The sequence below is a fragment of the Haliotis rufescens genome, unplaced genomic scaffold (genome assembly GCF_023055435.1).
Source record: "Haliotis rufescens isolate VD_foot unplaced genomic scaffold, xgHalRufe1.0.p SCAF_3, whole genome shotgun sequence".
In the NCBI taxonomy this organism is placed as follows: Eukaryota; Metazoa; Mollusca; class Gastropoda; order Lepetellida; family Haliotidae; genus Haliotis; species Haliotis rufescens.
Genome location: NW_025964001.1, coordinates 45,946,042 through 46,067,937, shown reverse-complemented (window position 1 = coordinate 46,067,937; position 121,896 = coordinate 45,946,042). Strand labels below are relative to the sequence as shown.

General features: G+C 43.2%; 1 protein-coding gene across 6 annotated transcripts; it reads right to left on the bottom strand.

The window, feature by feature from the left end:
- Positions 1-332: 332 nt before the first annotated feature.
- Positions 333-114,601, bottom strand: LOC124124556. Of its 6 annotated transcripts, none has more exons than XM_048403013.1 (16): positions 113,145-114,601; positions 87,193-87,289; positions 29,507-30,510; positions 18,318-18,418; positions 14,455-14,571; positions 11,557-11,707; positions 8,289-8,489; positions 8,056-8,172; positions 7,703-7,798; positions 7,464-7,593; positions 7,025-7,129; positions 6,620-6,655; positions 5,350-5,363; positions 5,022-5,042; positions 4,430-4,510; positions 333-4,253 (listed from the first exon to the last, which is right to left on the bottom strand). In XM_048403013.1, the coding sequence occupies exons 1-16, from the start codon at positions 113,250-113,252 to the stop codon at positions 1,263-1,265; spliced, it is 5,370 nt and encodes a 1,789-aa protein (XP_048258970.1). In that variant the 5' UTR covers positions 113,253-114,601; the 3' UTR covers positions 333-1,262. The 6 variants fall into 6 exon arrangements, with proteins under 6 accessions (XP_048258970.1, XP_048258973.1, XP_048258972.1 ...); XM_048403016.1 differs by lacking the exon at positions 113,145-114,601 and adding an exon at positions 96,408-96,529; XM_048403015.1 differs by lacking the exon at positions 113,145-114,601 and adding an exon at positions 91,582-91,863.
- Positions 114,602-121,896: the final 7,295 nt, after the last annotated feature.

Sequence of the window (121,896 nt, the reverse complement as noted above, 5' to 3'; positions counted from 1 at the left end):
TTACATATTAAACATCAATTATTTTATGAATGACAACCCATGATAAGAGATTATTACCCTCATGTGTTTCCATATCAGCGCCGCGATTCGCTGTGCAGAGTTGCGTCCCTTGGACACGCCAGAAACCTATGATTGTGGGTTCGAATCCTGGTTCGCCCCAATTATGTTTCTAGGTTTGTCAGCACCATACCCGTGCTCGTGGGTTTCACCGAAGTGGTAAACGTCTGAGACCTGCATCACTTCGGGCTTTCCTCCCACATTAAGCTGACACGCCGTGATATAACTGGAATAATGTTAAAAGCAGCTTTAAACCCAACTCACTCACTCACTTCTATATATTTGTTGACTAGACATGCACAAACAGTGTTGTGACAGAGCATGAAGAACCTGTACACAGTTACAGATGTAAACAGCTGCAGACAGTCACAGATATGGACACAGCTGCAGACAGTCACAGATATGGACACAGCTGCAGACAGTCACAGATATGGACACAGCTGTAGACAGTCACAGATATGGACACAGCTGAAGAACCAGTAGACATAAGGAATCGGAACTGAAAGCATGCAGCAAGCAGTGAATTGCAAACACGAATCCTGATGATAACAATTTAACACAGCAACTTGGAACAAATATAAATGGAATACACCTTAAGGTTTGATGGAGTTGAATCATCAATTGTAATAATAATAATAATAGGTGTGCGTGCGTGCGTGCGTGCGTGCGTGCGTGCGTGCGTGCGTGCGTGCGTGCGTTAGCAAAAGCCATGTACTGCTAGAATATATTAGTTTATCAAATGTGTCCATCACACGAGATATGAAACCACTGTTTTGAAGACTAGTGTGCTACAATGAGTCAATTGCATCTTCATAATTCATAAACTTTCCAGAAAGAATTACATACAGCTCAACATCAGTCCAAACCACTGGTATCAAATTGGTCAGCTGATGACTTAATCTCCAACATAACTAAGGCATGAACATCGGTAATATTTCTCTGTGGGAATATATCCCTGAACATAATTTCCCAATAATGGTGTCTGTTTGTGATAATACCTACTTTTGGACTCAGTAATCTATGTAGTGCCTAATCAATGGAAACTTGGTAATATTGTCCAAATATTAGACCACTGCTTCCGATATATAAAACATATCGTTTAACATTTCAATTTCAAAATTCAATATTAGGAAAAGTTATTACTTCACACTACAATATTGAAAGTATTCACACTGACATGTATTCAAACTGACATGCATGCGCAGTCATTCCTTGTCACTCTGGAACTTGTTAATGAGTGACCTCACCCATCCTTTCATGATGACAAGGTTCTCAATGTCTGTGCTCAATTGGTCGAGCCTGCCTAGTGAGCGTGCTGACCTGAGACCACAAAGTTCCGGTGAGCTCTCTCTGCCGTGTTCTGATTCAGCCCGCACATGATGGTGCATGAATTGATTGCCACCATAGGAGTGACTGCCACTGCCACCAACCACAGCAAAGTGTGGCCCTGAGATGCCAGATGAGCAGCTGGAGCTGATGGATGTGTTCGAGCTGCTGTTGATGGAGCCGATGTTGCTGCTGGAACTAGGGTGCCAGCTCTTGGACTGGCCAGATCGTGAATCCGTAACCAGGGACTGCTGAATATCTTTCACAGATTTGGGTTGCACCAATTCCCTTTCTTCACTGGTGTTTCTACTGCTGTGTCTGGAATATTGCGATGCCTGTTGTAGAGTCTGGAGTCGCTGACGAATCACTGAGCCTGGTCCCCTACGCTTGACCTCAACAGTATGTGGAGTCTTTGGTTTATTCCTTTCCTCCAAGATCTGAACAAAGTCTTTGATTGACTGTCTTGGTTTCTTTGGGGTCTCCTTCACAACCTTCTGTTTAGGATCAATATTGACGTCACAAAACACTGCCGAATCCTGAAAAACTTCCGAGTCAAAAGCTATAGACAAACGACGTTCATAAAAACTATCAACAGAATCAGCAGACGATTCTGACTGAGTACGCCCCCTAGACACCGTTGACTCTTTCTGTCTAGTGTCCAAGGTAGGAGTCTCATCTTTCTCCTGTTCAGTTTCTTCTACATCCATTTGCTTGGCAGGAGGTGGGGTCATGTTATTGACAGCGGCAGTGGTCTCCATGGAATTACTATCAGTCTCGTCACTTTGCATAGAAAAGCCTGAGTCTGACTGCTGAATTTCCATCTTGTTTAGTAAAGGACTATGATTTTCAGCAGCCGGGGGCAAAATTGGTAATGACAACCGAGCCTGAGGTTCAGGAGTAGTCTCCTTGCTGGAAAGTTCATAGGAAGAAAGAGAATCACTGTCCCTGAGAACACAGGCACTGTGAGGTCTTAGTTTATCAGTTATCAAGGCCTCTACATTAGGTGGAAGAGAATTTGCCATCCTGGACCCAATAGAGTCTCCACCAAGTCCTCTCTGCCTCAGGAATATCCTCAGTTCCTCATCTTCCTCCAGAAGATGGTGCTGCCTCTTCAGCCTCTCTGTTCCTCTCTTTCGTGCATGTGGCGAGTCCAGGGTCTCACAAGAAGAGTTTTTACTCTTTGCATCATCCATCTTCTCATCATCTGACATGAGCAAAGATGATGGACGGACATCTGACACACTTGACAATGTCGAGTGGCCATCGCTGTCTTCCATACGTTTTGAAATTTTTGATGTCCAGCTGTGAATCTTGTGTTTCAGAGTATCCATGATCCCTTCACTGGAGCTGCTGGAATGGCTTTCGTAAGATGATGTAGAAATATTTGAATGTCTGTTCCCTTTCTCAAACTCATTGTAATGGAAAACAGGTAGATTGGTTGGAAACTTACATGATGATGAAGAATTATTGTCCCTGGACTTTCTCATATAATCCTCCATCTCAGCTACCATTCTCTCACTATCTGTGTATCCCTCACAGTCGAAAGATGATGGCCTGTTATTGGCAGCTTGAGCAATGGTCTTTGTTTTGGTCAAGGGTGTGGAATTGGATCTGTTGAGGTTATGACGTGAGAGATGGTCATGATGGGGAAACTTTGGAGACGTTGATGACACAATGATTGAGGGAACGCTTGAGGCAACCGTAACCTTGGGGATATCTGGAACAGTGTCATAGGTTGAGACTGGTCTGGATGCCAGGTTGCAGGGAGAGTCATTTGTGTTCTGCTTCATCGGGTTTTGTGAGTTATGTTCCTGCTTCATCACTACAGGGCTTTTTGGCGGTGTCATAGTCCCTCTCGGTGGGGTACAATATTTGGAAAAATACTTCTGATTCTCAGTATCATTTAAAGAATTTCGGTTCACATATACCCTCCAGTCCATATTTTCGCGGCTACCACTTTTAGGATCACTAGGTTCAGAAGTTTTCTTCTGTTTATTCACCTGAGGTTTGACCGAGACATTTGACACACTGACAGATCCAGAGAGCTTCTTAACTGCTGGGTTCTTCACCCATGGATCTTCTGATAAGTGTGACACATCGGTCATTGATCCCTTAGTCAGCTTCTCTGTGCTGCCCCAGTTTGTGAGCTTGGCGTTGATTCCCTTCATGGAAGAAGCATCACAGTCCACCGAAAGGTGCTTCACAGTATAAACTGGGTGACGCAATGCTTTTATTGTCAGGTTTTCACGGGACCTTTTGGCAAAAGTGTCATGGAAAGCAGGAATGCTTTTACCCTGCTCTTTGTGACCATTTTTTGTCCACTGCTTTGTCTGAAGATTCACAAGACTTCCTTGTTTGTTCTTTGTCCAGGAGTTGGAATTCACTGTGCCACTTTCCTTGGGACTGTTTCTTGAATCCTTGGATGGAGGTGTTATATTCAAAATAGGCATACTGGTGTACCTACTCTGCTTATTGGTTTTCTTGGGTTTATCTCCATCAGACAATTCATCCAAATCTGACCGACTATTAAACACAACATCATTATAGTCTTTCAAACCATCTTGTGTAAGATCTGGATCATCCACATCACTCTCTGAATCAGAATCAATGCTGGGTATAACATCACCAAGATCTAGTGAGTTGATTGGTCTCATTCTGGTTGCAATACGGAAACTCTTGGCTCGCCGGACATTGTCACTGGAAGTCTCTTTGGGAGAAGTGTTTTTCTGGCCAGCCAACGTGTCCACAGACCTGCTGAAGCCCACAGATGTGTCTTCAATGACTGCAGACTGAGAGGAGATATCACTCTGAGTTGTGGCTCTGGAGACTGAGGCGCCTTCACTGGATGTGTCAGTCACACTTTGTTTGCTCTGGAAGAAAAAATACACTGATAGCAGAAGCACTGATAAGTATTCAGAATATTCTTATGTTACTGAAATTACATTCTTCTAAAAACTTCTCAAGCTTAATTAATAAAAATGGAAACTGCATCATATAGTATAATCGAATGTAGTTCTAAACATACTACATGAACAAATCTGACTACCTTTTTGTGGTCCGGGGTTGTCTCCCTTGCTACACTGGTCTCCAGTGAAGAATGTGTCTGCCTTCTCTCCAGGAGTGGCGACTGTAACAAATCAACACATTGCAGATGTTAAATACTGCAACGCCATTTTAATGTTAATTTGAATCTTCCATTTGACATAATTAATCGCTAAGGATGTCATGATATGTCTACCTAAAACTACAAAACATTATTTCACTATTTGAGTCTTCATGAGATACATATAGTAATACTTAATATGTGCTGTTTGCATGATCTTCATGTTCCTTGGGGACCAGCTGACAGGAGGTTCTTTTAATGAACAAGTTTGTGTTTACCTTCCATAATTATTTACTTGGAAGTAAATTGTAATAGCATTACACCATCAGATTTAGCAATCACATTCACGATATACGGTAAAGTAGAGCTAGCCCAAGTAGTCTTGGTCAACGTTACTTTTAGTAACATAAAAAAATAAATTAAAAAGCGGGAACTAATACATGGGTATGATATTGTCCAATGTCAATTCACGATGCTATACCAGGTAAAGATACAGAGTTGTGAGTCAGATCAAACGGAAGGATATGATACTTACTGTTCTAGGACTGATGTCTCCCTGAAAGAAGATAATCACACCATTAATTCATAGGAACTTTCAGTTTTAATCTAAGGAAACCTTTGCCATTGCTTAAGTATAATTTGATTATTTTTCGATATGTTTTTTTTTCCTCACATATTTCATGTTCAATATGATATTCCGAAAGAATGTGTTTGGAAGAACTGATGGACAAACTTTACTCTGTCAATGAAGCAATCTTAGGACTAGGTAGTTTGTTTAATAATGTTCTCATAGAGTGAAGAAACTGTTCTGGAAACTGCAGACTGTAAAGTGTACATATATAAGTACTAAAATATATACTTACTTTCCTGTTTCCAGCTGTAGAAAGAACAGAAAGGGAAACAAATGAAACATTTATATTTTTTTTAACTCTTAACATAAGGAACTACAAGTAGGAAAGACTGTTGGCAACAATGTGTGACCTCCAACATAACACAGTGATGGCTGTGTTTGTTACATAAGTTACAAGTAGGAAAGATTGTTGGCAACAATGTGTGACCTCCAACATAACACAGTGATGGCTGTGTTTGTTACATAAGTTACAAGTAGGAAAGATTGTTGGCAACAAAGTGTGACCTCTAACATAACATAGCGATGGCCGTGTTTGTTACATAAGTTCCAAGTACAAAAGACTGTTGGCAACAATGTGTGACCTCCAACATAACATAGCGATGGCCGTGTTTGTTACATAAGTTACAAGAAGAAACGACTAGGCAACAAAGTGTGACCTCCAACATAACATAGCGATGGCCGTGTTTGTTACATAAGTTACAAGTAGAAAAGATTGTTGGCAACAATGTATGACCTCCAACATAACATAGCGATGACTGTGTTTGTTACATAAGTTACAAGTAGGAAAGATTGTTGGCAACAAAGTGTGACCTCTAACATAACATAGCGATGGCTGTGTTTGTTACATAAGTTACAAGAAGAAACGACTAGGCAACAAAGTGTGACCTCCAACATAACATAGCGATGACCGTGTTTGTTACATAAGTTACAAGAAGAAACGACTAGGTAACAAAGTGTGTCCTCCAACATAACATAGCGATGGCCGTGTTTGTTACATAAGTTACAAGAAGAAAGGACTAGGCAACAAAGTGTGACCTCCAACATAACATAGCGATGGCTGTGTTTATTACATAAGTTACAAGAAGAAACGACTAGGCAACAAAGTGTGTCCTCCAACATAACATAGCGATGACCGTGTTTGTTACATAAGTTACAAGAAGAAACGACTAGGCAACAAAGTGTGACCTCCAACATAACATAGAGATGGCCGTGTTTGTTACATAAGTTACAAGAAGAAACGACTAGGCAACAAAGTGTGACCTCCAACATAACATAGTGATGGCCGTGTTTGTTACATAAGTTACAAGAAGAAACGACTAGGCAACAAAGTGTGACCTCCAACATAACATAGTGATGGCCGTGTTTGTTACATAAGTTACAAGAAGAAACGACTAGGCAACAAAGTGTGTCCTCCAACATAACATAGTGATTGCCGTGTTTGTTACATAAGTTACAAGAAGAAACGACTAGGTAACAAAGTGTGACCTCTAACATCAACTTACATGATCCTCTCTTTCCCTTCTGGGGCTTCAACAGATCTGAAATGAAAAGATCAATCTATAGATTCTAGTGACTCATGGCAAGGAAATAGAGGCTCATTCATTGTTTACTGAGTACCTCACTGACCGTGCACCAACATCTGCCCATAGAGGACAAGCAGCTCTATCAGACGCAGATACAGGATTTTGAAAAAGAGGTGCGCACTATCCAAGTTACAATGTAAACAAAAAAGAAATCAAGGGCCGAAATAAGCTGACAAAAGGGTCATGTCTGGTGACTTATGCTGGTCACATGCCTTATAATCAAGAGCTAGGAGTATGACAGAGCCATTTAGCTGTAAATGTAATATATCTACAATTCCCTTGCCATGTATTGAGAAGAAGTATAGGTGGGTTGCCTCCCCTTACCTGGTAGTCTTCCACCAGACTTCCGCCGCCCTCGCCGACGTTCCAGGTACTCAGGGGCCGTATGGTGACTCCGCCTTGGGTCGAGGTTCTCACTGTTCACATAGTCTGAAACATCACCATCAGTCATATAGCTACAAACCACAACATAACCATAGCCCAATTATACTTAGAGGATTGCTATACAGTAAACTATGATTATTACACACTCAAAGGGACCACTATTTTTTGTTTGTAATAAGCATATATACAGCATATATAGCAAATGTCCAGGACCAAAAATAAGTTTGTTTAATCCGTCTGTTCATTATAAACGTAGTTTACTGTATTTCTATTACTGATATTCAGTTATGTATGTTGTCACTATTAAGACAATTTGTCCAGTGACAAGTTGGTGTGTATACCAATATGAGGACATCCCAACCTAGGCAGCTCCCCTCACCATCATCATGGTTCCTGCCCAGCTCCATCACCAGGCTCTTCACCTTGTCCGGGATCTTCCCCTTGTAGGTCTCCAGAATGAGGCGCTTGATCTCCTGGCACCACCGCCGCTTCTGTTCCATGTTCCGCGCCTGCACAGGGAACAAGTCAGCATAAGGTCATACCTTTCACCATCTACATTTAGGTATCCTTAAATGACCAACATTCAAACAGTTTTGACTGACTGGTGTGTGGACCTACCTGCAGGGTGAACTGGGCCCGGGGGTTGTCGAAGGGTATGAGGTGGAAGCTGAGAGGTTCATTGGGGATCACTTCCACCAGCATCAGGTTGGCCAGCTGGGAACACACAGATCAGTATGTGTACAAAGGGACATTACAAGAATGTGTGAAATAGGTATGTCACAGACCCGAGCTTGAATGGGATGCACTGCATCCATTAAGAAAGAAGGGAACACACATAGCAATTTTCTCTGTCTGTAGATATTTGAGGACAATAACATTATGTGAGATGGGGCATTTGCTAGTGAGGTGGGAGGGGATGACAAGATACTAATTGATTTATTTAGGCTCAACTGTTGTGTTGGAAGGGTTACCTGTATGGATGCCTTGCAGCCCAGCATCCCACCCTCCTTCTTCTTGCTGATGAGGATCTCCCGCTCAAACAGGAAGACCTGGCGGGATGCCTTGGCACCATACACACGGAAAGGCCCCTGCAACACACCGCTCACTTGTAGACACACACTGTAGATCACTCCAACAGGGAGCAGCATTAAAGCAGCATCTACATTTACTCAGTGTTGAGTTTTGAGCTCTCTTGTGTACTTACCTCAAGGACGAGTTCCCCTAGTCGGATGAGGTCCTCACCCCCATACTCCTCCAGCTGGCTCTGTATCTCTTGGATGCGCACAGCATGCTCATGTTTCCGCTTCATCTCATTGATGTGGTGAGCCATTTCTGTCATGTGTTTGAATGCTTTGTTCAATGTCTCGTATCCTGTTTTGTCCTTGTCAAAAAACTTCAAAATGTTCTGAAACATAAATACCAGTGTAAGTACCTTTAACAAGTTAGAGCAGCAAAAGCCTGAAATATTAATTCCTAATGAAAGCCGAGGCATTGCCTTGAATTAACTTCAGGCTTTTACTGGAGAACATAGAAAAGGTGCAGGGGCCAAGTCAAACATGGTCCACCAAGAAAAACCATGATACAAACATCCTTAGATCAAGGCTGCTTCTACAACAGGCTGACTAATGGCCACAATAGGATTCCTCAATATGGTATATCGACTACCCATGCACCAAGTTCTACTTAAGTATCCTATGTGGAGCCCCACTATACAGAATACCCATGCACCAAGTTCTATTTAAGTATCCTCTGTAGAGCCCCACTATACAGACTACCCATGCACCAAGTTCTATTTAAGTATCCTACGTGGAGACCCACTATACAGACTACCAATATACACCAAGTTCTACTTAAGTATCCTATGTGGAGCCCCACTATACTGACTACCCATACACCAAGTTCTACTTAAGTATCCTATGTGGGGCCCAACTATACAGACTACCCATGCACCAAGTTCTACTTAAGTATCCTCTGTGGAGCCCCACTATACAGACTACCCATACTCCAAGTTCTACTTAAGTATCCTCTGTGGAGCCCAACTATACAGACTACCCATACACCAAGTTCTACTTAAGTATCCTCTGTGGAGCCCAACTATACAGAATACCCATACACCAAGTTCTACTGAAGTATCCTCTGTGGAGCCCAACTATACAGACTACCCATACAACAAGTTCTACTGAAGTATCCTCTGTGGAGCCCAACTATACAGACTACCCATACTCCAAGTTCTACTTAAGTATCCTCTGTGGAGCCCAACTATACAGACTACCCATACACCAAGTTCTACTTAAGTATCCTCTGTGGAGCCCAACTATACAGACTACCCATACAACAAGTTCTACTGAAGTATCCTCTGTGGAGCCCAACTATACAGACTACCCATACAACAAGTTCTACTGAAGTATCCTCTGTGGAGCCCAACTATACAGACTACCCATACAACAAGTTCTACTGATGTATCCTCTGTGGAGCCCAACTATACAGACTACCCATACACCAAGTTCTACTTAAGTATCCTATGTGGAGCCCAACTATACAGAATACCCATACACCAAGTTCTACTGAAGTATCCTACGTGGAGACCCACTGTACAGACTACCCATATACCAAGTTCTACTTAAGTATCCTATGTGGAGCGGCTCAACTGTACATAAATACCTTGCATCATCGATGTACCTCATTATCCCCACAATGCTACGATACGTAACCTCAGACAAGAAGCGAAAGCGTGTCGACAGTCAGTCGACCGATGCAGATCAGTCGAGCGGATCTGCCAAACCCTCAAAGTCTTGACGATCATTTTGTAAGTCGTGGCTAACGACTTTCACTTGGTTGACATACAATGAGGATTTGCAGATTTTATTGTTTTCAGTAGCTAGTCGTATATTGAATCTTGATTGATCGCCATTTTGCTTTCTCTGACGATCGATATCAAATTTTTTATGGTCAATAATTGAGTACAGATGGAAAAAGTATTCAAATAACTATTGCTATCAACGATATTTTAGTATTTGTGATTATGTTATCTGTCTTGTTTTTAAATAATCTTTAGTTTAAAAAAAAACTTTTCCCATGAGGTCACGTGATAACCAAATATGGGATAATAGTCTCGACCCAAATTTTACAACGCGTACACTTGAGCAGACTCATGAATATAACTCATGAATATTAATTGGACCGTTCACTACGTTAACAGACTGTTATTATAACAGAAACAAATGTATGTTTTCCATATATATATAAAATGATATTATTTGTTATTAATTGTCCGGTGAATTTAACAATTTAAACTGAAACAATTCATAATTCATCATATTATGGCGTGGCCTAATTGCAAATGTCCGATTGGGATTTAAAATTTTCCGGACCCCTTGTGGAGCCCAACTATACAGACTACCCATACACCAAGTTCTACTTAAGTATCCTACGTGGAGCCCCACTATACCCATACACCATGTTCTACTTAAGTATCCTACATGGAGCCCAACTATACAGACTACCCATACACCAAGTTCTACTTAAGTATGCTACATGGAGCCCCACTATACTGACTACCCATACACCAAGTTCTACTTAATTATTACCCCTGTGGTGAAGATACATGTGGTAAGATACTAAATCCGTACGTCACACGTGTGTCGTACAAGGTTGACCTCATTTTATTCGTTTTGATTGGATAACCGTGACCTCTGCCACACCGGGACTCCTTTTTTCATTCATAAACAAATTGCGAGACATAATTTACTTTCGCAACGACAGAACTGAAAGATCTCATGAAAATGACAGACATTTACAATGCCAACAATACCCATATTTGGGCATATATCAATATTCGTGCACCACCAGATTTGCAACCGGTTTCAATTTGGTCTGTTGATGAGCGAAAGTTGTTATGTATTTACATATTTAACGTGGGTAATAAATAAAATACCACACTCATTTCTTGTTGGATACCATTTTTACAAAACTCGCTATCGCTCAGTCAGATACCATAGAAAGTCCACTCGTTTCGTAAAAATGGTATCTAACAAGTTTTCTCTTTGTATCCTATTTGGAACCCATGCACTAAGTGCAATAACAGCTGCTTAAAGAGAAAAACATGGTTTTCCTAATATGGAAAATAAAAGATTGGATCTGAGCCTCATAAAAGAATCTAGTTGTCACTAGTGGGTGGGAACAAATTTCTTCCATCCACTGGCTTCTGAGAAATTGTTAACAGATGCAAATACCAAATGGTGACAGACAAGCAGAGCTACAATTACATGTCACAGAAAAACACAATGCAAATGTGATCTTGCACTTCAAACCCAAACACGATTAACTCTACCACCTCTGTTACCCATGTCGATCCATGGTACCCATCCTCTCGGCTACCCGCCACATTTCCCCATCCCATGCTATTGCCTGCCAACAGCAACCACCACACCCAACCCCAATCCCTCCCCACAAACCTCCAACCCCCAACATACCTGTAACAGCAGGTGATACTTGAGTATCCTCTGCACAGGGCGAAGTAAGTATGCCCCCAGTTGCAGTCCATGCCCCAGGACCACTTGACGCTGTTTGAACAACTCGGACATGTGTGGATCCATCATGTAGCGAGTCAGCACTTCCACGGCACTGTATAAAATGCAAGTCAAATATAGATAAGTACACGTATAATAGATACAAACTTTCAGTTAATTTCAGTGACACTTCATTGTGCTACTATTCCCATTGAATTCATGGAGGTTTATAAACATGGGATTACTCCACCATTGTAAAAGGTAAATACTCAATATACCAAACAGAATCGGGTGGAAAGGGATTGTGATTGGAAATATCACATACTGATATACACACAGTTATCGTAAAATCTGGTACCTTATTGTAGTGGAGTGTTTCTAATACCTACACAATATTTCTTTTTATTAATTCATCTCTTTAATGTATAATCTTTTCTCTAAGCGGTAATTTCTGATACCAGTAATTTAAATAACTTTCCTGTGACTGTACACAGAGGAGAGACGATTACTGCATCCCAGAACAAACAGAGGGATTGGCAGTCAGGTGAACAATGACACCATAAACATCTGCAAATACAGCAACTCAACACACTGCCTTGTCAAGAAATTATTACAAGACACCCATTGAGAAAAAGAAAACTGTTTATTTGTAAAGTTAACGCCTTTGAATGTCTTTCATCAACAATTCAGAGACTGTTACCATCGGAAGTGAAGGAGTTTCTCCATGAATCCTTCCTATTTGTCTGTTGTTTTCTAAAACTTGACACCGTATTCGCCATAATAAACACCTCAGATGCTTAGAAAATGCCAAAGGGGGATGTTTTATTAAAACCATACACAGCGAGTTAAAGGGCCAATATATCAAACATTCTGAAGCAATAGCCGATAACCCCGAGCTTGTCATATTCTGCAAGAAAAGTTTCAACTCCAATGACCACAACGAGGATGAAGGCTTATCATGTGACCAAACTTTTCTCTTGTTTGTAGCACATGGAGCATAAATAAGCAAATTGAAATATTTTTTCACGTTTTATTATATTTTCTCAATGAAATTAAACATTTCATCACATATGTTTATCTAAATGTGTAGACTTGTCAAAAATGAAACATGAAAAACATGTGCTATATCTTGAATGGACTGTAAGATGTGACCATGTGACAGAGGTACTATCTATAGGCTGGCCACAAGGAACTCTGGGTAGGAGAGTGTTTGGATTCATATGCCCAGCATTTATATTGTAATCAAGACTTTGATAAACACAGGCTTCTTATCAAATCAAGCTGGCGATTATATTTTCTAAATCATCAGTTTTTAATTTTTTAATCTAGTACATGTCCAAATATGTTTCGAAGCGTAGTCACCAGTTTGAAACTTGTGCCGTAATGCTCAATTAAGCTGCCTTCTGATTGGCTGTTGTTGACTTCTTGTTAGTCATTCCATTGGTCGGTCAAAGTAAGCGAAAGGTCGGTCTGACGTGACCTGTAATGGGATGTTCTCAGATCTTTGTTTAGTGGTAGCGAGAACTAAGATCTGATTTTAATGAGATTGGAAAAAAACAAAGCTTTCTTTCCAATTGCCTCTAATAAAAACATGACTGAAGCCAGTTATTCTGCGCAGTGCATGGGCTGTCAGCTTTGCTGTGCGGAGTCTATTGTCTTGGTTTGAGAATTGAATCAAGCATGAGATAAAGGTGTGACGTCACACCTGGAAATTATTTCATGCATGAGTTAAAAACACCCAGAAGCATGCATCAACATACTGGCCCTTTAAGTTGTCATCAGATATCAAGTACAAAAGAACAAACTAAGTTCAAACATCGATGAAACAAAATAGTTTCGATAATAGTTACTAATACTAATAAACAAAATTTTCATTGTGGGGGTGTTCATAAAGAATACTTACATATTGGCACACCATTTGGTCAGGAGGTGCCTACTGGTCAAGGGATGCTTATTGGTGCTTATTGGTCAGGGAGTGCTAATTGGAGCAGGGCACTTATTAGAACAGGGTGCTAATACGGCAAATACTGTACTCTTTGTGAAAACACTAACCTAATGTATAGTTCAACAATGTTCCTTTAAATTTTCTTCAATACATTGCAAACACGTAGAAATCTTAATCTCAAACTGTTATCAAATAGTAAGTCTGCAGTTTAATAGCTTTAGTTTGATGGGCCGTGGACATGCCAGGTGTGTTATGCCGACAAACACACACTGTCTTGCCTTTGTCCTTCTGAACCAGCTGGCAGTGAAGGGCAACACATGATAAAGCAAACACAATGAGACGTGGCAATTCTCTTGTGTAATCGCCATGGAGCAAAGATAATTTTGTGTTTTTGTGGGAAGGGTGTGGCTGCTCCAAGATGAGAAAGTGTATAATCATGTGAATAAGATTTGAGAGAAAGTGTGTGGGTGAGAAAGTGTGACATTGTTGTCAGTTGCCAGAGACAAATTTGTGAGTTTTCAGGAGGTACTTGTTCCAATGTTTAGTTTCATTAAGTCAATATTTCTCATCCTGACAAAGTCAATTTCCCACTTGCTGTTAGATGGCAACTACCTTGACACGGATGGTCTTATTCCAAGAGGGCATTTCTAGAGTGTACCTGATACTTGCAACAGCTCACTTTTATCCTCTACAAATGACAGCCTAGCATACTATTTAACAAAAAATCAGCAAGTACAACATATCATTAGTTTTTTCAAGAAAACAAATAAAACTTGTATGATAATCTAAAAATCTATGCTATTCAATAGTTTTGCTTGGTGTACATGTGTTTAATTTGAGTTTTTCACAGGAAGTGACATTTTATGTAATAATCATATGAATATGTTTGTATTAGGGTGAGGAGCCTGGGAACCCACCTAGGATAGTTGGTGCAGTAGTCAGTGTAGATGACAAAGCCCTCGTTGTTCTTGACAAAGCACTCGGCCACCTGGACGGGGTTCCCATCACACTTCTCCACCTCCCACAGAAACAACCTGCAACCAACACATGACACGTAACTCAGACACCACATCACGCCTTGTGTAATACATTGCTACACTTTCACTTTCCTTCATATCGAGGCAAATGTTACACCCAAAAAACATATGTATCCTACACAACATTTCTCTTATTCATAACGTGTCAATATGTTAAACATTTGCAATCTGCTGCTCCTACATGTAAACCATAGAATTAAAATATTGACAATTGACATCCTCACATATATACTTTCATCATCATGTGACACATATATTTCAGCGTTGCTGGGGCAGTTGCAACAGGGTGCCTGGTACAGCAGCTGTTGGTCTGTACATGCTTTGTGGCTTATAACCTCATATGATGCTCTTTCACTTTGATGTTTATCAGGCTGTGGAACATCTTTCAGCAGGCAAGATAAACAAATGAGTAAACCACCATTCCTGCAGAAACTTAACACCATGTATGGATTTCCCAGTACCTATACTTCTGTGTTACTATACATAAATGTAGCCTCCTGCCCTGTATTTTCTGGACACACTCACCCATTCCTGTCAGCACTCCCCCACCCCATCCCTGTGTCAGCACTCCCCCACCCCATCCCTGTGTCAGTACTCCCCCCACCCCATCCCTGTGTCAGCACTCCCCCACCCCATCCCTGTGTCAGCACCCCCCCACCCCATCCCTGTGTCAGCACTCCCCAACCCCATCCCTGTGTCAGCACTCCCCCACCCCATCCCTGTGTCAGCACTCCCCCCACCCGATCCCTGTGTCAGTACTCCCCCACCCCATCCCTGTGTCAGTACACCCCCACCCCATCCCTGTGTCAGCACTCCCCCCACCCGATCCCTGTGTCAGTACTCCCCCACCCCATCCCTGTGTCAGTACACCCCCACCCCATCCCTGTGTCAGCACTCCCCCCACCCGATCCCTGTGTCAGTATTCCCCCCACCCCATCCCTGTGTCAGTACACCCCCACCCCATCCCTGTTTCAGTACACCCCCCACCCCATCCCTGTGTCAGTATTCCCCCCCACCCCATCCCTGTGTCAGTACTCCCCCCACCCCATCCCTGTGTCAGTATTCCCCCCACCCCATCCCTGTGTCAGCACTCCCCCACCCCATCCCTGTGTCAGTACTCCCCCACCCCATCCCTGTGTCAGTATTCCCCCCACCCCATCCCTGTGTCAGTACTCCCCCACCCCATCCCTGTGTCAGTATTCCCCCACCCCATCCCTGTGTCAGTATTCCCCCCACCCCATCCCTGTGTCAGTATTCCCCCCACCCCATCCCTGTGTCAGTATTCCCCCACCCCATCCCTGTGTCAGTATTCCCCCACCCCATCCCTGTGTCAGTATTCCCCCCCACCCCATCCCTGTGTCAGTATTCCCCCACCCTATCCCTGTGTCAGTATTCCCCCCACCTCATCCCTGCGTCAGTATTCCTATCACCCCATCCCTGCGTCAGTATTCCCCCACGCCATCCCTGTGTCAGTATTCCCCCAACCCATCCCTGTGTCAGTATTCCTCCCACCCCATCCCTGTGTCAGCACTCCCCCTACCCGATCCCTGTGTCAGTATTCCCCCCCACCCCATCCCTGTGTCAGTACTCCCCCCACCCCATCCCTGTCAGTATTCCCCCTACCCCATCCCTATATCAGTATTCCCCCCCACCCCATCCCTGTGTCAGTATTCCTCGCACCCCATCCCTGTCAGCACTCCCCCACCCCATCCCTGTGTCAGTATTCCCCCCACCCCATCCCTGTGTCAGCACTCCCCCCACCCCATTCCTGTGTCAGCACTCCCCCCACCCCATCCCTGTGTCAGTATTCCCCCCACCCCATCCCTGTGTCAGTATTCCCCCTACCCCATCCCTGTGTCAGCACTCCCCCACCCCATCCCTGTGTCAGTATTCCCCCACCCCATCCCTGTGTCAGTATTCCCCCACCCCATCCCTGTGTCAGTATTCCCCCACCCCATCCCTGTGTCAGTATTCCCCCTACCCCATCCCTGTGTCAGCACTCCCCCACCCCATCCCTGTGTCAGCACTCCCCCCACCCGATCCCTGTGTCAGTATTCCCCCCAACCCCATCCCTGTGTCAGTACTCCCCCCACCCCATCCCTGTCAGTATTCCCCCTACCCCATCCCTATATCAGTATTCCCCCCCACCCCATCCCTGTGTCAGTATTCCCCCATCCCATCCCTGTGTCAGTATTCCCCCTACCCCATCCCTATATCAGTATTCCCCCCACCCCATCCCTGTGTCAGCACTCCCCCACCCCATCCCTGTGTCAGCACTCCCCCCACCCCATTCATGTGTCAGCACTCCCCCCACCCCATCCCTGTGTCAGTATTCCCCCCACCCCATCCCTGTGTCAGTATTCCCCCCACCCCATCCCTGTGTCAGTATTCCCCCTACCCCATCCCTGTGTCAGCACTCCCCCACCCCATCCCTGTGTCAGTATTCCCCCACCCAATCCCTGTGTCAGCACTCCCCCCACCCCATTCATGTGTCAGCACTCCCCCCACCCCATCCCTGTGTCAGTATTCCCCCCACCCCATCCCTGTGTCAGTATTCCCCCACCCCATCCCTGTGTCAGTATTCCTCCCACCCCATCCCTGTGTCAGCACTCCCCCCACCCCATCCCTGTGTCAGTATTCCCCCCCACCCCATCCCTGTGTCAGTATTCCTCCCACCCCATCCCTGTGTCAGTATTCCCCCCCCACCCCATCCCTGTGTCAGTATTCCCCCCACCCCATCCCTGTGTCAGTATTCCCCCCACCCCATCCCTGTGTCAGTATTCCCCCCACCCCATCCCTGTGTCAGTATTCCCCCACCCCATCCCTGTGTCAGTATTCCTCCCACCCCATCCCTGTGTCAGTATTCCCCCCCCCACCCCATCCCTGTGTCAGTATTCCCCCCACCCCATCCCTGTGTCAGTATTCCCCCCACCCCATCCCTGTGTCAGTATTCCTCCCACCCCATCCCTGTGTCAGCACTCCCCCTACCCGATCCCTGTGTCAGTATTCCCCCCACCCCATCCCTGTGTCAGTATTCCTCCCACCCCATCCCTGTGTCAGCACTCCCCCTACCCGATCCCTGTGTCAGTATTCCCCCCACGCCATCCCTGTTTCAGTATTCCCCCACCCCATCCCTGTGTCAGTATTCCTCCCACCCCATCCATGTGTCAGTATTCCCCCACCCCATCCCTGTGTCAGCACTCCCCCCACCCCATCCCTGTGTCAGTATTCCCCCCCACCCCATCCCTGTGTCAGCACTAACTCCACCCCATCCCTTCTGATATATTGGTTTGTTGTTAACTTTTTGAACATATTCTTGAAAATCATGTCTTATGTTACGATGTCAATCAACTTGTGAATATTGTTTCATTACAAAAATATATCCATTTTTCCAAAAATGCTTTTGTCCTATTTCGTTTTTAAGCCCTAGGCTTACATATGGATAAAATGTTACTCAACCAAAATAGGCAAAATCCATAATTAGGCCTTGAAATGTGCAGTCCCAGTATAATATAGTCATGTTGCAATAAACGTATTCGGTTCCAGGTAAGACAGTGTGGTCATTTTGATTTCTTTACATACATGTATACAGATGATGTGCTACCTGAAGTGATGGACAGTGCTACCTGGAGTGATGGACAGTGCTACTAGTCCTATCCTGATAACTTCTGCAACAGACAGTTTCGTGTGACTGGGACCACTGGTCTAGATACTAGGAGGGTGGGTGTAAAATGTATACGCACCTCCCGAAGTCGTAAATATCCCGTATATTGCTGAACAGACATTTGAGGTCTTCTTCTTTCACATAATTGAGTGACAGTTTCTCCAGGTACTCCAAGTAGCCCTGAAAGATATGAAACACAACAATCAATACTGCTTCTACAATGTCTACTTCATGAAACACAACAGTCAATACTGATTCTACAATGTCTACTTCATGAAACACAACAGTCAATACTGATTCTACAATGTCTACTTCATGAAACACAACAGTCAATACTGATTCTACAATGTCTACTTCATGAAACACAACAGTCAATACTGATTCTACAATGTCTACTTCATGAAACACAACAATCAATACTGATTCTACAATGTCTACTTCATGAAACACAACAGTCAATACTGATTCTACAATGTCTACTTCATGAAACACAACAGTCAATACTGATTCTACAATGTCTACTTCATGAAACACAACAGTCAATACTGATTCTACAATGTCTACTTCATGAAACACAACAGTCAATACTGATTCTACAATGTCTACTTCATGAAACACAACAGTCAATACTGATTCTACAATGTCTACTTCATGAAACACAACAGTCAATACTGATTCTACAATGTCTGGCTTAATCCTGGCATAGATGTATACTATAATATTGCTGCCCAATAATTTAATCTGAATTCCTTTTCCTTTACCTTCTACAGATATTGGAGCATCTAGATTGGCATCAGAAGCTGTGATACATGATCGATTTATTATGTTAGCGTCATGTACCCATGGTTCTGACACTCATGCTGAGTCAGCCAACACTGCCAGGTCTCAAGGTAACAGGTGCAGAACACCTCTGTATCACCCTGAGCAAGGGCCCCGAGTCAGACAGCTCACCAGGAGTAATCTTCTGCTATCTACATGTGTATATCTCTATCTTGACAGTATCTGTCAGCCTGCACCATCAGTTAGTGTCAGCTGACTGTCCCACATATCCCCATAATGTCGGCTGTGTATCAGTGAGGTGGACTGATAACAAGTAAATCACAATATTCACATTTAAATTACATATTCACAGTTTTAACATGATTTTCAAAATATCATCCTCATATTAAGCATGAGCTTTATATGTTGAATATGGCCTGCTGTACTGTCTGCCATACGATGGCAGTCTCATCCACACACTCACCATCTCATTCAGGGTCAGGAAACTTGGACAAAACTTGGATTACACCAATATTTTGCTAGCAGGCTATATCTTGGAAGGGTCACATGGATTGACAGTCATACTAGTGAATGACTGAATTGGGTTTTATTTGTATCTGTCAATATTCCAGTTATCTTAAGGGGGGATTCGCCACAAATTGTGCCCATGTCGGGATTCAAACTGAGGTTTCATCAATGACAGGAGGTTCACATGGAAGTGCAATTTATCAAGAAAGTGTCTTCCTCTTGTTTGTGACAAATGTCCCACTAAAGTCAAGTGCTGAAGGGTGATCCTGTTTGAGACATTCCAAGGCTCCAGCAGGAGCCGGGTGATCCTGTTTGAGATATTCCAAGGCTCCGAGAGGAGCTGGGTGATCCTGTTTGAGACATTCAAAGGCTCTGGGAGGAGCTAGGTGATCCTGTTTGAGATATTCCAAGGCTCCGGGAGGAGCTGGGTCATCCTGTTTGAGACATTCCAAGGCTCCGGGAGGAGCTAGGTGATCCTGTTTGAGATATTCCAAGGCTCCGGGAGGAGCTGGGTGATCCTGTTTGAGACATTCCAAGGCTCTGGGAGGAGCTGGGTGATCCTGTTTGAGATATTCCAAGGCTCCGGGAGGAGCTGGGTGATCCTGTTTGAGACATTCCAAGGCTCCGGCAGGAGCTGGGTGATCCTGTTTGAGATATTCCAAGGCTCCAGCAGGAGCTGGCTGATCCTGTTTGAGACATTCCAAGGCTCCGAGAGGAGCCGGGTGATCCTGTTTGAGACATTCCAAGGCTCCGAGAGGAGCCGGGTGATCCTGTTTGAGACATTCCAAGGCTCCGGCAGGAGCTGGGTGATCCTGTTTGAGACATTCCAAGGCTCCGGTGGGAGCCGGTGATGGAGACCAGGTGGCCATGCCTGCCTACACCTGGTTCACAACTCCTGCTGAAGGCTGCACCGCCACTGCCATGCTTAGAATTCCTTAATATCAATGTTTATTTACTGGAACATTAATGTTTACACGAGACATTTTGATATCAAGCCTATATGACACAACAGAGAATACTTATCAGAACATTGCATTACACATACATTTCTGAAACTTATGCATAAATACTTCCACACGAATAGTAATTCATCAAACTGAGATCTCAGTCCATCTATTCTTGGACCAGCCATTGAACTAGGTCAGTAAAAAACAGGCACTATCAGTTCCCACCTACATAATGTCAGTACAAACATATATCTTATCACAAACTACAGGAAGTGCTAATCATGTACCTGGGGCTTTCCTGATAGTGGTAAATTAACAACATAGGCGAATTATGGCAATTTCCACCTATCCATCTTTTGATGTATTTTCCAAATGTTTAGCTGTATATATGTGTAATTATGTTCTTCAGATGTCCATGAATTTCAACTTCATTATTAGGTGGAGTGAGTAATTACATAAATGTACCATAGAGATAAAATCGGTTGAAAGTAGAGGAGAAAGAATCTAAACAGGAATCAGTGGTATAAATAATTCTTATATACAAAAAAGTACTTCCTACTGCAAAATATAATAAGATACTGGTCAGTATTTGGGGCAATATTTTAAAAATATACTTGGCAGTATTTCACCATACAAATACTGAATTATACAAGGTTTTTGAAAAAAAAGAAGTCAATATAATATGCAACTTGCAAACCAATCACAAATTAATGTTTAGATATCTTAATCACAAACAGTGTAGTTTTGTGATATCAAAAATTCTTATTTGTTATGTCATTATTTTTTATTCATCATTTATTTGATATAATACCTTGAAATACAGAACCAATAGTGAATGGTGGCTTTTAGTCCATGACCTGTGTGGTGTAGTACCAAACTATATTGATGACTAAAGGAGTGAAGGAAATCAGATCTCTTCTCCAGGTGTAAAAATATTCACAATGTGTTCCCTTTCATTGTGTGTGAGTCAATGACCAGTGATACACACATGAACTGAAGAACCAGCAAGTCAATAGTAGCTTCCTGAAGTCACACACTGCAACAATATTCCCAGCTGGAGAAATATTTCTATATCCCACAAATGATATCATCTCCGGAACATTTGACATTATCTGTTCCATGGCTTCCCTTTCCAGAAGTCTTGGTGGAAACTGTTGTGTCAGGTTCACTATGACAGGGCTACATGTGAACACCTTTATCAACAATTATTCATGGCTGCATGTGTTCTGTGACCATCACTGAAACATTACACAGTACATCAGCGCCATTAGGTACAAGAGTTCTGTGACCATCGCTGAAACATTACACAGTACATCAGCGCCATTAGGTACACGTGTTCTGTGACCATCACTGAAACATTACACAGTACATCAGCGCCATTAGGTACAAAAGTTCTGTGACCATCGGTGAAACATTACACAGTACATCAGCGCCATTAGGTACACGTGTTCTGTGACCATCACTGAAACATTACACAGTACATCAGTGCCATTAGGTACAAAAGTTCTGTGACCATCGGTGAAACATTACACAGTACATCAGCGCCATTAGGTACACGTGTTCTGTGACCATCACTGAAACATTACACAGTACATCAGCGCCATTAGGTACAAGAGTTCTGTGACCATCGCTGAAACATTACACAGTATATCAGCGCCATTAGGTACAAGAATTCTGTGACCATCACTGAAACATTACACAGTACATCAGCGCCATTAGGTACATGAGTTCTGTGACCATCACTGAAACATTACACAGTACATCAGCGCCATTATGTACAAGTGTTCTGTGACCATCGCTGAAACATTACACAGTACATCAGCGCCATTAGGTACAAGTGTTCTGTGACCATCGCTGAAACATTACAGAGTACATCAGCGCCATTAGGTACACGTGTTCTGTGACCATCGCTGAAACATTACACAGTACATCAGCGCCATTAGGTACACGTGTTCTGTGACCATCATTGAAACATTACACAGTACATCAGGGCCATTAGGTACAAGAGTTCTGTGACCATCGCTGAAACATTACACAGTACATCAGTGCCATTAGGTACAAGAGTTCTGTGACCATCATTGAAACATTACACAGTACATCAGCGCCATTAGGTACACGTGTTCTGTGACCATCATTGAAACATTACAGAGTACATCAGCGCCATTAGGTACAAGACTTCTGTGACCATCATTGAAACATTACACAGTACATCAGGGCCATTAGGTACAAGACTTCTGTGACCATCACTGAAACATTACACAGTACATCAGCGCCATTAGGTACAAGACTTCTGTGACCATCATTGAAACATTACACAGTACATCAGGGCCATTAGGTACAAGACTTCTGTGACCATCATTGAAACATTACCCAGTACATCAGGGCCATTAGGTACACGTGTTCTGTGACCATCACTGAATCATTACACAGTACATCAGCGCCATTAGGTACACGTATTCTGTGACCATCGCTGAAACATTACACAGTCTGTCTGTGCCATTAGGTACAAGTGTTCTGTGACCATCGCTGAAACATTACACAGTCTGTCACCGACATTAGGTACAAGTGTTTGGTGACCCCTGACATTCAAGAGGACATGAAACCATGCTAGTTTATTGAGGCCCTTCAGATCTATGAAATACCTTTTGCTATTTCTGTTTTGATGTAAAAGTCAACAAGGTGAACAGTATAGTGTTTTGAAACATGATATGGCTTTGATGATGTGTAAACTAATATATGCTAAAGGACACAGACTGACCCACGGTAAATACTGACAAATGAGATGTTTCACTTGAGACTTTCAAGATAAAATTCTATCATGATGTCAGGGGCCGCACGATTGCATCCAAAAGTGGGAGAAATATGACAATCAGTATTGGAAGAAAAGGTACAGACAAATCTACACAAGGATTGGGAGAATATGCAGGAAATACCAAATTTAACCTGATGTTCATAAAATGAACTTGTCCAACATTGCTGAGGTCGGAATGTGGTCAGGGAGTCATCATTATTTAAATACGGGTAAATATTTTAACACTTGTACCTTTTATCATCCTAAAAGAGGCTATTCATTGATATCTCACATAAGTATTAAACGACTTGTGGTTGTTGTTTATCGTACAATAAAAATAGCGCCCCCTTGTCGTTCATTTCTTAAAGAGAATACAGTCATTGTTTCTGTTTGCAGAATGGTTAATTGCATACTGATGAAAATGTGGCTGGCATATAACAGATGTATGGAGAACCAGAAGGTAACCACAAAATGCTTGTCTCTGCAGTGAACACAACATGCAGATACTTTGCAGATCATTTCACGGGATCCTACGTTGTTAACATGAATCATATAAAGTTATTGAACACTGTAAAGAACATGAGGAATTACTGCTATGACAGGTTTCCTTTTTGCACAGTACCAGACCTATTCCCATGGTGGGACTGTAGACAGTCATCTAGTTATGACTGATAACTTCAACATGCTATATGTAGAATGATACACATCACATCAACAGGAACATTCTCTCAATGCCCTCACATCAAAGTGCCATACAGATATTGGGTTTGTCCTTGACGGGAATGCCAGTATCAGCATGCTAACATGGGTCATGTGTCCCTCACTGGAAACCTCCATTCAACCTACAGAGAACGGGTGTACCTCCACACTCTCTAACCCACTGCTGGAAACAGTTTATCAATTTGGTAACCCTTCAAACATGTTATAGAGCTTGGCCTGTTGTGGAAGTGTTGAGATAGTTCTGATAATAATAAAGCCATCCCAGTTCTGCAAGGGCACAATGCTGAGATACCTACTCTCTACTGGGCTTCATCACTACATGCTGTACACACCACATCTACAATGCACAGACAAATGTCAGGCTACATATCAAGCATCCTCATGTTAACATGACTCATATACAGGTCTTTGTAAAGATCTATTACAGGAAATATTCTCTTCACGGCCAGAAGCTTGAGGTGGTGTCATTTAATAGATATTTAGGTATAGTATTTACACCCAGACTAGTTTGGACTAAGGCACAGTCCTGCCTTGCATCACAAGCAAATAAAGATATAATGGCAATATACAGGTATCAAAAGAGAGTAGGTAATATTAATTGTACTGATATTTTCAGGAATTTTGATGCAATGGTTACACCAATATTGTGCTATGGGTCAGAAATCTGGGGAACAACATATTGTAAAACTACTGAAAATGTTCAGATAAGAATGTGCACATATTTCCTGAAAGTTGGTAAAAGTACATGCAATAGTATGGTACTGGGTGAATGTGGTAGAGCTCCACTTCAGCTAACATACATGTCACGGGCAGTTAAGTACTGGTGTAGATTAAGCACTCTAGATAGAAATAGGCTATGTCATCAATGTTAATTAATGTTAAAGTCTTTTGATGATGCTTGCAGAGTCACATGGGCTACACACATCAAACATATTCTATTTCAATTTGGGTTTGTATGGATTTGCCAGGTTGTTGGGAACATTAACATTTTTATCACATTATTCAAAATAAGACTTCTTGATAATCTGAAACAGTACTGGTATTCTACATTACACTCTCCTCATAAATGTGCTAACTATGTGTTATATAAGACACTTTTACAGGCCGAAACATATTTATGCATTGTTATTCCTTTACATTTGAGAATCTGTTTCACAAGATTTAAATGTGGCAATTTTAGACTTATGACAGAAACAGGAAGATACACTGATACACATAACCATTTAAGACTATGTCCTCATTGTAGGCTAAATGACAAAATGTACTTAGAAGACGAGATTCATGTTTTACTTGTACGTGATGCATATACCTATATTAGAAAAAAGTATATTAGTAAATACATCAGAAATGACAGTGCAGTAAACATATTCATAAATATTATGAACAGTCAAAATACACAAACAATAAGTGTCCCCCTCTAGTTTTATCCTCCCAAGATATCTGACTGCTGTCAAGGCTCCATGGAGACAACAAGCAGCATGTCTCTCTGGCGGCTATGTACAACACACTTCAGCCCTTGGACTGTGAATGTGGTAAATATTTATATGAAAACACTTCCCAAATGGGTGCAGTATTTTGAACTTTGTTTGCAAATAGCCATGTAGATAACATGCTTATTTGAGAGAAGACTTTATTTTGGGAGACCTTTGTAAAATTGATGATCTTTACTGACAGAACCATGTCTCATTCATACCTCCTGAGAAAAAACTCCCGTGTATCACGTTGTAGAGGCTGTTCTCACACTATGTGAATCCAAACAAGCAAACTGGTTCTTTGTTTCACTGACACATCCCTTGTATTCAGTGCAGAGGAGGGATTTGTTCACTATGTGGTTGACGGGATCCAACACTGTTGACACTAATGTAAACCCACATGCTTTTTATGACTCCTGTGCTTTTAAACCTGGTGTAAAGATACAGTGGGATTGTTCAACCCACTGATGACACATTTCAATGGGTTTCCTGTGGATATCTTTATGGATAAACAATTACAGTATAAAAGAGTGTTTTTAAGCTATACAGTGATCATCCATTGTGAATGGTAGGATTTTGATGAATGAAAGTATTGGGGTTTTAACAAAGCACTTGTGTTCCATATACAAAAGAACCGTTTTCATCAACAGTAATGTCTTTTTCCTTACATTCATGACTTAATACAGATAAAGATGGCTAAAAACAATTATATAAACAGGTAAATTCATTACTTAGGCTAGACTAACTTATTATTTGTTTTACAGATGTCATGATCAATATGTATAGAGGCATGTGATGAAAGGGGAAAAATAAATATATAACATCACCAGATTTAAGGCTAATTTTCGTCATTTTTATCATATTGATATTTTTAACCAAAATACAAAATGAGACATTAAAAAACATCTTACACAAAGATTTTTTTCTATCATTCAACATTATGGGTAGGCACATCCATCTAACAAGATAAAAGAACAAGACCATATACCATATATATACATATATATATATATAAATGGACTCCGATTTTGCTATACATTTTCACTGGGCCCTCACTAACATACATTCAGAAAAACATCTTTTCTATACATTATATGAGTAGTACGCCTGAGCTACAAGTGGTTTCCTAACACATCAGTCACTGGTCAGTTTGAGCCTGGAAGTCTCCCTTTCTAGGCAAGTAATCAGAGTGGCAGTATTTACATGTTTATATAAACAACTGAGCAGTTGCTCCATGACCCCCCACTGACAGGAAGCACTGTTTATCCCATCATACACTTTAGAGATCATATGACTCATCAGATGACCAATCAAAGCTTTTAATACATCAGACGGTTGTAGGTTGGTATTTTCGCATCCACCCATATAATGCGTACCGTATTCGACGTAATAAGCGCCCCGCTCTAATAAGCGCCCACAGCGATATTTGCTAATATATTTGCTCGTGAACAATCCCAATTAGCACCCTTTTCGATTGATCAATGTACACAATACTTATTTATTCGCGTATAATACGGTTGTACTTATTTATTCGCGTATAATACGCACTCGTGTGTTATATGCACCCTTAATTATGGGCAATTAAATTCTGGAAAAATATATCTCTCGTATATAAACATTTCAGGCTGTCAGCATAAACCACAAAATTTATCTTTCAACTCTGTTTTTTCCCCGACAAAATAATATTCTAATAAGAGACCCCTATTTCTAATTTTGAGAGCGCCCTGGGCGCTTATTATGTCGAATACGGTATATTTGTGGTTATGCTTCTGGGGGCTTTTGACTGAGGGGAGTGACCATTAAAATTGGTGCCCACAGCCCATCCCCTTTGTACATCCTCCATGTTGTACATATCATCAGCTGGTAGGTAACTGTACTCTGTATTGATGAATGGTGTACATATCATCAGCTGGTAGGTAACTGTACTCCATATTGATGAATGTTGTACATATTATCAGCTGGTAGGTAACTGTACTCCATATTGATGAATGTTGTACATAGTATCAGCTGGTAGGTAACTGTACTCTGTATTGATGAATGTTGTACATATTATCAGCTGGTAGGTAACTATACTCTGTATTGATGAATGGTGTACATATCATCAGCTTAATTGGAGGTAACTGTACTCCATATTGATGAATGTTGTACATATTATCAGCTGGTAGGTAACTATACTCCATATTGATGAATGTTGTACATATTATCAGCTGGTAGGTAACTATACTCCGTATTGATGAATGTTGTACCTATTATCAGCTGGTAGGTAACTTTACTCCATATTGATGAATGTTGTACATATTATCAGCTGGTAGGTAACTATACTCCGTATTGATGAATGTTGTACCTATTATCAGCTGGTAGGTAACTTTACTCCATATTGATGAATGTTGTACATATTATCAGCTGGTAGGTAACTATACTCCGTATTGATTAATGTTGTACATATCATCAGCTGGTAGGTAACTGTACTCCATATTGATGAATGTTGTACATATTATCAGCTGGTAGGTAACTGTACTCCATATTGATGAATGTTGTACATAGTATCAGCTGGTAGGTAACTGTACTCTGTATTGATGAATGTTGTACATATTATCAGCTGGTAGGTAACTATACTCTGTATTGATGAATGGTGTACATATCATCAGCTTGGAGGTAACTGTACTCCATATTGATGAATGTTGTACATATTATCAGCTGGTAGGTAACTATACTCCATATTGATGAATGTTGTACATATTATCAGCTGGTAGGTAACTATACTCCGTATTGATGAATGTTGTACCTATTATCAGCTGGTAGGTAACTTTACTCCATATTGATGAATGTTGTACATATTATCAGCTGGTAGGTAACTATACTCCGTATTGATGAATGTTGTACCTATTATCAGCTGGTAGGTAACTTTACTCCATATTGATGAATGTTGTACATATTATCAGCTGGTAGGTAACTATACTCCGTATTGATTAATGTTGTACATATTATCAGCTGGTAGGTAACTATACTCCGTATTGATGAATGTTGTACATTATATCAGCTGGTAGGTAACTATACTCCGTATTGATGAATGTTGTACATATTATCAGCTGGTAGGTAACTATACTCTGTATTGATGAATGTTGTACATATTATCAGCTGGTAGGTAACTATACTCCGTATTGATGAGTGTTGTACATATTATCAGCTGGTAGGTAACTATACTCCGTATTGATATGAGAAACCCAACTTTGATTTTAGTGTATCAAATTTACTTTTGTATACATGGTACACTTCAGTTTTAGCACTGACATATACTGTCTGCTGTTTATTGGCGGATGCAAGGTTCATTTCACCAATTACCCCTCCTCACCTACTGCTGTGTTCAGCACAGCGCTGTACCTGTACACATCTGCATTCAACCAGCTTCATTGGAAACAAATTAGGCTCATCTGCCTATGTGTGGAGATAAGGGCAACATCTTTTCCATGGGTGAAGTCACACAAAAACATTGTACATGAAGCACCCTTCATCATGTGTATTGGAACAGTGTCTACTCTCAATAAGTGGGAACTCAGGAAACACTAGGGACTGGTCATTTATTATAGGAGGAGTGGGGCCAGTGAGGTTATTTTTGTAAAAAAAATTATTTACTATTTATTTTTTGGGGGGATGGTGGAGGTGGGGTGGAGTGGGGGGTTGGTGGGGGTGGGGGTGTGAATGTATAAATTTGAAAATTATTTACTGACTGGTCATTTATTATACAATAAGGGGCTGTCAGGAAATAATGTTACTTATGAGGGGAGGGGCATCAAAATGTGGTACAGTCCCAAGTCCAATCTTATCACACTCCCCCTACTGAAAATAAATTACCAGTCTCCTAGATGTCAAAAAGCATTTGTGGGTCAGATATGGTTTTCATTTTTATAGGCTATTTCCAGAAAGCAGTTAGAATACAGGTCATGACAAAAACAGCAAGAAGTCAATCTGACCTAATACTGTAGTAATAAGTGTACAATAAATCACAGTTCACGATTTGCCATGACATGAGGTATCACCACAGTAGACTCACCTGGATGATGTCCTCCAGACTCTTTACATAGGTCCTCTCTGTGTCCACAATCTCAGCCACCACCCTCTGGACATAGGTTACGTACAGAGACCCCTTGTTGCTATCAGGTGAACCAGTATCCTTGGCTCCACTGGGAGACTTGGGTGAGGCTGGCGATGACCTGGATCTGCCAGAAGGAGAGCTGCTCAGCTGGGCCCCTAAAGAAGGAGGTGGGGATTTTGTCCGAGTTTGTCCTGAATATTTTCCAGCACTTTTCTCAGACCCAGCAGTGGACACACTCCTATGACCAGTGTCTAACCTGACTGGACTATCAGATGGACTACTGGAAGCCGACAAGGTGAGCTTCTCTGGTGAAGACTCAGGGCTTATGGAAGGTAGAGGGATTGACACAGAAGAGGAAAGGGGGCCTATCACAGGGGAGGTACAGCGGCTCAGTTCTAGCTTGTCCACTACTGCAGTCTTGATGCTGTAGTTGGTACCACTGGCACCACACCTTTCACCTTCTGGAGATGGAGTCTCATCAATGCCATCCATCTTTTCCACATTTTGAACACTGGATGTATTATAGTCCATTCCGGAATCTGGACAATTTCCATTTATGTCTTCACGTTTGGAATTTGTGTTATCCACATTACTTGATGAAAGTAAATGTTCATATTCCGCAAGGTTTGGTCGCTTGTGTTGAGGACGTGACAGTGATGAAGAAGAAGCAGAGGAAGAAGAGCTTATACTCAGTGGTCGTTTCTTTCCGGTATCCCCATCAAGCAGATCCTCTTTTCTGACTTTAATGTCAGTCATTTTGGATCCTGAGTCAGTGATTTTAGGGTCACTATCCGTTCTAACCACAACCCCTCTGCTCTGCCTCACTGTGGCTGAGGCAGGCAGAGACATGGACTTGGACTTGACATCTGGATGGTCAACAGAGCTCTGCTCTGTGCTTCCAGTGGCAGCTGCTTTGGTGTCATAGATGGTCAGAAGTGTTGGCGCCAAATCCAAAGATGACCCTGCAAGAAAATAGGAACTCTTTAGAAGGCAAAACACATGAAAATATTGATGTAGGTCTGAATAAAGAATAAAGCTACATATGATGTTTTTTGTAAAAATATGATGAGAAATGACAACATTTTTGTTACATGATAAATATGAAATAATTTTCCCCAAATGTTTTTTATATTAATCCACAAATACTTAAATCCATCATTCTAGGCTGCCATTTCACCTGTCCACTTTCATAGTTGAACCTGACCTGAATATTTTCTCTCTTCCTGCATACTAAATATTAATAAGAACTCATGCCAAGAACATCCAAGTGAGACGAAAGATATATTAAAGATATCTGTGATGATCAGATGACTTGATGAAAAGTAAATTCTTGATGAAAAAGTAATCTCTATCTGTTGCCTGAAATTAGGGTTTTTTTAAAAAAAGATTAAGAAAAGGACTAAGATGAATTATGGAATCCAGTAGTTACATACGTGAAAGTCAAGTACATATCATAGCGATGGTCTTTGATCTGAGTTAATGATGATACTTTATTCCAAGCAGAGGAGGGTATTTATAACTTGCCAGTGCACGCTGTGATACTTCAGATTGATTCTAGGAGAGAGATACAGGAGATTGCAACACTACTACTGTTTCAGATCATAACTAATACCTCAAGACTATTCTGTGTCAGCCAAACTACAAATGTCGGAATACAAAATGCATATCATGACGGTTCAAGAGAGGGATATACTGCTGTACATATGCATTCTCCTGTTTAATTTGAGTACACACCTCTAGATACTTCAACAAATGTACATTGATTGATAAATATCCTCAGCTTACGCACTCACGTACGCAGGACATTCTTTAACATAAACTCTGCAAGTATGCAAATGAGAGCTGAAATATTTAATTCTCCTTAGTCTGAAATTTACAACTTCAGAAAGAATTGCACCCCTCATAATCTTAAAAGTATTATTGGGGATCGGTCTCCTCTGCTGTACCTGATCTATTGCCTCCTGAATGAACACAGGTATCTTATAATTGACTGCCAATGGGTGGCTGAATGAAGGCCTCATATGGGGTGCTACTGGGGTACAGTTGTAGTAACATGCTTGAATGTTGATAGTTGTGTAGCAATTCATACTAAAGTATTATATAACCAGCTGAACATGCATTGTTCATTGTCAGTTTCTAGTGGTGTCACCCATCCAATGACTACTGGCACAAAGTCACCACTGTGACCACCAAATCTTTATTTAGGACCGTCATCATTTATTCTTGAACTCCTAGGTGTGTTCTATTTTGAATCCATGGTGCAGGAGAAGTCACATTCTGGCCTGGTACATGTGGTACACTGGTCTTCCTTGTGAACGTGCAGTAGAGAAGGGTGCTGGTGTAAGATGTATAATGTAATGAGGCAAATCCTGATTCCATGAAACTCTATCCTATCCTTCCCTTCTCTGTATCTGACAACAACACTTATCATGTCAAGAGGTCATAGCAACATCAGTATTTATAAATACTTGCCACCATGAGAGACAATCAATTCCTACTCTTATCATACCTTCCCTCCATGAAAGGTGTATAGGGCATGAAGCTGCATAAATCAACTTGAATTTTATGTCATGAAGGATCCTACCTTAGATTTTTTAACAGTAATAAAATCCAGAAAGCGTGATCATTTCAAACAACTACTTTATAGAAGTTTCATTTTAACTTTAATTTAAGACCTTTACAAAACAATATTCTTATGTTACTAATTTTGTTTTTTATTCTTAGTTTACAATAAACATCAGGTGAATTGTAATTCAAATTCTGATGTTATATTTTGTTTTAACATCTTGTCATGAAGGACAAGAACATCAGTAAAACTAGGAATTTAAATTTTTTGAAAACAGATCCACACAGACACTGGGACCCTACTGGCAGACACCCTGCTCAACACAGACATAGGGACCCTACTGGCGGACACCCTGCTCCACACAGACACTGGTACCCTACTGGCTGACACCCTGCTCCACACAGACACTGGGACCCTACTGGCGGACGTTCTGCTCCACACAGACACTGGGACCCTACTGGCAGACACCTTGCTCCACACAGACACAGGGACCCTACTGGCAGACACCCTGCTCCACACTGACACTGGGACCTTACTGGCAGACACCACGCTCCACACTGACTGAGGACCCTACTGGCGGACGCCCTGCTCCACACAGACACTGGGACCCTACTGGGGGACACCCTGTTCCACACAGACACAGGGACCCTACTGGCGGACACCCTGCTCCACACAGACACTGCGACCCTACTGGCTGACACCCTGCTCCACACAGACACTGGTACCCTACTGGCAGACACCCTGCTCCACACAGACACTGGGACCCTACTGGCGGACGCCCTGCTCCACACAGACACTGGGACCCTACTGGCGGACGCCCTGCTCCACACAGACACTGCGACCCTACTGGCGGACGCCCTGCTCCACACAGACACTGCGACCCTACTGGCAGACACCCTGCTCCACACAGACACTGGGACCCTACTGGTGGACACCCTGCTCCACACTGACTGAGGGACCCTACTGGCTGACACCCTGCTCCACACAGACACTGGGACCCTACTGGCGGACGCCCTGCTCCACACAGACACTGGGACCCTACTGGCGGACGCCCTGCTCCACACAGACACTGCGACCCTACTGGCAGACACCCTGCTCCACACAGACACTGGGACCCTACTGGCGGATGCCCTGCTCCACACAGACACAGGGACCCTACTGGCAGACACCCTGCTCCACACAGACACTGGGACCCTACTGGCGGATACCCTGCTCCACACAGACACAGGGACCCTACTGGCGGACGTTCTGCTCCACACTGACACTGGGACCCTACTGGCTGACACCCTGCTCCACACAGACACTGGGACCCTACTGGCAGACACCCTGCTCCACACAGACATAGGGACCCTACTGGCGGACGTTCTGCTCCACACAGACACTGCGACCCTACTGGTTGACGCCTTGCTCCACACAGACACTGGGACCCTACTGGCAGACACCCTGCTCCACACAGACACAGGGACCCTACTGGTGGACACCTTGCTCCACACAGACACTGGGACCCTACTGGTGGACACCTTGCTCCACACAGACACTGCGACCCTACTGGCAGACACCCTGCTCCACACAGACACAGGGACCCTACTGGCGGACGCCCTGCTCCACACAGACACAGGGACCCTACTGGTGGACACCCTGCTCCACACAGACACTGGGACCCTACTGGCGGACACCCTGCTCCACACAGACACTGGTACCCTACTGGCAGACACCCTGCTCCACACAGACACAGGGACCCTACTGGTGGACACCCTGCTCCACACAGACACAGGGACCCTACTGGCAGAAACCTTGCTCCACACAGACACTGCAACCCTACTGGCAGACACCCTGCTCCACACAGACACTGGTACCCTACTGGCAGACACCCTGCTCCACACAGACACTGGGACCCTACTGGCAGACACCCTGCTCCACACTGACACTGGGACCCTACTGGTGGACACCTTGCTCCACACTGACACTGCGACCCTACTGGCAGACACCCTGCTCCACACAGACACTGGTACCCTACTGGCAGACACCCTGCTCCACACAGACACTGGGACCCTACTGGCAGACACCCTGCTCCACACTGACACTGGGACCCTACTGGTGGACACCCTGCTCCACACAGACACTGGGACCCTACTGGCAGACACCCTGCTCCACACAGACACTGCGACCCTCCTGGCAGACACCCTGCTCCACACAGACACTGGTACCCTACTGGTGGACACCCTGCTCCACACAGACACTGCGACCCTACTGGCTGACACCCTGCTCCACACAGACACAGGGACCCTACTGGCAGACACCCTGCTCCACACAGACACTGGGACCCTACTGGCAGACACCACGCTCCACACTGACACTGCGACCCTACTGGCAGACACCTTGCTCCACACAGACACTGGGACCCTACTGGCAGACACCCTGCTCCACACAGACACAGGGACCCTACTGGCAGACACCCTGCACCACACAGACACAGGGACCCTACTGGCAGACACCCTGCTCCACACAGACACTGGGACCCTACTGGCAGACACCACGCTCCACACTGACACTGCGACCCTACTGGCAGACACCTTGCTCCACACAGACACTGCGACCCTACTGGCTGACACCCTGCTCCACACAGACACAGGGACCCTACTGGCAGACACCCTGCTCCACACAGACACTGCGACCCTACTGGCTGACACCCTGCTCCACACAGACACTGGGACCCTACTGGCAGACACCTTGCTCCACACAGACACTGGGACCCTACTGGCAGACACCCTGCTCCACACTGACACTGGGACCCTACTGGCGGACGCCCTGCTCCACACAGACACAGGGACCCTACTGGCGGACACCCTGCTCCACACAGACACTGGGACCCTACTGGCAGACGCCCTACTCCACTGGAATCATTCACATTATATTCACAAAGCCACAGTAAATCTTGTGATTCCTGTGGATGAAGCACAGACAGAGCATGGGCTTTTTCCACATTTATCTCACACTGACCTTGAAGGTCATCACAGCACTTGGGGTCCTGAATACAGGTCATCCCAGGGAAATAACAGACATGTGCAAAGGTCAGAGTTCATGTATCTTAACAAATTGAAGGTCAGCAAAGTAATTGTCACCTCTGGGACTGCGTGACATGAGTATCAGAGGATCCCTGGAAAGCCAGCAATATGGCCCCCACCCATGTTGGCAGGGAGGTGCGGTACACAGAGAGGACATTACCAAGATAAGCAGCCCTTATAGCTATGGTGATGAGTGTCCCACACCGACAGAAAGCCATTAACACTTCCCAGATATATCTGATCACTGGTCAGTTCCTAGTCTGTCATACAGACCATGAAACAAATATATCCAATACAGCCCATGCAAGACTATAATATTTGGCAAGACTAGATTACTGCAGTATCAGGAAATGAAGAAAGTCTCTTGCCTCCTTCTTTTTATATTATTATAACAATAATTCTACAACTGTTTTTTTTCTTTGAAATACCTTGTTTCAGAGACTAGATGTTAGTCTAGTCAGTTCCATCACAGTTATATAACTCCTCCACTCCCTCCCTCCATTTTATTGGAACTACATGTGCAGATCTCCTCAAAGACAAACAAAACTGCAGTCTGTATGATGTTTTAACTGGAGTATTGTACAGGTACTAAGATATATGGCTTTTTTCACAGTGGTACATTTAACCTGATAATTACTATTTGTAATACCAACAGGACCATTTCTTTAGTTACCATGCATCCCATACCATCTCTATTGTCTTTGACAAAGGAGTAGTCAAAGACAATAGACAATAACAACCTCTCTTCTAGAGACTGTGGTATGTTGCAGCCAGACACAGCCAGTCCCTACTCCATCTGTCAGTGCGCCACACATCTGATTCATGCTGTATGCATGGGGATGTGTGTCAGGCAGTATTACTGAATGGTTTTTGTTGCAGAGCCAGATGGCAGGGAGAGGAATGTCTGGCTATCATGTTCAGTGTAGAGTATCACTGGCTCCAGTCCTCCTTGCCTGACTTCATGGTGCACATCTAGGTACTGCATACATGGTACTTCATTCGACCATGGTGATTCACTTATCACTAACAGTCAAGATTACTGCCTTGATGTGTCAAACAGCTGACACTATAGACATGATCTTCTTTATGCAGTGCCATCTACTACATAGAAGCAGTATTTAAACATTTCTATGTTTGGAATATATTAAAAATATTGGACAAATCATTCACTAACTCAAATCACTGACTACTGTGCGCAGAAATGTCAGTCAAACTGATCAGACCAGATCAGAACTCCATTAACACCCACAGCAGCCGGCCAAGGCAGCGTGTACTGTTTGGGTCACACTAACAGCATTAAAACATGCCTCCATGCCATGACCTACCTGAGAAAAACTCTGCAGATTTTGTCATGGTAATAACTCCACATAACGTGTCATACATGCATCTGTGTGTGGCTGCAGCATGGCCTGTGAGTGTCTGTGCATGGCTGCAGCATGGCCTGTGAGTGTCTGTGTGTGGCTGCAGCATGGCCTGCGAGTGTCTGTGTGTGGCTGCAGCATGGCCTGTGAGTGACTGTGAGTGGCTACAACATGGCCTGTGAGTGTCTGTGTGTGGCTGCAGAATGGCCTGTGAGTGACTGTTAGGCTGCAGCATGGCCTGTGAGTGACTGTGTGGCTGCAGCATGGTCTGTGAGTGTCTGTGGCTCCAGCATTGCCTGTGAGTGCCAGTGTGTGGCTGCAGCATGGCCTGTTAGTGTCTGTGTGTGGCTGCAGCATGGCCTGTTAGTGTCTGTGTGTGGCTGCAGCACAGCCTGTGAGTGTCTGTGTGTGGCTGCAGCATGGCCTGTGAGTGTGTGTGTGGCTGCAGGATGGCCTGTGAGTGTCTGTGTGTGGCTGCAGCATGGCCTGTGAGTGTCTGTGTGTGGCTGCAGCATGGCCTGCGAGTGTCTGTGTGTGGCTGCAGCATGGCCTGTGAGTGGCTACAACATGGCCTGTGAGTGTCTGTGTGTGGCTGCAGAATGGCCTGTGAGTGACTGTTAGGCTGCAGCATGGCCTGTGAGTGACTGTGTGGCTGCAGCATGGTCTGTGAGTGTCTGTGGCTGCAGCATTGCCTGTGAGTGCCAGTGTGTGGCTGCAGCATGGCCTGTTAGTGTCTGTGTGTGGCTGCAGCATGGCCTGTTAGTGTCTGTGTGTGGCTGCAGCACAGCCTGTGAGTGTGTGTGTGGCTGCAGCACAGCCTGTGAGTGTCTGTGTGTGGCTGCAGCATGGCCTGTGAGTGTCTGTGTGTGGCTGCAGCATGGCCTGTGAGTGTCTGTGTGTGGCTGCACCACAGCCTGTGAGTGTCCGTGTGTGGCTGCAGCATGGCCTGTGAGTGACTGTGTGTGGCTGCAGCATGGCCTGCGAGCGTCTGTGTGTGACTGCAGCATGGCCTGTGAGTGTCTGTGTGGCTGCAGCATGGCCTGTGAGTGTCTGTGTGTGGCTGCAGCACGGCCTGTGAGTGTCTGTGTGTGGCTGCAGCATGGTCTGTGAGTGTCTGTTTGTGGCTGCAGCATGGCCTGTGAGTGTGTGTGTGGCTGCAGCATGGCCTGTGAGTGTCTGTGTGTGGCTGCAGCATGGCCTGTGAGTGTCTGTGTGTGGCTGCAGTATGGTCTGTGAGTGTCTGTGTGTGGCTGCAGCATGGCCTGTGAGTGTCTGTGTGTGGCTGCAGCACAGCCTGTGAGTGTCTGTGTGTGGCTGCAGCACAGCCTGTGAGTGTCTGTGTGTGGCTGCAGCATGGCCTGTGAGTGTCTGTGTTGCTGCAGCACAGCCTGTGAGTGTCTGTGTGTGGCTGCAGCATGGCCTGTGAGTGTGTGTGTGGCTGCAGCACAGCCTGTGAGTGTCTGTGTGTGGCTGCAGCACGGCCTGTGAGTGTGTGTGTGGCTGCAGCACAGCCTGTGAGTGTCTGTGTGTGGCTGCAGCATGGCCTGTGAGTGTCTGTGTGTGGCTGCAGCATGGCCTGTGAGTGTCTGTGTGTGGCTGCACCACAGCCTGTGAGTGTCTGTGTGTGGCTGCAGCATGGCCTGTGAGTGACTGTGTGTGGCTGCAGCATGGCCTGCGAGCGTCTGTGTGTGACTGCAGCATGGCCTGTGAGTGTCTGTGTGGCTGCAGCATGGCCTGTGAGTGTCTGTGTGTGGCTGCAGCACGGCCTGTGAGTGTCTGTGTGTGGCTGCAGCATGGTCTGTGAGTGTCTGTTTGTGGCTGCAGCATGGCCTGTGAGTGTGTGTGTGGCTGCAGCATGGCCTGTGAGTGTCTGTGTGTGGCTGCAGCATGGCCTGTGAGTGTCTGTGTGTGGCTGCAGTATGGTCTGTGAGTGTCTGTGTGTGGCTGCAGCATGGCCTGTGAGTGTCTGTGTGTGGCTGCAGCACAGCCTGTGAGTGTCTGTGTGTGGCTGCAGCACAGCCTGTGAGTGTCTGTGTGTGGCTGCAGCATGGCCTGTGAGTGTCTGTGTTGCTGCAGCACAGCCTGTGAGTGTCTGTGTGTGGCTGCAGCATGGCCTGTGAGTGTGTGTGTGGCTGCAGCACAGCCTGTGAGTGTCTGTGTGTGGCTGCAGCATGGCCTGTGAGTGTCTGTGTGGCTGCAGCATGGCCTGTGAGTGTCTGTGTGGCTGTAGCATGGCCTGTGAGTGTCTGTGTTGCTGCAGCACAGCCTGTGAGTGTCTGTGTGTGGCTGCAGCACGGCCTGTGAGTGTCTGTGTGGCTGCAGCATGGCCTGTGAGTGTCTGTGTGTGGCTGCAGCACGGCCTGTGAGTGTCTGTGTGTGGCTGCAGCACGGCCTGTGAGTGTCTGTGTGTGGCTGCAGCACGGCCTGTGAGTGTCTGTGTGTGGCTGCAGCACGGCCTGTGTACCTGGGCATGATTCCTACTGCAGCATTATGAGTCCAGCAGGAGGAGGTGTCAGCACTTGTGTCATCATGAATGTGTCATTATCCTGCAGGCAAAGGAAGGGCATCCACATTCTCAGTTGAGTGTACATCAAATGAAAACCAGGGGTAATAATGCGGGCAATTTTTAAAATAACCCTAATGTGTCAGTGGCATGCTCATCTGGTGACATTCAGAGGCAAAATTGACTGCTAAAAATATTGACTGTTACAGGAAATATGATAATGTTCATTATATAATGACTCCGAGTAAAACATCCAATGAAACAGTTTGTATGTATACTTTTCCACCGAAATGACACCTTTATAGTTATTGTTCTCCTGCAACAGAAGCTGCAAGGTGCATAACTTTAGGTATATATACACAGTTATATACTGGTTGACTACAAAAGTACAATTCCAACACTATTCAGCTAGTTGCAAGTGTGACAGATGACTCTGGTACATATTGGAATGTATGGAATGGATGAACACAAGAAAACTGATCTACATGCACCATATGTGCAAGCAACTTGTGAGCAAAGTGCATGCAAAAGTGACATCAGCACAGTCTCCCCATTCTGTCCACATTAACCTATACACTAGTCTGTCATACAGACCCTGACACAAATGTATCCAATACAGCCCATGGAAGTCTATAACAGTAGGCAAGACTAGATACAGCAGTTTCAGGAAGAGAATCTCTGGACTTCATTTTATTATTTTTATATGTTTTTTTTCTGTAAAATATGTTCATTCCAAAGACAAGAAGTTTGTCTACCTATACACAAATATAAGTGGGTGTAGCACAGGAGTCCAAATGGTATCATGCAATCCGACTGTACAACACAGGAAATAGAGTCTGCTGAGTCAAATAGTCAGGAGAAAACTGCAAATGTCAGAGTTGAAACAAGGTGTCCATAGCCTGTGGCACAGTAAGACACAGCCCATCTGGGTTGGTTGGCTGGGTGATGGTTAAAATGGTACATCACATATATCTTGTTGGCAGAAAGGTCAAATAGGCTGTAGGCTCCCACTGAAACTGTGATCCTATTGATACAACTAATACATGTATAGCATCTTTAACTTAACACATATACAATGACACTATTGGCCTTGACTGTATACAGCTTGATTTCTGGTATATGCCACTACCGGCCTTGACTGTATACAGCTTGATGCTGGTATATGCCACTATTGGCCTTGACTGTATACAGCTTGATGCTGGTATATGACACCACTGGCCTTGACTCTACAGCTTGATGCTGGTATATGACACCACTGGCCTTGACTCTACAGCTTGATGCTGGTATATGCCACTATAGGCCTTGACTGTATACAGCTTGATGCTGGTATATGACACCACTGGCCTTGACTCTACCGCTTGATGCTGGTATATGCCACTACTGGCCTTGACTGTATACAGCTTGATGCCGGTATATGACACCACTTGCCTTGACTGTATACAGCTTGATGCTGGTTTATGCCACTACCGACCTTGACTGTATACAGCTTGATGCTGGTATATGCCACTATAGGCCTTGACTGTATACAGCTTGATGCTGGTATATGACACCACTGGCCTTGACTATACAGCTTGATGCTGGTTTATGACACCACTTGCCTTGACTGTATACAGCTTGATGCTGGTTTATGCCACTACCGGCCTTGACTGTATACAGCTTTGGTATATGCCATTATTGGCCTTGACTGTATACAGCTTGATGCTGGTTTATGCCACTACCGGCCTTGACTGTATACAGCTTGATGCCGGTATATGACACCACTTGCCTTGACTGTATACAGCTTGATGCTGGTTTATGCCACTACCGGCCTTGACTGTATACAGCTTGATGCTGGTATATGGCACTATAGGCCTTGACTGTATACAGCTTGATGCCAGTATATGCCACTACTGGCCTTGACTGTATACAGCTTGATGCTGGTATATGCCAGTACCGGCCTTGACTGTATACAGCTTGATGCTGGTATATGACATCACTGGCCTTGACTGTATACAGCTTGATTTCCGGTATATGCCACTACGGGCCTTGACTGTATACAGCTTGATGCTGGTATATGCCATTATTGGCCTTGACTTATACAGCTTGATGCCGGTATATGCCACTACCGGCCTTGACTGTATACAGCTTGATGCTGGTATATGCCATTATTGGCCTTGACTGTATACAGCTTCATGCCAGTATATGCCACTTCTGGCCTTGACTGTATACAGCTTCATGCCAGTATATGCCACAACTGGCCTTGACTGTATACAGCTTGATGCTGGTATAAGACACCACTGGCCTTGATTGTATACAGCTTGATGCTGGAATATGACACTACCAGTCTTGACTGTATACAGCTTAATGCCGGTATATGACACTACCTGCCTTGACTGTATACACCTTGATGCCGGTATATGCCACTATCGGCCTTAACTGTATACAGCTTGATGCTGGTATATGCCACTATTGGCCTTGACTGTATACAGCTTGATAACGGTAAATGCCACTACCGGCCTTGACTGTATACAGCTTGATGCCGGTATATGCCACTATTGGCCTTTACAGTATACAGCTTGATGCAGGTATATGCCACTACCGGCCTTGACTGTATACAGCTTGATGCTGGTATATGCCACTATTGGCCTTGACTGTATACAGCTCGATGACAGTGTATGCCACTACCGGCCTTGACTGTATACAGCTTGATGCTGGTATATGCCATTATTGGCCTTGACTGTATACAGCTTGATACAGGTATATGCCACTACCGGCCTTGACTGTATACAGCTTGATGCTGGTATATGCCATTATTGGCCTTGACTGTATACAGCTTGATACAGGTATATGCCACTACCGGCCTTGACTGTATACAGCTTGATGCTGGTATATGCCACTATTGGCCTTGACTGAATACCGCTCGATGACGGTATATGCCACTACCAGCCTTGACTGTATACAGCTTGATACAGGTATATGCCACTACCGGCCTTGACTGTATACAGGTTGATGCTGGTATATGCCACTATTGGCCTTGACTGAATACCGCTCGATGACGGTATATGCCACTACCGGCCTTGACTGTATACAGCTTGATGCTGGTATATGCCACTATTGGCTTTGACTGTATACAGCTTGATGCTGGTTTATGCCACTACCGGCCTTGACTGTATACAGCTTGATGCTGGTATAAGACACCACTGGCCTTGACTGTATACAGCTTGATGCCGGTATATGCCACTACCGGCCTTGACTGTATACAGCTTGATGCTGGTATATGCCACTACCGGCCTTGACTGTATACACCTTGATGCCGGTATATGCCACTACCGGCCTTGACTGTATACAGCTTGATGCTGGTATATGCCACTATTGGCTTTGACTGTATACAGCATGATGCCGGTATATGCCACTACCGGCCTTGACTGTATACAGCTTGATGCCGGTATATGCCACTACCGGCCTTGACTGTATACAGCTTGATGCAGATATATGACACCACTGGCCTTGACTGTATACAGCTTGATGCTGGTATATGCCACTATTGGCCTTGATTGTATACAGCTTGATGCTGGTATATGCCACTACCGGCCTTGACTGTATACAGCTTGATGCAGATATATGACACCACTGGCCTTGACTGTATGCAATAGAATTTTACACTGGAATAATATCAGCCTGTGAAATACATTCTGGAATTTGTTTATCTCACACTTGATCAGTGTTGAGTAACTGGAAGTGAAATTCCTGGATTTGTGCTGCGGCCTTGCGCCCCTGTACTTGTTCTCAAATGCATTTATCATCAGGGGAAAATCAGCTTAATCATAACGTGGTTAGTTATTAATTGCAAACAATCCAAGTGTTTATGAAATGCATCATAATTACACAATGAAAACAATCAGTTTGACCCCATTGCCCTTAACATTCCACACATTTTAAAACATGTATTGTTGGTCCTTAAGAAAGTTCAAGATCTCTCTGCCATTCAGCTAGCACATTTGGTCATGCCAACAGCCTCCAGGGTGAGACCAGCTAGTGTAATCTGTCTCCCAGACCAGGGAGTAAATAAAACTTGAATGCAACTTATGTCTAGAGTGATTGCCGCAGCTCTAGGCAGAAATTAAGCATTGTTCTAGGCTCCATTTGATTATATTTTATATTTTATTGATATATATTTTTTAACAAGATAACTATATTTCCTGGCTATTTAATGTTACTCTACTTCTAGCCATCCACAACCAGCAGACATGGTGAGGAGGGACATCAGATTAATCTCTTGACCGTTACCTGTAGTAAATGCTAATAGTTAAATGTGTAGCTCCTATTCACTTGTTTACACATAAATGCAATGTGTGTATACTGGCTGATAGCTTTCTCATTCCATGATGAATACATAACACATGATACAATCAAACTGTAATCACAGCCAACTCAGATCAACTAGCTCTTTTACTTCTAGTCAACAAAAAACATTGAAATCTATTACAAGCTTTATAACCACAAAGGTTGTTTGAGTGAGACATCATTGCATTACACCCCAACAAAAGGGCTGGTGCCTAAGTTATTGAAAGAATGTTCACTCAACTGAACCACGGTTTAACCCTGCTAGATTTCTGTGTTGTAATGCTGCCTGTGCAAGCGTTGAGTGACACACCAGTGGTGTTGGCCAACCAGGTGTGGTTTGAAATCGATGGAGATTCCCTGTATAACAAGAGCTTAATGATGATCACTACCTGCTTCAGGGTCAAAGGAATAACTGTGGTAGGAAAACCATGAGTCATTTACTCAAATACTTTCTTTTTTCACAATGAATCAACACAAACCCCTTGCTGTTCTGGTTTCACCACGGACTTGTTATATAGGTCCGTGGTTTCACCTAGACGTACCACTAACTCACCACACTGAAAGAGTTATCAACATAATAACTCAAAGAACACTAAGTTTGGGAAGTGATTGACACTGATCATAAAGTGAGCTCCTGTATCATCAGCAGGGTGAGACAAGTGGACAGCCTGTGAAACAACAGTGTCGTATGTACAGGCTGGTAGGACTGCACATTGACTACTGCATGTGCTGACAACCACTACATAGCTTCACCTCATCAGTGGTATTGGGGAGCTGTCTCCTTAGTTATGGCAAATCTCTATAGAATACATGTTAGTACATAAATATATTACAATTTCCAAATGCACAAAACATCTTGAATATGAAATAATGATCAAATAAAAAATGCCTACCAAAAAACTCATCCCAGCAAAGAGAGTTTCGATCAGTTGGTTGCAGATGACTTAGCCGCATGAGTAGTTTCTTACGATCCTTTCTTGGACCAGCATCACGAACACCATGATCCTCATCTGAACTGTCGGTGCAGTTCTCCAACTCCAAGTAATCTCCTTGCTTTACTTTCCAAGCCATCATTTTAGAAACTTGTCACCACTTTACCACATTACCACAATGTGTCAAATAGAGAGAGATATCAACTCCATTCCTCTCATCATATGTTGTCAATGTGAGCAAATCAACCAAAACAAGGTAACTCAGATATATCCATTCCGTATTGTAAGTTCCATTTCGTGTATAAGATTCATTCTCCATGAAACAAAATCAGTTTAAGTTTACCATACAAATAGTTTGTATGGAGAGTACCGTTGACTGTGTGATGCCATGTTGAGGCCCTCCAGCTTGTATGACAGAGAAACACATACATATGTTTGATGTGGGACCGTGTGAGACAGTCCTGGTGACCAGTGAGTGGCTACCTGCCCACACCCTCATGGGCCATTGGCGTTCAAACTGACTACTCCACTGAGGTAACAACTTAGGACGACTGTTCAGTAACCATAGAAGATGCAAGTATCCTCGGGCAATATTGCCGCACACGACCAGTACCTTGTTAACAGCATAGCCATAGGGGAGAACACAAACCTGGCTCTAGTCAAGTCGTGTCCTACAATAACTTATACATAGGTTTACCTCTCTCACCCTCAGGGGATCAATGAATGGGGAGCTTTGTCTCACAGAAGATCTCACAGATTTGTGCTAAATAAAATTGGGACAAAATGTCAATGAGATAAGATACCCTGTGTGAGATAGAATGATCCCTGACAAACATGATCCTCCAGGCGGATGGGGATAGCCTTCAGTTGGAACCTATTTACTGACTTGTCTGGCACTGACAGCCAGAAACATGGAGCAAGTCTGCCCTCACCAAAGTTCAATGTGGCAGGTATGACAAGGGATAACACTGAAGTCTGGAAAGTCTGATAACTGATCTCCTTAATTAAGGATCCGCAAATGTTTGGCCTGTGACCTGCTGGTGGGAGGATAGGCGAGGTAGTGTACTTCACCAGTAACAATGGTCATATTGTTCTCCCACAAACTCCATGAAACATAAGAATTGTGAGCTTAGGAAGAAACTGTTGTTTTGGTAATCTTACTTGTGTTAGATCAATGTAGTTTCATGGAATCTCAGGTATCCTGCAAGACCTGAAGCCTGAAGGACACAGATAACACAATCATAGGCTGGGATGGCAAATCCCACGTATGTAGGTATGTCCTAAAATCCACACATATTGCATTCCCTTGGTGATTATTATCTGGAAGCAAAAGACACTTTATACTGAAAACACCACTACTTTGTAGAGGAAGATATTCCACTACGTTCAGTAGCAGAGCAATGATAGATCAGCACACTATGAGTGAAGTTCCTTGGAAGCACAGTGAAACAAACTGTATATCAGTAGCAGGTACTATATCCCAGCAATCCAGAGGGAATGAACATATATCACTCACAAGTTATACATGGTCTTGGAATTTATTGGCTTTGTGTGCTGGTTGTTGGTGAGATCCAGGAAACAGCCTGCATGGCCTGTGATCACTTCATATACAAGCCGATGCTCATTACTGGAGCTTTCCCCATGTCAATGTGGCGGATCCAGGCTTCATGTCAGTATAAGAGAGGGACTGTTGCACATGGCTGGCTCAAACTAAGGTGAGTAGCTCACACCACTGTTAAAATACTACACTGGTCAGAAAGGGCCTAGTCCAACAATTGGCAGTAGTAAAAAACCTTTGATGATCAAGTTGGAATAGAATACTATACTGGTGTGGATTATTAGGACTAGTGCTGATAAAGCATGGCAAAAGAAAACGTATGGTTTTGTCAGCTCTTTACGTGATCCTCAGCATATTCATTATCACTGTTCCTCTACAAAAATCAAGCAGACGTGAAAAAATGGACTGAAACGTATAGCAATAACGTCCATTGCTTGTTTGGAGAGATTTTAAGTGAAATCTGTTTGTGAAACGTTCACCAAGCACGTATCCCAGTCTCTAGCGACGAGCAGACAGCAAATTGGGGAAGTGGACTCGTGGCTTCGTTTGACTTTGTTGGAGAGATTTGGCCAGGGCATCTGCTGTGCATGTGGACAGGGACGGGGCTGGAGGTATTGTTATCCTTTCCCACAGTAGTATTTCCCCATCAGCGGGTCCACATCACAAACACCTCTGCACCCAGGCCCAGTGCTGCTGACTGTCTGAGCCTTTTGCACACTGTGCAGTAAAAACACTATTCGTATGAACTCATACAAAGTTTCAGATAAGTTTGGCCCAATTACTGGCACCTTCTTAATTTAAATATCAGTCAAGCATGTAGAAATAATGTTGGCTACGGATTAAAAGGATATGAAGTTGTCTTACTGAGTCATGTTGAATATATATTTTCCACACTAACGTTTCAACTTTTCCACTGAATTCATATAACAGTCACAATCCCAGACCACTTAAAAATAATCTCAAGATTTGTAGTTGGCTGCTTCCAATATTCCTCTGTCACAAGCAAGTTGCACAAAGTTGATTGTGTGATGAAAAACAGACAAGTATGTTTCCAAACCAAAAACACTTCTACATTCCCTCTTTCCTTCTCCTGGCTACACTGCCGGCTGCCTCTCCATCACCCTCTGATCATGGGCTACAGCCCTATTCCCTGGATGTGTTGATACACTGATTATTCTTATTATCCTGTGTCCTGCCCTCAGCAGACAGTCAGCCAATCACCGAGCTGTGAGCAGAGACAACTTTTTATTCACCCTTGAATCATTTACACTAGAGTTCTTGAGAGGACGAGTGCATATGCATGGGGGCGTAACACAAACTAAGCTTGTCTGGTCATCAGGTATTCACCTATCTCATTACAAAGTAAAATCCACCTCCAAATTAATTAATCTCGTAAGATAAACCACTTGGCCATTTTTTTAAACCAGAGAAGAATTCCATTAACGTGCCTCCTAAATTGTGAGGACGATATTGTGTTGTCTAGCCAGGTGTGATTGAGACAGAGACACTTCATCACCACAGGGCTCTACTGTGTAGCCCTCACCTCAGGGGGAAAGGTGGACTGCTGGGGGGTCAGTCATAGCAGTCATACATGCTACACTGATTGGAGGCAGTGCAACAAAAACTGATAATCTCAAAACAGGACATCAAATACCTGCCAAGGAGGATAAATGTCCATCTTGTTCAATAAGGTATCACATGTGTAAGTGTCAAAGGAGATACATTACACAAGTGGATTAAGATGGATCTGTAGACCCTTAAATTTTGCCCCTCCCCAGGAACTTACACAAATAGTATCTATACAGTGTCACTTTCCACAAATGGCAGGTCCAGTTTATGATCCTCATAAATAAACCCAATAAATTCCCACTCCCTGAGATTCAAGTATGACTGACCATCTCCATGCGTTATGCAACTCTAGCTGTATGTATACAAGCCTTTGGGCAGACAACACAGTGACTTCCTGGCAGGGACAGTAGGTGTCCCCACATCAAGGAGCTGCAATCCTACTGACAATCACCCCAAACCAGTCCTTATTACTAAGCATTAAATCCAATGGCAGACATATCCATTCTCTTCCACTATTATTATTAATTCAATTTCTCCTCAATGGAATATAGAAACATATTCATTTCCATGACAACAGGTTCTCAGACATGGAAAGCAAAGTAGTTGAATAAGTTCCCACCAAAACTTCTTAGAAGCTGAGACTTTAATGTTGACAATCAGGCTCCATTGTAAGGATTCGGGAATGTTTTCCTTCACCTAGTTTAGGTAATCTGATGAAAGAGAACACATCAATTAAATCCCTTTATATGACACAACACAACAGAATGACAGTTGACCTTCCAACTATTAAAGAGAGTCAGTGTAAGTATAACAAATCCTCTTCACTAACTATCCTCAAGACTTACATATACTCTCATATCAGTATCAGCATAACATAGCTCTGTATTTTCACATTCAAGTCAAAATACCTAAACTTCTGTTACCCACTTCCCTACTGCCATGCAACTGACAAACTGTTGACTATAAAAGTGATGCAACATTTTGCAGCATTACACGTCAGTGTTGGAAATGATTAGAAAGTGCTATTAGAGACCTGTAAGCCAACCTGCACATAGGATAGCTGACTGTCCGATGCGTGGACAGTGCTATTAGAGGCCTGTAAGCCAACCTGCACATAGGATAGCTGACTGTCCGATGCGTGGACAGTGCTATTAGAGACCTGTAAGCCAACCTGCACATAGGATAGCTGACTGTCCGATGCGTGGACAGTGCTATTAGAGGCCTGTAAGCCAACCTGCACATAGGATAGCTGACTGTCCGATGCGTGGACAGTACTATTAGAGGCCTGTAAGCCAACCTGCACATAGGATAGCTGACTGTCCGATGCGTGGACAGTGCTATTAGAGGCCTGTAAGCCAACCTGCACATAGGATAGCTGACTGTCCGATGCGTGGACAGTGCTATTAGAGGCCTGTAAGCCAACCTGCACATAGGATAGCTGACTGTCCGATGCGTGGACAGTGCTATTAGAGGCCTGTAAGCCAACCTGTACATAGGATAGCTGACTGTCCGATGCGTGGACAGTGCTATTAGAGGCCTGTAAGCCAACCTGTACATAGGATAGCTGACTGTCCGATGCGTGGACAGTGCTACATCAAACAACAATGCACACCTGACAACGTCACTATTTCTCACAATGGTGACTAAAGAACGCCTTGTTACTCCCTAAATCTGCTTACATTTACCTGTATTCACAGAGGCTACAGCTATCATAAAACATCTGCCACTAAAAATGTACCCTTTGTTATTTTCAAACCATGTATGAATTTCCGAATTGAGAATGAAATGTCATATTCTCCATTCATGCATCAGTATCACCTTTCTCTACTTTGTGTAAGCAGGGTTAGATACTGATCCTACTTACTCAGCATCATGCAACATGGAAAATTGATGTACAAATTATTTGTGAAAAGGAATATTCTAACAAAACATGAAAAAACAAAACATTGTGTAAGTGTTGATAAAAAAATAGAAAAAATCACTTAAGTTACGACATTTTCTACTGAAATGCATAAAGATCTACATATATTTTATGTTATAGATATTTGATGCTGATCCACATATAAAACTGAGAGTAATCAAGAGTAGAATAGAAGGACATTATTTAACCCTATTTTAGGGACTATATGTCAGTCTAAGGGAGACAAATACTGAAACATAACCTTTTCTGATATGCCACAGGGACCTTAATGTTAAAAACTACCTATGGCGTGAGCTTTATGATGATGAGAGGAGCATATGAGGCGTGTGCCTGGGCAGCCCCCATGCACCTCGTCATCGGGGAAGCCGCCCCCTCCCAGGGGAGGAGGTGCCTACTGGAATGGAGATACTGACAGTGAGGATACTTTTAGCAGGGAAACATTTGCCTGGCCCTGGAGAGGAGGGCCCACCAATAAACACATATGGTGCTAATTGTTGTGTCAAAGAGAAGTGCTTGTGCTGTCTCTGTATAAATAGACAAGTGTTATGAAACTGAGTCATTTCTTTAATGAAAGAAGAAAGGCTGGTCTATTGACAGAATTACTGGATATGTGATATCATGAAATACTTTTAGAAGGGTATCACATTCTCGGAAAAGGAGAGCATGCTTCTCTCTGTATTGGAACTTACACTATGAACCGATGCCAGGAAGTTCATATGGCTACAGATAGTTTCCCAATATGTCAAACTAATCATATCTGAAAGTATTTTGTTTGATACTTCTAATGCTGACGTGATATATCTCCTCTGTACAGGACCCAGACATACGGCACTATGGATGTGATCACACATCTCCTCTGTACAGGGCCCAGACATACAGCACTATGGATGTGATCACACATCTCCTCTGTACAGGACCCAGACATACGGCACTATGGGTGTGATCACACATCTCCTCTGTACAGGGCCCAGACATACGGCACTATGGATGTGATCACACATCTCCTCTGTACAGGAACCAGACATACAGCACTATGGATGTGATCAAACATCTCCTCTGTACAGGACACAGACATACGGCACTATGGATGTGATCACACATCTCCTCTGTACAGGACCCAGACATACGGCACTATGGGTGTGATCACATGTCTCCTCTGCCCAGGACAATTTGAATGATACTATGAATCATAAACTTCAGCAAATTTCAGCAAATATGTATCTGAGTGTTAAGTCAGAAAATGATACAAATCACAATACACCAGTCACGATTCACCCAATGCAGATTTAATCAGATGTATTCAGGTTGGTTTTAAGCAATTTTAACCTTTTGTATTGCCAATGAAAACATTTGAATTATTTAACAGTTGAATAACAGAATGCATCCCATCCACAGAATATGTGTGGTGATGTAACACAGTATTGCTGCATAGTTAACATGTTTCGGGCCACCACGGACAAATCCATCCTTGATAATGGGAGGACACATTTGCATGATTTAACAAAATTGTCACCAATAGGCCAGCCTCTCATTTCATGTGTTGATGGATCTAGACCTTCAGGCCAATGAAATAACCAGGAAATTGTTATTATAACCTTCTGATCTGTGATCACACTTGAAGGGCCCTCCCTGCAGGCAAACCTTTGAAAGTCCAGATGCACCCTGTCTTCTGACAACATGTTATTCATACAACAAGGAAGAATATTGTGAAGCAGATGTAAATGACAACAACTGACAACCCTTAGCCTTGCTATGGGGGAATAACATTGTTTTATCAATGCGACCCATCTTATTCAATAGTTATTGTTTGGTGAATAAAATGTGTTTTATGTGGACATGCTGAAGAAACATAGAGGCAGGCATGTGCCCAGCTGAAGGGTACATAGAGGTGGACAGGGGCACAGCTGAAGGGTACATAGAGGTGGACAGGGGCACAGCTGAAGGGTACATAGAGGTGGACAGGGGCACAGCTGAAGGGTACATAGAGGTGGACAGGGGCACAGCTGAAGGGTACATAGAGGTGGACAGGGGCACAGCTGAAGGGTACATAGAGGTGGACAGGGGCATAGCTGAAGGGTACATAGAGGTGGACAGGGGCACAGCTGAAGGGTACATAGAGGTGGACAGGGGCACAGCTGATGGGTACATAGAGGTGGACAGGGGCACAGCTGAAGGGTACATAGAGGTGGACAGGGGCACAGCTGAAGGGTACATAGAGGTGGACAGGGGCACAGCTGAAGGGTACATAGAGGCAGACATGTGCCCAGCTGAAGGGTACATAGAGGTGGACAGGGGCACACCTGAAGGGTACATAGAGATGGACATGTGCACAGCTGAAGGGTACATAGGGGCAGACATGTGCCCAGCTGAAGGGTACATAGAGGTGGACAGGGGCACAGCTGAAGGGTACATAGAGGTGGACAGGGGCACAGCTGATGGGTACATAGAGGTGGACAGGGGCACAGCTGAAGGGTACATAGAGATGGACAGGGGCACAGCTGAAGGGTACATAGAGGTGGACATGTGCACAGCTGAAGGGTACATAGAGATGGACAGAGGCACAGCTGAAGGGTACATAGAGATGGACAGGGGCACAGCTGAAGGGTACATAGAGATGGACAGGGGCACAGCTGAAGGGTACATAGAGGTGGACATGTGCACAGCTGAAGGGTACATAGAGGTGGACAGGGGCACAGCTGAAGGGTACATAGAGATGGACAGGGGCACAGCTGAAGGGTCCATAGAGATGGACAGGGGCACAGCTGAAGGGTACATAGAGATGGACAGGGGCACAGCTGAAGGGTACATAGAGATGGACATGGATCCAGCTGAAGGGTACATAGAGGTGGACAGGGGTCACGCTAAAAGGTACATACAGGCAGACATGCCCCAAAACTGTGCACCAGTTCTGGGTTACTTTCTGTCCAATTTGTCTATGTCCCTTCAACCGTCTGCAATGGTCCACTTTGTCCACTATCCACTTCCCTGACCCCCCTGACCCCTCACTGACCACCAGATCTCCACAAGTAAACAAGCTACACCACAAAAGCCACAAACAAACAAATATTAACTCTGTGTCATCAGTGGATTGACTTGGAGTCCCTGTCCTTACAAGTTAACATTCCAGACTATTAGCTCTTGATAGAACCAAACACATCCAAACAAACACATGATGTAAACAATTGTCCTCTATTTCCACGACAAACACTGGAATAAATATTTACAACACTATCTATAATTATCTGCATTTTCTATTTCAAAAATACTTTTACACTTCATTTGAATGTATGGGTTTGTTTTTTATTGTTACAATCGAAAACAACTCTTAGCAAACTGTGAGATGCCCATTTCATAATCTTTAGGGCACAGTTCAAAACAGATGTATGTGCAAAAATTGTCAAATGTTGTCAAATGTTGCCAGTATGAGTTACATGGAGGATTAAGGCCAAGATAAGATCAATACATTCTGCACATTTCCCATTCCCCAGTATGAACCCAAACATCTCTGAACCGAATATTCCAGTCAGACTGACTGCACTCTGGTCATGCTGCCTCTCCATACCCATATCTTCCTGTTTGTATATCAGTGACCTGTCATAAACACAACCTGACATGTGCTTCCCTTGTAGTAAGTGAGCACTGTAAAGTGGAAAGAGTCTCAGAGAGCTGCAATACATACATGTATATATACCAGATGTGTTTTCCTGTATAAACCTGCATGTTTTATTATTCCAAGCTGGCAAGTCATGTCTAACAGCACCCTTGACGAATGGCCATCATCAAGGCCTCATATCAGGCTGGGTTTAAGGAAAAGGAAGGCAAGGTCTGAAAGACTCATGATAAATTTATTTAGCCCTCCTGCATTTGTGTAACTGAGGCGTCTTTTCTCAGTATCCTAATATAGTTTCATGGAATGATGTCATCAACAGTTATGTCCTATCTAGACAATGAGCACCAGCTGCTATGGGCAACACAGCATACAACATGTCAGTCCCTGCTGCAATGAGCCTCACCCATAGGAAAGCATGCACTGGGCTAGCCCGTCTGACCAACTTAAACTGGAGTGTTGATGACCATCCTGCCATGTCGCCATCAGATAACCCATACAAACAGACCTGTTTATCTGATTGAGCCTGTAGTGAACATGGTGAGGTACTTCAGTGCAGCATTATGAGCCTGTAGACTGGCAGTACGGTGTTATCTTGCAATGAATGTCAGAACACCCTTGTTCTTAACAGTTCAACTTGACATGTTCTTTGCTGCTGACATTTTATGGATGTCCCCCTTCCCATCTGTACAAGCAATCTTCAACACTATCTTCGCTAGGACTGAAACGTACACCACATACAGGGCCCACACAAATCCACATCAACTCACACAATTTACAAACAATTTTTAGCATTTGTACTCCAGGAATGTTTTAGGAAAGTCACAGAAATAATGGGCAATATTTTCTTGTATAACGATGACTAACATGGGACATTTTACCATGTGTTGTTGTGGCTGGTATGGTCTGCTACATGTTTACTTTCGAGCATGGTGAAATGTCAACACTGCAGGGGCATGTGTGCACCCTTCCTCTGTCCATGCACACAAAGACTACAGCACAACCATCCTCACCGTCAAGCCACTATCCTCACCTCCATGTCTCCATCCACACCACTGTCTCCCCATCCACACCACTGTATCCCCATCCACACCACTGTCTCCCCATCCACACCACTGTATCCCCATCCACACCACTGTATCCCCATCCACACCACTGTATCCCCATCCACACCACTGTATCCCCAATTACATCACTGTATCCCCATCCACACCACTGTATCCCCATCCACACCACTGTATCCCCATCCACACCACTGTATCCCCAATTACACCACTGTATCCCCATCCACACCACTGTCTCCCCATCCACACCACTGTATCCCCATCCACACCACTGTATCCCCAATTATACCACTGTATCCCCATCCACACCACTGTATCCCCATCCACACCACTGTATCCCCAATTACATCACTGTATCCCCATCCACACCACTGTATCCCCATCCACACCACTGTATCCCCATCCACACCACTGTATCCCCAATTACACCACTGTATCCCCATCCACACCACTGTATCCCCATCCACACCACTGTATCCCCAATTACATCACTGTATCCCCATCCACACCACTGTATCCCCATCCACACCACTGTATCCCCATCCACACCACTGTATCCCCAATTACACCACTGTATCCCCATCCACACCACTGTATCCCCATCCACACCACTGTATCCCCATCCACACCACTGTATCCCCAATTACACCACTGTATCCCCACCCACACCACTGTATCCCCATCCACACCACTGTATCCCCATCCATTCCACTGTATCCCCATCCACACCACTGTATCCCCATCCACACCACTGTATCCCCATCCACACCACTGTATCCCCGTCCACACCACTGTATCCCCATCCACACACCTGTATCCCCACCCACACCAATGTATCCCCATCCACACCACTGTATCCCAATCCACACCACTGTATCCCCAATTACACCACTGTATCCCCATCCACACCACTGTATCCCCGTCCACACCACTGTATCCCTATCCACACCACTGTATCCCCACCCACACCAATGTATCCCCATCCAGACCACTGTATCCCCGTCCACACCACTGTATCCCCTATATGTCACACCACTATATCCCTATCCACACCACTGTATCCACACCCAAACCACTGTATCCCCATCCACACTACTGTATCCTAACCACACCACTATATCACTATCCACACCACTATATCCCTATATGTCACACCACTATATCCCTATCCACACCACTATATCCCTATCCACACCACTATATCCCCTATATGTCACACCACTATATCCCTATCCACACCACTATATCCCTATCCACACCACTATATCCCCCATGTCACACCACTATAGCCCTATCCACACCACTATATCCCCTATATGTCACACCACTATAGCCCTATCCACACCACTATATCCTCTATATGTCACACCACTATATCCCTATCCACACCACTATATCCCCTATATGTCACACCACTATAGCCCTATCCACACCACTATATCCCCCATGTCACACCACTATAGCCCTATCCACACCACTATATCCCCTATATGTCACACCACTAGATCCCCATCTAGCCATTAGAGTACCTGTCATGAAACAAAAAAAACATACACATAAAAAGTTGGGTATATTCACACACACACACACAACCTATGAGTATAACGTACCCTTCAGTCCTGAATATGGAAATGTTTCAATCGGACCTCACTATAGGAACCATGGCAGTCAGAATGAATCGTAACATTGAGGTTATTTAAGTCACAAAGAAAGGTTCCGAATATACTCATGGACTGCACTTCCAGTACCTATGGACAAAACACCTGGCATTGAAATATCACTTTATGTTAACTTCATCTTCATTCATTCTGAATTGTTCCTAACCATTATTCTTCACCAAGACTGATAATGTGTATAGACAGCTGCTTATTGACCTATGATAAAGAAGGCTGGCAGAAGAAAACAAAATGATAAATAATTTAGAAAACTGTTGATCCCCTTGGTAAAACCTGGTGTATTAGGATAAAATGATGATCCACTAGTCCATGGATTTCCATTGTTATAGTGAGTGAGTTATTATTTAACGTCACATGGGCAATATTTCAGCCATATCATGACGAGTCCATTGTTATAAAAACAGTGATGAGAAAAAAATAATTCCCTGAAATTTGATATTCATGTTTTGAACCTCTGTGAAGGACTCCAAATGTAAGGTTGTACCTGATACATGGGTAACTAATGTATTTCCAACCAAGTAATTATTAATGTTTATTGGTAGATTACTCAACACCATTATTTGCCAAGGTTCAAAAGGCATTACAGGACTACTTGTAAATCTTGCAGCATTACTAGAGGTGCCCCAGTAACCCTAGCTGCCTGCTTTTGGTCCCCTTCATTCTCCCACTGCTGTGTAGCCTGTGTCTTCACTCCCCTCCTTCCTACTCCCCTGCCAGGTGTATATTGCAGCATTAACTACTCACGTGTCACAACAATCAGAACACTTCCTACACAGTCAAGTCAAGAAATAAAAATGCCATCAGCCTTCTGATTCTTTGCCTTGTGATGTTATTAGCCCTGTGTACATATGAGTCCGTGTACATTTCACGCGTCCAAGTGGTTACTTGGTTAACAAGGCCATGATGTGTATGGAATCAGATGTCAATGGCAATGTCCATTTCAGGGTAATTGGATCTCTTGCTCGTGTTAATTGAAGCTGTCAGACAAACCAGATTTCTTCTATTTTCGTAGTTGCTGTAATTTTGGTAGTTGTATACAAATACAGTGCATTAAACAAGCCTGTTTCTTTTGTTTTGATACAACTATTTATTTCAATTTCATTTGTGGGGAATTAACAATAGATTAACCTTGACAATGGTTTTTAGTTATTTTATCACTTGCCTCTATGGATATTGTTACAGACCTTAAAACAACCTAGGGCATGGATGAATGCCCCTCAAGTCCTCCGGGGCTTGCATGGATTATAATGGAATGAGTGTGTGTAGCTGACAGAAAGAACAGAAAACAAACCTGTTGTGGAAACCTGTACTTATTTACATACAGAAACAACAGACAATTAACACCTTTACTTAAACATATAACAAAATCTTAAGTTACTGAACTTTATTACCTACCCAGCTCTAAGGATGAAAATATACACAGAAACTCTGATGCACTGCAATGCATGGCCTCCAATACCCACAAACTTGCATCACAATACATGACGATACCAATACTCATATTTTACTTTTTTTAATGAAAGAATAACCCTACCCAAAAAGATATGAGCTTGAAAAGTTCTAGAAATCAACTGTTCGGGATCCTTTTGGCTTCCCTCCACTGAAATACACAAGTGTTTGTGGTGTTACCCCGGCGTATCAAGATACCCATCATATCATGACCAATGTATCACGGTATTATTTAATGTTGAAACAAATTGGTCCTCTGGATTATTCTAAATTTACAAAGCAAATCATGTACAAAATGAAGATTTCATATTCAATTTACATTCTATACAAAGTTATTCTATTTGGTGTTTTGGACAGGAGAATTATCTCATCAGCCACAACAACTGAGAGGACAGTACTGGACCACTCGGGGGAAACTTGACTTACATAGTCAGTTAACTCCCTTGCCTTGGGAAGATGACTTTGCACTGCACCTCTTCTATTAGTATGGAAACTGTCCCCTAAATTTGAAAAGAATCCATTCAGTAGTTTTCAAGTTATAGGTCGCACAAATGTGTAAGTAAAAACATTCTAAGTGGAAAAATAAGAAAAGATGCATTTCTTTTGAAAATCCTAATATTGAAATCAAACTCCACACTGCACCTCTCTTGTAGGTGTAGAAAGTGTTCACCCAGTGTGAAAAGAATGTAAGTAGTAGTTTTCAAGTCATAGGTCGCACAAAAAACATGTCCTTGGAAGGATGGATGGAATTCCTGGGTATAACTATAAAACCCTGCCCTTAGTAGTTGGGGGCACAACGAGAAATACACACTATACACCTACCTAGGAACACTGTGTATTCTCTCCAAAACTCTTTTTCTGATTAAACATTACCCGGGTACTACACAATTTAGTCCACACACAACATACATGGTTATGTGGCTCCTGATACATACGTATGAAATCTGCCATTCCAGCTCCCTGGCCCACCAGGGAAACACCCACACTGAACACACTGTCTAGATGCCAAGGAATTCCAGCCTTTGTCTGATAGAAACCACCATACCCTTTGACATGTATCAAGGATCGCCATAAACATGTAAATTTTAGGTAGGTTTACACAGCAGGGTGAGGAGTTAGCTGATGCGAACTTCACAGACATCAGGGCACAGGGGTCATCCACAACTTGTGCTTTTAATGTTCTTAAAGAAGCAAAGGTTTACTTTTATCTGACTCGATTAGTTAGATTAAGAATATTAGCACAAAGATGTATATATTTATCACTCATGCCTACCATGTGGCTAGATAATCAGCACAACAAATGTCTATTTGCCAGTAGGCATGACATTTCAGTGGATCATGTACAAACTAACTTATTTTTAATAATAACTTCCTACATTTAAGAATTACATTTCACTGCTGTCACATGAGCCAGCATGTCGTTGCTCTAAGACAGTGTAACACTGCACTCATGACATAGCCTAGTCCTGCACCATGACCGTGGAATATATTTATTTTATGAAAAAATAATAATCTAGAAATGCATACAAAAGCAAGTCTAGCCATCTCAAGCTAGCTCTATTCTGAAATCAGCATAGAGAATTGTTTTTATTTTTAGAGTCAAGAAGGATATTGTGTAATATAAGATTTCAGAGACTAAATGTTAGTCTAGACATAGCCATGAACACACCGAGCCAGTACTCTTGTGTGCCACAACACTGACAGCGTTGCCCTCCTGCTGCCTATCCTGCTGTGAGCGTACCTTCATTTTAACATCCCAATCTAACACAAGGTGCTTGATGTGTTGCTTCGGGAAAGGGGTGAACTATGCATCCTGTGTCCAGGTCTGCCTGGCAGTGACACAGGGAGGGGCGTGGCAGTGACACAGGGAGGGGCGTGGCAGTGACACAGAGAGGGGCATGGCAGTGACATAGGGAGGGGCATGGCAGTGACACAGGGAGGGGCGTGGCAGTGACACAGAGAGGGGCGTGGCAGCACATGCACTTGCAGATGGGTAACAGGGCAGACACTTTACACACCACATGAAAGTTTTGTAACTAAAAGAATTATAACATCCGACTTGTATGTAGCATTTGAATAAAATATTATGTAACCTTATGATAATTATGAGTACATATTTTCAACCATCAATGTGTCAAATGGTTAAATCTTTTAAAAATTTAAGACAACATATGGCAACTTGATATAAGCTAATACAAAGAACTTGAAAGTGTCAAGAAAGTAAATAAACAAGTTATTTTTTTAATATACCAGGAAATTATCAAAACTAAAACTATTCCAAACATGCACATTTTTCAAATGTTTCAGTGGGTCTTTACAATCATGCAATGATGCAATTTTGAACTGTGTGATCTCCAAATATCAATAAGATCATTTTGACATTGCTGCTAGATAACAACTGACTTGAGTGCTACCCGTTGTGCTTCGCTGGAACAGACCACAACCCATTGTCATACTGGTACAAACAATAAGTGAAACCGACAACCAACACCACAATATACGCCCTGACTGATGTATTTTTCAGAAGGCAATATAAATAACAGCTGCGCAAAGACATGTCCACGTTTTAAGGATATACTGCTGAGACAAACAGACAAATACATGCGTCAGATGATATAAGTGTGTTGGTGGAGAGTGCTGGCACAGAGATCTAGAGATGGCCAGTCATGCTGGAGGGGCCTGTGGGTAACTAGACACAGTCTACAGGGAGGCACAGAGAAACAAGGCCTATAGTGACTGAGTGAGTGAGTAGAGTTTTATGGTGGCTTCTGCAATATTCTATCGGAGAGTCATTTGACTAGAAGGGTGTTCAGTGATCTTGAGATGGTGAAATAGGTTTCACGTCAAGTTCCAGGTAAATTGCACTTATAGGGCAACATGCCTGCATTGTGACATGTTTTGAAAACAGAAGTCAGGGGTCCATAGTTTGAGCACTGATCGCTGCCATCAGTGACAACCAGGTTGCAGGTGAGACTTCGTCCTCCAAGGTGACCACCGACCTTAGCATCGATCTTACACATTGTGGTTGGGGTGTGCATGCTCTCTCTCTGCGGGATCTTGCCTGGAGCCTGTTTAACAAGAATCCCAGCGGCTGTCATCAGATGGTAAAGCTTTAATTAATTATCTCAATCTAATAAAAAGAATTCACAAACAAGCACAATCCTGACTATAGAATGATGGGCTCAACTGTATTTGTTGCTGATGTAACCAAGAGGATATGACAGCTATCTTGGTATCCATTTTCCCCACAAAAGCTGAAAACTGCTCCAATGCCTTGGACATTCCTTGATGTTTGACTCTCAGAATAAACTAAAAGTCATCATCACACCCAAACCACTGTGCACCACAAGCTTACCTGTCTGTATGTTCTGATGAACCACTACCAATTGATCCGCTGACAATCACATTACCAGGCATTAGGTCTTACTTGCCCAGCAATGTAAAGAGTTTGTCATATAGTCAAACACATGTGGACATCGTACGTTGAGTCTGATTACTGTGAAGTAGCTCTTCATAACCTTCAGGTTTAAATATATGAAAAGGGTTTTGTCACAACACTTAGTGAGTAAAACCGTCCGTCAATAGTACAGTGCACTGCACTTCTTAATATCACAGGCTGCCGAATGATCCTAATCATGGTGCACAGACATACAATTTGTACTGCTCAAATGATATACCGGTAGTCAAAACAGTCATGACGTTGATTGGAAAATCAAGAAATATGCAAAATACCCAAACATTCCAAATCTAAGTGTCACTTACAGATGAAATGATGAGAGTTCCAAGTGCATCCATGTTGTGGCTGTGTAAAGTATAATGACCACAAACTCCTCATCTGGTTGCATGGTCATGAGGAAGGAAGCTGGTACATCTACATTGTTGCCCTGAAGCATCCCTCATCAATGCAGTCCTGTATTCCAAGACACACCTACTCTGTTAGAATTGTCGGCCTGCCATACAGCTAGGCTGATAATATCCCAGGATACTGAGACGCACCAGACCAACATAAACAATGCTATCTGCGACCCTCACACAACTAGGTTTAATTACCATTATAGCCTGTGTTGTAATGCAGTTCAACATCCATGCCCATAGATCCTAGGCTATGTTTCTACAGAGAGTGTCGATGTCAGGCTAAGGTAATGATATCCCAGTTGAGATGTGTATTCATATTTGAAAGTGTTTACTTAGCCCTAAAGTAGAAGGGGAGATATCATGTCATGCCTTGTCAGTTGGGGTCATGCACACTACAGGACAAACACACTGAGATATTACTGGGGTCTGCAGATATTACCACACAGATTAACACTGACATGAAGCACTTATCCAAATGGTAAATACTTACAAGACAACAGTATTTGACCTTAATGTGTCAAACTTCATGAAACAGAATTTCTAAAATAATGTGATGTTGTCGGTGGTGTACACAGCCCCTCCCTGTTCTAGTCTGATCTGATGTCACTTCTTCCACCTCCACAGTCCTTCCTCCACCCCACCCCCATCCCTCCCCATCCCTCCCCTGTAATGGAGGACCTTCACTTCAGTTGTGGCAATGTCATGTTTGAATTCATGACCACTGCCTGACAAACCCTTTATGTTCAGGGACCTAAAGGTCTTGGCAAGTCTTGGCTTCCCAGAGACTAAATAATTCCTATACAAATCTCAGGAAGGGACAATACTCACCTGACCCAGCAAGTCACCAGCAAGTAGCTGTGATTCATCAACATTTGAGGGGGGTGAGATTCAACTGAAAGAGGGTAGTCGTGATGACATGGGCCATGATCCCTGTACTTACAATGCTGACAAAACAGTGAACACAGACAGTAGGTCAATAAGTCTACACCCTTAGATGGGGGCTTCACAACAAGGGCAACTTAAAATTCAGGCTGTCTAAATATTAATGTTCAAGGAATGTCTACAAGATTGATAACAATGGTGTGATGGGACACTCACAAGAGATGTTTTGATGATAAATTATAGTTGATGATTGATTGATTACCTCTTAATGATATACTGATCTATCAATAGCATCCATAATCAGGTTTTGAGAACAAGTTATTCAATTTCAGCATGTAACTATATATTTGAAGCTACACAGACACTTATAGGTAACACAATCTTCCAATAATATTTTCATAGTAAATCATGTGATCACTTTGACAACTAAATGTCAGAAACACAAACCATGACTAACTTATAATAACTGATGACCTGTGTGGACAAATCAGTCTTAACCAATAATAAGCATAGCTAATTATGTCCTTAGAACCATATAAGTTGTCACAACATTGCAAGTGTTTATGGATTTCACAAAAACAAAGATCTTTCAAAAGAAGTTGACTTGTAGTTATACACTGTGCTACTCATGTTAGCCAACAGATAAATACACTTCAACTATATTGGAGGTGGGCCGTGGAATGATCTGACTTCCACAGCATAAATCATGAACTTTCAGCATAATGAGTACATATTTGATGGTTTACCTACCTTTCAGTTGAAATACATATCTCCTTTACTCTCTGGAAAACCTTAACCTTATTAAATATCCATATTCTGAATGAAATTGACAGTGAACATCATGGCAGTATAAGGACATCGTTCACTCCAACTTGACGGGGGCCATGCAGGACTGGGACACTCAGCCGTGTCACTGAGTCCTAAACAACAATGTGATAACCTGCGTAACATTGTGAGTCAGTCAGATGAAATGTCTAGCAATCTTACAACACGTGCCGTCCACAGAGTTGTCATCTCACATCCAGCACAGGTGAAAATAGTGATTTGTTTACCTGGGGGCTCAGGTGTTCCGTAATCAGTGCTACATGTGGGAATCTAGTCTCTTGTATGCATTATCTCCATACTGCTGTACATGTGTAGAGGGCGCCCTGGTGCTGACCCCACACAACTGATGGGATAAAACAACAGGGCAATACAAAGGATAAGCTTATGATTTTTGAAAGGTCAAACTGAAGATCAATATTGTGAAATCTAATTCCTGTCCTCCATGTTTGTGTCTACGGGATTCTCACTACTGATGAGCTCCCACACAGGGACTGAATGATAACATACAGATTTCCTTCTTAACTAAAGCTGACCCAAGTACAAGCTGAGGTGGCAGAGTGGGGGGTGTATATGTTTCTTTTAAACTTTCAGTCAAACTCACTTCATAATTTCCATGTTTCAATTAAATTGCCTCTGTAATCAACTGTACCAATGAATATACTATATAGTTTCATTGTCTGTAATCAGTTTATAACCATATGGTGAAATAACAGTCATATAAATTATTAATCCACACAGGTTGGTTAATACCATACCCTCACAGCCAGCGCACATTTACAACTTTACCGCTGCCAGTACTGTGACTGCAGTCTTCAAACTTCTTATAACAATAATGCAATCATTTTGACAGATTGATACAATGCCTTATAGTGAAATGAGGATTACAGCATTAGTATTACACAGACTAGCATTCTATTTGGGCGATAGCTTGATCTGTCAACTCCCAGTCTGACAATAATTTAAGGCTTCTTCTCCAGATGACTGACAGGGCGTATCTCATCACGCATGTATCTGACAGCAAGTATCTTTATCAACAAGCATCCCACCACAAACCTGTGTGGTATCAGCTGACCAATCTGTGACCAGTTAGAGATTGTGCATGGTACAATGTACAACTGTTACCTCACACAGAGTGCAGTTACATAGAATCCATGTCCCCAGCAGAACTGACACTAGTTATCCACTGTCACAAGGGACAGGGGATACTAATAGATATGCTTGTCCGCCTCAGGACTGACACATTCAACCTACATGTGCACATATTTGTCTACCACAAATGCCACAACTACAGGTAGCCATCAGTGTTGAGTGGGGCAAATGCATTGTCACTGCAAGTACAACATATTACCCAGCTTCATTTACAGAATACTTTAACAAGTCCATTTGATTTCAAGCCTTGAAGCCAGGTTGTTGAGTTTGTCAGCAGTTTATAGGAAACATCTAGGCTTGCCATATTAGGTAATAGGGCCTGAGTATGCACCCTGGTGGCTGATAGTGTAAGACAGAGATAGAAGATTACATCAAGTCAACCAATGGCTGATTGTGTATTAAGATGGCAGACAATGATGTTCACATCAAGTCAACCAATGGCTGATGGAGTATCAAGATGGCAGACAATGATGTTCACATCAAGTCAACCAATGGCTGATGGTGTAGTGAGTGAGTGAGTTGGGCTTCACGCTGCTTTTAACAGTATTCCAGTTATATCACGGCGTGTCAGCTTAATGTGGGAGGAAAGCCCAAAGTGATGCAGGTCTCGGACGTTTACCACTTTGGTGAAACCCACAATCACGGGTATGGTGCTGATAAACCTAGAAACATAATCGGGGTGAACCAAGATTTGAACTCACAATTATAGGTTTCTGGCGTGCCCAAGGGATGCAGCTCTGCACAGCGAAGGCTGATGGTGTATCAAGATGGCAGACAATGATGTTCACATCAAATAAACCAATGATGGTGTATCAAGATGGCAGAGAATGATGTTCACTTACAAACCACAGAGTTTGGAAAAAGTTGATTTCTATAACTACTTTTAAAACACAAATTCAAAATTCACTTTCACAAAGAAAAAGTTAAAAGAACAAGCAACGAAAGGTATGTTCTATGGTTTAAGCCAAGAACGGAAATTAAATTTATCACTTAAATTTCAACTGCAGCTTTTTGACAGAATGGTTATACCAGATCTTCTCTACGGAAGCAAAGTATGGGGATTTGAAAACATCTCAACTCTAGAAGGTGTCCATTTACCTTTTCTAAATTATCTTTTATCATCAAGAAAAAGTATTCCAAACTTCTTTGTGCACAGGGAACTTAGAAGAATACATCTATCTATAAAATGAGAATGATATGTTTGGGGGAAAAATTACTCTCCTGGAAATCATCTAAATAATCCTTTCTTTCATACAAGTTATTATTTAATGACGCCATATTTTGAAATGTGTAAACCAAATGGATTACATATATCAAACAAACTATTGACGAACTTGGACTCAGCTACATCTTGTTTTCACAAAGTTTCACAAATCCGACTTACCTGAAACATTTAATCCATGAAAATGTAAATGACATTAATCTACAGTGTTGGACAAGTGCAAGAGATAAGTCTTCAAAAGGCACAATGTTTAGTATCATAAAAAATGATTGCCTTAATTATGAATAATGCTTAAACATACTGCAGAAAAAACATTTGGGGAGTCTTACTTAAGTTTAATACATGTAACCATAATCTACATTTTGAAACTGGGAGGTGGAGAAAAATAGCTTTAACCGAAAGAAAATGTGCACTTTGTAATCTATCTGACATGTTAAAACTTCAAATATGAACGTTTTTATAATATCTTCACTGTACATCAGACCTAATCAAGTGCTACAAATTTAACTTTGTTAACATGTAAACAAACTTTCCAATTTAACAAAACTGCTAGTAAGGTCAGAATATTTGTGATTTGCTCGTTTTAATTCCTGAAAGTATTTTGATCTTGGCATTCATAAGAAGAGTTTTGTGAGCGATGTTAGAGGGCTAGCTGCTTCATGTCATGACCGGGGCTTGTCATGTGTTCATGGGCGTGGTGAAGCACAAACCTCATCGTGTTACAACTGGCTAGCTTACAGCATTCTTCAACTTGCTCTTTCATTAAAAACAAATACAACCAGAGCAGGTGGTTTTCATTACATAATACAGAGATCCACTGGTAAAGAGAGTCGTCTCAATAATATACAAGGCAGGAAATTAACATGTTTGCCATGTGATGACTGTTTACCTCTCGATATGCAGGCTTCACTTATAGTCATATAGGTGGATGTCATAATGTCTGACCTCCAGCCAAAAATACACATCAACTGATCCTTGATGTGCAAAACGTCAGTGGCTGAAGGCCATTACCTGCAGAGGTAGGCATAGTAAGAGGACTTTAAGTCCGACATTACTCCTCCATACTTGACCTTGCAGCAAGCAACAATAACACGCTAACACCTGGATGCCTGATGCTGATTGTCGCAATTTGACAACAATGGCCATTATAGCTGAGAGGATAAGACTCGCACAGTGGGTATGGATATCTGTCAATCACACCAAACATATTTTGCAGCACCAGTCTATGTCAACATGTGTGTTTACATTTCCTGACAATATACTGAAAGCTGGGAGTCTACATGGGAGGTGAGGTGCTGGTGTGGTCAAGTAATGTGTAGTGTAAGACATTAAGCCTGTCAGTGACCCCTGCCCCCAGCTCACCTGCGACTCAGGCATGGCAGGTACATTTCTTTGATCTCTGTCATAGGTCGTTATAAGGACTCATCTACCTGTGATTGACAGTTATTCATTCCAGTGGTTTGTCTATTTTAACAAAAGAGGACCGCTATCTAAATGAGTATGTGACTTGTTTGTAAAGTTGGGTCATGAGGAGGGCTTGTCTTGAACGTGATCTGACCAGCAATTAAACCTGCACCCGAGACAGCCGGGCAGACAGGACATACAAAGGGTGTTAAACTGACTCCCAGCGAGTGGCAGCTCAGTCTGCCTACAGGGAGATAAGACATGAGTGTGGAGATGGACATCAACATTACGTGATGGACAGAGCTGGGCTATAGACAACAAACACAGCCTACAACAAATATTGTGGGTGGCCACTCTGGCTACTGCCAATATCCTACTCGCCCAATCATCAGTGTTGCTGCCCCTGTAAGAATGACAGTCTGCCTTTCACTTTCTGTTATTGAAATCTAGAGTATACATGCACCTGATGAAGGAGTAAGTATGTACTCTGAAACGTTGTGTTCCTCTTAATAAAGAAGTCGACATCCATAAATTCTCTTCCTTATGTGCATCCCTTCTAAATGTCATTCAAAGACCTAAAGGAGTATACAGTTGTGCAATTGATTTGTAACAAATTCCTGTAAATAAGGGAACCATCATTCAAATGATGTGCCAACATATAGTTGTTTCCAAGCAAGACATGTATTTCCAATATAAAAACAAACAAGACAAAAAGTAAGCAGGCCTCACTAATATCCAACATAATTCTATGTTCAAAACATGAAAAAAACAATAGTTTCTCAGAAAATCCAAATATTGAAAACAAAATCTGCACAGCATCTCTCCTATTGGTATAGAAACTGTACCCCAAATTGGAAATGAATCCATGAAGTAGTTTTCAAGTTATAAGTTGCACAAATGTGTAAGTAAAAATATTGAAGTAAATTACTGAAAAATAGCTATATATTTCCAGAAAATCCAAATATTGAAAACACAATTGGCACTGCACCTCTCCTATTAGTATAGAAACTGTACCCCCAACTGGAAAGGAATCCATGAAGTAGTTTTAAAGTTATAGGTCACAAAAATGTTAAGTAAAAAATGTAAGCAACATCAAAACCATCATTATTTTTAAGAAAAGACACATATCAAAATTAAACTTTGCACTGCACCTCTTCTATTAGTATGGAAACTGGTCCCTAAATTTGAAAATAATCCATTCAGTAGTCTTCTAGTTACAGGTAACACAAATGTTTCAGTGAAAACATTTCTAAGTAAACTAAATGAAAAAAACTGTATTTTTTTCAGAAAATCTAAACACTGAAATCAAACTTTGCACCACACAATGGTTATATATGCATGGCGGAGGGTCATGAATGGTTACATATGCATGGAGGAGGGTCAGGAATGGTTACATATGCATGGCGGAGAGTCATGAATGGTTATATATGCATGGCGGAGGGTCATGAATGGTTACATATGCATGGCGGAGGGTCATGAATGGTTACATATGCTTGGCGGAGAGTCGTGGATGGTTACATATGCATGGCAGAGAGTCATGGATGGTTGCATATGCATGGCGGAGGGTCATGAATGGTTACATATGCATGGCAGAGAGTCATGAATGGTTACATATGCATGGGGGAGAGTCATGGATGGTTACATATGCATGGCAGAGGGTCATGAATGGTTACATATGCTTGGCAGAGAGTCGTGGATGGTTACATATGCATGGCAGAGAGTCATGGATGGTTACATATGCATGGGGGAGGGTCATGAATTGTTACATATGCATGGCGGAGAGTCATGAATGGTTACATATGCATGGCGGAGAGTCATGAATGGTTACATATGCATGGCGGAGGGTCATGAATGGTTACATATGCATGGCAGAGAGTCATGGATGGTTACATATGCATGGCTGAGGGTCATGAATGGTTACATATGCATGGCGGAGAGTCATGGATGGTTACATATGCATGGGGGAGGGTCATGAATTGTTACATATGCATGGCGGAGAGTCATGAATGGTTACATATGCATGGCGGAGAGTCATGAATGGTTACATATGCATGGCAGAGGGTCATGAATGGTTACATATGCATGGCAGAGAGTCATGGATGGTTACATATGCATGGCGGAGGGTCATGAATGGTTACATATGCATGGCGGAGAGACATGAATGGTTACATATGCATGGCGGAGAGTCATGAATGGTTACATATGCATGGCGGAGAGTCATGGATGGTTACATATGCATGGCGGAGGGTCATGGATGGTTATATATGCATGGCGGAGAGTCATGAATGGTTACATATGCATGGCGGAGAGTCATGAATGGTTACATATGCATGGTGGAGAGTCATGAATGGTTACATATGCATGGCGGAGAGTCTCGATGGTTACATATCCATGGGGGAGAGTCATGGATGGTTACATATGCATGGCGGAGGGTCATGAATGGTTACATATGCATGGCGGAGAGTTGTGGATGGTTACATATGCATGGCGGAGGGTCATGAATGGTTACATATGCATGGCGGAGGGTCATGAATGGTTACATATGCATGGCGGAGAGTCATGAATGGTTACATATGCATGGCGGAGAGTCTTGGATGGTTACATATGCATGGCAGAGAGTCATGGATGGTTACATATGCATGGCGGAGGGTCATGAATGGTTACATATGCATGGCGGAGAGACATGAATGGTTACATATGCATGGCGGAGGGTCATGAATGGTTACATATGCATGGCAGAGAGTCATGGATGGTTACATATGCATGGCAGAGGGTCATGAATGGTTACATATGCATGGCGGAGAGACATGAATGGTTACATATGCATGGCGGAGAGTCATGAATGGTTACATATGCATGGCGGAGGGTCATGGATGGTTATATATGCATGGCGGAGAGTCATGAATGGTTATATATGCATGGCGGAGAGTCATGAATGGTTACATATGCATGGTGGAGAGTCATGAATGGTTACATATGCATGGCGGAGAGTCATGAATGGTTACATATGCATGGCGGAGGGTCATGAATGGTTACATATGCATGGCGGAGAGTCGTGGATGGTTACATATGCATGGCGGAGAGTCATGAATGGTTACATATGCATGGCGGAGGGTCATGAATGGTTACATATGCATGGCGGAGAGTCGTGGATGGTTATATATGCATGGCGGAGAGTCATGAATGGGTACATATGCATGGCGGAGAGTCATGAATGGTTACATATGCATGGCGGAGAGTCTTGGATGGTTACATATGCATGGCAGAGAGTCATGGATGGTTACATATGCATGGCGGAGGGTCATGAATGGTTACATATGCATGGCGGAGAGACATGAATGGTTACATATGCATGGCGGAGAGTCATGAATGGTTACATATGCATGGCGGAGGGTCATGAATGGTTATATATGCATGGCAGAGAGTCATGGATGGTTACATATGCATGGCGGAGGGTCATGGATGGTTATATATGCATGGCGGAGAGTCATGAATGGTTACATATGCATGGCGGAGAGTCATGAATGGTTACATATGCATGGTGGAGAGTCATGAATGGTTACATATGCATGGCGGAGAGTCTCGATGGTTACATATGCATGGGGGAGAGTCATGGATGGTTACATATGCATGGCGGAGGGTCATGAATGGTTACATATGCATGGCGGAGAGTCGTGGATGGTTACATATGCATGGCGGAGGGTCATGAATGGTTACATATGCATGTCGGAGAGTCATGAATGGTTACATATGCATGGCGGAGAGTCGTGGATGGTTATATATGCATGGCGGAGAGTCATGAATGGTTACATATGCATGGCGGAGAGTCATGAATGGTTACATATGCATGGCGGAGAGTCATGAATGGTTACATATGCATGGCGGAGGGTCATGAATGGTTACATATGCATGGCAGAGAGTCATGGATGGTTACATATGCATGGCGGAGGGTCATGAATGGTTACATATGCATGGCGGAGAGACATGAATGGTTACATATGCATGGCGGAGAGTCATGAATGGTTACATATGCATGGCGGAGAGTCATGGATGGTTACATATGCATGGCGGAGGGTCATGGATGGTTATATATGCATGGCGGAGAGTCATGAATGGTTACATATGCATGGCAGAGAGTCATGAATGGTTACATATGCATGGCGGAGAGTCATGAATGGTTACATATGCATGGTGGAGAGTCATGAATGGTTACATATGCATGGCGGAGAGTCTCGATGGTTACATATGCATGGGGGAGAGTCATGGATGGTTACATATGCATGGCGGAGGGTCATGAATGGTTACATATGCATGGCGGAGAGTCGTGGATGGTTACATATGCATGGCGGAGGGTCATGAATGGTTACATATGCATGTCGGAGAGTCATGAATGGTTACATATGCATGGCGGAGAGTCGTGGATGGTTATATATGCATGGCGGAGAGTCATGAATGGTTACATATGCATGGCGGAGAGTCATGAATGGTTACATATGCATGGCGGAGAGTCATGAATGGTTACATATGCATGGCGGAGGGTCATGAATGGTTACATATGCATGGCAGAGAGTCATGGATGGTTACATATGCATGGGGGAGGGTCATGAATGGTTACATATGCATGGCGGAGAGACATGAATGGTTACATATGCATGGCGGAGAGTCATGAATGGTTACATATGCATGGCGGAGAGTCATGGATGGTTACATATGCATGGCGGAGGGTCATGGATGGTTATATATGCATGGCGGAGAGTCATGAATGGTTACATATGCATGGCAGAGAGTCATGAATGGTTACATATGCATGGTGGAGAGTCATGAATGGTTACATATGCATGGCGGAGAGTCTTGGATGGTTACATATGCATGGCGGAGAGTCATGAATGGTTACATATGCATGGCGGAGAGTCATGAATGGTTACATATGCATGGCGGAGAGTCATGGATGGTTATATATGCATGGCGGAGAATTATGAATGGTTACATATGCATGGCAGAGAGTTGTGGATGGTTACATATGCATGGCAGAGAGTCATGAATGGTTACATATGCATGGCAGAGAGTCGTGGATGGTTACATATGCATGGCAGAGAGTCATGAATGGTTACATATGAATGGCGGAGAGTCGTGGATGGTTATATATGCATGGCGGAGAGTCATGAATGGTTACATATGCATGGCGGAGAGTCATGGATGGTTATATATGCATGGCGGAGAGTCATGAATGGTTACATATGCATGGCGGAGAGTCGTGGATGGTTATATATGCATGATGAAGAGCCATGGATGGTTTTATATGCATGGCGGAGAGGTTTTATATGCATTTTGTAGCATTCAAATAGATCGAACTTGTATGGTGGTAGGTATAAAAAGTGTTCACCAAATTTGAAAAGAATCTATGAAGTAGTTTTCAAGTTATAGGTCACACAAAAGACTGACCTCGAATGGACGGACTGTCGGAATCCCTTGGTATAACCATACACCCCCGCTCATGTGTCTGTGTACAAATCAAAGGGATGCTCCCTAAGAGTGCAAATTCAGGTTGAGTGTGATGCTCACACTCTTAATCTGGCTCTCTCTATGACGTCAACAGGTCACACATCTCCTTGTCATTTTACAGTGCACCCATTTATATGTTATCATCATTGTGGTTAGGAATAAGTAATACTTGGCAGGATTATTTGTTTATATGTGGGTTTTCACGTGGACTTGTTTATAGTTAAAGGATTAAAGCAACATGCATTATTTTTACTTGTTATTTTTGTATGAAAGTTTTAGGAAGTATTTCTAACACCAGATAGAGTGATAAATGTGATTACCATGTCTCACATCTCTCACCTATGCACTGGCTTCTGCAGATAGAGTGATATATGTGGTTACCATGTCTCTCATCTCTCACCTATGCACTGGCTTCTGCAGGTAGAGTGATAAATGTGATTACCATGTCTATCATCTCTCACCTATGCACTGGCTTCTGCAGATAGAGTGATATATGTGGTTACCATGTCTATCATCTCTCACCTATGCACTGGCTTCTGCAGGTAGAGTGATAAATGTGGTTACAATGTCTCTCATCTCTCACCTATGCACTGGCTTCTGCAGATAGAGTGATATATGTGGTTACCATGTCTCTCATCTCTCACCTATGCACTGGCTTCTGCAGGTAGAGTGATAAATGTGGTTACCATGTCTCTCATCTCTCACCTATGCACTGGCTTCTGCAGGTAGAGTGATATATGTGGTTACCATGTCTCTCATCTCTCACCTATGCACTGGCTTCTGCAGGTAGAGTGATAAATGTGGTTACAATGTCTCTCATCTCTCACCTATGCACTGGCTTCTGCAGATAGAGTGATATATGTGGTTACCATGTCTCTCATCTCTCACCTATGCACTGGCTTCTGCAGGTAGAGTGATATATGTGGTTACCATGTCTCTCATCTCTCACCTATGCACTGGCTTCTGCAGATAGAGTGATATATGTGGTTACCATGTCTCTCATCTCTCACCTATGCACTGGCTTCTGCAGGTAGAGTGATAAATGAGATAACCATGTCTCTCATCTCTCACCTATGCACTTGCTTCTGCAGGTAGTGTGATAAATGTGATTACCATGTCTCTCATCTCTCACCTATGCACTGGCTTCTGCAGGTAGAGTGATAAATGTGGTTACCATGTCTCTCATCTCTCACCTATGCACTTGCTTCTGCAGGTAGTGTGATAAATGTGATTACCATGTCTCTCATCTCTCACCTATGCACTGGCTTCTGCAGGTAGAGTGATAAATGTCGTTACCATGTCTCTCATCTCTCACCTATGCACTGGCTTCTGCAGGTAGAGTGATAAATGTGATTACCATGTCTCTCATCTCTCACCTATGCACTGGCTTCTGCAGGTAGAGTGATAAATGTCGTTACCATGTCTCTCATCTCTCACCTATGCACTGGCTTCTGCAGGTAGAGTGATAAATGTGATTACCATGTCTCTCATCTCTCACCTATGCACTGGCTTCTGTAGGTAGAGGGATAAATGTGATTACCATGTCTCTCATCTCTCACCTATGCACTGGCTTCTCTGATAGAGTGATAAATGTGATTACAATGTCTCTCATCTCTCACCTATGCACTGGCTTCTGCAGGTAGAGTGATAAATGTGGTTACCATGTCTCTCATCTCTCACCTATGCACTGGCTTCTGCAGGTAGAGTGATAAATGTGGTTACCATGTCTCTCCTCTCACACCTGTGCACTGGCTTCTGCAGGTAGAGTGATAAATGTGGTTACCATGTCTCTCATCTCTCACCTATGCCCTGGCTTCTGCAGGTAGAGTGATAAATGTGATTACCATGTCTCTCCTCTCACACCTATGCACTGGCTTCTGCAGGTAGAGTGATAAATGTGATTACCATGTCTATCATCTCTCACCTATGCACTGGCTTCTGCAGGTAGAGTGATAAATGTGATTACAATGTCTCTCCTCTCACACCTGTGCACTGACTTCCGCAGGTAGAGTGATAAATGTGATTACCATGTCTATCATCTCTCACCTATGCACTGGCTTCTGCAGGTAGAGTGATAAATGTGGTTACCATGTCTCTCATCTCTCACCTATGCACTGGCTTCTGCAGATAGAGTGATAAATGTGATTACCATGTCTCTCATCTCTCACCTATGCACTGGCTTCTGCAGGTAGAGTGATAAATGAGATAACCATGTCTCTCATCTCTCACCTATGCACTGGCTTCTGCAGATAGAGTGATAAATGTGATTACCATGTCTCTCATCTTTCACCTATGCACTGGCTTCTGCAGGTAGAGTGATAAATGAGATAACCATGTCTCTCATCTCTCACCTATGCACTGGCTTCTGCAGGTAGAGTGATAAATGTGGTTACCATGTCTCTCATCTCTCACCTATGCACTGGCTTCTGCAGGTAGAGTGATAAATGTCGTTACCATGTCTCTCATCTCTCACCTATGCACTGGCTTCTGCAGGTAGAGTGATAAATGTGATTACCATGTCTCTCCTCTCACACCTGTGCACTGGCTTCTGCAGATAGAGTGAATGCCCATGTATGAATATGGCTGCATTGTGCCTCTCATCTAACACTTGTTCACTGGCATCTGCAGACATCAGAATGATTATTATCTTGTCAAAGTTTTTGTATCTTTCCTCTATGTCAGAATGTTAAGATCTGATTGGTTCACGTGATCTTGACAGTTGATTGTTGTTTGCGCATCATTGAAAGTTACGAGACACAGCACAAGCTAACCTCAGCCCAATCGAACAGCTGTTTAATATCAATTTTCAGTTTGTTCTATTTTTTTTACAATGGCAGACTAAAACATGTCGCCAAGATAAATTCGCTGTAGCAGTATCATTCGGGGTATATGTGCTCTTATGCCTCCGGCTCCGGGTAAATGGCTGCACATTCTATGGCACTACATGATTCACATTGCATTCCTACACAATTTCTAAAGCATTTTCATTGAGTGAAATTACATCTTAAACAAACATTATTTTAACCATGACATTATGTGATGCATAGAAACAAGGCTCACATTTTTAATATATGATATTTACAATAGGGAAACAAATGAGGGCAATAATCTCTATTCGCTGTTCATTCTGGCAACTCATAACATAAAATAGCGTCTTCTTAGAATTGATCAGTTCTTAACATATGTATCCTATAGATCAGTCAGCGAGTTTTTAGTGTGGCAGAAACAAATAAATAATGAATGTTGCATCAACATGAAGGGTTTAGAAGGTGAGTTGGACTAGGGAGATGGTGAGTTAGAGTTGTGAGGTCGTAAATTCCACTGCTACAAAATGTCAGCTACTCATGACAGTTTCATACACAAGACACAAATAAAATATAAGGTTTTGAAACAAGTCCAGAACCCAGCAATGAATCTTTGCTGTATATTTAGCTTGTTTCCCATGTCCTTATCACACAGAAATCCCGGGAGAGGGGAACATTAGCAGACTATCAGTGAGCAATGGGAGGGCTTATCACGTCGTTGACGGGGTTGCAGGTATCTGCAGGTGATAATTACATGATAACACGATGGTAGTACACCGGAAATTATTCACACTTGAAACATGTTTACCACTTGTGGCACTGTTAAGCAATGTGTTTCCAAACATGATGGTATTGATGTCTTGCAAACTGGAGTGTCTCAGTGTGTGTGTGGTACTGTTTGTATAGTATTGGTACTTGGCAATACTTTCACAGTTACCCCTATGTCCTTCACAGATGTTAGTCCTACAGATGTGTTACCTACAGTGAGACCTTCTCTTGGTGTAGAGATGCTGCTGTCTGGAGTACTCATAGTACGTCTGGTATTTGGTAATGTGTATATGCTAGTTAAAAGATTCCTTTGATTGATTAAAATATCAATAAAGTTGTAGAGTATTATGCAGAAATGATCCTTTTGTAATCTAAATCAAATGTAAGATTACCTGACGGTACAACCATCAGTCAGTATCATAACGGTTGTCAGTACTGTCTGCACTGCACCAGCTCACATGTTAACTAGTGACATGGTCAACGGACTTTAAGGCAACTTAGTTTTTATACCTTAGATTACGATTCGAAAGACATTGAAAATGCCTTAGTAAAAATAAAAATAAATTGACTTTTTCAGGGTTTTTTATATTGCAGATGACTTAAGTTGTGGATACAAAATAAAATGTCACTCGATTTCTACAAACACACTGCAAAAGATTCAGAACATGTATTGTACCACCGATGCACAAATACAGTCTTGCAACATTTGTTTTGCCAGTACCTGGTGAAATCGCCCCCTTAGAATATTTGCGAATGCTCTCTCTTGTTTGCGCATGCGTAAATCCATCACGAGGAATGGGGTCATGGCAACTTATATGTGTCTCCAAATGTTCTGTGATGGAGGAGAGACAAGCAAACACTTTCAAAGAGTGATTATCCAGTTGACAGTTGGTGAGATCCTTTTCAAATGCATTGTATATCAAAGACAATTCAGAACTACATTTTGGGGTTGGGGGTTGTGTCTTATATTTCAAAACTCTACATTAAATCTGGAGTCCAAAGTTTTGTAAACCAACTAATATCAAATACATGGCCTAACTTTATCGATGTTTTAAGCAATGTGTCAAAAATAAAAAGTTATGCTTTCATAGTGAAAGAAATTTGTTATATCTTAACTTTGACCTAAAAGTTATTCATGAAGTATTTACCATATGCAAAATCATGCATAAAACTTTTAATTGGTTGCATGCACTCTGGTGTAAATAATTCATAATTTGGTACCACTTAAAATTAAATTCCATACAAAATTGTTTAATAATCCATACACATTCAATTTTGTCATGATCTTCTTGTGTTTGCATTTGTAGAATCGCTACATTTGGGTAACTCCATATCTATTTTTAATCAATGGCCTCTGAGTACCAGGTATATTACATAACCTCTGGTAGAGTTCAATATTCAACTAGGTCAGTTCACACTGAACACACAATACTTCAAATAGGAAGGTACCCACTGTCTTAAATCTTAAACAGCATCTTTTACTCAGCAATTTGCAGTCTAAGCTTCATGTAGTGGTTTTTACCTGATCTTTATTGTATCAAATTAAACAGACAATGAATAAAGTATAATGTCAACACGTGTTCCATCCTGAAGCAGTTTCATTACTGCCACTTGCTCCGTTGACATCTACACCACACAGACACATCAAATATCTACGTTGGCTTCACAAACAACCCATGCCAAGTCATGCAGTGTACTCTCAGGTGTCAGGCAGAACAAGTCCTCAAAGTAGGAAGTGCAGTGAGCACAAGTCATGCTCCCTGTAGCACCGCTGTAAAATCCACAATGAGAGGATATCATCAAATGTCAGAGATTACACATATTCTGAATACAAACTGTCGATCTTATCAGTGGGACAGTTTCATATTATTTTATGTTTACAAAACAAGCACACTTGATATTGTGCAAAGTCTGTATTCAAGTGTGTTTACAGAATTAGCGTTCACCATATTGGTGCCATTCTATGATTGTGATAAGGACCTACCTGTGTGTTGCAGGTACAGTTGGGACAGGTGAGATCACGCTGTCACTCAGTACACAATCATTGACGGAAGTGTACAGGTGTGGGGACCACCTTCCCACTCTGCCTTAGTAATTCAAATGTGTGTTTGGGGTTACACCTAGAGCTCTTCCCCAGCTCCCATGTTGTAATCGTTGGCTCATTATCCTTCTCACACAAATACATCCAGTTCCTAAACAGATGGCTGTCGACTTTGATAAAATTCAGGTATACAGATAAGTTCAATCTATTTTCGTGACAACAATCTTTGCACTTCTTGTGATATAAAATACTTTCCCTGCCTTTACCAAAATACATTATTTTGTCCTAAAACAGCCAATCACTCCAATGTCTTTGAATGAATTTCAATATCCAGTATTTAACTCCATACAAGACATGTAACAGACAATATTGGACACAATGTAGCACCTTAAATTTGTATGTCTTGAAAATGGATCCAAGTCATCTTTGCAAACATAGATTGAATAAACTGAACTGCTTTGAACACCAGGAACACTTATACAGGTGGAACATCCCTCCCTTCAATTACTCTCATCAAGGGCCACCACACCAACACCCTTCATGACATCCAGCTTAAAGGGGCACCACACCTACACCCTTCATGACATCAAGCTTATAGGGCCACCGCACCCACTCCCTTCATGACATCCAGCTTAAAGGGGCACCACACCTACACCCTTCATGACATCCAGCTTATAGGGCCACCACACCAACACCCTTCATGACATCCAGCTTATAGGGGCACCACACCCACTCCCTTCATGACATCCAGCTTATAGGGCCACCATACCAACTCCCTTCATGACATCCAGCTTATAGGGCCACCATACCCACTCCCTTCATGACATCCAGCTTATAGGGCCACCACACCCACTCCCTTCATGACATCCAGCTTATAGGGCCACCATACCAACTCCCTTCATGACATCCAGCTTATAGGGGCACCACACCCACTCCCTTCATGATGTCCAGCTTATAGGGCCACCATACCTACACCCTTCATGACATCCAGCTTATAGGGGCACCACACCCATTCCCTTCATGACATTCAGCTTAAAGGGGCACCACACCTACACCCTTCATGACATCAAGCTTATAGGGGCACCACACCAACACCCTTCATGACATCCAGCTTATAGGGGCACCACACCCACTCCCTTCATGACATCCAGCTTATAGGGCCACCATACCAACACCCTTCATGACATCCAGCTTAAAGGGGCACCACACCTACACCCTTCATGACATCAAGCTTATAGGGCCACCACACCCACTCCCTTCATGACATCCAGCTTAAAGGGGCACCACACCTACACCCTTCATGACATCAAGCTTATAGGGCCACCACACCAACACCCTTCATGACATCCAGCTTATAGGGGCACCACACCCACTCCCTTCATGACATCCAGCTTATAGGGCCACCATACCAACTCCCTTCATGACATCCAGCTTATAGGGCCACCATACCCACTCCCTTCATGACATCCAGCTTATAGGGCCACCACACCCACTCCCTTCATGACATCCAGCTTATAGGGCCACCATACCAACTCCCTTCATGACATCCAGCTTATAGGGGCACCACACCCACTCCCTTCATGATGTCCAGCTTATAGGGCCACCATACCTACACCCTTCATGACATCCAGCTTATAGGGGCACCACACCCATTCCCTTCATGACATTCAGCTTAAAGGGGCACCACACCTACACCCTTCATGACATCAAGCTTATAGGGGCACCACACCAACACCCTTCATGACATCCAGCTTATAGGGGCACCACACCCACTCCCTTCATGACATCCAGCTTATAGGGCCACCATACCAACTCCCTTCATGACATCCAGCTTATAGGGGCACCACACCCACACCCTTCATGACATCCAGCTTAAAGGGGCACCACACCCATTCCCTTCATGACATCCAGCTTATAGGGCCACCATACCTACACCCTTCATGACATCCAGCTTATAGGGGCACCACACCAACACCCTTCATGACATCCAGCTTATAGGGGCACCACACCCATTCCCTTCATGACATCCAGCTTATAGGGCCACCACACCTACACCCTTCATGACATCCAGCTTATAGGGGCACCACACCCATTCCCTTCAAGACATCCAGCTTATAGGGCCACACCTACTCCCTTCATGACATCCAGCTTATAGGGGCACCACACCCATTCCCTTCATGACATCCAGCTTATAGGGCCACCACACCTACACCCTTCATGACATCCAGCTTATAGGGCCACCATACCCACTTCCTTCATGACATCCAGCTTATAGGGGCACCACACCCACTTCCTTCATGACATCCAGCTTATAGGGCCACATCTACACCCTTCATGACATCCAGCTTATAGGGCCACCACACCTACACCCTTCATGACATCCAGCTTATAGGGGCACCACACCCACTCCCTTCATGACATCCAGCTTATAGGGGCACCAGACCCACTCCCTTCATGACATCCAGCTTATAGGGCCACCACACCCTCTCCCTTCATGACATCCAGCTTATAGGGGCACCACACCCACTCCCTTCATGACATCCAGCTTATAGGGCCACCACACCCATTCCCTTCATGACATCCAGCTCAAAGGGCCACCAGACCCTCTCCCTTCATGACATCCAGCTTATAGGGGCACCACACCTACACCCTTCATGACATCCAGCTTATAGGGCCACCACACCCACACCCTTCATGACATCCAGCTTATAGGGCCACCACACCAACACCCTTCATGACATCCAGCTTATAGGGGCACCACACCCACTCCCTTCATGACATCCAGCTTATAGGGCCACCACACCTACACCCTTCATGACATCCAGCTTATAGGGCCACCACACCGTCTCCCTTCATGACATCCAGCTTATAGGGCCACCATACCTACACCCTTCATGACATCCAGCGTATAGGGGCACCACACCCACTCCCTTCATGACATCCAGCTTATAGGGCCACCATACCTACACCCTTCATGACATCCAGCTTATAGGGCCACCACACCCTCTCCCTTCATGACATCCAGCGTATAGGGGCACCACACCTACACCCTTCATGACATCCAGCTTATAGGGGCACCACACCCACTCCCTTCATGACATCCAGCTTATAGGGCCACCACACCCTCTCCCTTCATGACATCCAGCTTATAGGGGCACCACACCCACTCCCTTCATGACATCCAGCTTATAGGGCCACCATACCCACTCCCTTCATGACATCCAGCTTATAGGGCCACCACACCCACTCCCTTCATGACATCCAGCTTATAGGGCCACCATACCAACTCCCTTCATGACATCCAGCTTATAGGGGCACCACACCCACTCCCTTCATGATGTCCAGCTTATAGGGCCACCATACCTACACCCTTCATGACATCCAGCTTATAGGGGCACCACACCCATTCCCTTCATGACATACAGCTTAAAGGGCCACCACACCTACACCCTTCATGACATCAAGCTTATAGGGGCACCACACCAACACCCTTCATGACATCCAGCTTATAGGGGCACCACACCCACTCCCTTCATGACATCCAGCTTATAGGGCCACCATACCAACTCCCTTCATGACATCCAGCTTATAGGGGCACCACACCCACACCCTTCATGACATCCAGCTTATAGGGGCACCACACCCATTCCCTTCATGACATCCAGCTTATAGGGCCACCACACCTACACCCTTCATGACATCCAGCTTATAGGGGCACCACACCAACACCCTTCATGACATCCAGCTTATAGGGGCACCACACCCATTCCCTTCATGACATCCAGCTTATAGGGCCACCACACCTACACCCTTCATGACATCCAGCTTATAGGGGCACCACACCCATTCCCTTCATGACATCCAGCTTATAGGGCCACACCTACTCCCTTCATGACATCCAGCTTGTAGGGGCACCACACCCATTCCCTTCATGACATCCAGCTTATAGGGCCACCACACCTACACCCTTCATGACATCCAGCTTATAGGGCCACCATACCCACTTCCTTCATGACATCCAGCTTATAGGGGCACCACACCCACTTCCTTCATGACATCCAGCTTATAGGGCCACATCTACACCCTTCATGACATCCAGCTTATAGGGCCACCACACCTACACCCTTCATGACATCCAGCTTATAGGGGCACCACACCCACTCCCTTCATGACATCCAGCTTATAGGGGCACCAGACCCACTCCCTTCATGACATCCAGCTTATAGGGCCACCACACCCTCTCCCTTCATGACATCCAGCTTATAGGGGCACCACACCCACTCCCTTCATGACATCCAGCTTATAGGGCCACCACACCCATTCCCTTCATGACATCCAGCTTAAAGGGCCACCAGACCCTCTCCCTTCATGACATCCAGCTTATAGGGGCACCACACCTACACCCTTCATGACATCCAGCTTATAGGGCCACCACACCCACACCCTTCATGACATCCAGCTTATAGGGCCACCACACCAACACCCTTCATGACATCCAGCTTATAGGGGCACCACACCCTCTCCCTTCATGACATCCAGCTTATAGGGCCACCACACCTACACCCTTCATGACATCCAGCTTATAGGGCCACCACACCGTCTCCCTTCATGACATCCAGCTTATAGGGCCACCATACCTACACCCTTCATGACATCCAGCGTATAGGGGCACCACACCCACTCCCTTCATGACATCCAGCTTATAGGGCCACCATACCTACACCCTTCATGACATCCAGCTTATAGGGCCACCACACCCTCTCCCTTCATGACATCCAGCGTATAGGGGCACCACACCTACACCCTTCATGACATCCAGCTTATAGGGGCACCACACCCACTCCCTTCATGACATCCAGCTTATAGGGCCACCACACCCTCTCCCTTCATGACATCCAGCTTATAGGGGCACCACACCCACTCCCTTCATGACATCCAGCTTATAGGGCCACCACACCCATTCCCTTCATGACATCCAGCTTATAGGGCCACCACACCTACACCCTTCATGACATCCAGCTTATAGGGCCACCAGACCCTCTCCCTTCATGACATCCAGCTTAAAGGGCCACCAGACCCTCTCCCTTCATGACATCCAGCTTATAGGGCCACCAGACCCACTCCCTTCATGACATCCAGCTTATAGGGCCACCACACCCACTTCCTTCATGACATCCAGCTTATAGGGGCACCACACCCACTCCCTTCATGACATCCAGCTTATAGGGCCACCACACCCTCTCCCTTCATGACATCCAGCTTATAGGGGCACCACACCCACTCCCTTCATGACATCCAGCTTATAGGGCCACCACACCCATTCCCTTCATGACATCCAGCTTATAGGGCCACCACACCTACACCCTTCATGACATCCAGCTTATAGGGCCACCAGACCCTCTCCCTTCATGACATCCAGCTTAAAGGGCCACCAGACCCTCTCCCTTCATGACATCCAGCTTATAGGGCCACCAGACCCACTCCCTTCATGACATCCAGCTTATAGGGCCACCACACCCACTTCCTTCATGACATCCAGCTTATAGGGGCACCACACCCACTCCCTTCATGACATCCAGCTTATAGGGCCACCACACCCACTTCCTTCATGACATCCAGCTTATAGGGCCACCACACCCACTTCCTTCATGACATCCAGCTTATAGGGCCACCAGACCCTCTCCCTTCATGACATCCAGCTTATAGGGGCACCACACCCACTTCCTTCATGACATCCAGCTTATAGGGCCACCAGACCCTCTCCCTTCATGACATCCAGCTTATAGGGCCACCAGACCCTCTCCCTTCATGACATCCAGCTTAGAGGGCCACCAAAACCTGACAGTAAAACTCTCCTGGATACCAAGGTGAACTTAGTTGCATTTGAACCTTTGACAACAAAATGATGTTCACAAGATGTCAAGATCCATGTCATTATTTATGAGGGGCAACTTATGATATGGAATGTTTGGCAGGAGAGCATCACGAACTGGATGAGTGTACAGTCATGAAGAACTGATGTGAAGAACAGGACACACAATTTTGTTACTGATCCCTCCAGTATGGCTGGGAACTGGGATGCTATGTACCTTACATGCCTGATGTCGCTGATATATCTCACTATGTCCCTGACTGTCCAAGGTCTGTCTGACCTATCCTGGACTTTAACCTCATAAACCAGAGGCAACCTACACTACTCCATCAGGGGGACTTCATACTCCACTGCCACAAAACCCAGGATTAGCAGGTGAGTGGCCTCCCCTTGGTTACGTGTAGAAGATACAGACCAAGATCCTGCCGGACAATCAACTTCACAAAGTTCACCATGACATGGCTGCATTTCAGGAACTTACATTTGTAGGGTAAAATGTAGCACTGTTGGGATGCTTACACTGTTGGGATGCTGTGTTCGGGTGCCTACATACAGTCTAGAATGTAGCACTGTTCGGGTGCCTACATACAGGCTAGAATGTAGCTATTTTCGGGTTCCTACATACAGGCTGGAACGTAGCACTGTCCGGGTGCCTACATACAGGCTAGAATGTAGCACTGTTCGGGTGCCTACATACAGGCTAGAATGTAGCACTGTCTGGGTGCCTACATACAGGCTAGAATGTAGCTATTTTCGGGTGCCTACATACAGGCTAGAATGTAGCACTGTCTGGGTGCCTACATACAGGCTGGAACGTAGCACTGTCTGGGTGCCTACATACAGGCTAGAATGTAGCACTGTCTGGGTGCCTACATACAGGCTAGATTTTAGCACTGTTCGGGTGCCTACTGATGTAGGCTTGAATTTGGCACCAAACTACTCCTTGTAAGTATATTCAGTTACGTGTGAACACCTATTTATCAAATCGTTATAGGAACAATATTATCCTACAATGGAATATTTTACTTGTACTACAGACACAAGAAAAAAGAGAATATATTCACAGAATTCCATTAAAGGAGTACTTCAATATTTTATCTTCACCAAGGACCCTGGCACACAACGGAATTGATCAGTAGCAAGGAAGATGTTTTAAGATAATGGAAGTCGTACAGAAACATTGAGCAGACACGTTAGTAGCTCCTCACCTAGACTTCTTCATACGCACCATCCATGACCACCCAGGCCTCCATCAGGAAGACTCACAGTGCAACACCACATGTACAAGAATGAAGCAGACACAATAACTCTGAAAAGCTATTGACAGTCATGATATGAGAGGAATGCTGTTAAATGACCCTGAAGGACCACCTGAACTCTATTCATTCCCCTGTCACAGATGCGATGCAGACAAAGTCACACATGGTGCAGTCAACTTAAATGAATACACTTGGACTCAGAAAAACGTGTACTGAAGAAGCAGCTTGTGCTTCTAAAGCAGCTTGCTCCTTCATATCTGCATAATGTTTATTGACAATAAATCTGGGAATTGTGACTGTTCATCAAATCCAATTTTTAACCAGTTTTATTTACTGACATTTGCAAATGAATTGTGCTGGCTACATAAGGAGACATTAACTAATAGTATCATTCTTGACAGTGTTGAATTAGGAGATAAACATACTGTGTTTTCAATGTAGAGCTAGGTTACCTGTAGATTTAACCCCGCTAAATTGAATTTGGAACCGAACGCGCAGCGTGAGGTTTCAAATGTTAAATTTAGCGCGGTTAAATCTACAGGTAACCTAGCTCTACATTGAAAACACAGTATGTTTATCTCCATTCTACCATGACTAAATAAAACGCGAACTCTTTGGTGTTAGCAAATATACTGAGTGAAGCGGCATGGGTTGAGTTCAGTGTTTTGAGTGGGTTATCGATCTGAATTGCGGAATCACCGAACAAAATATGGTGCTGTATATACGAAAGCAGTTTGTTTACACCGTAATACTTTGCTCGAACATATGACAGGCATTGAAAGTATATAATCACGGCAAACTTGGTAAGCTAACATGAGATGGGCATCCCTAAAGAAAACAAAGCAAGCTTTGCAAGGCTTTCGCTCTACATCGCACGTCACCATTATGACGTCATATCGCTCATTGTGACGCAACAGATATGACGTCACAGTCGTATATAGAAAAGCGCCAAAATTCCAAGCTCTCTGTTGTCTCCAAAACGTAAATACATTCCCTTTGTTGATTTCTGTCGTATTTTTCTGCACGAAATGTATTGCCACACATCCTTTGAAAAGTGTAGTAACCGCATCTGTGCATTTTGTAACCTGTAATTGTAGATATAATTATTTAAATGTGCCTACCGACAATGACTGAAAATAGTACTATTCTATCAATTTTAGCTTCCGCGGTGATGCGGCCGTCAAACCAGCAGTTTCAATCAGAGGGGGTTTATTGTGATTTAATAGCCTCTGATTGACTAATCAGAATCGAGTAAATTCCAAATTCATGGTAGAATGTCATATATTCTATGGCTGTATGTACTTCTTCCTTGAAAGATGCTGAGAAAAGAGACTAATGACCTACCAGATGATGCTACAGAATATAAAATGCACACATGAAACAAATCATACAAATTGGCAATATGATGTCTTCTCAGCTGACATCTAACAATTGCAAAAGAAGAAACGATTACAGAATTATTTTTCAAAAATACTGAGCAGTTTATAACTCCTGCCTCTGTCTATATGCTGGGGTCACCTCTTACTACAAGCAATAGAGTGCTGTGGACCTTCTCCTATATCCGGGGTGGACCCACTAGGGTTTTCCTAATCAGGTAGACAACTGGAACATTCTACAGGTTATTGGTGGATGATAACACATCCTCCAGCATGTGTCTGTAAGATTGGTTGACCATACTGTACTAATAGATGGAGACACTTCAGCAAACATCTTGGGGAACTAATATATAGGACAAAGAATATTTCCTGAAGACACAAGTGTCCTGATAAAGTCTCTATGAGTCTTATATATACTACATTGCTCCTGAAAGAACGACAACATCATATAGGCTTATCGGATGTTGCCTGACTAATGGAGTGACTGTTGAATTATGTATCCACTCATGCCGCAGAGCTCTACTGCAGGTTAACCTCTGCTGTCATAAACCAGTATCTGAAGAGACATGTGCAGCTTTCATCTGCTAGAAAACACCATATAATTCACAGTTGTGACCAGAAAATCAATTCTCCTCCATGACACAAAAAAATAAGCATTGGTCCGACAAGTATAACCTGCTGCAATATGATAGACATGTGATAATTATGTGACATTACTCTCTCGCCTATCTAGATGACCACAACAATCACATCACTGATATCATAATCTCACATCTTAGTTTGGTTTTATTGAATATTTTTTTCATGAAAAATGTATGTAAGACACTGAGCCAAAACCTTTTAAGAGATAAATAATTTATAAAGTAACAACTTAAAGGCAAACCAATCCATGTACATACATGTTCATATTTACTGAACGTTGTATACCTTGCACTGGAAGGCTCAACAACATTGAATGGTCGAGTGGTCCTTTACGGTTTTTATCATTTACCTTTTTTATCAGTATATGTCCAAGGCTAGTACTATGAAATCATTGCTAAGTGCAACCATTCCCCATGTCAATATCCTACGGTATTTATTGGACAACTCACCACTGGCTCTCCTGCGCTCCTCTTCCACACCCTGTTCCCCAGGACTCTCGCCATGTTTCGTGTCTGTCTTCTCCCCACTGCCAGACCGAGACACTGTCTGAAATACAGGGCATCAGATAGGAGTTGATTCTCATTTTTCTAGATAGGTGTTGAATGTCCTGTGTATAATAGCGATGTCATTTCTGGGTTAGTCAGGGAATATTTATACACCTGAGTGCTCCCATTATCCCTGTGTTCAACATACATTAGTGTGGCAAGCAGGTATGAAACTACATCATCTGTATTTACCCTAAAAATACACTGACAATGAATGGCAAAGAAACATTACAATTTCAACCTCTTTCCCAGTGAGTAAATCACATCCATGACTTATGGAAGGGATAGAGAGACTTTTCCCCAAATTGACGTGACACCGACATCTCATACATGACCAGCCTGCGGCAGGAAATACCTTGTTTTTAACTAAGTAATCACCTTCATAGTTTGGCCCGAACCCTGTCACTTAACTGGTCTTCTATGGGTGTACTGAGCACAAGTATCACAGCAGATTTTACAGCATAATGGAGTGACTATGGTGAGTTATTCTATAATTATAACGAAACAAAAGAGTGTGACAGTAGGTTATGTGTAATATCCTGTGAACTCATTCTCTTCATTGTTTCATATGAGAGAGAGAGAGAGAGAGAGAGAGAGAGAGAGAGAGAGAGAGAGAGAGAGAGAGAGAGAGAGAGAGAGAGAGAGAGAGAGAGAGAGAGAGAGAGAGATTAATTGTGGTGTACAATTAACAAATATGTGATAGACATAGCTTAAAGAGGAGATTATCATCATCAGTCTGTATTTGGATCGGGAACTTTTCATGAGAGGGCCTGATTACAAAGTACTGGGGTAAATTTATTCTGGGGAAATCATTAAGATGTGATATTTGACTTCTGTAAAATGGTTGCATTGAAAGCATGTAGTATTTTCTGTTTCAGGAGTTTGGGAAAATCGGGCAGCTCTGATATTCAAATCATGAAAACTACATCACAATTTTGTAAGGGTTCGGTGCAAGTTTAATGTATTTATAGCTACCAGATATCTATTTCTCTGGCTTGATTTGAAGCTTGAAATCTGAACAGTAAGTTAAGGATTTTGATGTTGATATTGTCGTAACACTCTTGTTGGTACATGTCCTTACATCTCTGGTTAAGCAGACAAATTAAAAGAATTGATCTTATTTCAGACTTTGTGGGAAATGCACAGTAAAATCTTTTAGATATTATTTCTTTTAACAGACTATTCTAAAAAATCTTTCTTTAGCTGATACCTGTTTTGGAAATACACATTTCTTTAACAACCAATATCTTTCACACATTGAAGGGCAATACAAATTATAATATTCAAATTCTGCTACTACTAAGTACCAAGATGTCATGTTGACTATACAAACTATACCAACACAGGGGTGACATCCCCGACACATGAAGGTGTTTTACCTGTCACAGTACGCGACATATGTAGTACGTGATGAAGGCAAGCAACACACATCTGGCCTATTATAAGTGTCCTGATGCTGACACACTGACCCATGTGACAAGCTGATGTCACGACTGTTGTATACATCCTGTACAGTAGTCAGCAGTATATAGGCTTATATCTCATACATACCGATATAGCCTTATAATGATGAGGCCAGACATATATATGTTATGCCTCATGTTTGTTAGTACTCAGCAATACTCCAGCTAAATAAGTATCTCCGTAAATAAATAATCTGGACCAGACAATCAAGTGATTGACATCATGAGCACCGATCCACAAAGTTGGGATACAATGAAATGCAATCAACCATGTCACCAAGCCAGACCGCCAATTCATTTTGTAACTTCTCACAACAAGCATAGCCCAGCTAACACACTACGCTTTCACATTGTGTTGAGGTTGTGGATTGGTAACATTGTGATTTTCACGACTATTATTATGTCGCTGTGGAACATTATTTCACAATGTAATTACAACGTTGCATGTTTACGTTGTGAAACCTTTTGCATAAAACATCCCACAATATTTTTGTATCAACGTTTCTGAAACGTTGTTGTGATGTCATACAGTTTGCTTCACGTTAGTCATACGAATAGAAGTGTTTAATCAAAATCAACTTGATTTTGTTAGAAAACCAAGGCAGTAATGGATTAATCTTCTTTTTCATTCAGCATTAGGATTTTCATCCTTTAAAAATACTAAAAACACGAGAACGTTATTCCTCTGTCTCTGAAAACATTGGTATAACATCATTTCACAACATAATTACATTTTGGCAAAAATATGTTGACTAGACTACCCCACTGCAACATTTGTTTAGGGAAGTATGTATGATGCGTTATTTTACTATGTTGTCATAGTGTCAATGGCTGTCCACACAATAATGTTGTATGGACAAATGACATAGGTAGTCCACAGAATAATGTTGCATGGACGTAATAATATGACGTTACCATAAGATAAAAATGTTACCACAACATAAAAATTCAAAGTTACATTCCCATAACGTTGTGACAACATGAAAGTGACGTAATGAAACATTAGTGCACAACATTGTGACAACTTAAATGGAAGTTCACAGAATAAGGTTGTAGGGACGTAATATCACAACATAATTAACACCAGTATTGGATTATCATGTCTCTCATTCAAGGCATATTCAAGGCGTAACTTCAATGGAAGTGCCCCATGTAGAAAGCCTTTAGAACCATGCAAAAGAATCACACCTATAAGTCCTGTGTTGTGAAATGTTGTGTACACAAAATATACAAGTTATATACTGTTGTAAGCACACCCATGTGTGTTGCCAATACACATGTTCACTATTTGCAAACAGGAAATAGTGACATTTGTATATAGCATACCGGTCAGTTAACACTGGACACCTGGTGGGGAATAACTCTCCATACCAAACACATACTGTATACGTTGTTGTTCATGATACTACTGTGTTCAATGTATGCATCAAAACAAGAGTGTCTGTCAGGACATACACTATAACCTGTCTACTAGGGAATACAAACTTAATTACTCTCATATATCTACAAGAGCATATAAAGTGGAATTTCTTGTTCAAACATTTTTATAAATGAAACAGGCAAGATTGCAGTATACCGGACACCTTCTGCCATTTTGGTAAGAGATGCTCGTAAGCTCCTCCCTTAGTAACAATTTCTAAGTTTTTCAAATGCCTCTTTTTTGCCGCACAACTAAATTAACAGGGGATTTGGGTGGGTAACAGCTTGAATGAAATACTTTCGTAAGTAAATGTAATTTTTTATACGAAATTCAACATGTTTGTTGAAATGTGACCCTGATGTATGTCACTGATAAGGATGTAGCCGTCATATAGCTGGAATATTGCTGAGTACAGCAATAAACAATAAACCAACCAAGATAAGGTTGTACCACACCATTATGGAATGTCTATTTTCGAGAACTTTTTTATGTTGATGTCCGATTTTCAACATTTATTGCTTTGATGTACAATTTTGAGGATTAATCATCTTAAACTATACTATGACAGCAGTCCTCTTACTACTTATTTTGAGTTTTATCACTCTATTTTTCAAATAGTGATGATAGCTGTCTCTGTGGCTATAAGCAGCATCAAACAAACATGGTGGATAGGTGTCCAGTAAAACACATGTGTACCTATAAAACAAGATGAAAGATCAATAAGCCATCATGATTAAAGGCCTCAATTTTCTTAATTTAAGGATCCACCAACACTTACCATTTGATATCAAACCAAAAATTAACTTTCTTTAGAAAGTTGCATGAAATGATCCGTTACAGAAAAAGATACCAAATAACCAACTTTGTAGCCAATAAACAACTGTGCAGGTTAACATCCATTGGTGTTAAATTGTCAACAGGTGATAAAGTACTTTCATGTGACCTACTGAACCTTTCTCTGGAAAAGTGTTACAAAGAAACTAAAAGTGTGGCCCAACTCACAGCAGCAGCTTTCATCAGCCATGTTGATGAATATGTGAACATGTGTAACCCTATAAGCCTGGCACAGAACTAGCCCACAAGGACTAACACATAAGTAGCTAACACGGGGAGGTATTATTGAATAACGTCCCCACACCCCTGCAGGCTCTGTTGATGCCTTGAGGCAGAGTTAATGTGTAGATGCAGTGGGGACATCAACAGGTACACCTTGTACCTGTCAATCACACACACTTTGATGTCAAGGTCATCACAAGCAGCCTGAAACTTTCTAATAAGATTACATCTATAAATTCAAACATCCATCATGTCAGGCAAATGACATTTGAATGACTCGAATCAGTTTGGTTTTAAGTTTAGTTTTATGATAAATTGAAGATTCTAATAAAAGTGATAAACTGAAATATTTACCACCATTTGAATAAATCCACTAATCCACCGCCAGACCAGCCCCATGGTAGGATGATGAAGGGTCCGCACAGTATACCTACATTCACTCACAACGTGACAAACATGGGACACTTGAACACTGCCGATCGAGTTAGTCGCCACCTGTGCCTGACCTAGACATTGGATAGTCTACTGGCACTCCATGAAACATATTAGTATTCTGCTATAATGTTAGCACAAACACAATGGGAATGTTTAATCCAGGTACACAATCTCAAGTAACAGCATGTAGATCACACATATCAAGATGTATGTATATTGGAAAATACAGAAATAGGTAAATCCACCTATCAAGCAACAAAACCAATGATGATGGAATTGAATCAATGCAGGGAATGTCATCAGGTTGGCCATGTAGATTTCAGGTGTGCACCAATCAAATGCTTTTCCCGAGCTACTCCTGAGTTGTGACTGCTGACATTTAGATGAGTACGTGCATGTTGTACAACTCATTGCCCGCAGATGGAGGTTCAATGGACAACCAGCCAAAGGGATCCTGCTACTAATAATAGCTGATATCCTACATTCTGACCAAGAGGGAAATAAGTGGGATGTCTTCTTCCCTGCAGCAAGGTGTGGCCATGTCGTAGTTCCTGTCTGTCTAGTGAAGACATTGTTGTGCTGGAGACAAGGCCTTGTCTGCAGCCAACTGCCCTACCTGCAGGCAGTGCCACAGTTCCAGGATATACACAACTGCATCAGGCTTTAGGTCAGACAAACTTCATTCTAATGCATTCCTAAATCATAGTAACATTGCCATTTAATTTTGTTGTTACATATTGGTAAGTATAAGTAAGCTTTGTTATCTTATAATGTTTTCAGAGAGTTTGTAATTGGACATCTATATAGGCAGGGCTTTAGATGGGTACCCAGCACAGGCAAATACATGACAAAATGTTTTGAAGACATATTTCCTGAGTGGAACATGTTCAGCCAGGCACTAGCATCTCCTACTTAATATACTGGTATACAAAGGCCATGTGAACATCCTTTGTTATGGCTCTGCTGTGCCAACCCTGTGATGCCACTATAGAGATTCAAGCAGTACTGAGGTTTAATGTGACCTAACATATCATGAGTGAGTTGGGACAGTTTAATGTGGGCAGAAAGTCCACAGTGAAGCAGCACTAGACTTTCTTGAAACCACTGAACAGGAGTATGGAGGTGACAAACCAACTATCATAATCTAGATGAATCTAGTATTCAAATCTGTAATGATCAGATTCTGGCATGCCAAAGAGAGGAACGTTCTGAACAGTGAATCATACAATATAGAATTGATAATATAGAGCAACAACTATTCAAATAGAACGGATGAATCTGTAGAAATCTCAACTTGCCAAAGTATTGTAGACGAGGTCTGGATTTTTTTCAGGGATGTTGGTTCCAAGTTCAGAATGAGAGCATATCAAGCAGAATTCAACTGTGTGAAAAAGAGGTCATTATTGTAGAAGGTGGGCGGGTTGGGGGTAGATTGTCATAAAAAAATGAAAGCAAAAGACGGGGAATGCCAAAATCTATCACAACTGGGGGGTCATTATACATGCCGCAGTACTATTTTTTTTAAATGTAAAAAAATGTAAAAAATGTACAAATGACAAAATGACCAGTCACACCATTGTTCCTGATACATGGACTCTTCAGTGTTTCTGTTATGTCGACACTTCTTTGACCATGTTACAGGGACACTCCACAGTTGGCAATACTGTATTCCCTATATTGATCAAGTTAAAGCCCATGCAGTACTGAAAATATAAAATGTGCAAACATGACCTAATACTGCATAAAGACAGACTTGTTCTCATCACTCCATCCTATGGAAGATGCCAGTGCCACCAAGTGCATCAGAAGAAGCACAGTCTCACCTTTCTAATGAACAGCAACAATTGGGAGTCACTGAAAAGACAACGTCCTCGGAACATCCTGTATCCTGATGTCAACACTAATCACTGATAAATAACAACTTTCCCTTGTGAATTGTGTATCTCTCTGTGGTGAACTGAGCATGATGTGTAGACATACAGAGTCATACTTGGTCACTCTCACTGAGTCCCCACAGAACAGATATTATCTAGCATTTTGTGTGTTGTGTGATATCACCAGCTCTAACCATGACTGAGTGCTTATGTGATCCATCAAGAACCACACACATGAAAATGTGAATGTCATCAATCTAGGCCACCTACTTCCTTATGTTGGGATATTCAAACCTCTCACATTCTTCAGTCCTATATTTTACAATATTATATGTAATTTTTGTTGATGATTTCCAATGTCAGATATTGAAAGTTTGAGACATTTCTGGAGATTACATGGGACCAACCCTTGTCAGTTACCAGGACTCTACAGCTGTCATTACACCTCGTCCTGGTCCCTCCTATATCAACCCTTCTGTTCAGTACCATGCCCACCCATGTCAGTTACCCAGGCTCTACAGCTGTCGTTACATCTCGTCCTGGTCCCTTCTGTGTCAGCCCTTCAGTTCAGTACCATGCCCACCCATGTCAGTTACCCAGACTCTACAGCTGTCGTTACACCTCGTCCTGGTCCCTTCTGTGTCAGCCCTTCAGTTCAGTACCATGCCCGCCCATTTCAGTTACCCAGACTCTACAGCTGTCATTAATCCCCGTCCTGGTCCCTTCTGTGTCAGCCCTTCCGTTCAGTACCATGCCCACCCATCTCAGTTACCCAGACTCTACAGCTGTCGTTACACCTCGTCCTGGTCCCTTCTGTGTCAGCCCTTCAGTTCAGTACCATGCCCGCCCATGTCAGTTACCCAGACTCTACAGCTGTCGTTAATCCCCGTCCTGGTCCCTTCTGTGTCAGCCCTTCCGTTCAGTACCATGCCCACCCATGTCAGTTACCCAGACTCTACAGCTGTCGTTACACCTCGTCCTGGTCCCTTCTGTGTCAGCCCTTCAGTTCAGTACCATGCCCACCCATGTCAGTTACCCAGACTCTACAGCTGTCGTTAATCCCCGTCCTAATCCCTTCTGTGTCAGCCCTTCAGTTCAGTACCATGCCCACCCATGTCAGTTACCCAGGCTCTACAGCTGTTGTTACACCTCGTCCTGGTCCCTTCTGTGTCAGCCCTTCAGTTCAGTACCATGCCCACCCATGTCAGTTACCCAGGCTCTACAGCTGTTGTTACATCTCGTCCTGGTCCCTTCTGTGTCAGCCCTTCAGTTCAGTACCATGCCCACCCATGTCAGTTACCCAGACTCTACATCTGTCGTTAATCCCCGTCCTAGTCCCTTCTGTGTCAGCCCTTCAGTTCAGTACCATGCCCACCCATGTCAGTTACCCAGACTCTACAGCTGTTGTTACATCTTGCCTGGTCCCTTCTGTGTCAGCCCTTCAGTTCAGTACCATGCCCACCCATGTCAGTTACCCAGACTCTACAGCTGTCATTAATCCCCGTCCTGGTCCCTTCTGTGTCAGCCCTTCTGTTCAGTACCATGCCCGCCCATGTCGGTTACCCAGACTCTACAGCTGTTGTTACACCTCGTCCTGGTCCCTTCTGTGTCAGCCCTTCAGTTCAGTACCATGCCCACCTATGTCAGTTACCCAGACTCTACAGCTGTTGTTACATCTCGTCCTGGTCCCTTCTGTGTCAGCCCTTCAGTTCAGTAACATGCCCGCCTATGTCAGTTACCCAGACTCTACAGCTGTCGTTACATCTCGTCCTGGTCCCTTCTGTGTCAGCCCTTCAGTTCAGTACCATGCCTGCCTATGTTAGTTACCAGGACTCTACAGCTGTCGTTACACCTCGTCCTGGTCCCTCCTGTATCAACCCTTCTGTTCAGTACCATGCCGGCCTATGTCAGTTACCCAGACTCTGCAGCTGTCGTTACACCTCGTCCTGGTCCCTTCTGTGTCAACCCTTCAGTTCAGTACCATGCCCACCCATGTCAGTTACCAAGGCTCTACAGCTGTCGTTACATCTCGTCCTGGTCCCTTCTGTGTCAGCCCTTCAGTTCAGTACCATGCCCACCTATGTCAGTTACCCAGACTCTACAGCTGTCGTTACATCTCGTCCTGGTCCCTTCTGTGTCAGCCCTTCAGTTCAGTACCATGCCTGCCTATGTCAGTTACCAGGACTCTACAGCTGTCGTTACACCTCGTCCTGGTCCCTCCTGTATCAACCCTTCTGTTCAGTACCATGCCGGCCTATGTCAGTTACCCAGACTCTGCAGCTGTCGTTACACCTGGTCCTGGTCCCTTCTGTGTCAACCCTTCAGTTCAGTACCATGCCCGCCCATGTCAGTTACCCAGACTCTACAGCTGTCGTTACACCTGGTCCTGGTCCCTTCTGTGTCAACCCTTCAGTTCAGTACCATGCCCGCCCATGTCAGTTACCCAGACTCTACATCTGTCGTTAATCCCCGTCCTAGTCCCTTCTGTGTCAGCCCTTCAGTTCAGTACCATGCCCACCTATGTCAGTTACCCAGACTCTACAGCTGTCGTTACATCTCGTCCTGGTCCCTCCTGTATCAACCCTTATTACAGGAGTTCACGAGAGTAACATATAACGATGATGAAAATACTGGTTTTATACATGACAGCCATTTGTGCAGATGAAAAGTACTTATCATTCTCAATCCTCAAACTCATTTTGCATTCAATAAGTTAGTCTCAGAAAAATGTGTAAACATCGTTACTGTTAGCAGTGAATTTTATAAGTAACACAGCAACCCATCATACTATAATTCTACATCAACATTCTTTCAAAGTTACAAAGCGACAAATCGTCTGAGTGACTTTCGTAGTCCCCATACTTCTCCTACCTTATTGGTAAAGGAAGTAATGATGGCAGATATCCTCAACATCGTTGAGACTTATGCACCACCCTATAGCAGAGCACACCTGGGACTTCCTGTATACTTCCAGTTGTTATCCAAACTGAAACAATCAGAGCGGCAGCTAGCTACACACTGTGCTCTGCTCTTGGGCCAATCAACGTTATCTATCTCAAACTTTGTTGCCAGCCTGTGTATATATATTCTGTAATTTTATGGGTCATCTCAAGATCTTGATAGGTAGTTATTTTTAACAGTTGCAGATCACAAACCTAAGATGGTTGCAGCTTGTAGATTTCTTTAACCAGCTTTACCTGTTTGAAGAAGGAACATTAAGTATGGAGACATTATCAGGAATCATAATCCATTATTGTTGTCAGTGAAAGTGAAATATAGCATATGTAATAAATACATATTACAATGAACAAACAGAAAGAGAGTCAATGTTTAGAGCCTACTCATGAGCTCCTTCAACCTGACTTCCACCAACACCTGACAGGAACAGACCCCATTCATGTCTGTACAGCTTCCACAAGGTCAAAACTGGTGTCTGTACATAAACTGTGGGTATCAAAGAACCTTTACATTGAGTGTATTATATAACATCTTTGTAAAACCAATAAGGGAATTATCTTTTTTGCATTAGAGAAGCACCTCTAAATATGTAAAAAGAAATGTTAAAACAGTGACTGAACAACCGTTATCTTTATGAGATACAAAGAAAAACTATAAACAGAAGGAGACACATTGGATTCCTGGCTTATCGAGCAGACTGAAGATAGACTAGTCCTGTCTGTAGACAACATTCAAGCCAGACTTTCTTTTGACATAGTCTGATAAGCATGTACACCACAGGGTAGGTGGGTCACTGCCTAGACATGTACACAGCAGGGTAGGTGGGCCACTGCCTAGACATGTACACAGCAGGGTAGGCGGGCCACTGCCTAGACATGTACACAGCAGGGTAGGTGGGCCACTGCCTAGACATGTACACCACAGGGTAGGTGGGTCACTGCCTAGACATGTACACAGCAGGGTAGGTGGGCCAATGCCTAGACATGTACACAGCAGGGTAGGTGGGCCACTGCCTAGTCTTGTATACAGCAGGGTAGGTGGGCCACTGTCTAGACATGTACACAGCAGGGTAGGTGGGCCACTGCCTAGACATGTACACAGCAGGGTAGGTGGGCCACTGCCTAGACATGTACACAGCAGGGTAGGTGGGTCACTGCCTAGACATGTATACAGCAGGGTAGGTGGGCCACTGCCTAGACATGTACACAGCAGGGTAGGTGGGCCACTGCCTAGACATGTACACAGCAGGGTAGGTGGGCCACTGCCTAGACATGTACACAGCAGGGTAGGTGGGCCACTGCCTAGACATGTACACAGCAGGGTAGGTGGGCCACTGCCTAGATATGTATACAGCAGGGTCGGTGGGTCACTGCCTAGACATGTACACAGCAGGGTAGGTGGGCCACTGCCTAGACATGTACACAGCAGGGTAGGTGGGCCACTGCCTAGAAATGTACATCGGAGGGTAGGTGGGCCACTGCCTAGACATGTACACCGCAGGGTAGGTGGGCCACTGCCTAGATATGTACACAGCAGGGTAGGTGGGCCACTGCCTAGACATGTACACCACAGGGTAGGTGGGCCACTGCCTAGATATGTACACCGCAGGGTAGGTGGGCCATTGCCTAGACATGTACACAGCAGGGTAGGTGGGCCACTGCCTAGACATGTACAAAGCAGGGTAGGTGGGCCACTGCCTAGTCTTGTATACAGCAGGGTAGGTGGGTCACTGCCTAGACATGTACACCGCAGGGTGGGTGGGCCACTGCCTAGATATGTATACAGCAGGGTAGGTGGGCCACTGCCTAGATATGTACACCACAGGGTAGGTGGGCCACTGCCTAGATATGTATACAACAGGGTAGGTGGGTCACTGCCTAGATATGTACACCGCAGGGTAGGTGGGCCACTGCCTAGATATGTATACAACAGGGTAGGTGGGTCACTGCCTAGACATGTACACAGCAGGGTAGGTGGGCCACTGCCTAGACATGTACACCGCAGGGTTGGTGGGCCACTGCCTAGATGCGGAGGGTAGGAAGAGACTGATAGGGCATTGGACTGGACACAGGTACACAGTCTAGTTACTTTAAGACCTTTATCTGAGAACACCAGAGACAGGTAACCTTTTCAAACTGACATCACATGTTTGTTAAAACAAACCCACACTTCATTCCAACACATTTCTCAGGCTTTTGTTATATCTGCCTCACTGGTGGGGTGGGGTTAGTGGAGATTTAAGCTTTTCTTCTCCATTGACTTTAGATAGATTTCAGAAGTTAACACCAAAGAGCAGACACCAGTGCAGCATGCATATTCAGGTAATGATATGTCAGTTTTATTCATTCACACAGCAGAGAAAGCCTTTAAAGAAGGATTATGCACCCCCACCTGTTGACCAATCCTGTCTAGTTTTTGGCCTTGCAATAAGTGGAACTGAGATATTGAGTCCATGGACCAGTGATTAGGGTAAGCATTAACTGATGGATAGATGTGCATCAAAGAAGTTGAGTTTGAGGTGGGTACTCCAATGTGACATTGACCAAGGGGCTGACATTGACAACATAGCCCATACTGACAACAAATGTCAAAGTGGCCATCATGGTCAATGTGTGAGGACCATTGTGTTGTGGACATCCATGACAACAAAGACACTGAAGAGGAGAATGATGAAAACATTGTGTACATATTGAGATTTTATATATACAAGTATACAGTACATACATAGAGTTTAGTATATACATAGTTACTGAAGTTTGACTGACCGTGTTGCTGGAGCAGCACAATGTGTTTAAGGGCCAGAAATCTGGCCTACTCTGTGTTCAAGCTCCTCTTGATCAAGGTCTCGACTATCTCTCCACAGACAAACTACCGGTATTATATATAGATGGTAAATCCCACTACCTTGTGGACAACAAAGTAAGTATTAATACATAGAAAATGGTTGCAATAGACTAATAATACTTCAACAAGGATATGTGACATGTAGCTATGTTTGTGTGGACAAAGATCCAGTATAGATAATGTTCCTGGTTGAAGGCGGACAACGTGGGGCATACAGCATACTACAGTTACATTTATAACCCTGACATAACAGCAGGCTCACTCTGAACAGCAATCAAGATTAGCTACAACATTAAAAAATACTTTAAATAATAACGTTGTGCATTTTTAAAAATAAGAATAGCTTAGTGACACCATTGTGGCATTGCTATTCAGTGATGTCCCATTTTGACTGATTTTTTCACCTATTTCCCGTAAGAGTTCAATACCCCTCCTGTATTCCACTCACCCCATGCCCCTCTCCCACTCAACACCAGTCTACGGCAAGTGTCACCCCTCCTGTATTCCACTCACCCCATGCCCCTCTCCCACTCAACACCAGTCTACGGCAAGTGTCACCCCTCCTGTATTCCACTCACCCCATGCCCCTCTCCCACTCAACACCAGTCTACGGCAAGTGTCACCCCTCCTGTATTCCACTCACCCCATGCCCCTCTCCCACTCAACACCAGTCTACGGCAAGTGTCACCCCTCCTGTATTCCACTCACCCCATGCCCCTCTCCCACTCAACACCAGTCTACGGCAAGTGTCACCCCTCCTGTATTCCACTCACCCCATGCCCCTCTCCCACTCAACACCAGTCTACGGCAAGTGTCACCCCTCCTGTATTCCACTCACCCCATGCCCCTCTCCCACTCAACACCAGTCTACGGCAAGTGTCACCCCTCCTGTATTCCACTCACCCCATGCCCCTCTCCCACTCAACACCAGTCTACGGCAAGTGTCACCCCTCCTGTATTCCACTCACCCCATGCCCCTCTCCCACTCAACACCAGTCTACGGCAAGTGTCACCCCTCCTGTATTCCACTCACCCCATGCCCCTCTCCCACTCAACACCAGTCTACGGCAAGTGTCACCCCTCCTGTATTCCACTCACCCCATGCCCCTCTCCCACTCAACACCAGTCTACGGCAAGTGTCACCCCTCCTGTATTCCACTCACCCCATGCCCCTCTCCCACTCAACACCAGTCTACGGCAAGTGTCACCCCTCCAGTACTCAACTCACCCCATGCCCCTCTCCCACTCAACACCAGTCTACGGCAAGTGTCACCCCTCCTGTATTCCACTCACCCCATGCCCCTCTCCCACTCAACACCAGTCTACGGCAAGTGTCACCCCTCCAGTACTCAACTCACCCCATGCCCCTCTCCCACTCAACACCAGTCTACGGCAAGTGTCACCCCTCCTGTATTCCACTCACCCCATGCCCCTCTCCCACTCAACACCAGTCTACGGCAAGTGTCACCCCTCCTGTATTCCACTCACCCCATGCCCCTCTCCCACTCAACACCAGTCTACGGCAAGTGTCACCCCTCCTGTATTCCACTCACCCCATGCCCCTCTCCCACTCAACACCAGTCTACGGCAAGTGTCACCCCTCCAGTACTCAACTCACCCCATGCCCCTCTCCCACTCAACACCAGTCTACGGCAAGTGTCACCCCTCCTGTATTCCACTCACCCCATGCCCCTCTCCCACTCAACACCAGTCTACGGCAAGTGTCACCCCTCCAGTACTCAACTCACCCCATGCCCCACTCCACTCAACACCAGTCTACGGCAAGTGTCACCCCTCCTGTATTCCACTCACCCCATGCCCCTCTCCCACTCAACACCAGTCTACGGCAAGTGTCACCCCTCCTGTACTCAACTCACCCGCTCTCCCACTCAACACCAGTCTACGGCAAGTGTCACCCCTCCTGTATTCCACTCTCCCCCTCTCCCACTCAACACCAGTCTACGGCAAGTGTCACCTCTCCTGTATTCAACTCACCCCATGCCCCTCTCCCACTCAACACCAGTCTACGGCAAGTGTCACCCCTCCTGTATTCCACTCACCCCCTCTCCCACTCAACACCAGTCTACGGCAAGTGTCACCCCTCCAGTACTCAACTCACCCCATGCCCCTCTCCCACTCAACACCAGTCTACGGCAAGTGTCACCCCTCCAGTACTCAACTCACCCCATGCCCCTCTCCCACTCAACACCAGTCTACGGCAAGTGTCACCCCTCCAGTACTCAACTCACCCCATGCCCCTCTCCCACTCAACACCAGTCTACGGCAAGTGTCACCCCTCCTGTACTCAACTCACCCCATGCCCCTCTCCCACTCAACACCAGTCTATGGCAAGTGTCACCCCTCCTGTATTCCACCCACCCCCTGCCCCACTCCACTCAACACCAGTCTACGGCAAGTGTCATCCCTCCAGTACTTAACTCACCCCCTCTCCCACTCAGAACCAGTCTACGGCAAGTGTCACCCCTCCTGTACTCAACTCACCCCATGCCCCTCTCCCACTCAACACCAGACTACGGCAAGTGTCACCCCTCCTGTATTCCACTCACCCCCTGCCCCTCTCCCACTCAACACCAGTCTACGGCAAGTGTTGCCCTCCAGTACTCAATTCTCCCCCACTCCACTCAACACCAGTCTACGGCAAGTGTCATCCCTCCTGTACTCAACTTACCCTGCCCAACTTCATTCCTTGATAGCCTACTGCACTAGTTGCACCTTCCCTCCTTAAGTCTCCCCAGTTTCAAGGAACATCATCGTCCGTGTAGACGTGTCCTTCCTAGCTTGCAACCAACGCTCTACCATGAGAGATATCACTCTATCGCTACCTAGGGAGCTAGTTGCCATCCTGGAGCCCTTGCTGGCTTACAGGGTTGGGGACTACTCATCCACCCTCTCCATCTCCTTTGACCTAGGCCAAAGGAAAAGGCCTCTGGTCAAGGCTCCGCACAAGACCAAGCCTAAGGAGAAGAAGACCCCGGCCCCTATCCCTGCTGCACCACGCCCGGTACAGAAGGCCAGGCCGCCTACAGTGAAGAAGGCTCCACCAATCACCCCCATGGAGATCCAAGAGAGCCTTCCCACCACCCCTCCGCCCCCGACAGCTGCACTGGAACTCGCTCCTCTCGAATCCAGAGGGGATGAGCCCTTTCGCACGCCGGTAGGGACTGGCCACGGCAGGAAAAAGAGAAAGAGGAAAAGTATCTTCTCCCCTGACTCTCCCCCCCCTCCCATCACCTCCAACCTGCAAGACCACGGAAACGCAGACCGCCACAACACCAGGCCCCTCCCTCAACACCAGCCAAGTCCAAACTGACCCGGTTCCGGAACAAGATGTTGAGGTAGACCTCCGTGCCCACCTTGCACAGCAGGCAGACCTCATCCTGGAGCAGCACAAGGTCCACCCTAACCCCTGCTACCAGAATGAGAGCGGCAAGATTTACCCCAGCAACCGCCCACACCCACCCTTGGTGCTGGTGCAGTACTGGGGTGAAGAAAGGTTTGAGCACGAATCCACAGCTACCATGATCTTTCGGACTACCTGGTCGACTGTGATCTCCCAGTCAGCCTGCTCTTCATCACCAACGCTGCCGCCCGCCTCACCATCGCACTGTTCCGAGCTCTTCCTCCAGGAGAGTTCGACCTAGCCAGGAGGCTCCTGGCTGGGAAGAAGCAGTAACTTCCTTCGCCACACCAGCTCGCCAGCCGACGCCGTGCCTTCCCACGCTTGACCCCCTCCCCCCCCCCCCAACCCAAGCCCAACTTTTCCACATTATTATTATTCTTTTACAACCCCCACCCCACCCAGCCAAACCCACCCCCCTAGATTAAATTTTTAGGTTTACTTAATTTACATCTTTTTGGGTCGCACTTCTTATTTATTCATTATACTTTTTTTCCTATTTAGTAAAAGTGCTTCCCCGTGTGCGAGATATGCTAAATGTAATTTATTACATGCGGAAAGCGCACGTTAAATCCCCGAACGAACAACAACAACAGGAACATCATTTATCTTGTCCTTTAAGATGGAGCAGTGAACCAGCTAAAAATCCATCTAAACTACATTACTATTCACGTGTTATCAGACTCATAGAAACAGATTTAACCCAACTTCAGATACCCTCCTTTCTGCAGGATGTCAGCAACATAAGATCAGTCACACAGCATCTCGTGTGATACTGATTCTAAACATCCCACAGAACATACAAAAACCAAACACTGAAGTTTCAGTGCCTGTACATTTATAGATCTGGCATCTAAAACAAAGTAAGAATACAAATTTCACTGCACCTACTGAAAAACCTCAAAGTGAAGAGTGTATGGAGTGACCCGCAGTTCAAAACAAGCAAGTTGTTCCCTGATGTTTGTTTGTTTTTTTAACGCCACACTCAGCAATATTTCAGCTATATGACAACGGTCTGTAAATACGCGAGTGTGGACCAGACAATCCAGTGATTGACATAATGAGCATCAATCCACTCAATAGGGATACGATGATATGCATCAACCAAGTGAGTGAGCCTGACCACCCGATCCCGTTAGTCGCCTCTTACAACAAGCATAGTCGCCTTTTACAGCAAGGATGATATGTTCTTCAAGTAGTGGATGTACCAGTGTCATGTAGGACTACAGTCTAACATACATAATCATGCTATGTGCTTCAAGTAGTGGATGTACCAATGTCATGTAGGACTACAGTCTAACATACATAATCATGCTATGTGCTTCAAGTAGTGGATGTACCAATGTCATGTAGGACTACAGTCTAACATACATAATCATGCTATGTGCTTCAAGTAGTGGATGTACCAATGCCATGTAGGACTACAGTCTAACATACATAATCATGCTATGTGCTTCAAGTAGTGGATGTACCAATGCCATGTAGGACTACAGTCTAACATACATAATCATGCTATGTGCTTCAAGTAGTGGATGTACCAGTGTCATGTAGGACTCGGTCTAACATACATAATCATGCTATGTGCTTCAAGTAGTGGATGTACCAGTGTCATGTAGGACTCGGTCTAACATACATAATCATGCTATGTGCTTCAAGTAGTGGATGTACCAGTGTCATTTAGTTAGTATCTGAGTTTATAGTTACGGGTCCTATTGTCACTGCCTAAGGAGTTTCTTTAGATGAGTGTAGGTCCCTTGATTAGTGTTACATGGTTTATCTACACTGTGAAGATCCTGGTGAAGCTGCTGCAGCAAACATAAATGTGTAGAAAATGCACCGACATGCATTTCTGAACAGTGGGTGTCACACATGCTTGAGACGTTCCCAGTATTTCTCACAGGCTGTTTGTCTTTGCACACAGGGGAGTTGTTCAATACACACACCTGGCAGCGAGTGCATGATCCAGTTACAGGTGAGGGTGCCACCCACTCCCATGGGAATCTGGCTGGCTGGCTGCATACTGTCACGGCTCAACCACACCCCCTGTAAAACAGGGGTTCTTGCCACTCACATGGCCACAGTGCAGGTCTCGCTATGTAAGAGTACCTGCAGTGGCGGTGTATTATGTGGCCCCATTACTGCTGTATAAACCCATGGCCACTTAGGCCCAAACAGCTTAAATTAATTGGCATTTGGATGTAACCAGAAAAACACACAGACTTATTATAGGTAGCTAATCAGTCAAAAAATACATCAACTGAAATAAAGTTCACCAGCAAGCAATAATAGAAAAATGTTACAAATAAAGTATTAAATGTTACCAATAAAGGTCATTTGCATTTGAATATGAAACTCATAATACTAAAGAAATACCATTCTACCATGACATTGATGAATGCTTGTTTCTGATTGGTTAAAAAGAGGTTTCTGTGCGCATGAATACATAGAAAGCATACATATCGATTCATAAAAAATGGCTGACGACTGATCATCCCCATATAAACAGTAAAACGAATCTTTATTTCCTCTAATACACGCTGGGTCTCTAATACCAGCCAGGTCTCTAATACATGCCATGTCAAGGGCTCTCGCGAAATTAATAGATGGCGTAGCGTCAAATAGAGGAAATACGGTAGTTTGATATCGGATGTTTGGGGCGTTCTAGGCCGCGACCCTGACTGTTTCGATAAAGACATCACTAAAGCACTCAGTTCAAAATTAAAATAAAGAGGTATCTACTCTACAGTGGGAATACATCAAATTTCAAAACACAGTAGGTTTATCTCCTGAATGAACAACCCTGACATCAGATTGGTAGCAAAGAAAAGAGGCCATATGAAACCAAGAGCAATGTCTACAAAAGAGCATCAGTGTACACAAAAGGACACAAAGCACTGAAGGAGAACACTCACATTAAAGAAAACCAGATGGTGCTGCAATTTGTACAACATTCTTAATTAGATCGGTGTGTGTATTAGGGCTGGGACGAGTCCAAATTTACTACCCGGGTACCCGATCCCCTATTACCCGACCCTACCCAGGTACCAACTGCAGGTCTCAAGAGTTGGGAACAAAATGTCTGATTGGGAATTGTTCCAGGAATAAATATTCCGGAGAAATAAATATTCATATGTAGAAATTGCCCGAGGGAAGGAAATACAGTCCTCATTCTGTGTATATTGTTCCCCAGGAACCAAAACTCCCGGGATATGGATTCCTCCAGGACAAATGCTCCCACACATAAATCCTATAAAGTCATGTGTAAGCTTATTAGTATCCACATGTAATTTAATCATGTAAAATTAGCTTCATCAGATGAAGCATATTTTTCACCACAGCGCACCTTCATTACTATTCTGATGTGCATGTCTCATTTTGGCAGAATCTGTGTGATGATGAATGACACATCATGACATATTAATTGATTACAGAACATTATTATTAAAGTCACCAATGTGACAATAATACTCCTGAATATTAAACCTGTGGCACAATATCCTTTCCAAGAGGTGTAAGTTTCTGCCAGGGCTTGTAATACCAAGAAAAGTGATTTTCAGAGGAGATAATGACATGTGAATACAAGCCAGTCAGTATGTGATGACACATACAGTGGACTGCCATGCCTGTAGTGTAGTTGTCTCCCTTTACAGTGGCCACACCAGAGGATGACATCACACAATGCACAACACATGACACGATCAACAGTGGCTACACACAAATTTGAGGATGTAGGATTGGAGTTCCTAGCAGTTCAAAGCTATCCTTATTTGTACATTTACTAGATGACCAATTAAGTCATCCACACCAACAAAAAGTGATAGGTGTTTTTCGTCAGAGCTATATAAGTAAATGTGTATGTGTGTAGGTGTGAGACCAAGCACGTGACAACCTTGTATTTGTGGGGTTTTACAGAGGAAGTAAAAATGATTTGAACAATTCTGGATTCTTGTGATGTGTTGAGGGGAAAACGAGTAGCTATATAGTGAGCATGTAAATGAGTATCCAGGATCTAGTAAATGAGATAGAAAGAGTGCAGTATAGGGTCCTTTAGAATATTTAAATTCCTAATACAAATCCATTCTCAGCATCCTTTCAATAATTACAAATCATCATATTCTTTTTTATCATGTCTCCTACTTTTAGGAAAATACCTAAATACTGAGCATGTAGCTGTCCATAAGAAATTGTAGCATGTCAAGAGTTGTGCCCCTTTGCACCTATCTGTTATTAGCATTTTATGGCCTCTTGTACTTTCCTTATTGCACAGCATATGAGACCATTTCATGGGGGCATGGGGACATAGGGATGAGTAATCGCTGGATAGATGTAACCAAACTTTTAACAGAAAATTCATCTTTGTCACACATATGTATAACGACACGATACATACGATATATATAAATAATACGAACTGTAATTTGTTACACTAAACACGTTTATGTTATTTGGCAACAATCATAAGAGGGAGAACAAAAGCAAATTTTTCAGGGAGTCATTCTTGCAAAAAGATATTACTATTTTTTTCATAATATGTTTGTTTTCTTCTTTTATTACATAAGTATTTAAACTGAATTGTGCATGTGCTTATTCCTGATTCTGAAGGTACCACATGCAAATTACATTTTGTTTTTTCTTCCAGGTTTCACATGTGCTTCATGACATCAATAGGTAGGCATGCTACAAAAATCATTTGCGCTGTATTGAGTCTCTGGATCAAAGTTATCTTGATGTTACGTTCCTTCACAATTATGTTTTGTATGGTATGTTGATCAAAGTTATCTTGATGTTACATTCCTTCACAATTATGTTTTGCATAGTATGTTGATCAAAGTTATCTTGATGTTACATTCCTTCACAATTATGTTTTGCATAGTATGTTGATCAAAGTTATCTTGATGTTACGTTCCTTCACAATTATGTTTTGCATAGTATGTTGATCAAAAGAAAGTGAGTGTGAGTGAGTGAGTTGAGTTTGGCCCCATTTTAGCAATATTCCAGCCACAACATTGTCCATGTCATTTCCTCAATTTCCCTCATTTCTGCATCACAAACACACACAATACAAATAACATTAGCAAATAGAAGATTCTAGTTTTCGATTAACATTAAAATGCAAATATATTGTTTAAAATATTACAAAGCTGCTATTTTCCAATCTCATTAAAATCAGATCCTAGATGTTGTTATTGCTAAACAAAGATCTGAGGATATCCCATTACGGGTCACGTCAGAACAACCTTTCATCCGACCAATCAAAGCGTCATTTACCAGATCATGAAAGTGACAGTCGGAACGTGTTTTCTGGTCATGCAACCTCGAAAACGTTAACACAGGGTATTCCGAATGACAGTTAAGGCCTGTACGACTGATTCCGTCAAAATTATCTTTTATCTCTCGCTTCCGTGGGATAAACATTTGAACGGAGGAGGTGTTGTACACAGTACGTGGGAAGCACTGCCATACAATCTCAACCATATATCAGACATTCCGAAATTTTCATTTGTTCAGTTTTCAAAATTTTAATCGAGAACTGTGTCAACATATTTTTCAAGCTTAGTCTGAAATGGAAGTCACCAGGTTGAAATGAGTGCTGTAAAGCTCGAGAAAGCTGCTTTCTAATTGGCTGATATTGACTTCTTGTTAGTCGTTTCAGTGGTCAAAGTTCGCAAAAGGTCGTTCTGACCCGTAATGGGATTTTCTCAGATCTTTGTTTAGCGGCAGTGAGAACTTAGATCTGATTTTAATGAGACTGGCTATTTTGATGATTAGTGCAGATATTATACTACTCCTAAAAGTTAAGGACCACCCAATTCTTTCATATTACTCTAGTTAATCTGTCATGCCATTACATCAGTTAAAAATATGGTGGCAATGGGCTCCATAGAATAATGAAATGGGAGGAGTCCCTGGGTGTCCTGGAAGAAGAGACTTTGGTAAGGAGATATGGTTTGTTTTTTTCTAGTTTACTGGTTTGACTGAGTGTTGCCAAAATCCACATTCACTCAGAAATACAATAAAACAGTTTTAATTTATCTATAATTGCTTCAAAGCACCACCTTTGATGGATTAGAAAAAAATACAACCACAAAAATCATAGAACATTAAAATCAGAATTACCTTTTGAAAATAATAATGGATTAGATGCTTTGTATGAGTTTCTCTGCCACTACCAACCTCTTACAAGAACAAAACCTTCACAGACAAACAAAACATAATTAGTGAGGTGAAATGGGGTTTAACGTCGCGTCCAAGATTATTGCACTTATATAGCGACGTGCATGCACGTGTATGTGAGTGTGTGTGGCTGCTTGTACTAGTCCGGACTGATGCCAATTTATAGTGCTAGCTCACTGAGATACCATGCCGCAGTTTAACATGAATACCCTACTCAGATACAGTATACTGACTCCGAGCCGACCTGTCCTTGTTTTAGCCCTTAATGCCGAGCACCAGACGGGGTAACAACAAGTACCATCTTTTAACGTCCTTTGGTATGACGCGGCTGGGGATCGAACCCCGGACCTTCCGCTCTCCGGGCAGACGCTCTACCATTAGACCACGGAGACATTCCAATACATATACAAGTTACTGTAGAAACATTAACATTTACAGATTTATTTTTATTTCGACCAACCTTAACTAGTAGTTTAGCATAAATTTGTAAACCCATCCCCCAAACTCATGGCAAAAGCCACTGCTATGTATACAACTTCAAATGAATCTGAAGTACTTATTATAGATAACCCAAGGTCATAACATATTATTTTGTTTTGATACTTTGTGTTGTTATCCTGACTTCTTATATATCTGTTTATATAGCTTATAGAATAGTGTCACTGTTTCTACTTGGAATGTTTGCGTAATAAAAACCTTGTATCTTGGGATCGGATCTTAGTGAAATGTGAATAATAGACGATTCTTGATGATGTATTTAGTGAACTAAATATGATCCAGCCACCCATTCCAGAAACAGCAGCCACACACTTCAACAAAGGGCAAAGGGAGTTTAAACTGTCACCTTGACATGAGGATTAGGACAGAGTCACAGCACAGTGAAACAGCAGCAGCTAAGTTGAATGTTATCACTAGGGTTACAGTGTCAGCACATCCTGTTAATACATCCAAATTTTTACCATACACATACTGGCAATGATAATATGAAATATTTCCTGCTGTGGGATATGTAAATATGCACAGCATTATCAGACATGAATAGCATTCACAGTGTGATACAACCGGTGTGCTCTCAACCTGGTTTACTTCTACAGCAGTTGAAAGTGTACGCGTGGCTGTATGTTTTGTCCTCACATTCATACAGGAACTTTGTATGTCAGCAGCTTACTCATAGCTGACTCATGTCCTCAAACTTTCATTTACATGAAACACAGCCTGCTATTTAAATGAATGAAATATGTAAAGCTATTATTTTTTCACCAAGTCCAGTGATGCTGTATGTCTTATCCTCCTGGCATTCTCAACATAATCATAATTTGCACTGAAATATTTCAACATCTTTCAAATCTAAAACTTTAATACTTTTAACATGTATTAAATTTGATTTCATGTTCTGAATTTGGATATGGTGTTTCAAGTTCTGGCATGAGGTAGTGTCACATGAGATCCCGACACATGCAAACATTGCCTTGTTGAACCACCTGTGTTTGTGAACAGCATTATTGATAATATCTGTAGTCCATGTACATTCCCCTATGGAACAATAAGAAACATGTGAGAAATTCATCACAAAAGTCAGGCAACAATTGGACACATGTGTTTGAGCAAAAACTGCTCTGAACAAATATTGCATGTATTAAAACAATGACAAGAGGGAAGTGCAATATCCGACTACCTCGGCAGTTGACCCGTGGTCAGTAGGCTGACTGACCAGCCCATTGTGTCAAGAACACACCTGGTGGCAGTGCTCTCGGTAAAAATAACATCACATACATGATTCAGTCAACACTCAGGATCAACATAAACTCCTGGACTAACATTTTTAAGAAGATTTTGGAGTTGAACAAATTGGTCCTCCAGTGTACATATCAATTAAGCTAATAGAAAGTACATGTGGTCTAGTTTGCCTGGTCACGTCGAACCAGCCAGCGGTCAGCTGTGGTCAGCTTTGAGTGGACAGTTGAAGGTGTGGTCACCACCTGAGAGTCGAGGCTGAAGTTGGAGACTCATTTGGAGACTTCAAGAACATGATCCAAACACAGGATATGATTGTCCTAACCTCAATCCATCTTTTATATTGCTGTCTTTACTCTATTTGGATTATATATATGGTAGATTTTTCACTTTCAAATCTTGCCATTCATCGCTTCTATGCTGCAGGTTGCCCTGCTGACATTTTCTTGGTTGCATCATAGCTGTAAAATATTTTCAAACCATTTAATATTATTCAATATCAAAATAAATATTAGTTCATATGTTTTATAGGCATGGAAGACTCAGACCCATAGGAGAACGGCTTTGCAGGGTATTCTCAGATCCCTGGTGTATTTCCTATGCACTATAGCTCTTACTATGGCATGTCCATAAACATAATAAATGATAAGAAGAACCTGAGTTGTTTTACAATCATAATCCAAAAACAGAGGCACTAAAGGGCACCCACGACATAACACATTGAGGAAGGAAACAGAAACAAGCCACAAGAATAAAACAGACAGCATCCCAACTTGACATCATCTTGGGCGACTGAACTGTAAATTGCCATCCCAAATCAGATAATGTACCACGTATTAGAGACCTGAAATATTTCTGCCCTAAATCACATAATGTACCACGGATTAGAGACCTGCAATATTTCTGCCCCAAATTTGATAATGTACCACGTATTAGATACCTGAAATATTTCTGCCCCAAATTTGATAACATACCACGGATTAGAGACCTGCAATATTTCTGCCCCAAATTTGATAATGTACCTCATATTAGATACCTGCAATATTTCTGCCCCAAATTTGATAATGTACCTCATATTAGATACCTGCAATATTTCTGCTCCAAATTTGATAACATACCACGGATTAGAGACCTGCAATATTTCTGCCCCAAATTTGATAATGTACCTCATTTTAGATACCTGCAATATTTCTGCCCCAAATTTGATAACGTACCACGGATTAGAGATCAGCCATAGTTTTACAGGCATTATTGTAATATTTACCTTCAAAAGGTTCCAGTCTTTTCAACTGATGGTGCTCCTATATTTTGTGACCTAGTGTAGTGGATATGACGACAGAGTCAGGGGCTAATGTTCATGACCTGACTTCCTCAAGATAAACTCAATATGTTTTACAGCGATAACAGTTGAATCCACTTCAACTTCATGCAAAATCAATACATCTCATAAACTTCTAAAAAGTTGCACAAAGTATTTCCTTGTGTGCCAACTGCTGGTCGTGCTGTACGTGTCCAGATTACCTATCTGGCAGGAGGAGACATGATTATATTTGTGTATTTCCTGTTTTTTTACCATCCATCATGTGACATTTAAGATGTGTAATATTTCCAGACATCTCAATGTGTGTTGAAGAGACTATTGCAGGCATTGAAACAGAAATGGAAGAGTTACCTGCTGCAACGATACAAACTGGTATGCATATGTGCATTTGCTCCTGATAATTCTTAGCATGATTGAGCTGCATGTTCACCGACTCAAATATATCGGTATATAACATGATATAATGAGCACAGATTTTCCCTTTATTTTTACATTTAAATCTAACAACTTCCATTTCCTAATATTATATAAGATGACATAGCATACTGTCATTTGTAAAACAATCAACTTAGTGAATATATTTGAGCTTTAACATTGTACAAAGAAATTGTCTGATTTGTTACAAATGTCCTCTGAGGAGCAACCATAGCTTCTGTTTTGTTTGTTTCTTTGTTGTTTAATACCACACTCACCAATATTCCAGCTATATGAAGGCGGTCTGTAAATAATCGAGTCTGAACTAGACAATCCAGTGATTGACACCATGAGCATCGATCCACGCAATTGGGACACAATGACGTGCATCAACCAAGTCACCGAACCTGGTATCCTTTTTTTGAAAAGATAACATACCAGTAATCATCAAGTTGTGAGGGCGTATGTTTTTTTCTATCACACCACCACTGTGAGGAGCCTAAACATGCCACTATGGACTGCACTGTAACCACATCCATTTCTTCAACAGGTGAAAGAAAACTTGATTGGTATTTTGCAAATAAACATTAGAGTAGGTACAAGTAATACTTTAACAGAGCCAATCAGTGTGAACATCTTAATAAGTATTGCTGACACTGAAAGAGGATGTAAAACAGTCTCCATGTTGTGTGATGCATATCTGTAAGCGCCTATCTTTGTCAAGTAAATAAGAATATCATCCCACCTGGTTCCATGTGTTGACCTTCCTCCGTATCGCCTTCTGTCTTGTCAGGGATCCCACCTTGTCCGCCGCTGAGGGCTTATATAACACCCTCTCTTCATCAGGCTCCATTATCACAGTATTCAGACTACCAGATAATTATCACAACCACAGAGCAAACCCACACAGGTAATACGACTGTAATGTCAACTTATCCATCACAAGTTTTATCTGATTTGCGTCAGCATATTACTAAAGGAAATCATTTAGTTGAATAAAGGACATCTAGTGGAAGTGGGAATCACATTCTCTTCAGCAGGTATCAAATCAGTCAACATCAAACGATTTTCCTCCTTGAGTAGACGAGAATAGTCCCATAAACACAACACAATTGTGACACAATTGAGGCGATTTGGGCAATTATCCACACACGACCTCACATACCGTTTGTCACATTCCAGGTCCCCTCAAACGGGTCAATAAAGTGAGAGAGAAAGGTGTACTGCTCAGGTGTGCTACATAAGGTGATGTTACACTTGTGCCACAAGATCCCTGCACAGCAGACGGCATGTAAACCTATCCCATTCACTGTTCCACTTTAGACGAGGTTGAATAGCGACTGGTCACCAGTCATCATACCTGCACCCACACAATACGAACACAACTGTCAACACACTGTATACAAAAAAGACTGAACCGGATCTCAATATAGATAAGGGTACAGCCCATGCTTGCTCGTTGTGATATGACTTACTTCAAGCTAACACTGGAAAGTTGAGCATATCGGAGAGGCAATGTTCATATAAACTTCTCCAAATGTTTGGCTCCATCAACCTACTGACAGTTTGTCAAGTACACATAAGATGAGAGATTTATGAGTGATCCTTATCAGGGTGAGCCAAATATGTAAGCATCACCTGTTGTTGGTGGATGTAGACAGACTGTAATGATGTGTGATGAAGACAGGGGATTCAGATGACAGCTGACCCCAACTGACCTGGAGGACATTCCGCTGTTCAGCTCCTCATGGAAAGGAAACCTGTCGGACACATTGAGGAACTGTGTCCCTTCTGTCAACTAGTGTCTGTGGACAGAAGTCACCATATAGGTATATGTGCCTCTGGTCCAGCTGTGTGTTGATGATGTTCCACTGTCAAACACTGAATGGGGTGGACGGTATTCAGGTCATATCATGAAGTGTTTATTTAAGTTTTCGGAAACAAAATAGTATCACCAGGTAGATAAGACTGTTTTCACCTTGAAACTTTTCTTTCAGTGAATAATGAATGATATTGAAGATGTGTGCAGCAATCCACCACTTGTCGCTCCGCTGGCTTGTTGCACTCATCCCAGCTGGATTACCTCAGCAGTGTTCACACACCCACAGCAAACAGTGGCCATTGCAGCAAACCTACAACACTATAATCTGCAACATTAGAAGAGCAATCAATGCATGTAACAATGCTTTGAGACATCAAGCTTTTGCTTCACTGACAATAGTCAACAATAAGTCAGATGTCGAGTCTAACAATGGCCTGCCTTTTTCCTTCCTGCTTGTCATGGGTACACAAACAAGTGTATCTCCTGGGGGACAAGGCTTGTCCACACCCACTAGCAAATGTTCCCTGTGTTTTCCTGTGGAATTTGTATTTTCTTGTAGGACATCTCTACTCACTGTCACACACAAGTAAACAAACACTGACACACGATCTCGTACTTTTCTTAAGTTGTAGTCAGTCTCTCTCTCTCTCTCTCTCTCTCTCTCTCTCTCTCTCTCTCTCTCTCCAGTTCAAAAGTTTGATGTTGGATAAAAACTTAATTCCTCAGGCTAAAAAAATAATAGTCTTGGTTGTCAGGAACCGCCCGAATCATCATAAAGTTCGCTGCACGTTTCGTTTTTATTTCCATTTTTTTACAAAATAAATAAATAAATCCTGAAATATTCCAGGTCCAACAGTAGTCAATTACTGTATTCCAGTATTTTACTCATCAAGGAATACATTTAAGTAGGGAGGCCTTTTCCAAGGTTAATTGTACACAATTGTTTATTTGGTTACATAACTGTTTATTTGTTTACATCCCCAATTTGAACCCATCCCCCCCCCCACCACCAAAAAAAGACACCACCCGCCTGCACTTTATTTTCAAAAACCATTGCCTGAGAACCAATTCTTTATTTTTTTAAGCCTTAAGTCTTGAAACACTCCCCCCCCCCCCCAACACAAACACACACACACACTCACACCCTACCCCCACCCACCCAAAAATATTCTTAAAATGTTGAATTTCCGAGTTTAGTTATGTCTTTTGTCACGCATTCTCATGTTTTGCCCTGTTATTGTTGGAACGTTTACTGAATGACATATATTTACTTGGAGTTACTCCTAACAGCATATGAATGAAAATAGAATCAGTTTATTTCAATTACTATATAAAACATTGAGGAATCCGGTAAGATGATTTTGTCTGATGGAAAAATGGAACCCCTCCACCACCACTTACCCCCCAACCCCATCCCCTCCCCCCTAATCCCCCAGCTCAATATGGATGTCAACTTTCTCATTAAAGAATAACACAATAATTGAGAAGTGATTCTTTTCCCTACATGTGGTGTTCAGTAGCTGAATGAAGATGTTTTGAGACATTTCACATAAGTGTTACTACAATGCTGTACATAAGAAAGGCAATTCCTGAACTATTTGATCGGCATTTCTCAGTAGTTGACTGATGACATTGTGTTTTGGTATAGATACTTATAGTGTTGTCAAGCAAGATCTATACCAAAATATCGCTATTCTAGTATACTAAAGAAGTTGTTATCCATAAAGTTTTCATCTACCAATGCAATTAACTTTTGACAAATGTATCTTACCAAGCAAACAAGCCATGTCTTCACCTTTCAGCCAAAAGGGAAATGAACTCCATTGAAATCTCACTTCCTTTACACTTTTTTGAATGAGAATCATTGTGTACTAAATCAAGCTGGATGTTGACAGGCCGCTCTCCACATTTAGCATCCAAACAACACAACACAAGCTCTAGTGTATCTGTTCTGTAGCAATGGCGACCACTGCCTCATTTCCAACTTGGCCACTAACTTCAAGTATACCTGATACAAAAGGCACATAATTCATCCAAGCTGACACCACCCACCTGAAACAAGGTGAACTAAAACCACATACACAACTACCAGATTGAGCATCTAAATGAATTTAGGCAATACCAAGAAACATGTTTTCAAGTCCGTTCACTCACACATGATTTAACCTTAAAAGTCAACTATAAAATTCAACTTGAAATTCCAACTTGATGGCATAAGTGTAACAACCTTAATTATGCATTCCTGTGTCGTCCACACATGACAGCAATGAATACCTGTGAGCAACAATCCCATGTGATGAATACAGGAAGCAGGGCTTGTTTATATACAGATACATTACAATGACAACTGACATGCAGAGCAGATATCAGCTGACACAGGGCACAGCAAAGTACTGGCCACAACCACTGAACTTTCAACCTGGAAACACCTCCACCTCCAACAACTGGTCCACCATATGGCTTAATTCATAAACCCAATAATCTGGCTAAACAGGCCCCCAGAGGGGGGGGAAACAAGTTCACATGCCATACTCTGATAGATGATATCGTTTTTCATAAGTGTCATCTTCAAAGACCTGTGGACAGGATGTAGCCCTGGAGGTTGTAGCAGTGCTCACTGTGGACATAAAACATGGTCAACCGACTAGGTTTCTTCTTCGTTCTGCCAGATTCATTTTGTTATCTGTTTTACAGATGACCTTAAGAATTAGCAAACTTTTCTAAAATACTGCATTCCATTGAATGTATACCTTTTCAAAAATGTACTTTAATGTAAAATGTAAAATAATTTTAAATTTCATTACAGATGCTCAAATTAAACCCTTATGATCATTTTCATAATATCCTGAATTTGATGTGTTTGTGATTGACCAGTACATGCTGATCTATTTTCAACTTGCATTTGTAATCTTGCATCTTGGCCTTGATGATCTGCAGCAGAAGTTGGCCTGGGCTCATCAATTAGGGGATAAACCTAAAGACTTGTATATTAGCACTAGCTTTCAAAATGTATTTAAATGCATAAAATCAATGACCATATACCTCTCACCTTTCAGATGATAGCAGGTTTATCGCCATTCTACCAGAACATGGGTACAAGCAAACCCTATGATGAACAAAGTGAATGAGTGATATGATACTGGCTGAATCACGTTTCAAGCAGATTGCTGATTAGAATTAATGAATGACTGTTAATTCCAGAAGTGTCATTGCAATAATGAATTGTCATCAATACACTTTACTTGTGCTGAGAGACTTTCTAATTTTAAAGCACACCTACCTCAGAAACCAAACTAAGCAGACATGTCTAAGGAAAATGAAGCAAAGCTTGCAAGTTTTAAAGAAACATCAAATAATAGTTATCATTGTTAATAATTCTACCATAAATCCTGTATTTTGGCTTCAATCACACTGACTAAAACATTCAGATTTTCAACAGACGTCCTCTTCAGTGTCAATTACACACAACTAGTTGTCCTGGTTAGAAGGGCTTAGGTCAGCTATTTCCAGTGCTGCAGTCACTTTTGGTTTCTCTATCACTTCCGGTAAAGACATCACTTCCAGTTAATGGTGATAGATGACATTTAAGGTGCTTCCAATCCATCCTGCACTTTATAAGCAGAGTAATCAAGGATGTACTTACCCTCTGATGCTGCTGGTGTCGGATCCTCGAATTCTGGGAGCGATCTTATCGTTATAGAAGTCCAATGTTGATCATGGATAAGACTAGAATAGTCTAAGGCATGTAACTGCAAAACTCTTGCTGCTGCAGCCATGGCTAGCAGAAACAATATTTTCCTGGCTTTTTGAAGTAAGGTAGCCTTTACTGTTCTGTTAACAGTGCCGATAATATCACAAATAGATTCCACTTGGGGAAGAAATGAAGGGTCCTAATATCTTCTTGTAGAAAGGATTCCATTAATCTGTTGTGGATGGGATGGTTTCCGATAGATAATCCATCATGTTGAAGTAAAGAATGAAGGGCTGATCTGTAACCTTCTATCGTCCCGTGTCTGAATTTATTGTTTTGAGATAGATGAAGAAGGAAGTCTGCTATCATAGGGATTAATACAGCATTATCAATAATCCCTAGTCGTCTTCTCCACTGGACAAACTTGTCCCATCTGTTGTCATATAAAAGGGAGGATGATGGTCGCCACGATCTTGCACAGCATCCGAGGCAAGCTCAGAGTAAACGGATGTTTGCATCTTCTGCACGATAACCTCCAGATGGTAAGATGTAGGCTTGGCAGATTTTCGTGGAATATGCTGGACCTGGGCATCGTAGCAGATCCCGACGAAGTGGTAACTGTATGGGTTCCTCCATAAGTCGCTTTAATAGTCTGGGAAACCATGCCCTGCTGGGCCATACTGGGGCTATCCTCCACCATGTGGATGACCTTGTCTAGGAGAGACCATGGTGGGAACGTGCAGCCGAAAAGATTCGTCCAATCGATCGAAAGAGCATCGATCTGGAGAGCTCTTGGGTTGGGAACTGGACTGACATAAACTGGGAGTTGAGTGTTCTGGCAGGTAACAATAGATCTATGCGTGGCATGTCCCATATCTTGGGATCCCGAATGTGAATAGATGATGTTTTGGCGTCGGATAAGTCAGAGGGATGCCACACATCACATGTTCTCTGTAATTCCACCAATGGAGGTCTCGTAGATATAAATATGGGAGGTTCATGAGACTAATGTTCTAGGCCAGTCGATTGTATAGAGTTGATCCATGTCTGTAGAGGACGTAGCCTCAGCCTTCCTCTGAAGTTCATATCCTGTAGAGTTGCAGAGACATCCACCACCTCAGTGACTTGCTGGGTTGACTTGAAAGTGATTGGATCATCTTTTTAGTCTTGTCGAATCGATCCCCTGGTGGACATAGATATCCTCTGTCTAGCTGGAATCTTGCTCTGATGTATATGATGTCTTGGCCTGGAGTAATCTCTGACTTGGCTGGGTTGACTAGGAAACCTAGGTAAGTCAAAAGTTGGATCAAGAATATCACGTTCTGCTGTAGCTGATATTTCCCTTGGTCTGCCGATAAGAAGTTGTCCAGATAACCTTGGATTCGAACTAGCTGGAGATGGGGGAACTATAAGACTGGCGCTGTAATTCTGGTGAACAGCCAAGGTGCTATTGCTATCCTGAATGGTAGGACTTGGAATTCGTAGCGTCGGCCATTGATTGCGAAGGCTAAATATTTTCAAGATGATGAGTGTATCGGGCCTGAAGACATGCATCTGTAAGATATAGGCTGATAAGCCAGTCTCCCTTCTTCAACGTCGACCACAACTTCCATATGGATTCCATCTGGAATTTGGGAGACATCACCAGATATCTCTTGTTGAGGATTTTTAGATCTATTATCATCCTCATCTCAGTTGTGTTCTTCTTCGGGACTAAAGAGACTGGGGAGTAAAAACCTTTGGTGTTGTTGGACTCCTTTAGTTCCAGGCTGGCTCGCTTCCTGACGGCCAATTCTGCAGATGCTAACTTGGCACCAGTCAGGTGAAACCTTCAACCCATGGCGTGTATGTTCAGGCTCAGATGTTTCCTGAAGTGTAGCTTGTAACCGTGAGCCAGGATGTCTAGAATCCAGTGGTCGGGCGTAACTTGCTTGCAATTTTCGGCATATGACAGAAGGCACCCTCCCACTGGGCCTGGAGTCAGCATTCTGTTGAAAGACAGTAGGCTTAAATCGTCTGATTCCGGCGACAACTAATTTATATATGCCCCGATATCCATGGAGTATCTGGCAACTGACGCTAAATCCTTAAAGCGTGATGTTGATAACGTTCATGTCGGGATTGCACACTAATTTATAGAAATCCTCATCCAAGTGTTGGAACTCCGGAAGTGTAGCATCGTGCATCTTGTATAACTTCTGTTTCAGAGGTGGAAGAGGTAGATGTTCATCGTACTTGAGTCTATGGATGTTATCCGTCGATGTTATCCGGCTCAGAGTAGCCTTGGGAATCTCCCTCAGCTTCTGCCCCGTAGGGCTTGTCATCCTCTGGTGACCATGATTCAAGTATGATATGTCTCCGTGAGGCTTGTAACCCGTGTGTAACGGTAGCCCTGCCCTGTACAAAGATAACAACATAATGATGAGGCCGATTGGATAGGACTAATGAAAAAGATAACAATATAATGACGGACCGATGGGATAGGACTAATGTACAAAGATAACAATATAATGACGAGGCCAATGGGATAGGACTAATGTACAAAGATAACAATATAATGACGAGGCCGATGGGATAGGACTAATGTACAAAGATAACAATATAATGACGAGGCCGGTGAGATTTAATAGGAGAGTATTAATTAAGTACACTGAAGGTGTAATGATGACAAGGATCTGGCTATTGTGACACAAGCAGTAATATAAGGCAATCAAGATGTCCATTGTTGTGATGATGTGATATAGCACAGTCAAGGACACAAGGTATCTGCCTACCCTGTGTGTACATTATGATGAGGTCCCGGTGGATACCACAGTTCCTATTTGGGTAGATGAAGTAGGACCTATCCACAGCCTTTCAGACGCAATCGTCAAAATGCAGCAGGAAAAACTCACTATGCAAGTATGGACATTTTCTCAATTTATTTGACTACAACGTGAACAGCTTTTATCTCAGATAAAAATTCAAATCCGATATCAATTTCTGGATTCTCCAAATAAAAAGATAACCTACTGTTTTTGGATGGCCCGCTCCCAAAGATCAAAACTTTTTTTCAGGTTTACATCCAATTCTAAAAGAATCTAATGTATTCTGGAGTTCAGTTGCAGAATCAGCAAAGTTGCCAGTGTAAGCAGTATACAAAAGGGTTAAGAAACATAAAAGCACATCCGTCTTTCATAATAAGCAAGTGAGTATGGTTTTACACCGCTTTAAGCAATATTTCAGCAACATCAAGGCAGGGGACACCTGAAATGGGCTTCACACATTGTACCCATGTCGGGAATTGAACCCAGGTCTTCGGCGTGACGAGCGAACGCCTTAACCACTAGTCCACCCGACCGCCCCCGTCTTCCATAAGGAATTTTTCAAGATCATTGATCAAGAGAAATAAATAGAAGAGGTGACAAAATTTTTCCTTACCACACATTTGAGTAACATGGGAAATAATCTGATACAACACCATTTATAGACACACATGATCTTATATTTGAATACATATTTTGAACTTGAGTGAGTGAGTGAGTATGGTTTTACGCTGCTTTTAGCAATATTCCAGCAATATCACGGCGGGGGACACCAGAAATGGACTTCACACATTGTACCCATGTCGGGAATCGAACCCAGGTTTTCGGCGTGACGAGCGAACGCTTTAACCACTAGGCTACCCGACCGCCCCAAACTGGAAGAATTTACCTTTAATACCATATTTTAGTGCTTTATGCCATAACCCAACTCTCCAAACTCAATAAAGGCGCAGTATAATTTTCTCTTACTTTGTTTAAGAGTTTGAATTAGCATATCCAGTACAAAGATGTTAGCATTTGTAGAGTAACCCTATATAAAACCGACTTGCGCTGGGGTTACAACGTTATTTATCTCCAGGAAATTATTTAATCTATTATTGAGAACAGTGGTGAAAAGTTATCCAAAGCAACTAAGTATTGTAATGGGTCTGTAAGCGCGAGGGTCTGATTTGGTACTTTT

Bases quoted from the DNA above. Each gene is read 5' to 3' on its own strand.
- LOC124124556 (XM_048403013.1), bottom strand. From the start codon at position 113,252: ATGGAGCCTGATGAAGAGAGGGTGTTATATAAGCCCTCAGCGGCGGAC. The intron at 30,511-87,192 runs GTGAGTTGTCCA...ATTTTCTTGCAG, and splicing joins GGAGCGCAGGAGAGCCAGTG to GGTCATCTTTGGATTTGGCG. The intron at 18,419-29,506 runs GTGAGTCTACTG...CATATCTTTCAG, and splicing joins GTCTGGAGGACATCATCCAG to GGCTACTTGGAGTACCTGGA.